This window comes from Diplotaxodon limnothrissa, linkage group LG14, assembly GCF_057381915.1.
Source record: "Diplotaxodon limnothrissa isolate DT_005_m linkage group LG14, D_limnothrissa_male_GT1.1, whole genome shotgun sequence".
Classification (NCBI taxonomy): domain Eukaryota; kingdom Metazoa; phylum Chordata; class Actinopteri; order Cichliformes; family Cichlidae; genus Diplotaxodon; species Diplotaxodon limnothrissa.
Genome location: NC_140609.1, coordinates 15,229,680 through 15,373,858, shown reverse-complemented (window position 1 = coordinate 15,373,858; position 144,179 = coordinate 15,229,680). Strand labels below are relative to the sequence as shown.

Sequence of the window (144,179 nt, the reverse complement as noted above, 5' to 3'; positions counted from 1 at the left end):
AGACGGCCAACACGTTAACGAGCTAACTGCGCTAACACACTAGTTCCCACCCATGTAATTAAGCATTGCGTGGCACATCCAACATACTGTTTTACTTTAGTCCATGACTCGCTTACCTTCAGGGTCATACTTCACATGAAAACCAAAATAATTCCAAACACCAGATCTGAATGAGAGTGGGGGAGGTCCATCTTGCAAGGAGAGCTTAACTTCTGTCTTGCTAGCTTGCCCTGGGCTCTTCCTTCTTACTATGCTGTCTGTGTTGAGCGCTCAGTGGATCTGCGCTCGACAGTGCAGCCTAGGCGGAGTAGTCGAACGCAGATTCACTGAGCGCTCAACACAGACAGCATCGTCAGAAGGAAAGTTGATAAAATAAATTACAAATGTTGTATTGTTCGATACATATGCGTACCGAACCGAAAGCACTGTATCGAACGGTTCAATATCGATACGAATATCGTTGCACCCCTAATATATATATATATATATATATATATATATATATATATATATATATATATATATATATATATATATATATGGCTAACCAACCGGACATAGTGGTGGTAGACAAACAGAAGAAGACGGCCGTAGTGATCGATGTAGCGGTTCCGAATGACAGCAATATCAGGAAGAAGGAACACGAGAAGCTGGAGAAATACCAAGGGCTCAGAGAAGAGCTCGAGAGGATGTGGAGGGTGAAGGTAACGGTGGTCCCCGTGGTAATCGGAGCACTAGGTGCGGTGACTCCCAAGCTAGGCGAGTGGCTCCAGCAGATCCCGGGAACAACATCGGAAATCTCTGTCCAGAAGAGCGCAGTCCTGGGAACAGCTAAGATACTGCGCAGGACCCTCAAGCTCCCAGGCCTCTGGTAGAGGACCCGAGCTTGAAGGATAAACCGCCCGCAGGGGCGTGCTGGGTGGTTTTTATATATATATATATATATATATATATATATATATATATATATATTTATATATATATATTTATATTTGTCTACCGCCTAGTTTTGCTTCCAAGTTTAAAAGACGCCACTGCTGTTGTTGTTTTTTGTAATTTGTACCATTCTGCCAGAGGGCATATAGAAAACTGACTTCTCTTCCCTTCTCTGAGTAGTCAAACAAAAACTATTGGCAAAGAGCATGTTTTTCCTCAATGTAACCACAAAACAAGTCCTTGAATCTGCTTTTGCAAACTGGCACTTTTTTTTCAATCGGAATTTATTAGATTTTCAGCTCTCATGCTCATTTTCCTAATTTTCCTTTATATATATATATATATATATATATATATATATATATATATATATATATATATATATATATATATGTACATATATTTCAAAAAGAAATACCAGCAGAAGAACGATTTAGGACAGGCTCTCTGGAGTCTGGACACTCATAGTGGTAAAGATGAAATCTGAAGCTTGGATGGAGCACTAACTGAGGTGTCTGTGAGGTGGAGAGAAGGAAGAGGTGGGTTGCAAGAATGAGAATGTCTGAAGGGAAGAAGCACAGTGAGCACAGATTTATACCATGCAGAGTGGAGGCTGATTGGATCAGAGAAGGTGGGCAAGAAGATTATTGGACTAGAGTACTGATGTCGGCATTGAGGTTGACAGAGCCTGACAGAGGTCTTGTTACAACAACCATCTCTCAGTGGCTAAAATAATACTGTTTAAATAAAGTCATGTGAAACAAAACATGACCAACAGTGCCAGCCATGAAGTTAAACTTCATTTATTTGAACAGAACACTGAGGTAACGTTGTGGAGGTAAGCATCAATGACACAGCTCTCAGTTCTCACTCCTTCTTTATTCGTCTCCAACATCAACTGCGCATATCGCGCCACAAAACACAGGAACACACTTCCTATACACTGGGTGTGAGTGGAGCCCTCTAGTGGTCCACCACACATGCCCCCCCCGAACACCCAGCAGAACTAGTCCAGGACCCGGGGCTTAAGCAAATGGCCGGAGCGGCTGAACTGGGGGGGTGGGGAACTGACAGAGGGCAACCCAGCCCGGGAGCGAGGCTGGCACTGGCGGTCAGAAAAAGCTGAAGACGACTCGGACTCCGTTGATTTTGGGTCGCTCCTGGGGGAAAAAACAGAATCCATCAGCCCGGTGGCAGGTGGGCGGCCGCGGCGAGGGGCCTGGGCCAGGACCACCTGATCCTCTTGCATAACATGTGCAGGCTTAAGTCTGTCAACAGAGACAACTTCCAGCCGACCGCCAAAGTCCAAAACGAAATGTTTGTTGCCTGGTTTAAGAACCCTGTATGGCCCGTCATATGGTGGACGCAGCGGAGTCCTATGGGCATCGTGCCTGACGAAAACGAAACGAGCAGAGTCCAATGAACTCGGAACAAAGGTGTCAGGCAGGCAGTGGTGCACAGGACCAGGAACAGGAAATGAGTTTCTTGGGGGGCGAAAAGGCAACAAAGAGGTATCGAAACATGGGGGAGGGCTCTCAGGTAAGAATTCCCCGGGGACCCGGAGAGGCTGGCCGAGGACCAGTTCAGCCGGGGAAACCCCGAGGTCTTCTTTAACCGCGCTACGCAAACCCAGCAAAACCCACGGAAGACGGTCGACCCAGTCGCCACTTGTCAAGGAAGCACGGAGCGCGGCCTTAAGTGACCGGTGAAACCGTTCGCACATCCCATTAGCTTGCGGGTGGTATGCTGTGGTGCGGTGGACCTTGACTCCCAGGCCGTCAGCCATAGCAGACCAAAGCTCGGAAACAAACTGGGGGCCCCTGTCCGAGGTAATGTCAGCAGGGGGGCCGAAACGTGAAACCCACTTTGACAAAAATGCCCTGGCCACCGTCACCGCTGTCGTGGACGCCAGGGGTACCGCCTCCGGCCACCTGGTTGTGCGGTCCACCACAGTCAAAAGGTGCGTGAAACCCTGTGACTGCGGCAAGGGACCAACCAGGTCCACATGAACGTGATCGAAACGCCTACCCGGGACACGGAAAGGTTCGAGGGGTGCCTGTGTGTGCCGGTGGATTTTCGAGCGTTGGCATGGGATACAAACTGCCGCCCATTCTTTCACCGTCTTGCGAAGGCCCGGCCAAACAAACCTGGCGCTGACCAGCTTGACCGAGGCCCGGACGCCGGGATGAGAGAGGGCATGCACCGAGTCAAAAACACGACGACGCCACGAAAGGGGAACCACCGGGCGGGGGCGGCCGGTGGAAACGTCGCAAAGAAGGTGCAGACCGCCGTCCCACACCGGGGTGTCCTCCAGCACGAGGCCCGTTTTTGTTGACTGAAGGGCAAGGACGTCCGGGTCAGCACGTTGCTCGGCGGCCATGGCAGCGTAGTCGATGCCGACATACACCGGAGAAACCAACACACGTGAGAGACAGTCAGCGACGTGATTGGACTTACCAGCCACATGCTGAATGTCTGTGGTAAACTCAGAAATGGCCGCCAACTGGCGCTGCTGGCGTGCGCTCCATGGGTCAGAGACCTTGGACATCGCAAACGTCAAAGGTTTGTGGTCAACGTACGCAGTAAAGTTGCGACCCTCGAGGAAAAAACGAAAATGCCGTGTCGCGAGGTGCAGGGCCAGCAACTCCCTGTCAAAAACACTGTACTTGCGTTCAGCATCCCGGAGCGCATGACTGAAAAAGGCGAGCGGTTGCCAGAGACCTGAAACCCGCTGTTCCAACACTCCGCCCACTGCCACGTCCGAGGCGTCGGTGGTCAACGCGATCTCCGCCGACGGAAGCGGGTGGGCCAGCAGGGCGGTGTCAGCCAGCGCAGACTTGGCTGCGGAAAACGCACGGACGCGTTCAGGCAGCCAGTCAACCGGATCTTTGGCTGTTTTACCTTTTAAGGCAGCATAGAGTGGCTGTAGCAGGTGGGCAGCTCTGGGGAGAAAGCGGTTGTAAAAATTTATCATCCCCAAGAACTCCTGCAACGCTATAACCGACGTGGGACGCGGGAAAGCCGAAACGGCCTGGACTCTGTCGGGCAACGGAACCACACCTTCAGCGGAAATGCGGTGCCCGAGGAAATCCAGAACAGGCAACCCAAACTGGCACTTGGAAGGGTTGATGATCAGGCCGTGCGCTTCCAAACGCTGGAAAACCTGGCGCAGACGGGACTCGTGCTGGCTCGCTGAGCAGCTGGCCACCAATATATCGTCCAGATAAACAAAAACGAACGGCAGCCCACGCAAAACGGAGTCCATCAGCCGCTGAAAGGTCTGGGCGGCACCTTTCAGGCCAAACGGCATGCGCAAAAACTCGAACAAGCCGAAGGGGGTAATGACAGCGGTTTTAGGAACGTCTTCGGGGCGCACGGGAACCTGGTGATACCCCCGCACCAAGTCAATTTTAGAAAAAATCGACGTTCCGGTGAGATTGGCAGAAAAATCCTGAATGTGGGGGATGGGGTAACGGTCATTCTCCGTGGCATTATTTAAACGGCGGAAATCTCCGCATGGCCGCCACCGACCGTCCGATTTGGGCACCATGTGAAGCGGAGAGGCCCATGCACTGTTCGAACGCTGTACAATGCCGAGGCGCTCCATGGCTGCAAACTCTTCCCGAGCGACGGACAGTTTCGCGGGGTCGAGGCGGCGCGCGCGCGCGAACACCGGGGGCCCGACCGTGGGAATATAATGCTCAACCCCATGCTTCGTTACCGTGCTAGAGAAATTAGGGACAGACAGCGATGGAAACTCTAAAAGCAAACGCTGAAAAGCATCCCCGGAGGTCACTACATTAGCCCGAATCAGGGGCTCGGTGGCCCGAGTAAAACAGGGTAGCGAAGAAAACGAGAGAGCATCGATTAAACGTCTGTTAGCGACATCGACAAGTAGTCCATGAGCACACAGGAAATCAGCACCCAAAATAGGTACAGAGCTAGCAGCAACAACAAAGTTCCACTGGAAATCCCAGCCATGAAAACAAACAGTCACCAACCTTTCCCTAAACGTTTTGATGGGAGAGCCGTTAGCTGCAATGAGCTGCGGCCCACAGTTTGCTGCTAGTCCGTTGGCAGCGGTAGGGGGAAGGAGGCTCTTCTGGGAGCCGGAGTCCACGAGAAAACGTCTCCCGGAGCGCGAGTCCTCTATGAAGAGCAGCCTTTCTGTATTGCCAGCGGTCGCGGCTGCTACGGCGCGCTGGCGGGTCCGTTTCCCTGGGCCGTGAAAGCGCAAGGCGGCAGGCAGCGACGCGCTCTGTCGCCAAAACGCTGATGGTAGAAACAGATGCTCTTTCCGCGGTGCCGGCGTGTAGCAATCCCTGCCGTCAGCAAGGGGGCGGATGCTCCGGGGGAGGCAGGTGGAGGCGTGGAAGGTGCCGCCGGCGTGTCCGTAGCCATGTCGTGAACGTCGAAAGTGCGGCTAGCCAGGAGAATACGATCCGCTTCTTCAGCCAGGGAGCGATAATCCTTCGCAGGCAGAAACGGAGAGTTCGCGAGGACAGCTCTCACGGCGGCCGGTAGTTGGCGGAGGAAGAGGTGCACGAAGAGGAAACCACCGTCATCCGGCCCGAGCAACGATAGCATGTTCTCCATGAGCTCGAGCGCGGTACCGCCACCCAAGCCTGACAGGTTGAGGAGCTTTTCGGCTCGTTCGGCGTCGGAGAGGGCATAGCGCCGAAGAAGCAGCTCTTTGAGGGCGGCATATTTCCCTTGGGCGGGTGGGTCCCGGAGGAGCGCCATCGCGCGACGGGTGGCCAGCGGGTCGAGCGAGGCCACCACATGGTGATACTTCGTGTCGTCAGCCGAGATGCCGCGAAGGGTGAACTGAGCCTCCACGTGTACGAACCATGACGGGGGGTCATGGAGCCAAAAGTCCGGCAGTTTCAGCGCCACAGCGAACGTAGCTGCAACAGGAGGCGGAGGTCCGGCGGCCGCTGATGCATCCATAGCGGAGTGTGCGTTATCTACGGCCCGTTGCATGCTCGAGTCAGGGGTCACCAATGTGGAGGTAAGCATCAACGACACAGCTCTCAGTTCTCACTCCTTCTTTATTCGTCTCCAACATCAACTGCACATATCGCGCCACAAAACACAGGAACACACTTCCTATACACTGGGTGTGAGTGGAGCCCTCTAGTGGTCCACCACAACGTAGTCTATAGAATTTTGATAGGATGCGGAATTTAGGAAGCAGGAAGCAAGAATGTAGAAAGTACAGAAATGTATTCAAAAGAAGAGATTGTTGAGATGAAGAAAGTAAGAGAGAGGTGGCAAAAGGCAAAAGCTTATGCAAAGCTGGCCATTTAGGAAAGAGGGCAGGACTTGAATTGATTAGCTAGACAGAGGGATCTTGCTGGAAAGGATGTGCAGCAGGTTAGGGTTATCAAGGATAGAGATGGAAATATATCAACAGGGTAGGAGAGTGTGTTGAGAAGATGGAAGGAGTACGTTGAGGAACTGATGAATGTAGAAAATGAAAAAGAAAGGAAAACAAATTGAGGGCAGTTAGTAAATCAGGAAGTTAAGAGGATTAGTAAAGAGGAAGTGAGGGTAGCTACTTTATGAAGAGGATGAAAAGGGGAAAGGTGATTGGTCCAGATGGCATATCTGAGGAGCTATGGAATTGTTTGTGCCAAAGGTCGTTAGACTTTTTAATGAGGCTATTTACACCATATTACAAGGTGAAAAGATGCCTTGGGAATGGAGAAGTGTACTGGTACCAGTTTGCAAGAACAAGGGTCATGTGCAGATCTGTAGTAAGTACAGAGGGATAAAGCTGATGAGAAATGTAATGTAGCTATGAGAAAAGGTTTCTGAAGTTAGGTTAAAAAGAGAAGTGATCTGTGAGCAGCAGCATGGCTTCATTCTGAGAAAGAGCACTGCAGATGTTGCTTTGAAACTATTGATGGAGAAATCCACAGAAGGTCAGAAAGAGTTGTACAGTGTCTTTGTCGATTGAGAGATATCGTACGATAGTGTTCCAAGAGAGCAATTGTGGTACTGCATGAAGAAGTCGGGAGTGACAGAAAAATATTTGAGGCTTGTGCAGGACATGTATGAGAACGGTGAGACAGCGGTGATGTGTGCAGTAGGAGTGACAGGTGGGGGTCTTCGTGTACTGTGACGTTTGAAAGATGACATTATGACCTGTAGCGAGAGCGGGGACAACCTGGAGAGGTGGAGGCATGCTTTGGAGAATAAGAGTAATAAGAGTAAGCAGAAGGAAGGTTCAAGAAGCAGAGAAGGTGAAGCTGGATGTGTTTGGATGAGCCTGAGGTGGCAGAGCTGAGCATGCTAAGGTTTTCATTGGAGTGACCAGAAAGGACAAGATTAGAAATGAGCACATCAAAGGGAAAGCTCAGGTTGTGTATGTTTTGAAGACAAAGTTCAAGAGGCAAGGTTGAGAAGGTCTGGACATGTGCAGAGGAGGGATAGGGAACTTACTGAATACAGGATGTTGAAGGTGGAGCTACCAGAGAGAAGGAAAAGAGGAAGACCACAAAAAAGATTCACGGATGTAGTGAAGGAGGTCATGGAGAGGGGTGGTGTGACAGAATATTATACTAGGCACAGGGTGAAATGGAGGTAGATTACACTCTGTTGTGGCCCCTAATGGGAAGAGCCAAAAGAGGAAGGATGAGAGGAAAGTGATTTATTTTAAATAACTTGCAATAACCTTGTTCATAAGGCTTTAAACACATTTTTTAGTTTTTAGCATGATGAAACATCACACATTGATAGCAAATAAAACAGTAGATCTGAGATCTCAGTGATTTAAATAAGACAGGTTTACTGTTCACTGGCAGATAACCCTTAAATGTATAGATATGGGAGTATAAACTTTATATGCACATTGTCACTTTTATCAGCAATGCACTATTTCTCATTTTAAGTAAGAAATAGTGTGTATCCTTATCTAAATATGTCCAAAATATTGCTCTATGAGATCCACTTTTTTACATGACTGTAGCAAAAATGTTGAATTTATTGTGTGCTACATATTATGAATGGTAAGCACATAGCACTATGCTTTTAAGAACACTTGTAGGGGGTCTGGAGCTGTCAGATTTATTCCTAAAATGTGTAGGCTTTTTTCTTGACACATATTGAGAATCGATTTTTTTCAACATTTTCCAAGCAGTTTTTAATATAAAATAATAATAAAAACCCCTCCATTATTTATGCTTCAAAAATGATGATTTGGTAATACTATACTTATTCATTTATTGCAGCTGCTAGTAGTCTCGGATATCTGAAGGTTTCCTGTAAATTCTTGATGAGGTCTCATTGTAATTGGTGTAAATATTTCATAGGTAGAATAGATGCAGAGAATCTGGGACTGACAACTTGGAAAACAACCTGCTCCTTCAGCCTTGCACACACATACAAACCGAAACTTGCCCGTAAACATACAAACTTTTACTTGATCTTTGTAATGCCAATGTCTCTTTGATATACTGGCACAGAAACAGATGAAATTACCCCCAGTGAAATATTTTAAGTATAATAAATACTAAATATATCAAAACCTTCCTGATAAAAGTCTTGTATTTTTTGTTATGTTTATTTATAGAACGTTATTCTATTTTGTATATGTGACTCTGAAATAATGATACAATAAAGATTTTAAAGTATCCAAGGTTTTGAATAAAAAAATTCTTTGATTTTTTTTCTCAGTGTATTTCAGATGAATATATTTTTTTTCCTTTAGATATTTGTATCTGCTCCCAGTAAAGTTGTAGAAATTGCATAGAAAAAAGAAAAAAAAGTAATTTGGTGTAGCACTGCGTAACCTTTGGGGCTTGTCTCACAAAGAGTTTTAGCTTTCCACACTCTTTTTCATTGTTGCATTTTTCTTTTGTTTCATGATGCACCAATAGATTTTAATTGGTGAAAGGTCTGGACTGCAGACATGTCATTACACTCTACTATGCAGCCACGATGCTGTAATAGCTGCACTTTAAGGTTTAGCGTCATCTTAACGAAAAAATCCCTTTTCTTCTCTGAAAGAAATTTTAAAAAAATACACTCTCACACTGTGGATGAGGAGGCATTCTTTGCAATTTAACACTGAGCCTCGCTAACATTTTATTCCGAAATTGTTCCACAATTTGGATATGCAGTGTCTTACACACCGGTGAACCTCTGCTCATCTTTACTTCTGAGAAACTCAAACTCTCTAAGATGCGCTTGTTATACCCCATCGTGTTTCTGACCAATTAACCTAATTTCTTCAGCTGTTTCTTTTTAGTACCACTTAGTTTTTCTAGGCATTTGGTTGCCCCGTTTTATTTCTCATCCCACAAATGCATTTTTCTTACAAATGTGTAGCAATTTAAGGTGGATAAACATGTTTTCCAATGGTTTAAGATTTATTGCTTAAAAGCATTGTTACAACAAAGTAATAATAGACAAACAAACACAAATTTCTTTACTCTTGTCAGGGTTCCTGGGTCGGTGACCCAGTGTTTTCAGTTTTGTTCATGTTCAGTTTATTTTGCCACTTCCATGTGCTCACTTCCTGCTTTTCCTGTGTCAGTTCGTCTTGTGTCATTAGCCAGATTATGTTCAGCTGTGTGCTCACCGGTCTCTCATTATCATCCTCATCAGTCTGTGTATTTAAGCCCTCTGTTTCTACTCGTTCACTGTCGTGTCATTGATGTTATGTTGTCCTTCCCGTGTGTTCCCTCAGTTCAGTCCGCCATTCAGTTGTCCAGCCAGTCAGTGTCCGTTCACCCACTCCTTATAATAAACCTCACCTACCTGCCAGTCCTGCGTTTGGGTTCCTTCTTCCTCGCCTCCACACAACGCCTGACAGAATGACACGACCCGTGCCACGAAGACATGATTGGAACCCAGCGGACTCGGACCTCTACGAGCGGCAGGAGGTAGCGCTCTCCTTGTGGGCGGAAAAGCTCAAGGAGAGACAGCGGCTCTTCGCGGAGCGAGAGCACGTCTTCGAGGGTACTCGCTTGGCTCTGGGCGGGCCTCGGAGACGCCGTGTTCACCCACCTGCTACCTCCCATGCACCGGAGCATCTGCCGCGGAGTGTGGGAGTTTCACGCCGCGCTTCGGCCGCTCCCTCTCTCGCCACTCCGCTCCTCGCTCACACACCCGCCGCCTCATTCGCCGGACCTCCACCATCGCCACGGCACAGCGGCTACGCCTCCCACCTCGGCTCAACGGAGGCTACCGCGCCAGAGGCTCTGCTGTTTACCCCGGCCGCTTCCTCTTCCCGGAGAAAGCGGCGCACACGCCGCCATAAAACGGACTACTTTCAGCCACTCCCGATGGTGAGCTCCAGTGACTGTTTTTCGCACTCACCATCTGATTATTCACTTAAAACGCACAATAGACTCACTTCTGATTCATGGGGAGTCTCCCTCCTAGACGAGGACATGGACTGGGAAGAGTTTTTCTGCTCTGCTCCAAAGACTGTAAATAGTGGTGGCAGAAAAACCAGAACAATCCCCAATAAACCTGCCAGTAAAACAAACACACACACACACACACACACCGTCACTATTTCCACACCCGTTACTCAGCCATTTCCCACCAGCACGGCGGCCCAGATTCGGCCTTCCCCTTCAGCCGTTTCACCTCCTCTGATGGCTAGGGCCCAGTCTACACCCACACCAGTGCCAGCTCCCAGGAGGAGGGCAGCTGCGACCCAGTCTACCTCCACACCCGCTTCTGTTTCTCAGGTGGGGGTGACTGGTGTCCAGCCACCTCCCGTGCCTGTCCCAGCACCCAGGCTGAGGACAGCCCGAATCCAACCTGACCATCCCAGAGGCCCAGCCGAGGCTCTCCAGCCAGTGCCCTCATGCGTCGGGGGCTCGGAAGAGCTAGCCTGCTTACTCATCAGCCCACCACTTCATCCACCACCTGATCCAGCCTTTCACGCACTAGCTTTATCCCTGGTTAGGCTGGCTGAAGTGTCCCCTGCTCAGGCACCAGCTTTACTAGCCCAGGCTGTAGCTTTATCTCCCTCATTAGCTCAGTCTATAGCTCAGCCATCAGCTGTACCAACCTCAGCTCAGCCATTAGCCTCACCGACCTCTGTTTATCCGTTAGTCTCCTCAGTCCAGTCAGTTCACTCACCTGCCCTCCAGTCCCCTGTAGTTCAGTCTCCTCCTGCCCTCCAGTCTACTCTAGTTTGGTCTCCTCCTGTCCTCCAGTCTGCCCCTGTCCAGTCTGTAGTCCAGTCGCCTCCTGTCTCCCAGTCGCCCGTCCACCATCCCGTTTAGTTCCCGGACCTGCAGCCACAGCACCCAGAGCCAGCTGTGAGCTCTCCTGCTCCTCAGCCAGGGGTTTCCGCACCCGCTGGCCCGGCTGCTCCTCAGCCAGAGGCTTCCGCGCCTACCGGCCCTGCCTGTCTCCAGCCAGAGGCTTCCGCGCCTACCGGCCCTGCCTGTCTCCAGCCAGAGGCTTCCGCGCCTACCGGCCCTGCCTGTCTCCAGCCAGAGGCTTCCGCGCCTACCGGCCCTGCCTGTCTCCAGCCAGAGGCTTCCGCGCCTACCGGCCCTGCCTGTCTCCAGCCAGAGGCTTCCGCGCCTACCGGCCCTGCCTGTCTCCAGCCTGTCTCCAGCCAGACCCATATGGAAAAGAAATAGTAAAAACATATATGATTTACTCATGAAAGTGGCCACTTTCTCATTACTTTCATATATTTTTTTAGTAAGTATACAAAACATACAAGTTTCATTATATAATTTTTCAAGGGAGCTTATATGTGTTTTCACTCTTGTATGCTTTTCATAAAAGTTTCATACAAGACAGATAAAAACTGTATAAGATTTATATATATCTTTTCCATATGGGGAGGCTTCCGCGCCTACCGGCCCTGCCTGTCTCCAGCCAGAGGCTTCCGCGCCGCCTGGTCCGGCATCAGCCTCAGCCGCTGCCTCGCCTGGTCAGGCCTTGGCCTCAGCTTCTGCTTCGCCTGGTCCTGCGGCTGCCATGTCGTCGCGCCAGCCATGTTCTGGACGTCATCTGGTCTTCCTCGCGGCGGCCCACCGGACCTGCTCAGTGGCCGCCGCCGCCTTCCTCGCGGCCGCCCACCGAAACAGTCTCATCTCGACCGCCGCGGCCGCCCACCGGACCGGCTCTGTGGTGGTCGCCGCCGCCTTCCTCGCCGCCGCCCACCGGAACAGTCTCATCTCGACCGCCGCGGCCGCCGGCTCAGTGGTCGCCGCCGCCTTCCACGTGGCCGCCCACCGGTGCTGTCTCGGTGTGGACTCCGTCCCTCCGTCCTGGGCCCCCTCCGCCCTGTTCTGGTTTTTTTTTCTCTTTTGGCCGTCGGGTGCCGGCCGTTGGAGGGGGGGGGGAGGGGGTACTGTCAGGGTTCCTGGGTCGGTGACCCAGTGTTTTCAGTTTTGTTCATGTTCAGTTTATTTTGCCACTTCCATGTGCTCACTTCCTGCTTTTCCTGTGTCAGTTCGTCTTGTGTCATTAGCCAGATTATGTTCAGCTGTGTGCTCACCGGTCTCTCATTATCATCCTCATCAGTCTGTGTATTTAAGCCCTCTGTTTCTACTCGTTCACTGTCGTGTCATTGATGTTATGTTGTCCTTCCCGTGTGTTCCCTCAGTTCAGTCCGCCATTCAGTTGTCCAGCCAGTCAGTGTCCGTTCACCCACTCCTTATAATAAACCTCACCTACCTGTCAGTCCTGCGTTTGGGTTCCTTCTTCCTCGCCTCTACACAATGCCTGGCAACTCTTTGTGCTAGGCCTATATAAATAAGTTTTGTTTTTCCAATGTAGTCAGGCCAAGGGCCATATTTATGAAGCAGAGCAATTTAAAATGATGAGCAAAAGTGCTGTTGGGAATAAAAAAGTTAATCTTCTGCTAACCATGCATACATTTATGAAGAGACCCACTCATTTAATTTCTATAATGACAAACACAAACTAGCAAAAACAAATTAGCAGGTCACATACAAGCAAAAGTGGTGAGTAGGCTAATAAAAAACACAGGCAAAGCCTTTTGCAAATTTGCAAATCAGTGCCGTATGGGTTTTACATGTGTTTCTCTCAGGAAACACATGTAAATACATGGAAGAAACAGTGCAAGGATGATCAACGTAATACGATTAAAAAAAAAAAGAAATATGAGAGATGTGTCTGTATCTCTCTGAAAACAATTACATTGAATCATTCTCTAATAGCTGATCTAATTTCTGTTGTTAATTCACACATATGGTTTTCCATGGTTTGGTCCATTTATTCCATTTGCTGGATGCTCAAATTAAACAAAACGAACAAGACAAAAACAAAGTTTCACAGGGTGATACAGTCTATGACAAGGTCGTCTAAAAAAAAATAAAAATAATACATTTTATTTATAGGCGCCTTTAAGACCCTCAAGGTCACCGTACAATAACACAAGAACAATAGTAACAATAAAATATAAACATGGCAAAATAAAATTTAGACAGGGTAAAAAAAAAACAAACAAGAAAAACCACAAGCATAAAAGTAAAAAAGCAAGTATAAAAGCTGAGCAAGGCAAAAATGGACTAAGACAGATCAGATGTATGCAATTCTGAATAGATGGCTTTTGAGACGTGATTTAAAAGTGGTGAGAGAGTGTGTGGTCCGGAGATCTGGTTGAAGTGCATTCTCGGGCAGAACAACTAAAGGCTAAAAATGTTATCTGTCTAGGAAAAGAGAAGGCAATTATGACTTTTAAGGCTGCATTTCCTTTCCATTTAAAGTGTTCTAATTCCTTGGAGATCTATTTGCTTTGACTCAGAAAATTTTACTTTAACTTTTTCCTTTAGCAAGGTTAAGTCTATGGTGGTCCTTCCCCAGTCAAACATATTGATCAGTTGTTAAACACAGCTTTCTCCTTCATTTCACATCTTGCCATCTTTTTTTTCCCACATTCTCCACAGATTGGTTCTTTTCTGGTTTTGTTTGTTTTGTTGTTTTATTAGGCTGTATTTTCCAACCAGCATTTCTTTTAGCAGCAGCGAAAGAGTGGGCATTTTTCCACATTTGCTTCCCTCCTTAGTAAATTTTTTATTTGCTTGAGGAAATAAAAACATGTTCTACTTTTCTCACTGGACTAAATGAACGCTGGCGTCCCCTGCATATGAGCACCTGTGAAATTTTAAGCAATTAAATTGACTGGATCGGGGCCAGCTTTACATTTTTGCTCAAAATGAATTCTAAACATGTGCCAGAAAAACATATTGGCTTTCTAAAAATTGCATAGCTCAATTTTTGTTTTTAAATTAAGGAAAGCACCTCCTCGGATACAAGGAACAGTGGAAGAAGGGAAAGAGGCAAAGGGAAGTCAAAAGGGAGCTGAAATGAGAGATGACAATTAACAAGTGGGAATAGAGGTGAGCATAGAGGGAGCAAAAACAAACAAATGAAATGGTGCCACCTGCCACTGGATCGCTGAAACATATTTGCCACCACACATGCTCCACAACCACCTACTACCCTCATACCCACCCACCCACACACACACACACACACACACACACACACACACACACACACACACACACACCACAAATATATGCACACCACCTGTCTGGGGGTATGGGGAACTATTTAGGCAAGTTGAGCTACGATCTGTCACATTCATCTCCAGCGTAAACAAGAGCAGTTGCCGACGGTTATAGGTCTGTTGGCATAGAACTCTGGAGACTTTGTGTGTGCTATCAGTTGGGTTTTTTGTTTTTTTCATGTGTGTGTGCGTGTCTGTATGTGTGTGTGTATGTTTAATCCTGCAATCAGGGGCTCAGAAAGGAGTGTGGAGGGAGAGAAGCAAAGAAAGAGAAAGGCAAAGCTGAAAATGCGTCTAGTCAGGACAGGTGGCTAATGAGACCAAAGGAAGTTCAGTGCCCACACAAACACACACACATCTCAAACACCTGACCACACATAAGGCACAATTAAGTCTGGAATATCTTGGTCTCTGATATGGATTTGATATGGATTTGATATGGATTTGCCAAAACACTTTACACAAAGCCATTTTAAAGACAAGCACGCAAATCAATCCTCTGCATTCATACAGAAATCAATCCTCTGCGTCAGTTTTTCTGCCTGCATCTTCCTCTCTCTCATGCTCTGTTGCACACAAAAAGACTGAGAAAAACACATGAGCATGCTCAACTGCCTAGTTCTAATATGAATGGTACATGAAACCAATCAAAACTGGCCTCTCCAAGCAGATAATGTTTTTTCTTTTACACTTCTCCCAGGATAGTTCATTGATAAAATCATTTGTGTGATTGTATTTCAGACAAACATAACTTAACTAAGGTCAACAAATTTAAACCTGATGAATGGGATCCAATTTTCAATTAAATTTATAGTTTCTTGAAATAAGTTTTTGTCTATCTCTTACATTCTCATACCAGTTGACCTTTACTGATATTCATTAAAAAAAAACCCATCATTTTTAATTTTTTAATATTTACATATGTGTATGTGTGTCTGTATATAAGCTCATCTCACCCATGGCAGTGACGAAGCTGTATACGCACATGAGTCAATACATGAATATAACCCAGAAAGTAATACCAGAGGACTAAAGCACCAGACCAGGAGACCAAACTGAGCCTCGGTTGGATTGACTACAAGGACACCTACTTAAATGCACACATGAACGCATGGAGAGCTTGGCACTTTCCAAAATTCACAGTATACTAATAACATTCATCAGGAACCAATGGGACTGTGAAAGATCACAGTGAACACCAACTCCAAGGCAAAAATCACCATCGTGCATAATATACCAAAGAGATGCATTATCCCTGCTGCTGTTCTGCACATGTCTAAAGCCCCTAAGCCAGCTTAATAGCGGATAAGGATATAAATTCAGAAGTAGAGTGACCATCGCCTATCTCCTAGATGACATCAAGCTATATGCCAGGAGTGTGCGAGAGATAATTTCACTCATCCATTTCACCCGTATCTATAACAATGACATTGACATATCATTTGGACTGGATAAGTGTGGCTGACTGGTTGCAACACAGGCCAGCAAGAACCAAGTTGCATCTGTGCAAAGGTGCCCCGGAGACTATCCAATAAGTAGCAGTATGTAAGATGCAAGCCTGGACTGCATACAATGAGAGTCACAAACAAGTGGCTGAAATAATCTGGAACATCCTAGCACAAACATAGTTATGGCTGACAAGGAGCAGAAGACCACAGTTGTGATAGATATAGCAATCCTGGGGAGTCCAAATTGGTTCTAGTGAGAACAGAAGCATTAGGAGCCCAAGACCGGAAGAGTTGCTCTAATAGATTTCAGGCACAACATCAGAGCTCCCTGTCCAGAAAAATGTAATCCTAGGAACATCTAAGATACTGGGCAGAAGTCTCAAACCCCCAGATGTCTGGTAGTAGTAGAAAATCCAAGTAGAACAGAAGATCAGACCAGCCCCTCTGGCACAAAAACAATGCCATACTCACTTAAATCACCTTCCTTCCCCATTCACATGCTTGGTTTGAACTTCATCTTGACCACATTTGCATACATAGACGTATTGACATGCTGTCAGGTGATTGACTGGTTTGACATTTGTATTAATGCGGAGCCAAATAAGTATCCCTAATAAAGTGGCCATGACTGTTTATGTATTGTCAAGTAGGTTTTTTAAAAAAAAGATTTTATCTTGACTTTTACCTTCTTTTCATATTTTACTCACAGCAAACTTGGTCTTTTCTAGTTATTTGCTTAAGATATCTTGCTCACATAGAGATTTTGCTTACAATACAGAAACTTGGATAAAACCTCACACATCTTGGCTAACAAAACACACATTCATACACAAAATGAGCTTTTGGATTCAATTTTAACAAAGGCCGCGAGTAACTGTGAAGATGCGGTTGACAAGTTGACAAGGGGACAAATTCTAAGTTAACAAAGGGGTGCTGTTTGTCAAAATTCTCATCTTCATGATCCACAATCATACAGACACAGCCTTCAAACTTTCATCATAAAAATGAAAGAAAAAGAACAAAACAAACACTCTCACCAAACTTTGACAAATATTAAGAGCTTATTTTGAAAGCATACAACAATACCTAGTACACAAATGTCCTGCAAAATCAAAGTTAAAATAAAAATATTAAAAACATGCACAGACAGACTCACACATGACAGTAATTTCATAAGAGGTTTTCAATGTGGGTACTATGAATTCAGCTACACTTACATATTTCCATACACATAACACATCACACAATAGTAAGACACACACACTCAAACATGACCATAAGCAAACAATTCAGCACCCCCATAAACCTCAATGGAACTAGCAATGCACAAACCACATACCAATGACTTTGTTATGAGCGACTGCTTTAATCTTTAATGTGCTTTGATCATCAGTGGCTACCGATGTTCAGGCCTTTGGACTGCCTCAGACTCTACTGTTGTCACACTACAGAGGTCAGTCCAATAACTTACCTCCCCTGAGTTGAAATGCGCAAACCAAATTTGGCCAATTACACACACTGACATGCAAACACACAGGCATGGACACCCAAATGGATAAACACACTGACACTTATAGAGTTGCACAACTAAGCAATCACTTACTACAGAAATAAAATCCCTCTCCCACTAAAAGCACACCTACATACATACATCCATGCACGCACAAACACAAGCACAGTGTTTCGCACACATCTAATCTCTATTCAGCTTAATCTTTCTAATGCACTACATTTTCAGTTCACATTAATTAGCAATGCTTTTTGTAAGTGTTTACCCTGACCTTTCATATTGAAATTGAACATTATTTTGAAAAAAAATGGGGGGGGATGCAACCATGCAGTATGTCACTGTGACCTGCTTTGCTGACTTAGTTGAAGATAATGCATTTAAGAAGTCAGGTGCACAACCTTTATAAAACACAACTGTCTTAAAGAATCGAATTAAACACACATCTACTTTCACACACATTCATCTGATAAATATATCAACACTATTTATGCATGCATGATAAGTTATGTCTTAATTTTATCTGTTCATTGATGAATGGTGTGCCAGTGATTTATTACAAAAATGCTAAGTTTTTCTCTCCTTTCCCTTCCTTTTCTTGCTTGTTTTTAAATAATATACCTATATTCCCCTATCGCTTAAAAGAATTCCAAAAATCTTTCGATAAATTTAGTGTGAACAAATTTATGTAGATTATATCAGTTGCAATAACCTTACGTTAACATCCTATCTCAAACATATTTTAAAAAGCAACAGTGTTAAACATTCAAATATTTCAGATGCCAAAACTAAAGTCACAGGTCTGAATACATTTTATTTATATTTTTATCAACAGTTTATGTCATAAGTATGACTCGGGTAGTATCACTGAAAGTACTTGAGTACTTTGCAAGTAAAGAGAACAGTACTTCATTTAGAAAACAAACAAACAAAAAACCCTCTTTTCTTTTGGTTTAGTAGAGTTGGTTTGTGATGTCTTGCTGTAAAAAGGAATAATTTAAGTTTTTGATAGTGTTTTAGTATGAAAATTCTAGGTCTATGAACACATGGATCTGCTAATATTTGTTTACTTTTTTGGCTTCAGGCCATTTAGCATCATTAGCACAGTATTTGTATTACTGACAGGTGGCATATGTTAGGCTCAGTTAAGATGAGTTTTGCTTTTAAAAAAAGTAGGATTGATTTGACTAGGCTGAGAGCCTAATTTTAGATCCCTGCAGCATCCTAAAATCATTCCCTAGAGTCAAGGGTATGAGATGAACTCTGAGAAATGTGCCTGTTTAGAGATGTTGCCAGGTTTTCAGCAAAGTTTTTTTTTATTGCTTAAGCCAGACTTTTTGGAAACAGTGGAAATGGCGATGGGGTAATTTTCATATCATAATTCACCATCACAGTCCAGAAAAGTAAATAGTATGTCTGATTCAATGGCATGCAGTTTTGCAGTTTGAGAAGATTACTGGAAAAAAGGCCAAAAAAGTACAGCTTGGCTAAACCTAGGAAGCCAGCCTGTCAAGAACTGAGGCACATAAAAGAATCTTTATACACACACCAGACAAACTCATTTTCAGCTTTGTACTCGTGTGCTTTTAATGAAGAAAACTGACGAGAGATAAGTTCATATTTGGTTGATTACAACATAAGTTGTTATCTAAAGAGAGGTCAAGTCCTCTTATGCGATCTAGCCTTGCTGAAACTCAACAGGAGAAGACCAATGACCCCATCCGTGTCTGCCGTCTATCGTGATGGGAAATGTGCGATCGTTGGCAAGTAAAATCGACGAGCTCTCAGCACTGGTACGGAGTCAGAGGGAATACCGAGAGTGTAGCCTGATGTGTTTCACCGAATCATGGCTGCACCAGGTCATTCCCGATGAGAATGCTTCCGTGGAAGGCTTCCACACTGTTCGGGCGGACAGGGACAGCATCGCTAGCGGTAAGCGTAAAGGAGGTGGGCTTGCTGTTTTAGTTAACAACCGGTGGTGTAACCCTGCCAACATAACAATCAAAGAAAGGATTTGTTGCCCGGACACTGAACTGTGTGCTGTTGGACTCAGGCCGTATTATTTACCCAGGGAATTCTCTCACGTCATCTTGGTGGCTGTTTATGTTCCCCCCTCTGCTAACCCCACAGCTGCATGTGACACTATCCACTCTGCCATAGCTCGGCTACAGACTCAGCACCCGAGTGCCTTTATTGTGATCTCGGGTGACTTCAACCATGTATCACTGGACAATACACTACCAACATTCAAACAATATGTGGACTGTCCCACCAGGGGAGAGAAAACTTTAGACTTACTGTATGCTAACGTCAAGGATGCATACAGCTCCTCCTCCCTCCCCCCACTTGGTAGGTCAGATCATAACCTGATTCACCTCACCCCCCGCTATGTGCCAATTGTGAGGAGGGAACCTGTGACCACCAGGACTGTTAGGAGGTGGTCAGAGGAGGCAATAGCGGAACTACAGGGCTGTTTCGAGGTGACCGACTGGGAAACACTCTGTGAGCCTCACGCCGAGGACATCAATGGGCTTACTGAGTGTATCACAGGCTACATAACTTTCTGCACCGACTCCATTGTTCCAGCTCAGACTGTTCATTGTTACCCAAATAACAAGCCGTGGGTGACTAAGGACATCAAAGCCCTCCTCAACAACAAGAAGAGGGCTTTCAGAGGGGGCAACAAAGAGGAGGTGAGGAAGGTCCAGGTGTTACTAAAGGACAAGATCAGAGAGGCTAAGGACAATTACAGGAGGAAGCTGGAGTGGAAACTCCAGCAGAACAGCATGAGAGAGGTGTGGAGGGGCATGAAGACCATCACTGGATTCAGGCCAACCAACAGCAGGGGAGCTGAGGGAGGTGAGAATAGAGCCGACGAGTTGAATCTGTTTTTCAATAGATTCGACACCACAGTGTCTGCTCCCACCCCCACAATCTCACCTGCAGTCAGCCTGGAATCCAGAGCCACACCACTGTGCCAGCCTCTCTCTTCACATGTTGCCTCCTGTGAGATTCCTGACACCCCTCCCCCACCCATCACCTTCACTCAATACCAGGTTGAGATGCAAATGAGGAGACTTCACTCAGGCAAGTCTGCTGGACCAGACGGAGTGAGTCCCCTTGTCCTCAAGGCCTGTGCCCCCCAGCTGTGTGGAGTCTTTCATAAACTGTTTATGCTGAGTCTGAGTCTGCAGAGGGTCCCGGTGATGTGGAAGACATCATGCCTCGTCCCTGTACCAAAGACGCCTCGTCCCAGTGGCCCCCAGGATTACAGGCCCGTGGCACTGACCTCCCACATCATGAAGACCCTGGAAAGGCTCATCCTGGACCAGCTGCGACCCATAGTAAGACCACATCTGGATCCCCTTCAGTTCGCTTATCAGCCTCGTCTCGGAACAGAGGACGCCATCATTTACCTGCTCAATCGTGTCTACACCCATCTGGACCAGCCGGCGAGCACTGTGAGGGTCATGTTTTTTGACTTTTCCAGTGCTTTCAACACCATCAGGCCGACCCTCCTGGGTGATAAGTTAGCAGCGATGCAGGTGGATGCTTCTCTGGTGTCCTGGATTGTTGATTACCTGACAGGAAGACCACAATATGTACGTCTCCCACAGTGTGTGTCTGACAAGGTGATTAGCAACACAGGGGCACCACAGGGGACTGTCCTCTCCCCCTTCCTCTTCACCCTCTACACCACAGACTTCAGCCACTGCACAGAGACCTGCCATCTTCAGAAGTTTTCTGATGACTCTGCGGTGGTTGGATGCATCAGCAGGGATGATGAGACAGAGTACCGGGCTGTGGTCGACTCCTTTGTCACGTGGTGTGAGCAGAATCATCTGCAGCTCAACGTGGCAAAGACCAAGGAACTGATCGTGGACTTCAGGAAGACCAGGAAACACTTGACCCCTGTTTCAATCCAGGGGGTCAGTGTTGACATTGTGGAGGACTATAAATACCTTGGAGTACACATTGACAATAAACTGGACTGGGCTAAAAACACCACAGCACTTTACAGGAAGGGCCAGAGTCGTCTCTATTTTTTGAGGCGACTGAGGTCCTTCAACATCTGCCAGAAAATGCTGAGGATTTTCTATGAGTCTGTGGTGGCCAGTGCGATCCTCTATGCTGTTGCATGCTGGGGGAGCAGGCTGAGGGTCGCAGATGCCAACAGACTTAATAAACTGATCCGTAAGGCCAGCAATGTTGTGGGGATGGAGCTGGACTCCCTCAAGGTGGTGTCGGAGAGGCGGATGCTGTCCAAGATAAAGACAATGTTGGATAACACCTCCCACCCACTCCATGACATGTTGGTCAGTCACAGGAGCTCGTTCAGTGAGAGACTGAGATTACCGAAAAGCACCACTGAACGACACAGGAAATCTTTCCTGCCTGTGGCCATCTCCCTGTACAACGCATCCACTTAACACACTGTTTGCTGCTACAACTACACATGTTTCTTTTCCAAATATTTATTTATAAGTGACTTATGTATGTATGTATGTATATATATGTATATATTGTACTATTCTTAGTTAGCGTATTGTCTGTCTTGTCTTAATGTTGGTTTAAAATGGAGCACTGTAACAAAAAATAATTTCCCCCAGGGATCAATAAAGTATTCTGATTCTGATTCTCATTCTGATTATGTTATATTAGCTATGGAAAAGTTTTGTTATCTGAACCTGTTTGGGAGAAAGAACACAGAGGTCTAAAGAAACCATTATGTAGTGGTCATGATACTTATTGCTATGTGAGCGTTTAGTGTTTAGTAGAAAGAAAATTATGACAGTATTTTAATACTCTTCAAATTAAATGCATATATCATACATCTTGTTGTAGCTCCAGATTATAATTTACCAACTATATAAACACTTCATGCACAATAATATGTAGGTACAACAGTGTGCCAAAGACACAGCAATGGGAAGAGCTCAAAATGCACAAATGCAGTGCATTTTAAAACATGATCATGGTAGTAGTGTTCTGATTATGATAAAAGTGTTATGTATGTATGTTTTACCTGGAAACAGGTAAAACATACAGATGGGGTCCCACATCATACAACCACATCCTTGTTTTTAATGTCCTGAAACATCTGCCTGAGGGCAGCAGTTGAAACAGAAAGTGTCCGTGGTGAGATGGATCTTTCGGGATGCTCTGGGCTTTTTTGAGGCAGCGGGAAATGTAAAGATCTTCCAGGGGTGGAAGAGGGCATCCAGTGATCTTCTGGGTGGTGGTAGCAATGCTCTGGAGTGCTTTCCTCTCTGCTCCTGTGCAGCTGGCAAACCAGACACAGATGCAGTATGTCAATGTGCTCTCTAAGGAGCAGTGATAGAAGGACACAAGAAGCTTTTGGGTGAGGTAGTTCTCCCCGAGAACCCTCAGGAAACAAAGATGCTGCTGTGCGTTCTTTACCAGTGCTGCTGTTTTTAAATCCAAGGCCAGGTCCTCATGTGTGTTCAGGACCCGGAAGTTCCCTCTCCACACAGTCACCACTGATGAAAAGGTGAATGTCTGTTTTCTTCCTCCTGTAGTTAATAATCAGCTCCTTGGTATTGGGGATCTTAAGGATCAAGTTGTTATCCCTGCATCGCCCAGAAAAACTGCTCCACCTCATCCTGATAAGCAGACTCATCGCCCCCTAAGGTGAGCCCCACTATGGTGGTGTTATTGGCAAATTAGATGACGTTGTTGCTGGAGTGAGTGGTGGTGCAGTTGTGGGTGTAGAGGGTGAAGAGTAGGGGGCTCAGCACACAGCTCTGTGGGGAGCCAGTGCTGAGACTGAGGACTGAGGAGATCTAGCAGCTTACTCTCACCCACTGGGAGTGATCAGACAGGAAGTCTTTAATCCACATACAGCATGGCATACAGTCAAAAAATAAATAGATAAAAAAGTGATCTCACATGAAAAAGATGCTTTGTAACATACAGATTTGTTACATTATGGGCAATTAACTGAGAAGGCAGTGTATTTTATTTTTGTTTGATTTTACAAATTCAATGCTAAGATAGTCAGGAGACAGTGTAAAATGCAAATAACAATAGACTGCAATGATTTGCAAATCTGACAAACCCATATTTCATTCACAGTAGAACATAGAGACATGCTAGTGAAGCCAAGTGCTGTATTTCTAAAATAATCAATTAACAAAAATAGGATAAAATGCCAGAGTTGAAGAAAGGAATACATAAAATGAGAAAACCTGAGTAAAAACAACAAATTAAAGTACTCTGAATTCATTCTGATTTGAAACCCAGAGAACAAAAATTGGTTTTCAAATGCTACATTTTATTGTTTCATGAAAAATATTAGCTCATTTTGAATTTGATGAAAGTAACTTGTCTAAAAAAGTTGGGACAGTTTTGAAATTGGGGCCAAAAGCCACGATAAAAAAACAAACAAAAATGAAACAAAACAATACAAAACACCCACCAACCCACCAAACAAACAAACAAACAAACAAACAAACAAACAAACAAACAAACAAACAATCAAACAAACAAACAAACACCCAGTGATGATGAGCCACATCTGAACAAACATATTTTTTACCATTGCCATATACATCCCCGTTCCCTGTTTATTGTGTGTAACCTTCCAAGTATACACAATTTTATTGTTTAAATTAAGAAGTGATGCTGACATTTAATTGCGTACCTGAAGACTCTCTTTCATTGTCTTTCTGTGAACCTGAGTGAGTGGCTTGATGAGCACAATAGAAATCAGGGAAGTCTATAATGATGCTGTTATCTTTAATCAAACATTATGAAAGGCAACATGACATTTCATGCTAAACAAACATGCACTGGTGTGAAAAACACTTTTATCATATTTTATTGTTGGTATGATGTTCCTTATCTGAAGCGCTGTGTTAGTTTTATGTCAGATGTAATGGGACAGACACCTTCCAAAACGTTCAGTTTTTGTCTCATCAGCTCACAGAGTATTCTCCCAAAAGTCTTGGGGATCATCAAGATCGCCCTTTTTCACACAGGGCCAGGTAGGTTTGGATTATTCCCCCCCTTAATAATAAACACCTGCATTTAAAAAACTGCATTTGTGTAACAAAACCACAAAAAAATAGCAAATCAAGCAGGGGGCAAAGATTTTTTCATACCACTGTAGATGTACATCTACATAATGTAGGAAGCGATTTGTAATCTTAACTGGGAGAGATGTATTTATTATTTATGTATGTATTTATTTATTTGAGATTTGTTTTGGTTTAACAATAATATCATGACTCTCATGTAGTGACATGAGAAAGAAAAAAAGTCTATGTGATTGTCAAATTAAAAATATTCCATTATGATAAAATTTATGTTGCTTCTGTACAGGACCAATATGGATTTTCAACCAAACAATTAAGATGTGATTTACCATCACATTTCCACCTTTAATTCAGTTAAAATCATTCAGGGACCAAAAAGTAAAACTGACATCCTGAAAAGCAGATCCATTGTCAAGTGATAAAGCTTGTCATTGTCAGGGCCTACAATCAAGAAAAAAGAAAATCTTTAGTGTCTTGAAACTAAGATTCTCATCATTCCAATATTTAATCAAAATATAGAGAAGGCCAGGAATGGTTTATAATCCGAAGGATACCACGCAATCTGTTAAACAGAGCTAATGTTCTGGTAAGGCTGCCAATAGATATTTAGGTCTTTAGGGTTTATTGATGTTGTGACTACCGATCAAAGCAGCTGGATTAATTCTAAAATGTACAGGGCTGTACGCTCTGCTCAGATTCAGGCACAAATGGATAATAACATAAAACAAACTGCAAAAGCAACTGGAGTGTTTCTCAAGGATATTCTTTAATGGTCAAGTCAGTCACCTGATCTAGTGTTCAACTCAGAGAAATGGAAAAGGATTGCTTCCTCCACTGTCTTGCAATTCTCTTGCAAGTCTCAGTAAAAGAGGAGAGCTGAACCACAGATGACCTCTCCACAGGAAGTCCCTTATCAAATGAGAATCATTTTTTAGTCTGACATGTAGAATCTACTATAGCAAATTTGTTTTTCTGTTTTCACTGCATTTAATCATTAATTATTAGTAATCTCTGGCTCTTAGCCACATCTCGTCTGTTGTCTTGTCTTACTCCCCTCACACTAAACTAGTCATGGCAGATGACCACCCCTCCATGAGTTTAGTTCTGCAAGAGGCTTTTTTGCACTAAAAGGGAGTTTAACGAAAGTACGTGCTCAAAGAGGGTCATCTGATTCTTGGCATTTTCTCAGTATTATTGTAGGGTCTTTGTCTTACTAGATAAAGCTCCTTGAGGTGACTGCTGCTCTGATTTACATACAGTTAATATAAAAGTGAATTAAACTGAACCTTACATGTGACAGTACAAAGTTCGTTGAAGCTCAAAATTACTCTATAAATATTACATTGACAGCAGTGATAACTACTAAACATCAGATACTGACAAGCTTCAAATAGCAGATCTGGAGACAGATGACAACTTACTGATTTTTAAAATATGTAAAAGAATTTTTGAGTGGAATCTCAGTTGTGGGTTCAAACAACAGGCTAGTGAGCCTGGATTGGTGATGGAAATATCCAGAAAGGGGAATGCAGGTAAGTGTAGGGGTGCCAAACATAAGGCCCAGGGGCCAGAATCAGCCTGGCAAAGACTCAAATGCAGCCCACCAGACAAATGTGAAGAATGCATATAGATTTTGAACTTTACCTGTATTTTAGATAGATTGATATTTTTAGTTTTACAGTTTTTCCCTTTTGAGGAAGGAGTCCAGGTTAGAAGTCAAGTAAGTAGTTACATGTGTGAAAGTCTTGGTAATTTTGCATGTTTTTTTGGAGAAATCCAGCTATCTCTAAATAGAAAGTTTCACTGGGAGTAGGCAGGAAAACAGGATTAGAAAAGGTAAGTACAGGCTCAAAAAGCAAGAAGCCCTGATTACCACCAATAGAGCAACAATAAATGCATGGAGCAAAGTTGCTCAGTCTAGTCCTTAAACAACGTGGTTAATGAGGAAATTGGCAACAGTTGTGACTGCTGGAGCCAGGGAACTGAAAGGCTCCGCCCACAGTTAGGGCAACCACGGAGCCAATCTCCATCTGAGAAAAAGAAAGCAAGAGAGGAGACAGATAGAAAAGAGAGAGAAAATAAAAGGTAAGAAAACCCAGAACTGCTTGTACTGTGACAAATCCTAATTAAGACTTACTACTAATAAATACTCTATCAGACTCCAGATTCCCATTTGGTTCCTTTTTTGTCAAGGAAACAAAGTCCCCTATACAATATATACTTCATATATAATTAATTCAGCATGTCCATATGTATTAAGAGGTAAGATCTATTTGTTATTGCTTTCCTTCAAAAGTCTATTTTACTTTTCCTTCTATGTGAAATCGTCCTAAACAAGGCATCTCAATCTTTTTGATGTGTGTGCTTCTTCCTGTCTCCCTCCCAGTTTTGCATCTCCTTTCCATATTAACAGACTTTCTCCACTTCATTCTACCCTTCTATGTAGTCACTATTCCTAAGGGAAAGCATGGCGCTTCAACACCTTGTGCTTTCTAAGTTAAAAATAGTGCTCTTCAGCAAACGAAAAGGTTATCCAATTAAAAGTAATTGCTTGAGAGGAGGAGTGGATGTACTGTTCTTCTGAGAAAATAAATAAATAGGTAATGATAACGAGAAGCCCATGGTGTCTATTATTGCATTATTCAGTGAGATGTCCCCTCACTCTACATCCCCCCGGTTGTTTCCCATCTTTCTTTTTATCATATTTTAGCATAGAAATCAACACTTCAAACATTTTAAACTCTTAATTTAGTGAATGATAACACAAAACAGGACTGAAAGAAAAAGAGACTGTCAGACTTTTCAAAATTGTTCAGTGGTATCCCGTAAATTTTAAAAATAAATAAATGAAGTTTAAAGTTAATGGAGTCCCGCACACCTAGAGAGAATGTTGGGTCTTGTTAAGGTTCAAAATTGAGGAAGGAGAGTACAAACCACCCATGGTCCAGAAGCTCTTGGTCAAACAATGATTTTAATGACTACACACGTGTGGGAAGACACTCTGTACGCAGACAGCAAGTAGTCTTCGACTTAATCAAAGCATGAACAGATATTTTATAGCATCAGGGTTTGATTTACTGACGCCCCTTCATGCGTCACAGATACATTTTATACATAGATCAGATCAACACCAACAATGGCTTTTCACCCAGAAGATCATCTTCTATTTTCATGGCTGGTACTTTCCGTTCTTGTCTTAAAGTGAATTGTTCCTCTTTCTTGCCGAGACATGACTAATCTCTCCTCTAAATAAATCTAACTCATGTGTGTGTGTATGTGTTGACCTCACATGCTCTTTGTGTCACCTCTTCACCTACTGTCTGTGTCTCGTCCTCAAATGCTCTTTCTCAATTCACCTGTTGCACTTCTGACCTTTCACTAGACCAGAAGCTCACTGAGACTATGTGTATGTCTTCTACTAAATAAATGTTTTAACCAAGAACCTCTACTAAAACCTTAATATAAAATGATCTGATATATAAGTGTTTTGTAAGCATGTATTGCAATTCCTTCTATGGCTCCAAGTCACTTGCACAATAGATTGTCCGAACATCGCGCCGAACAAAGCTTCCGACCCCCAATTAATTGACCGAGCTCCAACTCTTTAATAAGCACAGATATGCATTGTGTATAAAATAGTCATAACTGCTTAAGGCCTTCTTAAAGCTGTCTATTACATTGTTAAAGCCTCGTCTTAGCCTGCTGCTCAAAATAACTATCTGCTTTCACTTCTGCATACAACTTCCTGTCAGCCTGCAACTCAGTCTTTCTGAAAGAGACACTGTTTAACCCCTGAATGCAATATAAACTCCAGATTATATTATTAATGCAATGGTAATGATGACAATTATTTAACAATAGCAGTAAAATAATTTCCCTGCTCCACACTCCCTCTCTCGACCTCTGGAACACCAGAGGTCGCAATACATTGTGTCCTCGCTCAGACCCTCTCTGGTGGTTCAGCAGGCCTCGAGATCTCCAGGATCCTCGCCCCTCCTGTGGTCGCTGAGATCTTCTGCAAAGGAAACAAAACACCTTTTCTTGCATCTCCCTAACTTATCCTTTTTGGGACTCTTTAATCAAAAGCATGATCCTAATTATGCTCTTAACTTATTGACTTGTATTTATGTATATTCTTCAACGTTCCTCATCACTTTAAAACTCTTTAAGCCCTGCTTTCACGTCCAGTTGCTCGCTCTATTTTTCCCTTATCTGATCATCAACATCCTGTGCACAAATTGTCGCTGCTGCAAGTTCCTCTACTCTAAAAGATCCAAAAGAAAACAACCACTTTAATCAATTAAGTTTAAGCATATAAGCAATTACTCCTGTATACATTTCATCATAGCTAAATGCTGCCTTGAAACAACTCCTATGTGTTAACTTCATTTTAACCTCACATTTCCTATGTTATCACCTGTTTTTGGTATAGCCTTTTTATTTCATTTGCTCCCTTTAATGTAACAATACCTCCTAATTCTAGTTTATCAGACTTACCCAAAATATATGCTTTCCTTCCTCTTTGGTCCTTCTTTAAGTTCAGTCAAAAAGCTAAATGAATTTAAGGCCTTTTGCCTGGAATCAATACTGTCATGTGTGTTTCTTAACTCTGTGTCTGTAAGCGTGTGCAATCCTTCAATAACTTCAATAACTCATATCAAAAAATGCAATATGTATAAAAATCATTTCTATTTACAAGCTCTCCCCTTTATCCTAAAAATACCTCCTATGTAATATCTGTATGTGTAAGCCTACATTATAACCACTACTTCTAGAAATCAAAAAGAAATCAAAGCTGTTCTACCCCTTCAACCCTCACTAATTTTCCCTCTAAGAATTATTCTCAGCTTTGAAAAACCGGCATTGTATCTTCTAAACAGGATTCAGTTCTGTCATGGTCCTGGGCCATGTTGGCCCAGTATTCTTAGTTCCTTGTATTTTCGCTCCTTATTTAGGCCAGGTTTTCTGAGGTGTCCTGTTGTGGTGTTCCCTAAGTGTTTTTCCCTTTGTGACTCTTACCCCCTTGTGCCCCTCTGTGTATTTATGAGCTCTCGTCTCTCTTTGTGTTTATTCCATGTTTTCCCCAGCCTGTTATGTCTGTGTTCTCCCCGTGCTCTCTCTCCTCCTGTCTGAACCTCTGTGTACTTCCTGTTTTACTTTGACAGTCTCTCGTCAGTATGCGTAATGTTGTGTTCACTCCTGCCCTGTCTCGTTATGTTTATCAGTGTCACCTGTGTTCCCCACCTGTGTGTAATCTCCCTGCGTCTCTTATGTATTTCCCCGGACCTCCCTGCATCCTCGTTTCTGGTTTGTGTTATTAGCTTACCCAGTTTAGGTTTCCGGTTTCTTGTTTTTCCACCAGTGCTGTTTTGTGCCCACCGTTGTAAATAAATATTCACCTGCACCAGAGCTGCCGCCTTTTGGGTCCTTTTCTACAACTCCACACGGCTTGCCTCGCAAACCGTGACAAGTTCACTTTTAATCCTTTAACCTTAACTTAAAAATAACAGTTTCAGTTTTACCATATCCAAATGATCAAAAACCCCAAAAGTCCTAAAATGATCCTAAATTATTAAACAATTAAATTAATAAACCCTAAACCCCCCTTTATCTTGATACATTTCATGTGTCAAGATACTATACAAAACTTAAAAATGCTCAGTTTTCCCCACTCATGATCCAATCTATGTCATAAAAATAAACTTAAAACAGAACAGTTATCAGTCATGTGTTTCTTCAATTAATGATAACTGAGTTACATCAAAAAATATTTCCCCTTTAGCATTTGGCATTCTCCCAACAATATACTATAATCCCATAATCTAACCCCAGTCAACAAATTTTCTCTGGTAAAAACAATTGTTTGTCCACATTTATTCATCCTCACATTCACTCACACATTCACTCCATATTTTTGCTAATAGTGGAGCTTCCCGCGTCAGATTCTCCACCCTCAGCAAAATGAGCTCAGTCATTTTTTTATTTTCCATAGGAAAATATTTCTTTATGCTTTTGGACTGGATTGACTCGCATAAAATCCTTTTTACAGGGACTTACGACCTGAATTGTCCCCAGGTAGCTTTTTCCTCAGCCAATTGTAATCTGGAAAGCCGCCTTATATTTGCTCTTCCCGAGAATTTTCAGCGCCGTTATTCACTGTTGCAGGCCTGCTTAAAACAGAAATGAAAAAATAGAGCTGATTATTAGCTCATGAGAACACAAAACAAAATCACCTGACAGGTTTTCTTTAAGTGCACTGTTACAAAATAATGGGCCCAATTTTAGACATGTCGATGTTTCCTAAAACTCCCTCTATTAAAAACAAAAACAACAACAACCCAAACCTAACTGACCGAATCAACCCATTACCACAACAACCTCAACAACCTTAAACACACAAGTATTTTGCCACCACATAATTTTGCCTCCTCAATACACCGAAAGTCTCATTAAAACCACACAATTTGCACACAAAAATCACCCCCTTATGCTCTTAAATTCAGCATAAGACCCCTTACGACATCATATAATCACTAAACTATAAATTCCCTACCCCAATCTGCACTTCTCGTCTCTGCTATGCTTCCTCTTCCTGAAAGTCACAGTCACACACACACTCAGGAAGTTTCTTCGTCACCACTCACTCCAGCTAATTTGCATACTGAGTCATCTCTCAAGAATTTGCCATAACAAGAGAAACATATGTTTAAACATTATCACCTTATTAAATTATTTTATTTCTTTCTACAGTTATCACTACTGTTGATCACTTAGTCCTAGAGCACTCCTAAGTCACTCTTTATTTTAAAACTACTGTAATCACTTTTTTTGTTTTCATAACTCCCTCCCTTTGTCATATGACCTCTTCTATTCCTCAATTACAAACTCAAATATATTTTATTAAACATTCACACCATTGTATCATTCATACAAAATAGCAAGCTGTTCTTCATTGCATATGTTTGTGTTCTTGGCCAGGTTTAATCAGTGTCTATGCATTAAACTCCATGGGCTTGTCTTGTCTTTATAAGGTTAATGCATTTTCTGTTTGTGTATGTGAACTTGCATATGTTGCTTTTGCAGTGTGTCAGACTCCTGCACAATTCTCCACTTAAGCCGTCAGTTTCTTTCCCAAATCTGCTAACCCAAATTCTAAGTTCCCACCTTATTAACACCATTCCTGCTCCTTAGCCAGAAGTTAGGGCCCACTTGTCATGTTTATAGAGACATGGCGCTGTAAACAATTCAACCAGAAACTTGCCTTGGCATGTCCAGTCAAGTTAACCTACAGGTTTCTTCCGACCGCTGCATGGGGAGAATTGATCCAGGTCTGTTTAGCCCCTAAAGAAACACAACTGAGACATTTTCATCATTATCTTAAGTACTTAAACTACCCGTTTCCCTTTGTCTGGTCAGAAATCCCAACTTATGTCATGTATATACGTGTAAGCAGGTCTTCATTGCTTTTCCTATGTATTTTGTTAATGTTCAGTGAGTGTAAGCTGCTTTCTTCATTGCCTCTATATGTTATAGTCAGGTTTAATTCATGCATCTTTTCCCTGATTTCTTAATTCAAAACTATCTCACTTCTGATTCTTTCCAGAAATAATTTCACATGTAACACTTTGTCTATGTGTGTTTTCTATTCTTGTTTACCTCTTTGTTTGTGACGGTGGACATCTCTAAACCATCATGAGTTCAGGCTTTCATTTCAATCCAATTACACCCTGTATTCTCACAGTCAAACTCGTCCGGCTTCGCCTCTCACTGGTCACTGTCCTCTTCTCTCAGTGTCCTTTTGTTGTCTTGAATTCCAGCAAACACAGTCTGTTTCTTCTCTGTTTCTCTTCAGTATTTTCCTTTTGGATCAAGTCCCAGCCTGGCAAAATACCACATTCAGTGCCTTTAAACAGTCATGTCACACTGTTCTTACCAGCCTGCTGTCCACCGTGCATGGTTCATCACGTGGTTTCTTCTTTTCTGTTGATCCTCTCAGTCATCTCTTTCAAGATTACTCCAAGCATGGCAAATCTGACAATCAGTGTCCAGTGCTTTACCACCGTTCATTATCCCACTGTTCAACTGCCCAGCCTGTAATTTACAGTACATGTTTCCACCTCGTGGTTCCTTACATGCTGCTGCTGGTGTCGTCAGTGTGGTTTCAGTTGCACTGTCTTTTGCCTGCTATTAATTCTTCTCAAGTCCACGATGTTCTGTCGGTCTTCATCAGGAGATTAACTGTCCTTTGAGCTTCTTCTCAGGATGGGGACAAGTGCGAGGTCAAGCTGTAAAATTTTAAGCCAAAATCTGGCCTGTTTTCTCCCAATTATGCTACTCTAGTGGTTTTGGCGCCGTACTCAAAATTCCAGGTTGAGAGAAGTCCACCTTTATTTATCTGTAATCTGTCTTGACACACTAAAACATACAATTAATATCCTTTTCATTTCTTTTCTCAAAACCTCCATTCGCTTTATCTGCCTAGAGTTTAACTCATCTGTTTCTCTCTCTGGGTGCTCACTCGTCACCTTATATGGGCATGCAAACTTCCTGTCACCCACACCATTTCCTGTTACACACACACAGCACACAGCTGCTCAGAGCAGCTCAAGCTGCTTTGCTGTTTCTCCAGGCTAATCAAACTTATTTTGTATTTACAATCTACAAACCCTCTGTAATTCTACTAACTTTTGATCTAAAATGTAGCATCATTCACACAATGATTTCATAATCCTCTCACACACACCTTTTAAATAAACTAAACTCTTATAACATCACTCATGGATCTCTTAAATTAAAAACACTTTCAAACTTTAAAACATCCTACTTTACATCACCAAAGAAATACCTCTCACACCTTTATTCATCATTCAAAACCTTCTAGTCACCGCATTCACACTTAAAGTGTGACTAGAGTTGAGGAATATAACTCAAAACACACTTTCCTAAGAGTATTTTAGACATGCTTGTCATAATCAAAAAGAGCAAGTAAAAAACAAACAAACAAAAAATTGAAACCTCCATTAATTCTCACCGCACACACAAGAAATTAAAAATAAAACACACCAGCAACTAATGCTGGAGAAAAGTTACTACTGAAAGTGATGTGTTAGTCTTAAGTATATACAGTGCACTCAATATATTTATATATCTACATCCAAACTCAGTCAATTACTATACATCCACTACGGCAACTCAACACTTTATTTATAACCCTCTAATAAACATAAATGGCATTTTAAACACACACTCAACAATGTTTGCAGCAGTATTTGTAAAACCAACTGTGGCTTAAACAGTTCACTGCTTACTAATTTGCATTTTCACTCACACACACACCGTCTAAAAATAGCTCCAGCATTGCCTCAGACTCCTTTCACACAGAGATCTCTTATTTTATATTACAAAGACATCTTATATTTACAACTACTGTCAGATCTGTCAGCTTTAGCGCCTACACAATTTCGACAAATTTAAAATAACCGCCCAGCGGATAAACTCCCTGAGTTTTTTGCGACCAATTAACCAGTATCAAGACTTTAACTGTTTCTGGCCTCATCTCTAAAATCCCTAACTCAATTTAAAAGCGTCAACCAACCCAAACTTTGCCTGAAGCTCTATTTTTGGCGTTTCACAGCCAAGGCTTACCCCGAAGTGTTAAGTTAAAGTTACACGCCCGAAGTCCAACTTCTCCTGTCCAAAAAAGCGCAGACTACCGTTCCAAACGGTAAGGAGACTCTAACTCCTAGTTATTCTGGAGTGCCCCAAGCTCCACAGTGACCAACTGACTATCCCTCTTCGAGGACAATGCCTAAGCGTCCTTGGCATTGGCAAGCGTTACCTCTGAGCACTGCGCTTCCTAGCAGACTCGAACTGCCGTTCTAGAATAATTTATAATACTTTGAAACAACAATCAACACCCAACAAAGTGTATGACTGAGGCAGATCGACCCTGATGGACAATGGGGACTCTAACCCACAAAATGACCAACCAAGGTCTGACCTAATGACCAACCAGGACTTTAACCCACAAAATGACCAAATACCCTACCAAACTACTTGAGACTCTAACTCAATTTCTTTGGGACTTCAACCCAGTATTTAACTACTTGAGACTCTAACTCAATTTCTTTGGGACTTCAACCCAGTATTTAAACTTTTCCTGGCAGACTCTAACTGCTCTCGTTTCTTCTTAGCAGAACTCTAACTGCTTCAACTCATGAGATTTTTCATCAAAATCAAAACAGACATCCACCAGTAATTTCAGTGAGTAGACTTAAATCTTATCATGTCCAATTTGGCACACTTTGGAAATAATTCAACAGGTAGTGCCTTACCTTTTGGATAAGCCGGCTTATGCCCACTCACTTCGACCACTGGAATTCATGTCTGCCCGTCAGACCACCTCAGAGACCACCAAATTTCTCCATCTAAACCTCCAATCCTCCCTCCTCAACCACCGGACGAAGCCCCCAAATGTTAAGGTTCAAAATTGAGGAAGGAGAGTACAAACCACCCATGGTCCAGAAGCTCTTGGTCAAACAATGATTTTAATGACTACACACGTGTGGGAAGACACTCTGTACGCAGACAGCAAGTAGTCTTCGACTTAATCAAAGCATGAACAGATATTTTATAGCATCAGGGTTTGATTTACTGACGCCCCTTCATGCGTCACAGATACATTTTATACATAGATCAGATCAACACCAACAATGGCTTTTCACCCAGAAGATCATCTTCTATTTTCATGGCTGGTACTTTCCGTTCTTGTCTTAAAGTGAATTGTTCCTCTTTCTTGCCGAGACATGACTAATCTCTCCTCTAAATAAATCTAACTCATGTGTGTGTGTATGTGTTGACCTCACATGCTCTTTGTGTCACCTCTTCATCTACTGTCTGTGTCTCGTCCTCAAATGCTCTTTCTCAATTCACCTGTTGCACTTCTGACCTTTCACTAGACCAGAAGCTCACTGAGACTATGTGTATGTCTTCTACTAAATAAATGTTTTAACCAAGAACCTCTACTAAAACCTTAATATAAAATGATCTGATATATAAGTGTTTTGTAAGCATGTATTGCAATTCCTTCTATGGCTCCAAGTCACTTGCACAATAGATTGTCCGAACATCGCGCCGAACAAAGCTTCCGACCCCCAATTAATTGACCGAGCTCCAACTCTTTAATAAGCACAGATATGCATTGTGTATAAAATAGTCATAACTGCTTAAGGCCTTCTTAAAGCTGTCTATTACATTGTTAAAGCCTCGTCTTAGCCTGCTGCTCAAAATAACTATCTGCTTTCACTTCTGCATACAACTTCCTGTCAGCCTGCAACTCAGTCTTTCTGAAAGAGACACTGTTTAACCCCTGAATGCAATATAAACTCCAGATTATATTATTAATGCAATGGTAATGATGACAATTATTTAACAATAGCAGTAAAATAATTTCCCTGCTCCACAGTCTGCACTTCAGTAGGCCCGCTAGTTCAGAGCCTTATCACCCATGAGGAAAGCAAGACAACAACGTAACCGGGTTTTACTTACTAGCAAGGGAGGCTGGTCGGAACCAGCCATGTCATGTGTGTGTGTACATGACTTCCTGCCACACAATATATGCTTACAACTGTTTAACCACATTTCCTGTATTACCCGTATATGGCTTAACTTTAATGGTTCACCATATGCAAGCATAGGCGAGCCCCGAAATGGCTGGGAGTGGACATCCTTCACAAGATAAGGAAACCAGAATCTCACATGGAATGTGTCTGCAGTTAAACAGCTACACCTACTTACCTCCTCCAGCATTATAGATGTGTAGGGGAGGAACAGAAGAATATCTAACCATGCAGTTTAAGGCACAGTTTACAAATTTAAGTAAAACAATGACAACATTTAACAATTGCAACCTAACAGAGAATAACTTAAATCAGCCAATGCAAACTGACATAATGGCATATTTGACTGCAATGAGACTATTGTAGCACCTGGACTTTTGTAGTACAGTGTCGTCCTGTCATATGTAGTGTCATAGAAAGTAGAACAGCTGATTTGATTAACTTTGTGTTGTTGAAATGAGCAGGATTTTTCCTTTAAAGAATCCGTCATGGGGATGGCAGCACATGTTGCTCCAAAGGTTGTAGATATGATTTAGCATTAAGGATGCCTCCATACACTCAAAAAAATGAATGAGGTGGATTGTTCAGTGTATATTAATTATTTATTTTCATTTTACTTAAAATATATGTTTTTGTTAAGTTAACATATGTTTTTCTAATCAAGTCTACGTAATTGTGTCTATTATTCAACGTACATAATACTAATGTGTTACTTGATCGCATAACATTTAAGTTAAGTCAATTAGGATCGATATACCTTGTATATCCACAAGGTGGCAGTAATGCAAAAACAGTTGTAATGAAACCGCGCAGAACAAGAAGGTTTCACGGCTTGTGCCTGCTCATGCGCAAGACTTCAAATTTAACTGAAAAAGGCTGTTTTGGCGCCAAGCTGCTGTTTCTTTGAGAGGTAAGACCACTTTTTTCTTTGACTATGTTGTGTAGTATCTATATGTCCAGCATGGTTATATTTTGCGTTTGTCTTACAAGACATGTTATATCGTTTGCGTGTGCTTGTTTTACATTAGTTTTACTGGGTCCTGGACATGCTTATTTTGTGGACTGTGTAAGAAACATTTTTATTGTTTTTTGTTTTATTAAGGGATTAGCTACAGGGGTTCATGGGGTTATTCTTTCAAGGGGTTATTTTTCCATTTGCTTTCTTGGGATTCCTTTTCTGTAATCCGAGAGTCGGAAATATCGAATAGGATAGCAAGGATAGCATAAAGTGACATTTAAAATCCAAAAAGTCAAGGGCGAAAGCCACTGTGACACCATTGTTCTGCTCTATCAGTAATCTGTATTATGTAAAAATGGTCTGTAAATACAGCATGTTTCCTAGCGGAGTTATACATATCAATGTAGTTATAAATTACAGTTTGTGAAAGTACACACTTAATTTTTTTAATAAAATTATTCAAGACATATGAGTGGACAGACAATGGAGGTCGACAGACCTGGTGATAATTGCTTCTATAGAAAGTTAGCACATGGCAGTGTCAATCTCTTGCTTTTCTTCTGAGTAGTATTTTATTTAGTTGTAATTCAAACAATAATTTGCTTCTTGAAATTAAGGAATTAATTATTTTTTTTCTTTATAAATCTCAGATCCTGCCTTTACCTGCTCCCTCCTATACTGATGTGGTGTATGTGGTATTGCTGAGCTTGTATGTGGTATGTGAACTGTTATACTTTTAAAAACAAAACTGTCAGGCAGATGTCTTCTGTGTCTTATATATGGTAAATGTGGAAATGCCACTGAAATCATTTTTTTAAAGCTTCCTCAAGGTAAGGTTACAATTTCTTAATTTCTTTCCTTTTTTTTTTAAAGTAGGCTTCAGTAGGCCATATGAATTATCAGACAATGAGTTTGCTATTATTATTCATATATGACATATGAAACACAACAGGCAATATAGTAGGAGTCACAAAAAATAGAAAGGCACAGATAATAAGAAACTATCTGACACAGAAATGCATTAATCAAACCCTGATCCGACAACATACATCATTGATAGGTTTGTCATATTAGGTGCCACTGCAGTAGTTGGCAAACAAAACAGTGCAACAAATGATTAGCAATACAGGAATGCAGGATAAGAAGAGGGTCATAGAAACAGAGGAGAAATGTGGAGTGAGAAAGGTCAAAGACATCCCAAGAGGTAAGGAATGTTACAGGAGAGCAAGGTATTGAAACAGGTGTGATTGAAAAGCCACAAACAATTGAACAACCACAAAAAAAGAAGGCACATCAAGAATGACAATACGCTACGATGATGAAAGAAGACAACATAGTCGGAGAAGAGAATAGCACTGCACTCTGTTCTTTCTCTGCTCTGCAGTTCTTGTTTCCAAAAGTGGCACAGAGTTGTTGTCTACCAAATTCTTTCTGTTTCCCACTTCCACTATTGGTCTTGCTTTCTCATTCTGCTCTTATTTCTTTGATTTGTCTTGCATCTTTACGCAGCATTTTCAATTCTGTGATCCTGGTTTTCGACTGTCTCCTATATATCCCCTCATTCCTCTTCTACATTCCCTCTTATATCTATTTCCACCCCCCTTTCCTGCAACCCTGTTTTCAACTCTTACTCTTCTTTCTTTGTTTTTATCTTTCTCCTCCCTCTGTCAATCATCTCTCTATCTGCCTCCCACTTCTCTCCACACTGTTTCTTCCTAACTCCCACTAGGCTATTGCATTATTCAGATGCAAATCTTTTATTTTGTTTTCCTCTCTCCACTAGCTGAAGATGTCTATAGGATACCAAAGGAAAATGAATGGACAGGCCAAGCCTGCCATTTATCCAGATTTATTGTCAAAGATCTGAGTGATGCCTATACAAGGTGATTGAGTGGAACTGTAGTGATTAGAGGGGGCATATGAAAGGAAAGAAATTCTTAGGGTCATGAAGTCTGAGGACATCTTGTCTTTATCTCTCTTCCCCAGATGCCTGTCATCATTAGGCTTACGCGGCTTTTAACCAGGCAAAGGGTGAACTCCAATTCATCAAGGGCCACTGACAAAGTGTGTATAAAGAAGAAGATGGGGGATTTTTGTGTATGTTTTAGATCCACAGTTTGCTGCTTGAAAATGTCTGGAAAGTCCTACTTTGAGAGAGATTATTCTTTTTCTATTCTTAGTCTCTTTGAGAGATAAGCTGTTTGGGATTGGCAGTGCTGAATCCAATGTAGTTGGGACCTGATTCACTGGAATGCCACATACCTGTTACAAAAGCTGCAAAGTACACACACTAAACAAACACAAGAGCACCAGAGCACCTAGCCACTTTAGCACCATGGCCAGCGGCAGCTTCATTATGCAGCCAATGCCAAGAAAGGAGCTTAACTTTCAGGACCTTGGACAGCTCTCACTCAGCTTGTGGGCAGGTGCATCCTTGTGTGAGAACTTTATCCTACAATAGATAATAAACTGTCATTCCCTTTAAGTCAGGCAAGGGATTAAAAGAATAAGAATCTCAAAATGACTTTAAATAAATGACAGCCACAGTGAACTGTTAAAAACTCCATTTTTCTGATGGCTGCTTCCAAAAGAAAATTAGCCCTTAGTGACTCCCAAATTAAAACACCCAATCTTACAGTAGTATATATATATATATATATATATATATATATGTGTGTGTGTGTGTGTGTGTGTGTGTGTGTGTGTGTGTGTGTGTGTGTGTGTGAGAGCACATTAATGGGGTAATACTAGTAAGCCTTAAATTTAGATGGCTGATTTGATTGACAAGTGTGCTAACACAGGTAGGTGTAGCCGATTAAATCTGCTAACTTCTGTTCGATCCCATCACTTTTTGTGGGGAAGCTTTAAATCCTAGTGACTCATTCAGTCTAAACTGACTGCAGATTTCCCCAACCTTATTAACAGTACAGTTGCATGACGATCACACCCAGCACCAGCACATAACAATGAGCCACAAGATTAGTTTCATGGTCATTGATATACAAATTGTCATACCATTAGTCGATGGCCATGAGCACTATTCGCACAGAATTGGGAAATGGCTGCAATCACGGCATTGTGAGATGCTCCCTGTCCAGGATGTGTACATTGGTATCACTGAGAGTGGCCACTGGCCTGTAGGTACAAATAGACTGCAGAGCCCTGGCCTCTGAAGTTGCTCTTTTTTGTTCTGTGCCATCAACTCAGCCAATTGTTTTTTGATTACCCCGATGTATAATTCATGGCAATCTTCCTAGCACTTAACTGTGAACACCCAACGATCCTTCGGGTGGACCAATTTTGTGTTTTAGGGTTTGAAAGCTATGTTTGATGAAAATAATGAAAATATGCATATCAGCTGTTCCAGTATTCTTGACAAATATGGAATCACTAGTGGTTTTTGCTTAAACATGAATTGTCCTACTTCTTTTTTGGATAACCTGAAGCATTCCTCAGGTGTCTTCTCTGCTTGAGAAATTGTCAGGTGGGATAACTGCATTTACTCAGGGCCTCTTTGATATAATGTTCCCCTGCTTTGTTGGCCGTTGTGTCTGTAGGGATGGTGTTTGCTCTGTGTTGCAGTATCCTTATGACAGCTAATTTGGGCTCCACTGGATGATGAAAGCCAAACCTTAAACACTGATCTGACCTTCGTTAGTTTATATATCACAGTATACATCAACTTTCAAATGCCCCTCATTCCTGATGATACTTTCACTGTCTCAGAATCTTAGCATGTCATTTTTCATATATTCCCTCCCAGTGTGTTTGTGTACTGAATTAATGTAATTGATGAATTATGGTACATCCTGAGGTTTGATAATCACCCAGGTATCATCTGTTGGGATTAATTTTTATCTTTAAGGCTAATATCTCATAATTAGCACACATATTTGTGTTTTATACTTTACTGCACAAAGTTAAGCATTGTAGAGTAGTATTAGAAGTAGATTCCTGTACTCAAATACTAACAGACATAAACAGAGATGAGCCCCCTTCTCTAAGGAATTTGAGGGGAAGGGTCTGTCTCACTATTGAAGTCACCAGAAGGTAAACATGGTCGTAAATTTCTGAGGTTGGAGAAGCTCTCTTTCTCCAACCTCTTTATGCAAGTCGGTGGGCAAGAGGTGGTTGCTATGGTGATGGGTGAAGTGGCGTCTCCAAATAAGGAGATGCCCAGAAAGTTGCAGAAGAAATGTGAGCCAACATCAGACCTAAGGCCACCCTAAGCAGTTTCAACCCACCGTGTTAACAGTGTGTTTTTGAGACATGCAATAAAAAAGTGTTTACTGCCTGGGTGCAGCAGCCTTTTGTCTCTGAGCCACAGAGAGGAGGTCCATGGTGCAATGTGAAACAACTTTTAAATTCTAACCGTTTAATAATAGATTGTGAAAACTCATAATTTAAGCATATTTGTCTTCTCTCTCATAAAAAACCCTACACATCCACATACCTGAACCAATCGATCAGTGGTGTTTTAGCATAGAATATGACAACCCTGTTTTCCACTTTCTCTATGTACAAGTTAGAATGGGCGACAGGGAAAAATATTGTGTATCCATGTTTCTGTCTCTAGTACTGCCCCTTAGATGTGAAATATTTAGAGTGAAAGGACACACTTGGTCAGTAACACTTGCTGTTGTTAAGGGTGGGGTCATCCTGTAATTTTTTGTAACTACTTCCAGTGCTTCAGTACGTGGAACACTTGAAGAGAGATGTAACATAATTATGTGACAGCCACGAATTCACTGGTAATGTTGTTTCTGTGTGACATCGTCCCTCACCTTTTCCACAAAATCCAGTGTTATGCATGTGATGTTTTGTGCTAACTACCAACGGGAAGAGGCGGGAAATAACTAAGTACAAATAAGTTGTTACTGTACTTAAGTAGAATTCTTAGGTATCCATAGTTTACTTGAGTTATTTTTCTTCTGACATCTTTTGACTTTTACTCGCTACATCCATCCACTCACTTCCGCTTCTCAGGGTCGTGGGGGGCGCTGGAGCCTATCCCAGCTGTCATAGGGCGAGAGGCGGGGTACACCCTGGACAGGTCAGTCTGTCGCAGGGCCAACACACAGGGACAGACAACCATTCGCACTCACATTCACTCGCACATTCACACCTAATGGCAATTTGGATTTTCCAATTAAACTATCCTCACATGTCGGTGCATGCCTTTGGACGGTGGGAGGAAGCCGGAGTACCCGGAGGGAACCCACACAAACACGGGGAGAACATGCAAACTCCACACAGAAAGACTCCAGACTGATGTTGGAATTGAACTCAGGACCTTCTTGCTGTGCGGCAACAGTGCTAACCACCGTGTCACCGTGCTGCATTACATTTTACTCGCTACATTTTAACACAAATGTACTTTCTAATCTTATTACTCTTCTACATTTTAAAACAGACTTTAGGTTCAGTGGTATCATTTATGGCATTTGTACGCGCGGTAAACATAGGCCAGTATACTTGTTCTGCAGATGTCCGTATAGCATACGGACATGCTAGCTCTACAGAAAAGGAATGAGCGAAAAAGGAGTAACATTTTTACTCAACAAATAGGTGCCATTCAGCTCAACAAACATCAGCAAACACACAAATTGTTAATGTGCAGTTGGTATGTTACTAGCAAAAGGTCCAGCTGCTGAGAGGAAAGAAAGAGAGCTAACTTCACTGAGAGATGGAGAAATGTGTAAGAAAAGACAGGAGAAGGAAGGAAGAAGAGAGATTATATTTAAAGGTAAGACTACTCAGTGAAGCTTGATAAACTGCGGATTTAAAATTACACGCAATGTCATAATTTGTAATCACATATTGGATTAGTATATGATGTTTTTTGACAAATCATGCATTTTCATTTTGGAAAACAAGCTAGGTATACCAATTTTGTGTTATTCAGATTAAATTTCTGGGTAACTTTGTGCAGGATAAACAGGTCAGCTCCATTAATGTGGTGAATTTGCAGTAAAGCACTGCGTTGGACTTCTACACAATGGCTGTTGTGGTCAGTCTTAGGTTACATCAAGTGTAGCAGAGATTAATTTACATTTAAGTTGATGAGACTTAGATTCATTCATTCATTTAATTCAATCATTATGCTATAATAGTATTACTAATAGTATACTGTATTATGCACAGTATAATATTAGTGTAGGAAATTGAACTCAACTGAAATAGCTGTGAAACAGCTACTTACATCTTGTTTTATGTGTAAATCCACAAATAGTAACAGGCCAACTGATCACAGCTTGTCCACTAAGAAAGTCTACTGGAGCTCACATTAGAAGTTTTTGTGAGTTGTTAGTATTTTCCCTATGCTTTTTTAAACGCTTGTAGTGCTTGTGTCATAAATAACCAGTGTTTGGACTAACGCGTTATTAAGTAACGCGTTACAGTAACTACGTTATTATTGTGGTAACGAGCACGGTAACTAGTTATTATGCCAAAACCGGGAACGCGTTACTCGTTACTGGGATTTAGATAGGCTCGTTATTCGTTACTTCGTGTGGTGGCTATCGCGGAGCTTCCACAGATTCAATAACATTAGCAAGTGGTGGAAGCCAGCAGGTGGATGAAGGATTAAGGGAGGCAAGAGGAGAGACCCGAAGCAGCCACTGGTCCGAGAGTGTCAGGTGAACTGAACTTCAGGTAAGAAGTTATAACCTGCAGTCTATCTGGGTCAGATATGAACCAAGTTTAGGTGGAGTTTATTTTCGTTATGCTGACTTTTTCGTACTGCGTGCTAGCTAGCATGACGGAGTTTCTATACAGCTGGGTGGTGCTATGTTACTGATGTTGAACTTTATTTTGTTCATAAGGTTAATTATTAGAGTTGCCAACCATCCCGTAAAAAACAGAATCGTCTCGTATTCAGAGAAAATACTGCGCGTTTCGTATTGAGGTAAAAAGGAACACAGTTTGTCTCGTACTTCAGCTACAATGAAAAAGACACAAAGCTGGATTTATTCTGTGTTTACGCTGCACAGCTGCCTCTTCTCCTCTCATTCTCTCACCATCGCTCTCCTGTTTCTACTTCAATCATGAAACTGATCAATGATCAGCTGATCGGCTTTTCTCTCTTGTTTATTTATCGCCCACTTTGCGCCAGAAAGAGGAAACCAGCGGATGTTGCGGTAAACAACAGCAGCACGTTTAAGCTTGATCAGCTGTTGTTAGAATTTATTTAATATTAATTTCTAGTATCAGCTGATGTTCGCTGGAGCCACAGCTGTAAACCTGCTGGTCATGATATCGGTTTGGTTATCTGGTGAGAGGGAAACATGAAGATGAAACCAGGAGATGTCCTTACTGAATCATCAGAGCTGTGATGGAGAAAAAGGTTTACCTTTTAGTTAACATGAATGAGTTGAAGGGAAGTTATGAACTGTTTCTGAGAGACAAATAACACCAGGATCCTTTTTTAAGTAGCTGACAGCTGGTAACTGTGCAGGGGTGGATCTAGGAAAGTGTTGCCAGGGGTCCATGTAGGGCATTAAAAGGGAAAGGGGGGCACAAGGAAATACTTTCTTATTCTCATTTAAAAAATCTCACTTTAAAAAAAATAATTATCTGAGTCTTGCAACAAACGATTGATAGATTGATACATATATACCATCAGAATAGTGTACATCACTGTCACAACAGTGTTTATTTTCATTCAAAGGCTTTATGATTTTTCCTATAATGGTGGGCCGGTCTCTAGTCAAAATGCCCGAGATGATTTTTTTGTCCCAGTCCAGCCCTGTATGCAGCTCAGCTGCAGTCTGGTGTTACCTACATCTTCCTATTCAGAAGGCAGAATTTCCGAGTTCTGAGGACAATCGAAAGCACCACGACTGCAGTTTTTGTGTTGGATGTAAAAAGCAGGCTAGAATAGAATCAGGCGTGGGATTTCTCTCGTGGAAATGTGCACATTATTTTTTCCTTTCTATTGGTAGGTGGCACAGTGCACTTGTGGCAAGTAAGCAAGCTAGAAGACTGCCAATCTTGCTGGGTATCCAGTTACGGAAGAAACACATTAACAAGAGAATTCTGAGTAAAACCAAAGTTACTTTCCCTAGTAACTAGTTACTCTGAAAATAACGAGTAACTTGAAGTAACTGAGTTACTTTTGATAGAAGTAACTAGTAATGTAACTAAGTTACTAATTTAAGTACTAAGTAACTTACCCAAAACTGTAAATAACATATTTAAATATTCTACCATGTTTTCTCAAAGTCTTACAAATTGATAATGACATTGTCAGTGGTCTAAGTTATCACGTATTGAATCTGAAGTATTAGGATTAGAATTTAGATTCAAATAACATTTGTATTCTCACATCCTAATATTATTTTTTGTACTATATTAATATAACAAAATGTTCAGTGGCGTGTGCATAAAAATAAATGATAGAAATGTCCTTGAAAGAGTTTTTAACACAAGTATCTGTACATCTACTGAAGTACAGAATGCCTGTACTTTTGCTACCTCTGCCATTGGGTTGTGGACCAAAGCCAGAAACCTGGAGATGTTGTACATAACAGAACTGATAATATTGAGATATATATATAATTCAAAGTATTTCCTATTTAAAGAGCTTAGGTCAACAATATATATTTGATGAAGCCTTCATGAAGTATAATCTGTACTTGTCAATGCTGTTGTCGCATTCTAAATGCTTTAGACAATCTGCTACCTCTTTACTGTAACCATTACCTGGATCTTGTGTCAGAGGCTCAAGTATTCCTGTCAGTAAGTGGTAACATAAATGCTCTCATGGCTTGGTCTGCTTTAACTGATTGTCTAACTATAGTCTAACTTGACATTCTTCAATCATTCCATTGATTTTTGTAAAATAATCCAGGAATTAATTTTAAGTCAGCATGATGCCGTAAAGTTTTTTTTTCTCCACCTTCAGTTTGCAAAAGATATGATTACATTTTCATTCACAAAACAATAAAGAAAACAAAATTGAAAAGACACTTTCACTTTCTTTCTGTGTTGTTAATAATCTTAAAATGAATTGTAAAATTTGTGAGTAAAAAAGCAACAATCGCTCACTGTAACTGTCCTACAGTTCAGGAAAATAAATTATTTTAAACAATCATTTTGATTATGCTAAAAAGTTTTCTGTCCATGATTACTTCAAAGAGGACCAGACATGTGAAAAATGACACCATACTGTCAAGGCGGGTGGGTATGAAGTGGACCCAAACGCAGAACTTTTTTCAAGAGAAAACATTCAGTTTATTTACCATGACACACATATTTGTGCTGATGTTTGAAAATCATGGTCCGACTATGGGAACCGAGAGAGCTGTTTGAATGGTCTCCCATTAAGTGCGGACAAAAACACCCACTGAAATGCTAATGATAAGAAGTAACTTTTGGTTTATTTTAAGAGACACTTATTCTGACAGAGTGTTCTGTCTTTCAGCATGAGCTGTTTTTGCCAAAAAAATGACTACTGTCAGTATTTACCAAAGTAGAACATTGTCAGTTTTGCGACTGAAAGTATGGGCACATTCATATAACTGTAGGAGCAACATTTTGAGAGCATCATGGATAAGGTAACAGCAAACATAAGCATGCATAGTTGTCACTATGAGTGATGACTTATTTGGAAGCCAGTAACAAACATATAATGCACATGACACACTGAATCTGTTATTAGAAAGAGCTGCATCCTACATCCCACAGGTCAGCTGTTACGCACACATTTCTAGTTAATATAACAGACTCTGTAATAAAGCAGCCTTCTCTATGAATCATGCCCTTCAAACTTTCGACAGAGCTGAATTATTTGAAAACACTTCTATTCAGATGTCCCCTGCTTTATGGCACATTTTTCAAACTATGAAGCACTTCTTAGTATTGTTTTTCCCTTCCCATTTAAAAATAATATGTCTGTGATTCTCTATTAGTATGCAATTACAAAATTCACGGTTCGGTTCGGTTCAATACTTTGGTGTCACGGTTCGATATTTTTTCGATACAAAAAAATGTTCAGGCTTTTTTAATTTGTCATTTATTAAAATTATAAATATATATTTTAACTCAAACGTACAGTTTTTAAATTTAATGTTGCTGAAACAACAAGGGGATAAAAAAATTAATCTGATTGAGAAAACACTCATCTTTGGAAAAGAGAGTTTATGACAGAAATGGCTCTTTCCAAAATAAAAGCTATACTATACGCTTCTTCTGGGCTATATTCTCAGCAGCATATTAAACATATCAGGTCCCCATGAGGAGAATCATGTGCTAACGGCTGTCTAAATGACTCGGGTAAAGTTTGTAGCATGCCTGCTTGTTGTTTTTGTCTGCTTCCACTTGTCTTTGCACTAGGATGATGTCGGCGTAAATGTGCAGTCATATTCATTTTGTTCCCACTAGTGCTGTCAGCGTTAATCTGAAATGACGTTAAAGCCACAACACGGCAAATCTCCGTTAACGAGCTACCGCGGATCGCCCCATGCGTGGGGCTGGATGGCCAACATGTTAACGAGCTAACTGCGCTAACTCAGTAGTTCCCACCCATGTAATTGAGCTTTGCGTGGCACATTCGACATACTGTTTTACTTTTGTCCATGACGCGCTTACCTTCGGGGTCATACGTCACATGAAAACCAAAATAGTTCCAAATGCCAGATCTGAATGAGGGTGGGGGAGGTTCAATTTGCCATGTTGCAACGAGCTTAGCTTCTGTCTTGCTAGCTTGTGCTGCGCTCAGTGGATCTGCGCTGGACAGTGCAGCCTAGGCGGCACTGTCGAGCGCAGATCCACTGAGCTCTCAACACAGACAGCATCGTCAGAAGAAAAGTTGATAAAATAAATTAAAAATTTTGTATTGTTCGATACATATGCATACCGAACCAAAAGCACTGTATCGAACGGTTCAATATTAACACGAGTATTGTTGCACCCCTAGTATATGTATGTATATATATATATATATTAGGGGTGCAACGATACACAAAATTCACGGTTCGGTTCGGTTCGATACTTTGGTGTCACGGTTCGATATTTTTTCGATACAAAAAAATGTTCATGCATTTTTAATTTGTCATTTATTAAAATTATAAATATATATTTTAACTCAAAAGTACAGTTTTTAAATTTAACCCTAACCCTTGTGCGTGTTTTTTATTTTGACAGCGAATGCGCACCTGTGGACCACTTATGTGCAGCCCTGGTTATTTAGCTCGTCATATTGCAGCCACAGAAATTCTTTTGTCCATGAAACCATAAAGCTGCACTTTCTTTTTGCCTCATAGTCTGATTTGTCATAACTTCTCCGTTTTGTGGTAAGCTTTTCTTTGGCTGTCACTTCTTCACCCTGACCTGTCTTATTTGGCTCAGCAGAACTGAAATGCTTTTACACACGCACTCACATAAGCTCAGCGATTCTCTGCGCGATCAACCTCTCACATGTTTAAGCTGCGGGAGATTTCACTTGTCATGTTTGCATAGTAAGCTAACGATTAATAAGACGATGTCAGAGGAATTGGTGCACAAATTATCATCACTCACAGATCAGTGCTGTCGCTCTCTATACACAGTTCGCACGATTGCAAAGTGAAAGCAAAAAAACAAGCGCAAATTCAAACGCGACTTCAATATGTCACATATTGACAGTGGCTCACCGATGCCAATGACATAATTACCCAGCTACATTTCTGAAAGAATGCAAAAGCATTGACATATATTTTTCCTACAATAGCCCGACGGGCAGGGAAGAAATAGATTTTGGTAGCCCGACTGAAAAAATCGCTAGCTCCGGGACGTCGGGCTAGCGATATTGCAAGCCCTGTATCTGATTGAGGAATCACTCATCTTTGGAAAAGAGAGTTTATTACAGAGAAATGTCTCTTTCCAAAATAAAAGCTATACTATCCGCTTCTTCTGGGCTATATTCTCAGCAGCATAAGGAGAATCATGTGCTAACAGCTGTCTAAATGACTCGGCTAAAGTTAGTAGCATGCTTGCTTTTTTTTGTCTTCCACTTCCACTTCCACTTGTCTTTGCACTACGATGATGTCGGCGTAAATGTGCAGTCATATTCGTTGTGTTCCCACTAGTGCTTTCAGGTTAATCTCGTTGAAATGACCTTAACGCCACAACACGGCAAATCTCCGTTAACGAGCTACCGCCGATCACTCCGTGCATGGGGCTAGACGGCCAACACGTTAACGAGCTAACTGCGCTAACACACTAGTTCACACCAATGTAATTGAGCATTGCATGGCACATTCAACATACTGTTTTACTTTAGTCCATGACTCGCTTACCTTCAGGGTCATACGTCACATGAAAACCAAAATAATTCCAAACGCCAGATCTGAATGACGTTCAATTTGCCTGTTGCAAGGAGAGCTTAACTTCTGTCTCGCTAGCTTGCCCTGCGCTCTTCCTTCTGACTATGCTGTCTGTGTTGAGCGCTCAGTGGATCTGCGCTCGACAGTGCAGCCTAGGCGGAGTAGTCGAACACAGATTCACTGAGCGCTCAACACAGACAGCATCGTCAGAAGGAAAATTGATAAAATAAATTACAAATGTTGTATTGTTCGATACATATGCGTACCGAACCGAAAGCACTGTATCGAACGGTTCAATATCGATACGAATATCGTTGCACCCCTAATATATATATATATATATATATATATATATATATATATATATATATATATATATATATATATATAGCACTTCGATACACCAGAGAGATCGAAGGCAGGAGAATAAACCAGCTGTTCTCCACAGAACCAGCAAAGGTGTACTCTCAGTGGCAAGGGAACAATAATAATAAGAGAACAGCACCACCAAGGCTGGAGACGGAGCAATACTGGAAGAGCATATGGGAGAAGGACGCAACCCATAACGGCAATGCTCAGTGGCTAGTGGATCTGTTAGGGAGTTTTTATTGTTTTATTTGCTTATGCTTCAAAAGTTATGTTATACATATTTCACCAGACAGTTTTCTGTTGAAACAGGAAGCTGACCCTGTGACACTGACAAGAGACCAGCACAGAAATACATATCCGCAGAAGTTGACTTGCATTATATTATTCTTAGAAATTGACCTGCAACACACATACTCTGTGACACACACACACACACAGCTTGCATGCAGACAGACATCAGGACCTGCGTGACAGGAAATGTGATTATATTTGCATATTGACGATGTAACCTATAAAAATAAACGAATACTGCAGTTCGGTGTGATTTGCTCTGAGCTTTTCACCCGTGCAGCACGTTAACCTACACAAGTGTCTCATTGTTGTTTATTCACCTGACTGTTTGTTAACTGTAAATCTCTGACAGGATCTGAGGGCAGACCACAGCGACCTCCCTGAACAGGGTCCAGTAACCATCACAGTGGCAGATATCCAAGAAAGGGTCTCCAGTATGAAGAGTTGGACAGCACCAGGGCCCGACATGGTTCACGCCTACTGGCTAAAGAAGCTGACTGCACTCCACGAGCGTCTGGCAGCACAAATGAACCAGCTGCTAGTTAACGAGAGACACCCGGAATGGCTAACCGAAGGTCGGACGGTCCTGATCCCCAAGGACCCCAAGAAGGGACCGGTCCCCTCCAACTACCGACCAATAACCTGCCTCAGTACTACATGGAAGCTCCTGTCAGGCATCATATCGGCTAAGATGAACAGGCACATGGGTCAATACATGAGCGGGACACAGAAAGGAATTGGCAAGAATACCAGAGGCGCAAAACACCAGCTACTGGTAGACAGAACAGTCAGCCGAGACTGCAAGACCAGACTGACCAACCTGTGCACTGCCTGGATTGATTACAAGAAGGCCTATGACTCAATGCCCCACAGCTGGATACTGGAATGCCTAGAATTGTACAAGATCAATGGGACCCTAAGAGCCTTCATCAGGAACTCAATGGGGATGTGGCGCACAAATCTAGAGGCCAACTCCAAGCCCATAGCACAAGTCACCATCAAGTGCGGGATCTACCAAGGAGATGCTCTGTCCCCACTGCTGTTCTGCATAGGCCTGAACCCCCTCAGTGAGATCATTAACAAGACTGGCTACGGATACCGACTACAGAACGGAGCAGTTGTCAGCCACCTCCTGTACATGGATGACATCAAGCTGTATGCCAAGAATGAACGAGACATCGATTCACTGATCCACACTACCAGGCTATACAGCAATGACATTGGAATGTAGTTTGGACTGGAGAAGTGTAGTCGGATGGTAACAAAGAGAGGGAAGGTAGTCAGAACTGAGGGGATTGAACTACCAGAAGGCAACATTGCAGACGTAGAGGACAGTTACAAGTACCTGGGGATCCCGCAGGCGAATGGGAACCATGAAGAGGCCGCTAGAAAAGCTGCAACCACCAAGTACCTGCAGAGGGTCAGGCAAGTCCTGAGGAGTCAGCTGAATGGTAAGAACAAGATCCGGGCCATCAACACGTACGCCCTGCCCGTGATCAGGTACCCTGCTGGGGTAATAGGCTGGCCAAAGGAGGAGATAGAAGCCACTGACATAAAGACAAGAAAGCTCCTTACCATGCATGGAGGGTTTCACCCCAAGTCCAGCACCCTGAGGCTGTACGCTAAGTGCAAGGAAGGGGGCCGGGGACTGGTGAGTGTCAGAACCACAGTCCAGGATGAGACAACGAACATCCAAGAATACATTGGGAAGATGGCCCCAACTGACAGAGTGCTCAGTGAATACCTCAGGCAGCAGAAACCCAAGAAAGAGGAGGGAGACGAGGAACCATCATGGAAGGACAGGCCCCTGCACGGTATGTACCACCGGCAGATAGAGGGGGTGGCTGATATCCAGAAATCCTACCAGTGGCTGGACAAAGCTGGACTGAAAGACAGCACAGAGGCACTAATCATGGCAGCACAAGAACAAGCTCTGAGTACAAGATCCATAGAGGCTGGGGTCTATCACACCAGGCAAGACACCAGGTGTAGGCTGTGTAAAGATGCCCCAGAGACAATCCAGCACATAACAGCAGGGTGCAAGATGCTAACAGGCAAGGCATACATGGAACGCCATAACCAAGTGGCCGGCATAGTGTACAGGAACATCTGTGCCGAGTATAACCTGGAAGTCCCGAGGTCAAAATGGGAGATGCCCCCAAGGGTGGTGGAGAATGACCGAGCTAAGATCCTGTGGGACTTCCAGATACAGACGGACAAAATGGTGGTGGCTAACCAACCGGACATAGTGGTGGTAGACAAACAGAAGAAGACGGCCGTAGTGATCGATGTAGCGGTTCCAAATGACAGCAACATCAGGAAGAAGGAACACGAGAAGCTGGAGAAATACCAAGGGCTCAGAGAAGAGCTCGAGAGGATGTGGAGGGTGAAGGTAACAGTGGTCCCCGTGGTAATCGGAGCACTAGGTGCGGTGACTCCCAAGCTAGGCGAGTGGCTCCAGCAGATCCCGGGAACAACATCAGAGATCTCTGTCCAGAAGAGCGCAGTCCTGGGAACAGCTAAGATACTGCGCAGGACCCTCAAGCTCCCAGGCCTCTGGTAGAGGACCCGAGCTTGAAGGATAAAAAACCGCCCGCAGGGGCGTGCTGGGTGTTTTTTTTTTATACACACACACATATATGAATAGATAGATATTTGACTGACGTCTTTATTGTCAACATCACTGTCCACATACCCTGTTTATATCTATGCTGTATTTTCAACAAAGTAGCACATTTTTCAAATGACTTTCAAAGGTCAAAAAATGTGTAAACCAAAAGCAACACGAGTCCAAATACGCCACCCTCACTTTCTGGCGTCTTCTTAACCACAAAATCAAAAATGGTGAACCCAGAACTGATTTTGCTTTTTGCAACCAATAAACATGGATGCTCTTCGTATTACATGTATCCATCTAAACATGCATGTTAAGCACAGATTCCATCACATGCAGCTTTATATTTTCATCTCTTATTCATGCATAATCTAAACTGGCATTTGCTTTAGCTGTTTACCCTTGCTTCCCACACACAGCAACATTCACACATAAGGCTTTCTCTCGCATATACCACGGGTGCATGCATGGCCAAATTTCAAATAAGATTACATATGTCACATCCACTGTGATTCTTCATGCTTAATGTACACGAACATTTGCCACCTTGTTGCCAGTGAATTTTACCCTATCTGGTTCATCCAAATAAGACATATTCATACATTCAGAAGCCTGTCCATCTTAATGTGCAGTAATATATGTTCAAAATTTCTTTGATATCCGCAATTATATAAAACCCTTTGTCATAATTTTTTTTGTTCGTTTTTTACCCTAAAACGAATTAATTCTTTATATAGCAATAGACATTCCTCGAGTCTAAAGCACTAACTGGGTTCACCAGATTTTCCAGCTTAATTTGTGCAAGCAGACATCAAAACTGTTGGGCAGATGGTGAAAGCATGATGAGTCATATGAATGCCAGACACATAAATAAAGCAAAATAGGCTTTAATGTAAATATAACAGATATGCTAAATTGTCAGCCAAAGACACAAAATACACATTATGACACTGTGGTGATTCAAACACCACAGTGTCATAATGCTGTGATATTTTATAAATGCTATTTATACTGTAGATAGTGGTGAAATAAGTTTCCAAAATGCTTATCAATGGTTATTCAGCTTCAGTTAAAAACATCTTAAAACATTCAGATTTTTCCCAATACAATAATTTTTCAAGCACAATAAACTGAATGAATACTTGTACTCACCAGTCAAAAAATAATGACTGCAAAAATTTAGTAATGAAGGTGCAGAAGAGTTAAAAGAGAGCAAGATTACAACACACCATGTAATTTTCTACTTAGGTTAATTGTGAGACAATTATAGGCTAAAGCTGGACAGTATTTCTCAAGAAGGCTAATGCAATAATCACCCAAAATGTCTACTTTGTATATTACACTGTATTACAATAACAATCTTGTTCTTTATATGGACAAGATTACAACTGACTTTAGTACATTTTGTGAGTACACAGGAACCCTACTGAACTGAACATTTCAGTTCAGTAGGGTTCCTGTCTGATTTTCTATTCCTTTTCACAAACTCTCTCGCTCTATTTATCCTTTGTCTGCCTCCTTCCTCTACTCCTAGCTGTCTCCAGCATTATGCTAACACATTTAAAGGCAGGCTCCTGCTGTGCAGAGTAACCCTTCAGTGAAGCTACACTCCCTTAATGTGTTGAGGCTTAGATTACTCCCAAACCAATATATCTCTGGGATGACATCAGACACAAGCATTAAACCAGGGTCACACTCAAGCTGTATACAGTGGGGCAAAAAAGTATTTAGTCAGCCACCGATTGTGCAAGTTCCCCCACTTAAAATGATGACAGAGGTCAGTAATTTGCACCAGAGGTACACTTCAACTGTGAGAGACAGAATGTGAAAAAAAAATCCATGAATCCACATGGTAGGATTTGTAAAGAATTTATTCGTAAATTAGGGTGGAAAATAAGTATTTGGTCACCTCAAACAAGGAAGATCTCTGGCTCTCACAGACCTGTAACATCTTCTGTAAGAAGCTTTTCTGTCCCCCACTCGTTACCTGTATGAATGGCACCTGTGTGAACTCATCATCTGTATAAAAGACACCTGTCCACAGCCTCAAACAGTCAGACTCCAAACTCCGCCATGGCCAAGACCAAAGAGCTTTCGAAGGACACCAGGAAAAGTATTGTAGACCTGCACCAGACTGGGAAGAGTGAATCTACAATAGGCAAGCAGCTTGGTGTGAAAAAATCAACTGTGGGAGCAATCATCAGAAAATGGAAGACATACAAGACCACTGATAATCTCCCTCGATCTGGGGCTCCACGCAAGATTTCATCCCGTGGGGTCAAAATGATCATGAGAACGGTGAGCAAAGATCCCAGAACCACACGGGGGGACCTGGTGAATGACCTGCAGAGAGCTGGGACCAAAGTAACAAAGGTCAAAGTCAAAGTCAGCTTTATTGTCAATTCTGCCACATGTACAGGACATACAGAGAATAGAAACTACGTTACTCTCAATCCCTAGATAAAATAGCAAATGAACATTTAAATATAAGAGTGATTAAAAATGCAAGTAAAATAATTAAAAAGTAAAATTTAAATAAATAAATACAATACAATTTTTACATATAACAAGAAAGCTATACAATATACAATATAATGAGTAAATGACATTGAGTGCAAACCATCAGTAACACACTACAACGGCAGGGAATCAAATCCCGCAGTGCCAGACGTGTTCCGCTGCTGAAGCCAGTGCATGTCCAGGCCCGTCTGAAGTTTGCCAGAGAGCACATGGATGATACAGATGAAACCAAAGTAGAACTTTTTGGTATAAACTCAACTCGTCGTGTTTGGAGGAAGAAGAATACTGAGTTGCATCCCAAGAACACCATACCTACTGTGAAGCATGGGGGTGGAAACATCATGCTATGGGGCTGTTTTTCTGCCAAGGGGACAGGACGACTGATCCGTGTTAAGGACAGAATGAATGGGGCCATGTATCGTGAGATTCTGAGCCAAAACCTCCTTCCATCAATGAGAACTTTGAAGATGAAACGAGGCTGGGTCTTCCAACATGACAATGATCCAAAACACACCGCCCGGGCAACAAAGGAGTGGCTCCGTAAGAAGCATTTGAAAGTCCTGGAGTGGCCTAGCCAGTCTCCAGACCTCAACCCCATAGAAAATCTGTGGCGGGAGTTGAAAGTCCATGTTGCTCGGCGACAGCCCCAAAACATCACTGCTCTCGAGAAGATCTGCATGGAGGAATGGGCCAAAATACCAGCTACTGTGTGCGCAAACCTGGTAAAGACCTATAGTAAACGTTTGACCTCTGTTATTGCCAACAAAGGTTATGTTACAAAGTATTGAGTTGTATTTTTGTTATTGACCAAATACTTATTTTCCACCCTAATTTACAAATAAATTCTTTACAAATCCTACCATGTGGATTCATGGATTTTTTTTTCACATTCTGTCTCTCACAGTTGAAGTGTACCTCTGGTGCAAATTACTGACCTCTGTCATCATTTTAAGTGGGGGAACTTGCACAATCGGTGGCTGACTAAATACTTTTTTGCCCCACTGTACATGTATACAGCTTGAGAGTGCTCACACTACACACACTGCACACACCTGTGCACATGTATTCCCAGTTCTTTGATAGCACTGATTTCACTTAATGGTACACATATTTCCTTGAGATTTTAGGATCAAACTAAAACAAATATTTGACATTCAGTGGTTTATGAAGTTTTATACTCTAAGAAAAAACTCTAAATCAGAATGAACGGTCATATAGAGAAACACAGCATTTTCCATACTCATCAAGTTATTGATATGCATGTGGTCATCCATTAACTTATGGAGATATCCTTTGTCTTAAAGCCAACCGAGTAAAAGCAAAGTTCTACTAGCGATACCTTAAGTACAGTAAGGATTATTCTAACAAATATGAGCTGTCAAAACATCATGTGGATTTGTTCCTTGCAGTTGTGCCCCATTTTTTCTTTGTTTGTGTGTGTTTGAATCTTTGTCATTGTTTTTACTATATCATAGAATTGTGTAAAAATTAATCAAAATGAAAACTGAAGCATCAAAATGCATGAAAAAACAAACTCTGTCAAAACATTTGGCCACAATTCTTCATAAACTGACTTTATACTCACTATAGGGTGACTGTGACTCCAGTAGCAGAGTGGGCTTTCTCCTAGTTGGAAACGCAGTGGATCGAACTCTGACAAACCCAGTCTATGTTCCTACATATCAGGCAAGTTCTACCTAGTTTATCCATGTGTTCGGATAGGTTAGAAAGTGCTTAAGCACTGTATTAATGTGTGATTGAAACTTGTACAACACATAGTGAGTGAGAAAGGTGACTGAGGAAGAAATGCTCAACGAATCATCCCCCACCAGCCTACACCTATCGCAGCATAACTAAGGGAAGATTCAGGGTCACCTGATCCAGCCCTAACTATATGCTTTAGCAAAAAAAAGTAGAGATAGTGTCTGTTTCCCGAATTCAAACTGGAAGCTGGTTCCACAGAAGAGGGGCTTGAAAACTGAAGGCTCTGCCTCCCATTCTACTTTTAAATACTGTAGGAACAACAAGTAGGCCTGCAGTCTGAGAGCGAAGCAAATTTAGGATAAATATGCTCCCTCTTTCTAGTCCCTGTCAGTACTCTTGGTGCTGCATTTTGGATTAACTGAAGGTTTTTCAGGGAGTTTTTAGGACATCCTGATAATAACAAATTACAGTATTCCAGCCTAGAAGTAATAAATGCATGAACTAGTTTTCTAGTACCATTCCATTTAACATTTACTCACTAATGCACGAAACACATGACTGGAAACATTCAAATCTATTATTTTTAACGGATACGGGACTTAACTTTAGTAATAACTTAGCCTTTACTGAAAGTTAAAGCATGTTTTTCAGTGAGAATTCATAGGCTTGGGGGTAAGAGCCACAGAGAGAGAGGTTAACACATTGTTGGTTTTGGTCTTTTTTTTAAAGGAGAGCTGTCTCATTTCCAAAGACACTTGGTCAGGACCTATTACCGTCACATTATAACACACCAGGTAATCCTTTAGCATAATTTTTTAACATGCAGGGTAGCTTGCCAGACTTCACTAGGAGTCCCTCGGTTGCTTAAAAAGGCACCGTAGGTCCCTAGCCAAATGTTTTCTGCTGGCCCTGTCACTGACACAAAACTTTCCTGTGTGTAAAAAAAAAGAAAAGAGAAAAAAGAAAATCACCATTTGCTGTTTTATGGACTCAGATGCAAACCCAGAGACAGATGATACGTTTAGAATATTTATTACAAACAACCAGAGGTATATATAATGAGGTAGGATATTGTAGCAATATCCAATAAACTTGCCAAGGAATGTGAATGGGAGCGTAGGTAGGTAAGTGTTTTCAGAAATCAGTCTCTCGCCTTACAGGCGTAGCTCTCTTAAGGTCTTGCCAGAGAAATTGAATTGGGTTGCGGTCTGGACCTGGGTCATTGCAACAACTTCTTTTCTTTATCAGCCATCATGTTCTTTATCAGCCATTGTGTTATAGATCTTTTGGTGTGCTTAGTATCAAAAAAATTACTGTTCCATGAGCCAATTTCAGTCAGCTTTTAGCTGTTGGACTCTTAATTCTTGTGGAAGCAGTAAGGGTGTTCTTAAAGGTGCAGAGTCCATTTAAAACTGTCTTTTTGACATGATTGCCAGAATCATAACAAAATGAAGCTGCATGGTGCAGATTATTCGAATCCATGTTTTATTGCATAAATCTTACTGAAGAGCAATTGAAACTAAGAGATGATCAGACCAAGCAAATGTGTGTAACAAGTAAGTAGAACAGTCCTCTGTTTGACAAGTACTTCTTTATGATGTCTAAACTAAGGGATGCATGTCTTTTGTGTATAAGCAGGCATGATGATCTCTTTTCCTGATGGTTTTTTTTTCCCACCCAAGATAATCATCCCCTTAATACCAAAGGAAAGCTGATTCCAAACAAGCTGTAAATGAAGAGAATTGCAAAGAGGTTTTCCATCAGTCCTCATTTATTCAACAAATGTGATATATTTCTCCGCCTTGAGGGTGATTGTGTAAGAAAGACTCCTGTGATTGTAAACATGTTTTGTCCTTCTTCCGAACCCTTTCCACAGGCTGGGTGGAATCATTACATCGTTTTAAGTAAGGAAGGAAATAATTCATAGACTACTAGTTACCCAATAGTTTCTAAAGTTTCTACTTTCCATAGGATTAGATCCTCACCAAGAAAACGTGTTGTTCTCTTATAGTTTCCATATATTTTATGCTTTCTCAGAATTTTGTATCTTTGAGGGCCTTGTGAACTCTGATTTTCAGTTTTTTTGTTGGCATATGTGAGAACAAACATATGTGCACGCTGCTCTTTTTGTTCATGATGTGTGCCTCCTGTTAAAGCTCAGTGTGCAGTTTTGAATCAAAGCTGAGCAGGTGTCACTCTGGCTACAGACAGATGGGAAACCTCATGCTGAAACCAGAATCCTATCTATTCATCTTTTTCTCTGATCTCTCTCTGTTTGCCTGTTTCTTTATTTTTATCTTTGTCTCCATACAGGCTGATTATTCTGCCTGGCTGTAAGACTTGGTGGTTCTCCCACTTGGTGCTGGCTCTGATGTGCTATTGTATCACTTCCTGTTCCTGTTCTGTCTGTTGTAACAAAGAGTCGTGTTCTGCTAGCTGATCTCTCTAGCTTGATAACTTGCAGTCTCTTACATAGCAATCAATTTTATATTATAAACTATGCATGCCTTATCAAAGCACTGATTCTGTTTAATCACTTGCAAATTGTAGGTATAGCTTTCATTCATCAAACTTTTCAGGTCTGCTAGCTTGATTTAAGTTCTATCTAAACCAAGCCTATTCAAATGGCGGCCCGCGGGCCAAATGCGGCCCAGAAGCAACCTGCGAGTGGCCCTGCCTGTGGTCCTGGCAGAAACACAGAAAAACGCAAAAAATGAATTCATTAATTAATTTAAAAAAAATTTAAAATTCCTACAGTGTAGTGTAGACTGTGAATGCAACACTCCTAGTAGCCTAGCAATATTTAACCCACAATGCACCGTGATGTAAACATATTAAACAATCATCGTAATATATGATGCGACAACAGCATGTCTTTCTCACTCCAAAAGCGCAAAATTGACAATGAAAACTGTCGGTTTAACCCTGCCTGGACTGACAAATACTTATTCATTTTACCGAGTTTAATAATCTTACAACCGGAGTTGTACTACCATGGTGAGGGTCCTGTACAGCCCAAGAGAGAGCTGCAGCATCTTCCCTTCGTGTTTGCTTCTTGGCGAAGAAGAAAAGGCCTTTCACAGATTCTGAAACAATGAAATACTGCATGCTGGCCGTGGTGGATGCGGTGAAAAGTGAGTGTGACATCTGCTATTAAAAACGTACCCCTGTAGGACAGTTCAAATATTTGTAGAATTGAAGTTCTGGCGTCAGACGAGTTTGAAATGCTGTTAGATGACCTGAAGAAAACTGATGTAATGTCTATAGCAGGAGATCACAGACAGAACTGATAATGCACAGTTGTGCGTATATGTCCGTTTTTTGGATGGGAAATTGCTCGGCTTACTACCGTTAGAGGGACACACAGCTGGCGAAATGATGTTTGAGAAGATTTAAGCTCTTTTTGAGGAAAATGGTCTGGATATGAAGCGTGTCTGTATACTTGTGAACGATGGGGCTCCATCCATGGCAGGAAAAGTGAGTGGTCAGCGAAATATTTATTTTAATTTGAAAGGGAATTATCAAAATGTTTTTGTTGTTATTATTATTATTATTATTTCAAATGTGCAAAAAATAGTTTAGTTATAGCTCCCTTTTTTTTAAATGGACCTTTTGGTGTGCATTTGTGAGAGGTCACCAGATTTACAGGGGAATAGGAATAAAAAAAATACTTGTTTTTCAGTACAGTTGTGTGGGTTTGAAATTGATCATGATCTGCTGCTTACTGGCTTCAAAAAAAATATCTGGCCCAGATAAATTCCTCGGTTTGAAAATCTGGCCCAACTAACTTCGTAGTTGAATAGGCATGATCTAAACTATTAAAACATAGACATAGCTCGTGGGTCTCAAAACTCAGCAAAAATCCCCAAGCAGCCTGGAAGCCAAGCTAGCTGGGTGACTGTGGGGATAATAATCCAAAGCAGCCCTCAACACACCACCAACCCATTCATGTTTCTAATCAATCCTCAAAACTTGGCCGAGACAGGGGAAAAGAGAAAAAAACCCCAAAACGGTTAAGGCACCCTCAACCTTGTCTTGACATATGGCATAGGAACTGAACATTTACCAATATTTCCTGAAAATTCTCTTTAGCTTGACCATTTTAGCATAATGGTCTACACAGCACTAGGGAAAAGTTCTTACTGTAGATATCTATCTGAAAGTGCTAAATTAAATTTAGGGACGTGATTGATTCATTCCATTGTTTTCTTCAATGCCATGTGCCAACACTGCAGACCAGCTATCTAAATTAAAGCAATAAAGAGAGGTTTGACTCTGGTATAATTCAGGAAATATGCTTTAGATCAGTGTCCATGTGCACTGAGATGTGCTTTTCAATCTGATTTACAGATTTTTGGCTAAATCTGAGCAGAGAGTACAGCCCTGTACACTTCAAAATTCATCCCACTGCTTCTATCAGCAAACACATCATCAGTAAACACCAATGATACCAGTACATGCCAATGTCATAAAATATACTCCATCATGCCTCAGATCATGTGGTATGAAAATGAAAAGAAGAGCTCATGTTCCTGTCATTCTCCAGTGTTTATTTTCCCATCCTTCTAGAGCAAGTTTTATCTGTCCAAAGAGTGTTTTTTTCCTTCTTTTTTCTGGATCTGTGCAGGGCCTTTTATGTACCAGACTGCTCCTGTTTGGTTTTTCAGCTTAATAATGGCCTCGTTCACTTGCATCGACATCTCTTTGAACCTCATGTTGAGCGATTTAGTGAATAGCTACTAAATGTAAGTTCAACTTTTGGAAACGACTTTCGCATTGTAACTCATGCAGTATATGTTTTCTTTCTCTCACTTCCCTTCTCTCTCTGGAAATCAGCCCCTAGTCTCTTATTCTCCATATCTCACTCATGTTTTGTATGTTTTTCTCCGTTTGTATTTTCTCTTTCTCTTGATATGTCTTGTTCTCTCTGTCTGTCTCTCTTTCTGTCTCTAAGCAGTGTCTTTCTTCTTTCCCTGATGAGGCCATCCCCTCAATGGTGATGAGACAGGCAGAGGGTGATTAAAGTGGTATCTCATCTGGTAGGAAAACTGACCTCAATCAGAACTATTCTACCAAGAGGACACCCCCCCTCTCTGTTTCCTACCATCTATCCCTTCTACTCTGTATTTCCATGACTATCATCCACCATCCTTTATTCTTCCTGACCTGATCCCTCACCATGCCAGTGCTCTCCATCGCTCATCATCCCTCTCTTGTGTTCTACTCTCCTTTTTCATCTTCCCCTATCCACTTTTAGTGATCACTCTCAATTTGTCATCAACCGCTGTATTGTTCTGTGATGGTAATCTCTTTTTCTCAGGAACTCTCAAGTTTGCTGTCATCAGTTGTATGCAAAAAGCATCACATTTACAAAAAAAGTATGCTTTTTAAGAAATGGAAATGCTCTGGATTTCTTGAAATTTGAAAGAATCAGATGCTTTGAAATGCAAACACACACACACACACACACACACACACACACACACACACACACACAAAGATGAGCGTAATCCCAGTATGTCCTTTCTAAATGTCAATCAGGCAATGCGTGTTGTCATGGCAACATTTACTCGTAAACTATCTAAAAAAAACACATCCCTGTTTTTAGCTTTGCAATTACTACCATGCATGACTGCCATCTTTTGCTATATTCATCTTCTTGTGCTGAGAATGTAACATGTCTCTCCCACAAACATTCATTAATTGAGCCAACACAAGTGTGTGAAGTATGCAGGTAACTCACGTATGTGTCCTTAAGCTGGTGATTGCAATCCACAATGAAGCTAGAGTTAGATTCTTCAGTCCTTGCGTCTCTATGGCAGCGCCCAGAATAAACTGAATAAGCTTAGAGGAGACTTCACTGCCTTGACAGTGTATATTTTGAACATGGATTATTTATTCATTCATTGGTCGTCTTTTGTGGTGTCCTTATTTTATTAGCCGATGGCTACGTAAGCGCTGCTAAATAGATAAATAGAATGATACCCATGTGTTGAGGGCAATTGAGGTTTTTTTTTCTTTTGTTTCTTTGAATACCCTACCATGTGATCTTAACTTGCACTTTGAGTTTGTTGGTGATCATGCAAGTTGGATAATTTGCAGGCTTTTGTGCACACTTTACTGCACTGAATTACTTGGCCACCAGAGGCATTTGACTAGCTCTGTTGAACCGGAAGTGATGCAATCACGAGGATATTTAAATCCTTTTCTGCATGGATGGTTTGGCTAGTTCAAAAATGGTTCCCCCTCTGTGTTTGCCTTGTTTTGATTTGATTTGTAAGGGATGTTTATATGAGTGTGTAAGTGTGTGGGTGTGCGGTTGTGCCATTTGATGTGATTTATAAATTTGCATGCATGTGGCCATCCTTTGGTGCTTAATCCACTATCTGCAGAAATAAATATTTTTTTTCTTCTCAGTGCTCTATCCAGTAAAAGAGAGAAATATTTTTGTTCCAGTTTGCACTGACTCATAATTAACCTTCTAGTTTCTCTCAGCTTAACACAGTGAACTCTTGTGTCCACCTTAGGTTTAAAGTGATCTTTGTGCACCACTGATCAGTAGGTTCTTTCTAAGCAAACAGACACACAAGGAGAGTAAAAAAAAAAAAAACATTGTCTAGAAATTATTCAATATTTCCCAACATGTTTTTATAGCAATGGTGTGGCACAGTACTATATAATGCACATATTTTATTCAACATAATATTAATACTTAGTTTCATGCCTAATTAAATTCCACAATTAAAGAAAAGTGTCCTTTGTCTTTTGGTAGTGGAATGGGCTTTTTCTCTTGAATGAGACATGTTAAGAATAATGACAATAGTGATCAAGATGATGATGGTAATGGTGCAATTATGATTGCCATGATACCTGAAGGGGAAGCGAACAAGTGTCGACAGATGTGCTTTAATGACATTTATTATTTATATTAAACAAAATGGCTGTCTAGTGCTCTCCACAGTTTGTATCCTTCATCTTTAAATGTCCCTTTTGAAGGAAAAGGTCCCTTCAGTCATGTTTTTAAATTAATCCTCGTTTTTATGTTGGAAAAAACAAACAATGTTATGGATCAAATTTTTATCTTTACTGATTAAAGTTAGTCACACATATGTTTAAATCAACATAATTTTTCCTCGTGTACAATGTACAATATTCAGCTACAGAATTAATATTATTTTGAGATGCTGGCTGATGCTATAGTGTTTCCTCCATGTTTACTGAAATGATAGGCACGTCATTAGTTGCTAAATTCTATGGCTAAGAATGTAAAAAATCTAAGACAGAATCTAAGAAAGGCTTAAAGTCATAAGGATTCATTGTCTGGAATTCTATGGCTATCCATGTCGGAGATGGTTTCACAATAAATACAAAGTTTGACATGCTGATTCAACAGAGGAAAAACATGTCAGAAGAGCATTATGGATACCATGAATGTCACAACCAATTCAACAGTTGTAGCTTTGTAGCAGATTTTTCAGTCTGCAGCACAGTGCGACTGACAGGCCATGTTGTTCGTAGGTCTAAAACGAAACAATTTACATTCCAGTATAAAAGAAACGCTAATGCCTCTGAATTACATTTTCTACCAGGTTTTTCAGCAAATATAAACAGGTTTCCACATTCGGTCTTGTTTTTTTGTCTGTCTTCAACATAATCTCTTTCAGTGCCATAAAATGGGACAGCTCATTTTTGCCCTGACAAGCCAATCAGAATCAGTGAATGGAATCAAATCAGTTCTAGCAAGAAAACAAACATGTTTACTTTGTGTCTGCACAACATCAAAGGAAGCATTAGCTATATTTAATACGCAGCTCTTCTGCTTGTTTCGTATTTGGTTGCACTTGGTTTATACAGACAATCGTGTTAGAAGTGCTACAACAACTTGCTAGCAGGCTGTCCATGTGAAATATCAATATTCTCAATGTGACTTGTACCTACATTCAAATGATCAGCGAAGTGGAAAAAGTGGGAAAAAAGTGATGCAGGTTCTTCATTCAGTTTTAAAACTGCCAGCTTAAAAGTTTTTATCACAGACAAAAATGGCATTTTAGCCAGATATTTCTCAATAATAGATTATTAGAAGAACATGCATAAAAATCAAGCTATGTTACACTAACAAATACCATAAATTACTTAATTTTTTCATTATGTTTATTAGTTTTTAATGTTTTCACAACCCCCTGCATCCCAACCTTAAAACCCACCTCCCCATTCCCTTTCAGTTTTTGTTATCCAGAGTTGCTTTTTGATTTTCCCCCTCTTATTTATTTATTTATTTACAACAGAAGGTTTTGTGAAAGCGTTTTCTTGTGTGTTTCAGACAGGGTCAGGAACCATTCATGCGTCTATAAAAGTTGCACTGTTAGCTCTCACTGGGCAGATGACTTCCCTAAATGAGCAACAGATCAGCAAATGTGAGGGGTGAAACTACTCATGTCAAACAGGTGACATTTTTATGTGTTTGTGTGTAAGTGAGAGTGCTTGTGTGTGTCAAATGGTGAGCCTGGCTGTAAGGACCTGGTTCAGTAGGGTTCTGCTTCATTGTCTCTAAACTATTTGTCTTCATCAGATGAAAATATGACAGAAAAAACCGTGTGGGAGAAAAAAAAAGAAAGAAAGAAAGAAAGAAAGGGAGACGAGGTCAAGTCTATATTCTATATTTGCATTTTAAGGCCTGTGTATATGATTGTGGGGGGAAGGCGTTGCGAATCCATGAGAGATGAACTATTTCTAATTTTAAAATGATGCATATTTTCAAGATTCAGCTTGTCCTGAAAAATTAGCATATGAATTTATTGTGACAGGTGACATTTTACGCACCTTGCTGTTTTTCTGATGTGACTGTCACAGAAATGTGCTCATGGATTTGACTTTCATTATTACTGGTTTTGTAACACCTCACAGGTGATTTTGCCGAGCTCTTAATAGTTCAAATATGGCATATGCATAAAGATATGAAATATATAATTCACACCATTTGCTAACATGTTAATAGCACACGTGTACGCACCCACGCGCCTGTCACATTTGACAGACTTTGATTTTGCCACAGTGTTTTCTCTCTGTCTTTTATGTTGTTTCATTTCCCCACCCCCATCACCCATCTGTGCCTCTGTTGTATCTGTCATTCACCCCGGGAACAAAGACACATTACTGTTACTGCAACTTACTTGAAGGCATGCTTTCTGCTAAGATGGCTTCTCTTTTAGAAAGTCAGAGAAAAAGACAACTATCCATAAGAAGCGTTGGACCTCATTAATTTAGAAAAATCATGCGAAAATCATGTTTTGACAATCTGGAACTAGAATTGAATTATTTGAACACTGATGGAGAATGCTATTTATGTTTTTTTTGTTAAAAATATCCTAAATATATATTATGTATATATTTTTTGTATACATTTTAAAGATTAATTTTTATTGCAGTGCGTTTTAATTATTTTATTTATTTGTATGTAGATTTTTTTTTAATTTCTAAATCCTTAAATTTAAATCCTCGTGGTTCATTAAATACTATAAGCTCTAGTTTTTTGTTTACCTAATATCTGCTTGACATTTAGCCCTCTGTACCCTATACACCAGGGGTCTCCAACTCCAGGCCTCGAGGGCTGGTGTCCTGCAGGTTTTAGATCTTGCCCTGGGTCACAAAAGATTAGTTCATTACCAGGCCTCTGCAGAACTTCAAGACATGCTGAGGAGGTAATTTAGCCCTTTGAATCAGCTGTGTTGGATCAAGAACACATCTAAAAACTGCAGGACACGGGCCCTCGAGGCCTGGAGTTGGAGAGCCCTGCTATACACCCATAGACAGCCAGCAAGTTTCTTTTACTGTTTGTGTATAAAATAAGAAAACACTTTTTACACACCATATTTATATAGAAATAACTCAGGGATTAAAAAAAACAACAACAACAACAAAAATCCCAGATATGTGTCAAATAAATATTTAGTGTTTTTATCTGAGTCACTTCCAACTTTTCATCTGTAGTAAGTGTAGCTTGTCAGTCCACTGTTTACCTCAGCTCTCAAAATGGTGGGTGTCTGAAGTATTCATTGTCTATTTACTCCAGAGGAAGATGTAGAAATTTGTGAAAGGGCTCCAATACGGGTCGATAAGTCAGTGAAGCTCACTTATGACTGATGGCAGTGATATTCAGGTGAGTTGTCAAAGATATCCTGAAGTTTTCTGTTGGCAGTGTAAGCACCGCTGTTTTGGCAGTGTTACCTAAACTTTCTCTGAAGGGCATCTAATATTGTCAGACTTACTGACTTGAGTCTGAATGTGAATGTAATCCAACTATTTATCACAGGCAAACTATAATTTTTAGGACCCTTAAGCCTAATCTTGGCTGGCAGTTACCTTGATAACTAACTGCTCTTATAGCAGGCTCGTGGTTAGCTGTATCGACTATCTCCAACAATGAGGAATAAATGAACATGATTATGCACATTTTCTTATGTTACAGCTCTCTTTCAATAGCTTTTTTTAAAGATAAATTTAGGTATTTTGAATTTATATCAGATTTCCCCCTTTTTTTTCAAATTTCAGGAATCTGGAACATTCTAATAGGATTTTATTGGAGTATATTGTATCTTGCATAAATACAGCACTAAGCACTGAGATTTAAAGAGCACAGAACAGAGGCTGATTGGCAGACAGAAGATGGGTAAAAATGATTGGGCCAGAGGGATGATGACATATTTGAGAACAGGAAACCTGCCGTGTTTATCTAGTGGGTCAGGCCCAGAGAGAGACGTTCAAGCCTAAGGAACACTTCTTTAAAGTACTGAGTAGACCCGTATTTGACATGGGTTGACTACGGGGATTATATTAAAACAAAAGAAAAGCGAGAGCAGTGATTTTTTCTGAGCATTAGAAATTTTAACATTGAGCAAAAAACCCCAAATCTTTCTAACCTACACTGATTCGACAAGCCTCTGTGTGGTACAGAGCAGAAAACTTTGGTGGCCAACTAATTGCAAACCAGTCACCCTTCCAAAACATGTAGTTTGGGCTACATCCATGTGGAACTGGAGTGAGGTTAATTGATTCACAGAAGACAGGCAAGAGATTTGACCAGAATGATGAGAACAAAATTGAGCTGGAAATTACAGGAAAGCAGAAATGATGAAAAGAAAAATCTGAGCCAATGCTGTTGTCAATTTTTACAAATGTTTGACAGAAAGAAAGCATTTAAGTCTCATTCACAACAAATTCAAAACATGGTAGTGTCAGGGGTAATTCATTATTAACTTTCTTTCTTTGACAAAATGAGAGAGAAAATATATATGTGTAAAAAAAGGAACCAGTAACCACCAGGAATGTGAAGAATACAAAACTTCGAATTCATTCACAGTCTACAGTCTTTATCTCTTTCTTACACCAGTAATGACTTCAGTATGAATCCAGGAAGAATGCCTCTTCAGATCATCAGCTCAATTAGTCCCAGAGGCACTGAAGGTAAGGATGTTTTCACAGTCAAAGTGTAAAAATTCTCTTTTCAAAACAATAGCTAACCTGAACACAGGGCTTAGAATGATTCATCACAGTTCTAAACTTTTTGGACATGAGCGCATAAACACAACGTTCTACAGCAACCCCCAAACACATTGCTTCCCGTGGAGTGGCGATTAGAGTGGAAATCAATTTGAGGTGCCCATGGCTAAATTGACATCATTAGGTTTACTGCAGGCTGAATAATGGATGGCTGTATCATTATATGGGAAAATAATGGGATGAGACAAAGCACAGGTAGACAGCTTGCTGCAGGTGAGAGCTATAAATAGATGCTGGCACACCCACACAAACACCCATACATGCACAAGTCTGCGCATATCTACTGTGAAAAATACAAGTGGCAAAAGCACAGCACTAAATGACAATAACACAAGCGCAAAATACAAACTGGAGTTAATGAAACTTAATTTACTATTACTAAATTCTTAGTACCTACAAAACCTCAATGCCACCTGAGCTACAGCCACCCCAACTGGAGAAGAAGACCAAACACAGTTTTTAGTTCACTGATTTATTCATATCTTATTTGCAGGAACGACATGCATATGATGCACAGAGTTCATTGCAGTTGGATCCTAACATTACCTTATTCTCATTTTCTTAAAAGTAATCAGCATGTATACATGATTGCAAGAAAAAATATTCCTACCATAGACATGATTGGCAGTCATTATTTTGTCTACGGTATCACACATTTTAGGATATTGAATGACAATAAAGTTCTGAAGTTATTTAGAGTAAATCAAACATTTGTTTTAAAGGCACAGTCTAACGGTAAAAAGGAAAACATTATTCGGTTTTATAGGTTGATGGGAGGCACTGAGGTTTCACATTTCATGTTCAAAAACAAAATGTATTCTTCACATCTTTGTTTAAATTAATGAACCCTTATTTTAAGATATCTTTTTTTTTTTTTTACAAGTGAACACAAATACTGCACTCAAGCCTTGGTCTTCCATGTTAACTGAAAAGTCTGTTGCACATTCACATTCAGATCAGTAATATCTATGGTCAGCTCCTGTAAAAGCAAGAGGAAACATCAGTTTTACTTCTTCATTGGTGGCTCACGTTTACTATTTTTTAAATAAACATCATCCAGGACTTAAGAGTTGAATGTACAGCACTTGCCTTCTGTTCTGTTCTATAAATTGGATCTGATCTAAAGGCTAATAATTCAGTTTTTCTAATATATACACAGTACATCTTTCCAGTAAAGTTAAACAAGCTGACGCTGAGACGTGTTTTGTGCATGACAGTAAGAGCAGGCCTATACGTCTTCAGGATGAAACATCTCGTCCTGTGCCAGACAGAAATAGCTCTCCCACCTCACTGTATTTAACTGACACAGCACCAGCTGCTTACTATTTCTTTCAAGTTGTTACCCCATCAGACAATACTTAAGAAGATAAATGGATTGTCTCATGCTGAAAAACTACTTATTACCATGCACATACTGTGTCATCCTTATTCCGTTTTTCTTGTTCCTCACTGCCCTTTTTCTCCCCCACCCCCACACATCCTTCATTCTTCACGTTTATCTCTTTCACCTCTATTTTTTCCCTCCATCTAGTTACAGTGATGCATTCTCCCTCTCTCCACCAGTACTGCCTGTCCTTCCCTTCTTTCTACAGATGAACCATCTTTCTGTCTTTTCAGTATTCGTAACCCATCCTTGCATCCCCAACACACACAAACACTGAGTCCTCTGTCATTCTGACTTTCTTCATCTGCAATTCTTGCCCTCTCGTCTGGCTTCTCCCTGTCCATCTTCTCAAGAACAGTATAAATGTACAGCTTTTTAATCTACCATTATTTATGGAGCTGCTATCATTTTCATGCTTCTGATAAGTGCACTGAGTACAGTACACAACCTTGACAGGAATATTTGATCATAAGCCAAATGAGGAGAGGGAATACATGCTATCCTCTTGGACTGTTAATTCCTTTTTTTCATTTCCCACCTCAAACCAATGTAGCACTGCAAAACAGCTTTAGATCTTTACACATGACCCAAACTCTTCTTTCTTATTTACAATTTGGGTATTTGGATTCTGAGAATTTTATTGCTATTATTTATACTTTTATTTTGAGTATCTTAAGGCTTTAGAAAATCTGTGTTTCATGTCATGTTTTGGTACACACCCTCCTTCTGCGGCTGAACTTTATTGACCATGAACCTCTGGCTTGCCTACAGAGCACCAACGCTCATTTTTGAACATCACAACATTCATTTCAACATTTAATTTATGTTAGGAGCTTTTGTGGTGATAGACCATTTCCTATATGCAGTTTAGGTTTTATACGGTCATCTGTAGTTTAATGAATAATACTTGATTAATTTTATTTTAATGTGGATATACACAATATTTAGACATTGGCATTAACCATAATTGAATTAAGTGTTCCAGAAATGTACTGACCTGTGATTCAAGGTTGTGCTGTGGGGTTAGTGGCTGAGGGCCTTCATTTAAAGTTATGGTAACCTCTGTGATCTCAGTTCCCACGCCCCAAATCCTCACCACACCCAGCTTCAAATAATCTACAGCATCCAGGCCAGATGTTCCCACAGCATTGGTCAAAGTGTTCTAAAATTGAAAGTGATGAAGACAAAGAGGAGGCGTTAAGGGGAATCATATATATGTATATGTACAAAACACAATGTCATTTTGTTGTGTTATGGGAATATATGTATTGTTATAGGAATTGCATGACAGGACAGATAACAACAATCATGAACTTCATATTCACTTTGCTGGAAAAATGTTTAAGCTGAGTCATGAAATTTACCCAGTCATGCATTATTGTTTATTTTTTGGTTCATCTTTTCAGTGAGTGAGATTTACTATTTGAATCTCTTCCTTATATAGTTCTATTTTTAGTCCTATAGTTTTATATCCAACAGGTAATGTTGTTTACTCTGATTCCTTTTAGCTGTACTGAGGTCCAACACTCATACAGAGCTAAGAGAACACACATATACGAATACACACACATACGCACCTACATTCAGATAGACATCCAAAGTGGCATACGATCTGCTAATCTGCCAGGCTGCTTCTGCTCAACTTATCCTCATCTTCTCACATCTGCCTGTTCGCACATACATACATCCCCACAGTCACTTACATACGCATGCGTGCACACACAAAATACGTGCACACACACACACACACACACACACACATACTTCCTCTCTCTCCCTCTTTGGCTGTCAGGCAGTGCCTGTTTTATCGCTGTGTGAAATTGCTTTGAATTGAGCCTGATTGTAGGCAGAGGACAGCCACAGATGTTTGGCCACGGTAGCTTTAAGTGTATGTTGTAGGGTTTTGCATATATGTGTGTGTTTGGGTTTAGATGTGTGTATTAATGTGTGCCTTTGGGTTTTTGCCTGGCAAAGAGGCAAATGTGGCTGGGTTATTCCCACTGGTCCTAGCTATTCGGGAGTTTTTAACATGTCCGACCTGAACTACTATCAAGTTGTTACCAAACAAACTTTGCCATAACACATAGGCCACCTTTCTTTCTTTTTTTCAACGAACTTAAATACCTTTTGCAGAAGGATATGATCCTTACATAGTAGCAATATTTTAAAATTTACCCCAAAAGACACCAATGAGGCAACTCTGTTGCTGGTGCCAAATTTGAATTCAATTTTGTAAAACTTCATTAGAATCACAAGTGAATCCTTTACTATCTTGTTCCTTATAGATAACACATCCTTTAGGGTTATGTTTTGATTTAAGAATGTCTTCATGTCAGTGGACAAAACTCGTTCATCCACTTCACTCAATAAGCTTGATAGTTGTTTATGCATGGTGGCATGGTGTTGCCAGGGTTGGCACTGTTGTCTCAGACCAAAATTCAAGGAATAAGTCCTTACACGCTCTTCCTGCACCTGCATGACTTTACTCTGTTATCCTTCATGATCCTGGTTGATCCTGGACTTTAGGTAGACAAAGTATTTAAAGTGTATAAACTAAAGGACTGTATGTGACCTTTCTGGAGTATTGCATGTTCCTTTCTGATTTCCCCAAACCAGCAAGAGGAAATCAAACAGAAAGCATATAGCTGTTCATGTTCATCAGCATATAGACTTTAAAACAGAAAGTCTCAAGAAACATGAGAGCTAATAGAGAGTCAGAAAACCTGTTTAAAATGCACTTCAAAACTGGATTGAGTGGTGAGTCACAAGGTTTGCATTTCAACATAATTCTGATTTGTGAGCCTGGAGACAATGTACTTACTGGTTAGAGGTTTTATACAAGGTAGATAATAGGTTTGTCATAATACCTTTGGGAACTATTTGTCTGATTATTTGGGATTTTTTTTGTTTGTTTCTGTTAGTTAGTTAGTTTCTTTCCACATAAATCCCTAAAAAATGTTTTGTTCTACATTAGAGGTTGCCTTAAAAAGGCAGGATTATTAAATCATTTGTAATGCCAGAAACACACCGAAATCTGCATTAACATATCCACTCAACTTCAGGCTCTTCTGTCTAAGCATGTTAATTTTAGGCCACAGAATTCTGATTAGGGTTCATGCACAACAAAAGCTTTGCACCTGATCAAAATTATGTTGACCACAGCCACACACACCACCACAGCCTTTTTAAATGCTAAGGTATCAGCTGATCTGCTTGTCTTGCTGCATTAATAGTAATAATGATGATAATGGGGGGGGGGGGGAGAAGTATGGCTTGTATTTGGCCATTGAACTCACCGACGTCACTGAAAATGTGACATGAAGATATTTTTTGTTCTCCACTGTGTCTGAGGAGAGAAACAGGAGTGAATTACATTCAGAGCAGAGGCATGGAGGGTATGCAAAGGAGTATGTGACTATGCAATGAGCGACGCAGCGACAAATAAGGGATGCATAAAAATTTGTGTTGATCAAGGTTTAAGTTCATATTAATATTACCTAAAGAGCAAGTAAATAATCACCTTAGAAAACCCAATTAAGTAAAATAAACAGTTGGCTATGCCACTTAAATATACATAGGTGGTATTAATGCTTGAAAGTAAAACCAGTTGAATGCACGAGAGAACACCAGTGAATGACAGAGTAGCACAATGAGTGCTGCAGCTGGACCGACCTGACAGACAGCGGAGAGAATAGCAAAACCTCTGAGGTAAAACTTAAAAATGCGGAAGCCGAAACAAGCAGAAAAGTAGATAGTACAGGTAAGAAAGCGATACGCTGAGAGGCAAAGCAAGCAAGCAAGACATAGGAAGGCTACATGGCAGACAGACAGGGAGACGCAGAAGAGAGAAGCAAGGGACCAGATAAAAGAGGAGTGATGGAGAGCATATCTCTAGGCTGTGACACAGGGAATTACTGTAATGGTTTCTGTCACTCCCCTTCTATGCATTCCTCACTTGCTTACTATCTGCCTTTCTCTCCTTTGTCCCAACACAAACAGACCGTCCACAGACGAGTGCATCTTCTCACAGAAGCACTTCTGAGACTGATTCTGTTCGTGTATGTGTAAATATGCATGTCTGAGAATAAGCGAGGAAGTAGAGATAGACGTGTTGTAGCTCACTGTGTCTTTCTGATAAAATCCATACTGAATTTCATATTCAGTGAAAGTAGCAGAATTACTTTCACTGAATAACTAACTGCGCAGGAGCTTAACACACACTGGGATGAAAAGCCATTAGTGGATTCTGATTTTCTAATTTTCCAAAATGTTCTGTATCTTTCATTAATCAGTGCACATCTTGTAATTTAAACAGCAAGCCTGTTATTCTTATCATACAACGTCAACAAGCTTGATCTCTTTTGTTTGCACACCAACTTAGCAGCTTTCGTCCACTAAAAAGCATCAAGTTCTGGCCATTGATCCACTTCTGTCTTTTGTGGTAATGATATCAGTTTTTGAAATAGGTGATTTAAACCCATAAATAAAAAAAACCAGAAAATGTAAATTTCAAGATAAGAATGAAAAAAGGATTTTCCTGTTTGAAAACGTATCTGGTTACAGGGTTGTAAGTAAGATTAGAAACTGTGATACAAATACCTAAAATGTTCTACTGCTCTTCCTGTACCATGATATTCATGTGAATGTCATGGTCTGGAGTCAGGTTTTGTTTATTCTATGTTCTGGGATTTTGTGGGCTTTTTTGTGGTTTAGTCGTTTGTATTTCGTGTTCCTTAGTTATTCTTTAGCACCTCTGTGATTTTTAGTCTCTGTGCCTGCCTTGTGTTCCTGGTGTTGTGTTTTGTGTCCTGGTTCAATGTTCATGTCATTTCCTGTTTTATTTTGACAGTCCCATGTCCTATGTCAGTGTATCTACCTTTGCACCCTGTTGTCTCCTTATGTCTTATTAGTCCTAGCTGTATTTCCCTCCTGTTTCTCATCCCTGCATTAGTCCCTTGTATATTTAAGCCCTGTGTTTTCCTTTGTCGTATCATACCCCCTCATGTGTTGTAAGTCTCCCTGTGTTTCTGGTTTTGGTTTTTCCGTGCTTCTAGTGTCCCAGAATTTTGTTCATAGTTTTATGTTCTAGATTTTTAATTTGTTTTCTGTAAGTTATACTAAATAAAGTTTAGCAGCTTTATTTGCTAGAAAAAGCTGCTAATAAAGTTTCTTTTTCCGTGCACGAGTTTCTGCATTTGGGTCCACTTCAGGCCTGGCACAGCCTCACTAGACAGTGAAGCTATTAATGCCTAGAAAAAAACTGTCTGGTGATTGCATTTCTTATGCTAACTCTTATTTATGGCTATTATTAATGGCCACTCCACAAAAAACAAAAGGAAACAAGAGAGAGAAAAAAAATGTAGTTCTAGTCAGAATCAGAAACTTTATTGTCATTGTCATGAGAACAACGAAATTAGTGAGTCATTTTACTATTCAGGAATAATGACTCCATGAACACATACAGTATTTGCTGTTTTGGTGGCTGTACGTGTTCAAAAGTAACCTTTTGCTTACCTATTCCTTCACCATCGTCCCAGAAGAATGATCCCTTGGCAGTTCCAGCATCACTCAGGGCAACGATCAGTCCTAAAGGATTCTTCCGACTAAAACAAAAGGGGCAGAAAGGGTTGTAATAGATTTGTTGTAATAGAGGACAATGTCTATTTATACCTGCTGCTGAGAACAAATATATTCCTGCTGAGGGGATCCATCTGACCTCTTTCCTGCTGGAACAGTCATCGCCCTCTGACTGTCTCTCTCTCTTTCATTCTCATTCAAACACACAAGTGATATATGCTCCGTTCTGCATTTCTGCACAGGCACTAAGCCCCACATACACACACGCGAGCGTGCACACACAAGTCATACAACACACAGGATGCTGACCTGTAGCTGCAAACTCTCAAGATGTATCAGTCATAATGTATGCTCACTTACCTGTAATATGTAGTGTTCTCTGGTTTCTGCCAGGGTAAGATATATCCTCCTCTGACGTGAAGGTTAATATGATTCAAGGGTGTTGGCATGTCAACCATTGTGCTATGCACTCCAACAGCTTTGGCCTGATGAAAGAAATAATTACATACTATTAAAGTACTAGAAATACTACAGGTTATTATCTTTGATTAATTTAATTCAACAGGTCCTTTGCATCGGTAGGGTAGAGACTAAAAGCACAGACTAGCATATGTGGAAATGTGTTAGTATGTGTGCATAGTGACAAGGGGTTGTAATGCTGTTTAACAGATGGGACTCCCTTAGCCCCACAGAGTAGGTTTTTGTTATTAAGGTGCTCTCTGTAGTGGCTAAGCTCTAGCTCCGTGATGGTGTTGTCATACTGTATTTACTGTCAGGTGAATGTTTGTTGTAGTTTTTATTTTAGCCTGTTAAAATTGTTAAGTCAGTAAAACAGAGGCACCTTTTAGTTCTCAGCATTCTGCAAGAACTTTGACACTAAATACTTTACTGTTGTTACGAACAAGTACTTACAGTGTGAAAGTCATACCAGCGGTCTTTAGGAATATATCCTCTTACAGTTGTGACTCCCTGTCAAAAAAATCAGTTAAAGAAAATCAGAGCCAACCTTAAAGCTATAAAAAAAATAAAAACAATACAAAACGTGTGCACATGTTGCACCATACTGGGTCCAGTGCAGGGCTGATGAGCAGGGCAGGTCCCCACAGGAACTGTCTGTAGATTTCCCATGTAGTTTTATCATCCACAAACCTACAACATACAACCACAGAGGCCATTAAACATGACTGAAAGAAATGTTACCACTGCTCTCTTATGCATCCTCAACCCAGATGACTATTCAAGTACTCATTCAGAATTCAACGGTTTGCAGATGCAAGCCAATTAACCCTGCAGACTCACCGTGCCAGCTCCTTAAATACCATCTGTGACTTTATAAGAGTCTCTTAAAATGAATAAATATGTCTTCTTCTTCAAACAATTTCACACATTCACATTTGGGAGCTACCAAGTGCAGCCACAGTCATCTATGCTTGGCCTCTACACTACACAGTCACATTGCCTTGTGCAGAGGGTTTTTTAAAGGCAGCTGTTGTGGCAAGGAATACAACTCTAATTTTCTTACCAGTTCAAGTTATTTTCAAGAGCCCATTTCTCAAAGCAACCTTACCTCACTACAAAATTCATGGACACTCAGTTAAAGTCAGTTTTATCTCCCATTTAACTTAGCATTTGTAGCCAATTGTGAAAGCCTTCTTTTAGAAACATGATATAACTTGTGTTATCAGTCATTAAAAGATACTGGGGTTGAAAACATGTTGTACACTAAAGAGAAAGTTTCCTTTTTTTAAATTCAGAAACTTCTTCATGTTACGTTGCACACTGCTCTCTAATGAGAAGCAGTGTAGTATAAAATCAGGTCATCTTGCCAGTGATCAGGATGAAAGATCCATGCTGGTAATAGCTCAATTATTTGATAAAGTGACTAAATGTAATGCTAAATCGCCCCAAAAATTATCATCAAAGATAAGAGCCTTGTGTTTTGTCGGTTTACACTTACTCGTGTAAAAGTGGTCTGATCACTGTGCTTCCTTTCGTATGTGCCTCAAACATCAGAGTGTATAGATAGGGCAGGAGGGTGTAACGGATGTTCAGAACATCCCGGGTTGCAGTGGCGAATGCCGCATCCCAAGAAACAGGATCTTGCCTCTAAAAGAAAAACAAACAAACCATTAAACATGATATTAACAAAATTTGTATTTTTTTTAAAAAACTGTTGGACAGTGGTAACTAAATACAGAACCTAACAGCACATGAATGAATACACCAATCACCATTTACCAAATTTTCAAGGGATTTTTTTCCCTTTTTTAATAAACTTTTAGGATCAAGTTGGATCTGATCTGATTTTTTTTTTTCATTTTCTTAAATGTAACTGTCTGTGTCTATGTTTGTCTACGGCAAACAGACAAATATATTGTTTTTGCGCTTAGCAAGTCGATATGCGTCGCCTTTTGAAAGAAATTAAAAACACAAATGCAGTGTTGAATTAGCCTATTGATCTAGTACAGCAATGAGTTGTTAACCACTGGCAAACATTGACAAAGAGACACAGCACCCCATCAATCACTGGCTACAGTGTTTCACAGTTGTGTGAATTTTTGCTGTCTGGATTATCTAGAAGCTTATATGGCTGTGTGTCTGGGTCGTGCACTGGAAGACTCAAAAAGATAAAGAAACTTAGTTTGGTTGGTGATTCTTATGCTGTTTTCCTGCTCTCTGTTACAGTGTGCTGTGTATGTATGTGTATACATTATATTACTCTAAGTACTTTAGAAGCTTATCAGCATGTGTTAATCTGTCTAAACATCATCACAATATATTCAGGTTAACAGTTACCAAATAGCAGTCCTAGATATTTAAACCCTAGTTTGGGTTTAAATACCTGGGACTCTCCACCTTTTGGTTGTAGAACTGGAGAAGGCTCTAGGATGCAAGGTGAAACAATTTCAAAAACATGGTTCAGTCATCTTTTTCTAAAGCTCTTACACTTGTACCTAAAGCCACCCAAACTCTCTGATAATGAATTTAGGGGATGCCAATATTGAAACACAATTCGTAAAAAAAAAAAAAAAAAAAAAAAAAAGGCCAAACAATTTTAAACAAAAGCACATAAGAATTACAATAACCAACATAAAATATCCCCAAACTTGTTTCATACAATCTAAAACACCACACATATATTGCATGGCCTGACAGTTATACCACTTTCTGCAAAACCTTCAAGGTAGAATTTTCATTCATAGAAAGCGAGAGATGGGATTGATGGAGATGTGCAAGAAAAGTGGGGTCCATATGCTATGAATTCATATAATTTATAGTGGCAAAATGCAAAAGGAAAAAGGCAAGACATTCGCTCCTTCAAAGAAAATAAAGATGCCATCTGTTTGGCTGCATTACCCATTCTTATATCCTCCTCAGTATATGGTCATTCTTTTCATTTTATCTGTCTCGAATCTACCCCCTCACCTTATCTAATAAACATCTGAGTTTCTGTTTTGCATAGCTCATATCAGAAAAAGAAAATATATTTAGATGAAGAGTAATATGTCCCTTTGGGTGAATAACAATATACATGACTCCAATATAACTGCCCTGCTGAAGCAAGGCTTGGTCGAGAAGGTCTCTTGTTTAATTAATTTTGTTCTGATATCACTGTGGACACGGCAGTATATTGCTAGTGCGGTGAAAATTATCTAGAGGTCAACACTGAAAGTTGTCTGAGGGCAAAGAGACACTAGGCGTGACGGAGCTCTGGGAATGACTCTGCAAAAACTCTCCTCTCTCTTTCCGTCTCCCCTGTTTCTGACCTTGGATACCCTCCAGTCTGGTTTGTGCTGTTACATACTTCGTTGTCAAATGGCTTGTTAAGCAGACTAGATGTTGCAGTCACTAACTGCCTGATGATTGCATAGCTTTTATCTGGCTGTGCTAGATAAAAGCCACATTTTACTCTCATTCAATACATTCCTTTTCAGATTTGTGCTTCAAAAGTGGTAAATAGTTTCTTTTCTTTTTTTTATCTTTTCCCACCTCTCACATCATTATTACTAGCCTGTGTCAAGGCCATTTAACTTACTCAATTGTCATCTTGTGTACATCGCCACTGATTTATCCGTAGTTTGTCTTGCTTTCTCTCAAAGCATATGACTTCCTCAGCTCTTCCTTCTCTTTTTTTTTGCATGTCAGTATTTTCCCTGACAGGTCTTCTGTTTTTTTGTGTGTTTTTTTTCTCCAGGTTGCTATAAATACACAGTGTGCATGCTCATCAGTTCTCTCCTAATACCTCTGACTTTTTCTCTCTCTGACTTCACAGCTTCCTCTGAAATTGTCATTTTGAGCTACCCTCTCCTGCCGTGTGAGTACTTTTTTTCTGCCAGTTTTACCCATGTTTAAACATCCATTTGCAACCCATTATTAAACAATTGGTATCATGGCGTGCATGTGTGTGTGGAGGTTAGGTGGTGTGCAGTGGTGCCCAGATCACCTTGAGAATTCAATTATATCCCCACTCCATGTTGTTAAAAAGCACAGGCACTGACCCACACACACAAACACACGCCCACATATACATACACAACTGTGTCCTGTCTAGTATTGCAGACTGTAGAGCAGAGAAATTTCGCCTGGTGGGATCGATCTCCGGACGGGCGTTATTGGATTTCTCAGATGTGTTCCAACGCTTTTAAAGGTCAGCGCTTGAATGAATGCCACCAACACAACACCGCCGAACAGGTCTATCCTTCTGTGTGTTTGTGTGGGTGTGCACGTATGTCAAACAGAGATTAAGAAAGAGATGGCAAAGGAAATAGGAAGTAACTTAGTTTGCACAAAAGCTGGTATGTGTTCGTAATATATCAGTAGAATTTGACCCCATATTTTCAGAACACAAACACATGCTGGCAATAGGAGAATTCAGATGTAGTGAGCACCTTGATTTGTGTCATTTAAGGCCAGAAGAAGCAGCTCATATACCCTTCATCCAACATTCGGAGCTGAATGTTGTAAAGTTTAATCTTAGGCAAATGCAAGTTACAAGATTTCATGAATATAAAAACATGACTACTTTTGGATATACAATGTCATAGTTTTCGTGGAATTGCTGATATTTTTTCCCCCAGATGATTGATATTTAATTTTTACAAATGCAATTTAAAAGTTGAACAAAAATGTATTAATGTATATTTAAATCATTACAACAACATTATATTTTACATATACACTGCACTGGTGACATTTAATCTTGTTTTTGCTCTTATATACTCATGTAAGTAGCCGATGCTGTATCTTCTGAAGTGTGTTTAAGGACATTTTATGTGCTTTTATTCAGTGGTTTAAAAAAAATTGTTCCTGGACTCCTGGGCATAACTTCACTTTACGAAACGAAAAGTATGATTAAAAAAAAAAAAACAAAGACCGTGAGGAAGAAAGTACGGAAGAGGATTAGGGCGCCTTCCAAAAAAAAAACAGTGGGTACGTCTTTCTTTTTCTTCTTTTCCAGAATTCTGAGAAAAAAAGTCCAAATTCAGAGATTAAAGTCAGAATTCTGACTTTTTTCCTCAGAATTCTGGAAAAGAAGGAAAAAAAACATACACACTTTTTTTTCTGTGACCCTAATCCTCTTCTGTAAGAAAGACACCAAGTCCATATATAAACATTTTTTATATATTCTCTTGAGTCTACAAAAGTTTATTTTTAATTCACTCACTGGGTTACCCTTGCCATTGTGGTTGCGTGAGTATGGATAGAAGGCACCCAGCTGTGACCAACGAAGACACATCTCATATTCAGCTGGATTAAAGAACCCGCATATGTCTGCCCCGGTCTGAAAGAGACAAAGAGTCTGAGTTTATCAATGTGTGTGTGAGGAGATGGAGATAGACAGAAAGAAGAAACATGTGTATCAAAGAGCAGGTGTATCTACAAAGAACTTCTGATCTACAGGAACTGGGGTCATGGTATTTTAGTTTATTTATTTTGCAATCATCGTGTTTCTGAGATGTCTTTCCATCGTATAACCTTGCAGCTGGGCTGGACACATGCAAATGAGTCTTCAATTAAGAATCAATAAGGTGTCAGTTTATAACTATTATTGGACGGACAGAAGGGAGAAAAGACAGAAAGACAATATGCGAGGGGAGAGGAGGCGCAAAGAGAAAAAAGCAAACAAGTAAAGACAGAGAGAGCCAGGACAAGAATATAAAATGTACGATTCATTCAGGACTGCTAATTTAATAACATGTCCTGACGGAGTAATACATGGGAATTTTAGTGAGGTGGGGCTTCTAGTCGCATGCTTCGCGTTGTATTTCACAATGTCCTCTGATCAAATGGGTCAAGCAAACAAAATAACATAATTCAAGCTACTGTAATCTATTTAGCGAGGGCAAGATCGCTCAATAAGATTACATCTTGTCAAAAGCCGGACAGATGATGATACTTACATAAGAGATGCCAAACAGACTGAACTCCATCATACCTGTAGAAGAAAGGAATATGGAAAGTTGTGGATTTGTATTTTTTCTTTTGTTTTGGGTTTTTTGTCACTTTTTTCTCTAAGTAAAAAAGACCCAAATAATTATTGTTGAATACCATTAATTATGAATAACAAGTTTTATCTTAAAGAAAACAATTATATCTGTATGTACCTATAATGGATTTGTAAAGCTGATCCCAACCAGAATTGTTGTCTCCAAGCCAATGTCCAACCCATTTTCCACTAGAGGGGTAGGTGGACCTGGTGACCACTATGCCTCTTTTACCTGTCACATCCAGAAGGGCACTGTGGAAAGAAGAAGGACACAGAAATTTGGAAATAAATGGATATGGAAATAAACAACCCAATATCACAAAACGTGTCATAGAAACACCAATTCTGCATGTCGATTTCACACTTTGCCTCTGCAGAAGCTGCATTACCAGCAGGGGGTGATAATATATTTAAAGACAAAAAGTCGCTCGTGAACCAAACACATAGAAAGTATATTCCGGGGTTCTTAATCGCTGGAAATGATTAAGCTGGGTGACTAATATGTATTTACATGTAAATTAGTAGTGTCTTTTTAAATACTTTTCTAGCTTTAAGATATCAGTGTTTTACCTTCCATGTCTGGGTTTCTGATTTAGATTCATCATCAACATCAGCATTTCTTTGGGATGATTTACATTTCTCGGGTGAAATGGCCTGGATGTTGTGATTATTATGTCATAAAACTTGAGCAGCTCTCATATTTGTTGAGTTACATGGATAGCTTATGCTTTCATGTTAAAATAAAATGAAAAGAACTGTGTTTTTGTAGGCGAAAAATGCACTTGTTATATATAAAACAATACCGTATAGCAGCTTCTGAAGCTGGCAGGAAAGAAAACAGCAATACACAAAAGCACATATATAAAATACACATAAAACCACACACACAAACAGGCACATACGGCACACATACAAATGCATATATACTTACTCATAGGTAGGCTTGGAGTGGGACCAGCCGTAGAGGCTATGGACATCATAGTGTCTGACTCTTCTTCCATCACTGAGTATCTGTTCACTGTTCATACACAGAGTCTTATGGTTTAAACCAAGATGTTTTGACTCCAAGGCTGCAAAATGCACACACACACACACACACACACACACACACACACACACACACACACACACACACACACACACACACACACACACAGCTTATGTTGATATTGTTAAATAACCTAATTATTTCTCATGGTAAACAAATACTGTAGTCTGTCTTACGTGGCATATATGGCGGATTTTCCAGAACTGGATCACCAAGACACTTTCCTCCAACTGTGCCATGGACAAAACTTGCAGGCTCATTCATGTCCTTCAAAAAAACATAAAGTATAGATGATGGAACTGAAAAGAAAATCAGGTAGAATCAGTGGTAAACAGAAACAAGGTGCCTTTATTGGATTTTCTATTTCAGGACACTCACGATCCAAATACCATCAAACTTCATGGTATTCTCATAGAAATCTTTAATTTCTGTGTGCCACCAATCTGCCGTTTGGTTCCGGAAAAAGTCTGGAAATGCGGTGTATGACCTATAGAGCTGGAGATTAGAAGAAAATGAAATTATGAAAACTGAAAGAGCCCAGTAATGATTAATGTCTCTCTCTCTGTCTCTCTACACATACACACAAATATATACACACACATATATATGGAATACAGAAAATATTGTACCTCTACTTGAGTATCCCAGTCCAGACTTTCATCTACAGTGACATTGGGATAATCAGGCCACACCTGTAACAGTTATAATATAAATATAATAAAAATAATGATAGCACAAATGATTGCTACACAACATGCACAATCTCTCTTTTTCAACACAGCAAATCCTGAAGTATATATTGTTTAACTTTTTGTGAACATTCATTCCTTCTTACCTTCCCCCACACAATGCCATCACTGATGGTTTGGGGCCATTTGATGAAAACATCTGCTGCTATCCCTCTCTCAAAAGCTGGATAGGGCTGGGTCTCATTACCTGAGATGGCGGGATCCTGGAATTGGAAATGCACAAGTGTTGTGTATTCAGTACATGAGAGAATGCAGATTTTCAGTAAGATGTATCCTTTATAAAATGGAAATTACACTACATTTGACATTAGAGTCAATCAATTTTATTTTATTATATTTACATCTGCCTTGTGTTTGCTAATGATTAAGCTTTACTTCAATGTAAAGATCTCAATATCTTATTACCAGAATGAAGATGAACCTCATGCCCTCGTCTCTCATGCTATCAACCAGGGCAGGCAGTCCTTGAAAGTCTTTGTCCAGGACAAAGTTAAGCTGACGCTCCATGTAGTCAATGTCTGCATACTGCACATCCTGCAAAAGATGCCAATTGAAGCTTAAAAGAAAATTTAAACTAACATTTTTGTCATGGTCTCCGTGCCTGCCCGGTCGGCCCCACAAGGCTACAATTGCTGTTGCTGTTTTCTCCCTCTCTGCCTGGGCGGAGCTCACTGTGGGCTCCCGCCCTTGGCCCACACACACACCTGACAACACTCACCCATCATCACCGGGAGCACTATTTGAGGCTGGAACACAGATCCTCTCGTCGCTGGATGATTGTACCCCTAACGTTAGTGTTCTCACAGCTCTTGTGCTTCATATCCGTGACTTGTGATTTGTTGGTGACCTGCCTTCTCGTCTGCTTCAGATCTCCCCCCCCCCCCCCCCCCCCCCCGGACCTGCGACCTCCCTGCTACGGGAAAGTGTGTGAGTGTGAGCGGAGAAGACGTGAGCGAGTGACCCTGTGATTCCCCCCGGAGTTTTTGGATCCCTTCACTGTACATATATTGCACTGCACTGTAAATAAACCACACCTTGGAGATACCTTACCGCTCTGCGTTGAATCCCTGTACCAGATCGTGACAGAATCATCCAGCCACGGAAATGGATTCAGCAGACCCAGCGGTCTCGACTCCCACCCTCGCCACTTTGGCCGCGATGCTGGCACGCCACGAGCAGATGTTCATTCACCTTCGAGCAGAGCTCGCGAACCTCACACAGGCCGTGGCTCAGCTAACAGCGCTACCGGCCGCTCCTCTGGTCGCCGCTCCTCCGTTGGAGGCGCCAGTTCCAGCTGTAAGTGTCGCGCCACCTGTTCCCTCACCTGTTCACGTTGACAGATTCCTCCCTACTCCCAGGGCTTTCACGGGAGAGATTGATAAATGTGCTGGTTTTCTCACTCAGTGTACCCTTCAGTTTCGCCAGCAACTTTTCTACTGATGGTGCGAAAATCGCTTATATCATCCAGTTACTCCAGGACCGTGCTCTAACCTGGGCTCAAGCTGCGCTTCAGGCGGAGCCGGACATCACCTTTTCTGACTTTCTGACTAAGTTTAAAGGTGTGTTTGACAGGAAAGCCACAACTGCCACCGCCGGCCAGCGCTTGCTTGCGCTTAAACAAGGTAAACGCAGCATGGCTGATTTTTCTATTGACTTTTCTACCTTGGCTGAACAGGCGAAATGGGGGGAAGAGGCCCTTAAAAGTGCATTGCTCACTAATATTAATGAGGAAATAAGGAATGAACTTATGCTCCGAGAACTACCTTCCTCCCTGGATGCGCTTTTGGTTTTGTGTATGCGGGTGGACGATCAGGTGCGCGCACATCGGAGCGCACGCGCGCGTTCGGGGCATGCCCCGCTGGACTTTTGTGGGACCCCTACTGCGGCCCATGGGTTGTGTGACGCCGACGCCGGGGATGGGGAAGAGCCCATGCAGCTTGGGCGCTCGCGGCTGTTGCCCGCGGAGCGCCAGCGCCGCCTTGCCTCCGGTGAGTGCGTTTACTGCAGCCGTAAAGGCCACTCTGTCTCCTCCTGCCCAACGCTGGCAAAAGGGCGCGCTCACCAGTGATCGTGAGGGTGCTGGTGGGCGATCTGTCGAGTGAAAGCCCTCTCCCCAGACTTCTTTTACCGGCTACTCTACGTGTTCGGACTGTTTCTCATTCTCTCTCCGTTCTCATTGACTCTGGGGCTGAGCAGAACTTTATTGACACCTCACTCGCCGCCAAACTGAACATCGCCTTGGAGCCTCTGTCACGCCCCCTCCGCGTTCACGCACTGTCGGGCCAGCGCCTGCCTGACATCACTCATGTTTCTGAATTCCTTTCATTATCTCTCTCTGGCAATCACACAGAAAGGATTTGTTTTTTTTCGTTTAAGGCTCCTCTCACTCCGCTGGTTCTGGGTCACCCCTGGCTTGTCCTCCACAACCCGCATATCGACTGGGAGAAGGGTGCCGTACTAGGTTGGAGTGTGGCCTGCCATATGAACTGCCTCCGGGCTGCGGCTTCCCCCGTTTCGCTCCCACCCACGGCCTCGCCGTCGGACGCCCCGGACCTCTCGATGGTTCCGCGGGTTTATCATGATCTGCGGGATGTTTTTTGTAAGGATCGGGTGCGGTCCCTTCCCCCGCACCGCCCGTACGATTGTGCCGTCGATCTTCTTCCTGGAGCTCCGCTGCCGTCTAGCCGCCTGTACAGCCTCTCCCGGCCTGAGAGGGATGCTATGGAGCGCTACATCTCGGAGTCGCTGGCGGCGGGGTTGATTCGCCCCTCCTCTTCCCCTGTCGCGGCTGGGTTTTTTTTTGTGGATAAGAAGGATGGTTCGCTGCGGCCGTGTATTGACTTTCGGGGCCTTAATCAGATCACTGTTAAGAACAAATACCCTTTGCCGTTGCTTTTCTCCGCCTTTGAACTGCTTCAGGGCATGACCGTCTTTACCAAGCTGGATCTGCGCAACGCTTACCACCTGGTGCGCATCAGGGAGGGGGATGAGTGGAAGACCGCGTTCAATACGCATCGGGGCCGCTTTGAGTATCTCGTGATGCCGTTTGGGCTGACTAACGCCCCCGCGGTGTTTCAGGCGATGGTTAATGATGTCCTTCGTGATTTTGTTAACCGTTGTGTGTTTGTGTACTTAGATGACATCTTGGTCTTTTCTAAGACGCTCGAGGAGCACAAGGTCCATGTCCGGCAGGTCCTGCTACGCCTTCTGGAGAACCGGCTCTTTGTGAAGGGGGAGAAGTGCGACTTCCACGTGTCGTCTGTGAGTTTTCTGGGCCACATTATCGAGAAGGGGGACTTGCGGACAGATCCGGAGAAAGTGCGAGCTGTGGTGGAATGGCCTACTCCTCCTGATCGCCGCCAAGTGCAACGTTTTTTGGGATTCGCCAACTTTTACAGACGGTTCATTCGTGATTTCAGCAGAATCGCTCTCCCTCTCACTAAACTCACCTCTCCCAAGGTTCCCTTCCAGTGGGATTCTGCCGCTCAGCGAGCCTTCGCCCTGCTCAAGGACAGGTTCACCACCGCTCCCATACTCCGGCAACCGGACCTTACACGGCAGTTCGTTGTGGAAGTGGACGCGTCGGACTCCGGGGTTGGGGCAGTTCTGTCGCAACAGATGGACGGTAAGCTGCACCCGTGTGCCTTTTATTCTCGCCGTCTCTCCCCAGCAGAGTGTAACTATGACATCGGGGACCGGGAGCTTCTGGCCGTCAAGCTGGCCCTGGAGGAGTGGAGACATTGGTTGGAGGGAGCAGCACAACCATTCATCGTCTGGACGGATCACAAGAATCTGGAGTACCTGCGCTCGGCTAGACGTCTCAATTCCCGGCAAGCCAGGTGGGCACTGTTTTTCGCTCGTTTTGACTTCACTATCACCTACAGGCCAGGAACACGGAACGTAAAGCCAGACGCCCTGTCCAGGCAATTCTCCATCACTGGGGAGGACTCGGACCCTGAGCCTGTCCTCCCGGCCGCCTGCGTAATTGGAGCCATCTCCTGGGAGATCGAGGGGCTCATCCAAGAGGCGCTGGAGACCGAACCGGATCCTGGCACTGGTCCACCTGGTCGCCTCTTCGTTCCTTCAGCCGTCCGCTCTCAGGTTCTCCAGTGGGCTCACACCGCCCGCTTTTCATGCCATCCTGGGGTCCTCCGCACCTGCTCGTTCCTCCGACGTTACTTCTGGTGGCCTGCTATGACTAGGGATGCCAAGGAGTATGTAGCCGCCTGTTCGACCTGCGCCCGGAATAAGCTTTCGAACCGCCCTCCACCGGGTCTTCTGCAGCCTCTCCCTACACCAGCTCGACCATGGTCCCATGTTTCTTTGGACTTTGTCACGGGCCTGCCGCCCTCCGCTGGTAACACCACCATACTTACCATTATCGATCGTTTCTCCAAAGCTGCACACTTCGTCGCCCTCCCGAAGCTCCCCTCGGCCTTGGAGACGGCCCGGCTCCTCACCTCCCATGTGTTCCGTCTTCACGGGATCCCCGAGGACATCGTCTCGGATAGGGGGCCGCAATTCACGTCCCGTGTTTGGAGGGAGTTCTGCTCCGCACTGGGGGCCAAGGTCAGTCTGTCTTCCGGTTTCCATCCACAGAGTAACGGGCAATCGGAGCGGGCCAACCAGGAGCTGGAAGCTGCCCTCCGCTGTGTCACTTCGCACAACCAATCGACCTGGAGTGAACAGCTTCCATGGATCGAATACGCCCACAACAGCCACACATCCTCCGCCACGGGCAAGTCTCCCTTCGAAGCGTCCCTGGGCTATCAACCACCTTTGCTCCCGGCCATCGAAGGTGAGCACTCCGTTCCTTCTGTACAGGCTCACCTCCGCGGGTGCCGTCGTGCCTGGCGGACGACTCGGGCTGCCCTGCTCCGTACTAAGGAGCGGAACAAGACCCTCGCTGACCGTCGCCGGACACCGGCCCCCGTGTACACCATCGGTCAACAAGTATGGCTGGCTACCCGTTTTGTGCCGCTACGGACTGAGTCGAAGAAGCTGTCTCCTCAGTTTATTGGCCCTTTTCCCGTTGAGGCCATTGTGAACCCTGTGTCTGTCCGCCTCAAGCTGACGCGCAACATGCGCATTCACAATGTCTTTCATGTGTCTCAGGTCAAGCCGGTGCTCTCCAACCCGTTGTGCCCTCCCTCCAGGGCCCCGCCGCCCCCCCGGCTCGTGGATGGTCAGCTGGTCTACAATATCACCCGCATCATGGACTCCCGGCGCCGGGGTCGGGGTTTTCAGTACCTGGTTGACTGGGAGGGCTACGGGATAGAGGAACGCTCCTGGGTGCCTCGAGCTGCTGTCCTGGATGTTGCCATGCTCCGGGACTTCCACCGCAGGCATCCAGGTAAGCCTGGTGGTAGAGGTCTGCGCGGGAATGTTTTTTTAGTCCCGCTCCCGCCCGCTCCCGCAAGGTTTTGTACCGCACCCGACCGCTCCCGCTGTATATTCAGTCTTTGTTCACCCGCTGCCCGCTTAGAATAATTTTCTACCCGACCCGACCGTTCCCGCTAAATTTAGATCTGGTTTCCAAAATCTCACATTTAAATGGGGTACCACCAAAAAATAGAGATAACAGATAAAACTGCAGGTTGTGCAATGATTGTATTTATTTTTCTTAAACAAGATGCATTTATCTGTCAACATGCAACATTTATCTTTTAACATGGAAAACGTGTTGCAAAAATAAAATAAATAAAAACGAATACAGCATTGTGGCCTACTTGTTATTTTTATGTAAAATACAAACGTAACATTTTTCTGTCAACACAGTAGGGAAAGTGTCGCGAAAAAAAAAAAGTCACTTAAAATTGTAAACAAAAGAACAAAATAGTTGGCCGTACCAGTGCTCAATTAGAATGAGGAAATCACAGATATGCTGTTCCGAAAAAATGTCGGGCACGCTATATTTTCAGACCGCGCGCTCCCGTTCAAATTACACCAGAGTTACCGACCGCTACCGCATTTTATTTGGAAATTTATTCCCGCGCCGCAAGAAATCTGGTCGGGTCCCGCGGCTCCCGCGGGACAGCCGCGGGAATGCAGACCTCTACCTGGTGGGTCACCGGGAGGCTCCCGTTGAGGGGGGGGTACTGTCATGGTCTCCGTGCCTGCCCGGTCGGCCCCACAAGGCTACAATTGCTGTTGCTGTTTTCTCCCTCTCTGCCTGGGCGGAGCTCACTGTGGGCTCCCGCCCTTGGCCCACACACACACCTGACAACACTCACCCATCATCACCGGGAGCACTATTTGAGGCTGGAACACAGATCCTCTCGTCGCTGGATGATTGTACCCCTAACGTTAGTGTTCTCACAGCTCTTGTGCTTCATATCCGTGACTTGTGATTTGTTGGTGACCTGCCTTCTCGTCTGCTTCAGATCTCCCCCCCCCCCCGGACCTGCGACCTCCCTGCTACGGGAAAGTGTGTGAGTGTGAGCGGAGAAGACGTGAGCGAGTGACCCTGTGATTCCCCCCGGAGTTTTTGGATCCCTTCACTGTACATATATTGCACTGCACTGTAAATAAACCACACCTTGGAGATACCTTACCGCTCTGCGTTGAATCCCTGTACCAGATCGTGACAATTTTGTTGCATGTTCATTTTTGTGTACAGAGTTAGTAGATACAATTACGTTTAAATTAAAGCTGTTTTTAAAAACACATTTCTTACTAAACCTCTAAACAGCTAAAACACTTTGGATACAAATGATAATAATAATAATTAAGATAAGATAAGATAATCCCTCGGGTGGGTTCCTCTGGGAAATTCGGTCTCCAAAAGCACAGCACCGACAGAAGTTACAGAGTTACAGAATATTATATATATATATATATATATATATATATATATATATATATATATATATATATATATATATATATATATATATACACACACACACACATAAATGCAGAGACATATATAAATAAAATAAAATATACGAAGGGGATAAATAGAATAAAAAATAGGAATAAAAATTTAAATACAAGTGGATTGCACATTTCAATTATAATTAATTAATAATTAATGATAATAACAACTGATAACTTTTCATACACAGGTGTCATATGCTGGGCTGTAGCGGATAAATATGTCAAATCGGCTGCTCTATTCTTATAATGCATGCTACACATGGGATGTAGGAGACGTGAGAGTTTTATTTGTTTCTGGGTCTCATTTCTTCCAATGAAAATAACACTTGATCTGCTTTGGTTGCCTAAAATGTCTGTGGAAGATTAAAGCTGGCTCGTGTATAAAGCTAGCTGATGTGTAGCATTTTTAAGTATCTGAATTTTCTGCAATCCTTCATTCCACCTAATGATGCAGGAATCTTTTTGGTTGGTGTCAGCTTCTTGCAGGTTAGGGCTTTGTGAAAGCATATTCTGGGGATCACTTGATTATTGATGGAAAGTCTTGTGTTCTGTTCTGCATAATGAAGAGGATTCGGTTCTGGCCTGTTTCCTCATAGGACATCTTTGGCCAAAATGTTACCCTAATATGCACTTCAGTTTTCACTGTGAGGAAATGTGTAGTACAAACTGGAAATGTCTAGAGGCTGTGAAACATACAATTGATTGAATTTCAAATAAAATTATAGGTCACATTTGATTAGGTTAAACTGGATGTACCCAGTGTAATCCACAAAGTCCACGTCTCCATTTTTCTTCTCCCGAAAACCCAATTTCATGTAATTCAGTTACAGGCCACATACAATCATTATACTGCAAAAACATAGATACTGTGTTGGGTTTAGTTCTGTCTGTTCCACTGAGTGTATGGCTCTGCACTATACAACCTACAATGGATAAGCTTTCAGGTTGCATTTGTCCAGATGAAGCCAATGAAATAATTCCTTGTGCAGTTGCACTGACTGAATGAAATCAGACAAAAGCAGACAAATATACTGCTATGTAATTGAGCCACATGTTTTATAGAGAGTATAAGCATTGTGTCCTGCAGACAGAGTTCCTTAAGTTGTTTCACTTGCTCAGAAGGAGGTGTTTGGTTGGCAGGTGAATTTTTTAATTTATCAGAGAAAGAAGTTAAGAAACGTACAATTATTGTTCACCAATCTAAATAAATAAATATGGGATTGTCTTAGATTTCAAAATATAATGTCAAATATTGTCAGAACATAATAGTTTGACTGTAGAGAAAGGGGCAAAGCACTCTTTGAAGAAACAGGATCACTTGGATCCAAAGCATTAGGCAGGTTTGTTCTATAAGAAACAAAAAAAGCATCTTCACCACAGATAAAGGATTTGCTAGATAAAGAAGGCAGAACTTCAATCAGCAGCGCTACTGTCAAACGAACGCGGTCTAGTAATGGTCTCAGAGGATAAGTAGCAATCTCCAACCATTTCTCAAGAGAGAAAAAAGGTCAAACACTCAAGATGGACTAAATCATACTGAAGTTGCACTGTGTAATTGGAAAGAAGTTATATTTACCAATAAATCCAAATTACAGAACCACATCAGTGTATGTAAGGGGACCAAAATGAGGTAAAATGATACTATGGTGTAGCAAACCCACAGTGCTACCAGTATTCAAGTGATGTAGGTATTTTGCCTACTGTTTAGTGGACATCTGGAACAGATCAGTTTTTTAAATAGCTTTCTTAATTTATTCTCCTTCTTCTGCTTTTTTGTTATTATTTTGTATGTGTTTTTTGGTGTATAATAAGATTATTTTCATAATTTATTTCCTGAGGAAAATTCTACGTGTCAACCTATCTTGGTTCCTTTGGAAGGATCTTACAAACATACTTTTTCTGTTTCTCACATGTTATGTTAAATAAATAAAAAAAAGTGTTTAATATAAACAAATATAAAACTATACATGTGCGAACTTTCTTTGAATGATATTTTCTGAACTGCATTTAGTTTGCTGGTTTGGTGCTGTTCTTATGGTGATTTCAGACATCTCGAAAAAAAAAAATCTTTCACCAGGAACTTACATAGGGGATACCAGCTGTCTTCATTTCTGTGTATAGCGTTTCTATTTCCTTGTCATTCGCGTAACCATAGCGACAGAGCTGGAACCCAAGGGACCAATAGGCAGGTAGAACAGGTCGTCCAATCAACTGTTCAGAAGAAAGCAAACAAGGAAACCAAAACAGTTAAGCACAGGCAAAAGTTGTTTTGCAGGAAAACGGGACAGTGTCCATAAAGTGTTTGTTTGACTATTTGTGTCTGTGTGTGTGTATCACTGTGTGTGTGTGTGCATATGTGTGTTTAGATTGGCTAAATGAGAGAGCGCAATGAAGCGAAGAAGTCACAGCTGCTGCAGTCCATCAACAGCGGCCCAGGGCCAGACACAAAACACACAGGCGCACACAGGCACAAACAAACCACAAGTCCAAGAAGACTTACTTGAGTGTACTCCTGCACCACCATCTCAGGCGTCGGACCCATGAACACGTAGAAATCCAGGATGCCTCCCAGAGTTCGGTAGGTTAAAGCTGGACTAGGCAGTAAAGTCACATCTGCAAACAAAGCATAAAAGAGATTTTTGTTACTTAAAAATTTATATGTTACTTAGAAATTTACATGAAGCCTAGGAGTGTGTGTGTATGTGTGTGTGTGTTTCCACTATATATTTTAGTGTTTAAAGCATGCATTCAAGAAAGGAGGGAGAAGTAAAAGTAACAAACGAAACATTTTATTTCATTTTGGTACAGTGTGTACTAGCATAAATAGCAGTGTACAGTAATGCCGACAAAAACTTTTAGTGAAGACATTTAGACTACAATATTCAGTCTAATAATCCAATAGGTTACAAGCACGATGTCACAGAAGGCATAACTATCCTCATGAGAAATGTGAGGACAGTTTGTGTGATGCATGTCCATTTGTGTTTCATGGGATGAATACAATATACAGAGGCAGCGATGCGCTTACTACATTATGCAAATATCAAAGCAATTGTTCTCAAACCTTATAAGATGCAATTCATCATTAATTATTAAATGCTTACTTGCATACATAATTGAACATGACTGTGTGTACATGTGAAAGTGAATGGATGCACTTAAATCTGTGTATACGCATGACCTGGCAATAGTGTTCATGCGCAAGTTCCGTGGGACTCTGTGTGTGTGTGTGCTTCTCTCACCCATAGCATTGCTGTTTAGCAGCAGCACACCGTGAGCATCAGCTGTATTCTCAAGACCCATATAGAAGGGATGGACTCCATAGCAATTCATCTTGTACTGTAGGAGAGAGACAAAAAAAGTAAGTATCAAGTTCACAGTGTGAAATGGGTGAATGCTGGTTAAGGAATTTCCCTGTGTGGTTTGTGCTAATGCTGAGTTCTGCACAGCTTTGTTTTTTTTTAGCACATTTCTTTTCACCTGACAGTACATTTCTAATTTTATTTATGGATATGACAGCAACCCAGCTATAATGGGCTTGCTCCCAGCACTCTCTGTATTCTGAAGTTTTCCCCAGAGTGAGTAAGAGAAACATATTCCTACAGCTATCTTCTATGTAAATTAACGTGCACATAATAAAAGTTTTAAATATAAAGTTTGAATGCTAAGTAAAGGAGCCAGTTAATTATGAGAAGACTGTGGCTTGGCAAACAGACATGGCAAAGACAGACAGAAAGGTGGTGGGGGACAGGGAATCTGCCACTTTCAGATGTCACTATCCTGAGACTCATGGGCACGTTACACTCTATCAGCCTCTTGCACTTCTGGTACATAAGAAGTTGTTGAATTGTAATACAGTGTCGCTGAGGACCTGCTCTGCCTTTGTGTCACTTGTGTTTAGATGTGTGCCTCTTCTTGATAAGTGTGAGTGTGTCCTTATGGCCCTGGTACATAGTGTGATGGCTGTGGCTTAAGAGGGAGAAAGGTCATTAGATAATTCACTAACAACAGAGTTGAAGCCTTGTGGTCTCTCTCGACTACTCTGTCATAACAAATGTGCAGACACGGATTTTCATTCTGGAAACATTTACATGGACTCTAATAGTTCAACCATGGACACTCTTCAAAATAAAGCAAAATTTGGGTTAACCAGTTTTTCAGGTGCCTTACAAAACCTTTCCTTCAAATACTCTGGATTTCTACATGCTTAATGACTGAAGATGCCCTCTCCACAGTATATTTTAGCTCTGATATACCAAGGATTCAGCTATTATTTTTTAAGTGTTTCATTATCCATCTTTAAATTATTTGGCCTCCTCCCCAACTTAAATTTTCTTCCTCTCCAAGAAGTCCCATAACAGTTATCTGAACCCTGTGGTGTAATCTTAAAAGCTCAGCAATTACCCTTGATAATGGTTGTTTGTTTTAAAATGCACCTTAAAACACACATGCATCAACACTACAATGAGCGGGTGGAGGGAGGTTTGGAGTCTTCTCTCACCCCCATTCTCTGCGACCTGCTGGAGCAGGGGGGCTAGGAGGAGGAGTTGGCCGTCCGACTGCGGTCTGGAGTGTGGAGCCTTCCTGCTGCTGCGGAGTCGGGGCGGTCTGCCTCCCCCCACCGCAGGGAAAAGGGAAACACCACCTGGGTCTGGGTGCAGTTCCCCCCTCCAGGGGCGGGGGCACCTAGACCCGGTTTGTAGAGTACGCTTGGGGAGTGTGATCGTGTGTACAACGTCTCTTTATGTCTGTCTCCACGTTGGTTGAGTGTGGAGTAAGTGCATATGAGAGCATGAGGGTGGGAATGGATGTTTGTATCTGTGTGTGCCTGTATGTCTGTGTCTATATGTCAGGTTGGGTGTCAGGCGCCACCTCTCTGGGGACATCTCAGGCCCTCCAAGGTTTGGAGGCCTATCTCCCCCCACCACCACTTCCCCTGCCAGTGGCGGACCCCCTCAGACATCGGTGCGTTGGTGGTTCTTTGTGTCCGGGGATGGGCGTCCAGGTACACACCGGCTCACTCCTTGGCGGCCGCTTATCGGGGCCTGGAGCCTGGGGCTCGCTCGGGCCACTTCGGAGGTGGGGTGCCCCCGGTCTCTCGGCCTGGGGCTCGGTCACTCAGGCGCAGCTGGCTGCCGGCGGAGCTCACGGGCGCGTCACTGCAACTCCCCCTGGCTTCTGCTCCGCGGCTGCTGAGTGAGCCCTCATCTGGGACTCTCCTCAGCTCTTTCCGGGACAGTGGCGCAGCTGCCCCTCTGTTGGTCTTCCTTGGTCTCTTGTGTTCTGGGGGCCTCTGGATGTCTGGAGTTTTGATCTCCTCCATACCTGCTTCATGCCCTGGAGGACGGGGCTGTGGCCCCCCCACACCCTCTAGCAGATTATTACATGAAGGAACCTTTTAAAAAACAAAAAACAAGCGCGTCCATGCTCACAGGTGTACACACGGGTGATCACACCCACAAACTACACCCTTTTTGGCTCCTACCTCAAAGCACACTGTGTTCTGTTGATCTTATGTGCTGCACAATAATGTTTAACATTTAGTATTTACTGTCATATTCCCATATATCATTGTGATGTTGTTTATTCTATTACTCTTGTTCTCTTCTGCTTGTTTTCTTTTTTCTTTCTCAGCAGGTGATCCAGGTGATTGATATATGCATTTTTTTTTCTCTGCCCGTTCTGTTGGTTTTTGTCTTTTGCCCTTCTCCCCCGTCCCTCTTCTCAGCTGTTTCTCTTTCCCTCTTTCTTTCTCCCCTTCTTTCCCCCAGTCAAGTCTGTCCCGTATTCAGTAAGTGAAACTAAAATAAACAATAAAAGGTGAATCAAATGGACCATTACGGCAAGGCTGGGATGGTCAGTTTGGTAAAGTAAATCCATTGGGCATCTTTCTTTGCCTTTAGACAACAATTCTGAGGGCAAAAGAGCCAAACGGGACAGGCCAAAAAGAAAAAAAAAATAAATAAAATTACCCTTGATAATGGTGATGTGAACTATATCCTAACTGACCTTGAAATTGTGATGACAAACCTGATGACAAATGGTCATGTCAATAGAAACACAAATATCATTAATAAGAAAAAGAGAGAACTTTACATAGTCTAGAAAGTGGTTTACTCTTCACAATTTCTACAAGTCATATAACCCCCTAGGACCTGGCGTCCACATATGTGGACATCACATTTTGGGTTATTTAGACCAAAATACTCAATTTTGCTCTACAAGGGCCTGATATCCACTTACGAGGACATTATACTGCTACTGTTCTATCAAAATTTTGAACGAATATCCTCATATGTGGCTCTTATTTTTTTAAAAACAAAAATAAGGTAAAAAAAAATCTGGTAATTCTTTGTTTTTACATTCATCGCTCCCCAATGTGCCCAAATATCAAAGAGAAATTAAAAATGCATGCCGTGGAAGATTTGGGGTCTTAGGAGGTTAAAGAGACTCACTGCATAACTTTTACATATGTCATAGCAAGCATAAAAATGGTTTCAATGAAACAATGAAACAAACATTACGTGTTTATGGTATACTTACACCAGGAGGCTGGTCCTTGGAGAACATACCCCAGGTATGATAGTTTAGATCGTGCTTAAAAGTTTTATGCTCTGTTTCCCCAAAACCATAAACATAATGAGATGGCAGTCTAGTTGTCACTTGGATGAACATGTCTGAGAAGGTAAAACCTGGCACAGATGAATCCCAACTAGGAGAAAAGACAGGGAATTAAACCAATGAGAGACGAGAGAAAGAAAAGAGAAGGCGTGTGGTGGTTGAGGTAAGGAGTAGTCAAAGGTAGTAATTCACATTATGTTTAAATAAATAGGCATAAAGACCCATGGGCAACTGCAGGCACCCCTTCAACATAAATTTTAATTAGTAAAATTTCAGCTGACGGTTCCAAAAAAAATCATTGGAGGTTTAACTACAAAATAATGTCACCCTTGCTTTGAAATATTCTTTGAATAGACTCCAAACCTGTGCTGCTTCATGTGACATCATCATGAATGCTGAACAAGCGGAAACAACTTCAGGCACTGATGGACTGAGAAACTTTCCTGAGCATATCTCATGTGACTGCGTAACTGCACCAGAGGGTTTGACTCAGCATTGTTACTTTAATCTTTTAGGATAAAAGAGTTTCTAGTTGAAATAGTTGAAATGGAAATTTTAACCTATTTTTGACTTTATTACTTGGTGGGACAATTTAGTATTATTTAAGAAAAACTGAGAATATCGATCTATCTATCTATCTATGCTTTATCTATTTATGCTTTATTTAACAAATAAATACAAGTGTTGAAAACCCATTTTAACACATGAAAAAAAAATTCCATTAAAGAAAAGCCTCAACATACCTAAAACTTTTGGATACTCACATTATAGTCCCGGTGCTATTCCTAATAATCTGGATGCCGAATGGGTACTTGACAATAGCGACCCTGTAAAGCCTATTGCTCTCTTCAGTCTCAGGAGTTGTAGGAACCGACAACTCCACTGGTACCTCATAGCGATCATCATTTGGGTCATAGATCTGCATGTGGAGGAATTGTTATTGCATCAATTTATGCACATCAATCATGAATCAATTATTGCCCCACTACGTGAACAAAACAAAAAAATAGGCACACACCTTGAATTGCAGCATGTCACTGCTGTGATATTTAATGTCAACACGGAGTGTGTCAATATCACGGGACTGTGGACGGCCACTGCTCCTGTACTTTGTGTTCCGAATGATATCAATTGTCATCCCCTCATTACTTTCCCTTAATGATGTGACATTGTAACCATAGTTTTCTGGATAGATGCAATTTGGGGCACCTTCAATGGCAATTGGCTATGTAGGGAAAAAAGAAAACATAACGGAGCACTATGAAATAAAGTTTCAAGACTGACACCATCAAATCACCAAAAGGCTATGTTTAAGTGTCAATTGTTAGGAAGGCAACAAATCAAATGTTCAAACTGAGATATTGTCATTGCATTTCTAATATGTGCTAACTTTGAATTTGATGCCAGCAACAGGTTTCAAAGAAGCTGGGTAAGTGTAAGTGTTTGGGCATTGATGATGCTCATTTACTGCAGTTTTGAAAGCAAAATGTTTATCCAAATATGCTTCATTTGGATTTCTGCTGGTCTGCATAGTAGTATTTGCCATATAATGAAAGCATTTGCACTTTTCATCATTTACCTTTAACACAGAATTCCAACTATTTGATAGAAAAATTAAATGATATGTGTATGTTAGCCTACGACATGAGAAATTCAGTAGGCTACTTACATCCCAGATACAGCCTCTGGCCTCGCACTTAGCCTGATCTGCATTGTCCTCTGGATGACAGTTAATACGTAGTACTTTCCACTCTACCACATACGTCTCCCCCAAGATCAAGTCAAGGTTCTGCAGGGTCAGCACCTGTGGATTGGATAAATTTTAAGGAAGGAAAGTGTTTGTGCAGGGATTACAGAAGCCATTGAGAACAAAGCCCAGATCTGCCTGGCGATGTGACTGTGTCATCTTTATGACACATCGGGATGTGGACAGCATCACCGCTGCTAGCATTGCTAAGGTTAGCCAAAGTGTCCACACTTTTTTTTTTCTATTTTTTGTCTATTATGTCTATAGCTTCTCTCGAAGAACACATAGGCCCGCGTCTCCCCAAGCAAAATCTCCAGGATTTGGTTAATGTGCTGGTGCTGGCCAAGGGCGAAGTAGGCCGCCAGTGACTCCTGGTATCGGCCCACATCGAAAACCTTACATACGAGCTCGTCCCCGCTGTGCAGGTGGGCGGCTCTGAAAACGTGGTCTCCCTCCAGCGGCTCCAACAAAAGGTAGTCCCCGATGCGGGAGATACAGTACAAGTGGGGGCTCGTCCGGGATATTTGAAAAGGGAGTTCTGTGTTGGATTTGGGTTTTTTTTTATTATCTCACTTTGTCACCTTTTAGAGATTCACAACTTCCCAGTTTAGTTAGGTGAGTGTCCAGCTGAGCTTTGTTTTAAGTTCTTCCTTCGGGCACTCTTTTGTTGTTTTGCCTTTTTTATTTTCGGAGTAATCCTGGGCGGGGATTAGTTCCCTGTTGGGGGTAGGCAATTCAGGGCCCCGGTCGCTGAAGTTCTGCCTTTCAAGTCGCCTCGAGCCCAGCACGCTCCAGGAGATAGGTAGGTAAAGTTTGTTGTGCTTAGGAACTGGGTAAGTTGTGTTTGTTTAGTGTATACTGCAAGAGGTAAGTTGGTCGGTTAAAGTAAGTTGTGTAGTTTTCCATTAATCGGTTAATTATTGGGTAGTCTGCGTGAGTTGGCAGACGGGTGTGGCAGTGGTCCTAATTAGGTGGTGTGTTTCTAACCCTTCACCATCCCCAAAATGGTTGACACAGCTGCTAGTGTACAGGTGTCTAGAGGCTTGTTTGTGAGCAATAACATTCACCTGGTTCCAGACTTCTGTGAATCCAGTGTTCACAGCTTTTTCAGTGTTTGAACGCCTGGCAACTGCACTGCAGTGGCCTCAAGATGTGTGGGGGGTGATGTTGCTGTGTCGGTTGACAGGTAAGGCTCAAGGAGCTTGTTCTGGTCTGTCTAGGCAGGACGGCCTGGTTTATGGAAAGATCAAAAGTGCCGTCCTCCAAGCCTATGAACTGGTACCTGAGGCCTACAGGCAGCATTTTCGACGGTTGGAGTTGGCGCAGGGACAGTCCTATCTTGACTTTGCCAGGGAGAAGGCGAGGCTCTTTGATAGGTGGTGTGCAGCAAGCCAGGTTAAGGATGTGGGGTCCATACGTGAGCTTATGCTGGTGGAGGATTTTAAAAACTCTGTTCCTAAATCTGTGGCCCTTTATTTAAGTGAACAGAGGGCTACAACTTTACAGCAAGCTGCCACCCTGGCAGATGAGTTTAAGCTGACTCATAAAGCAAGTGCTGTCGGACAGGATATCCCTCTGCACTATAGCGCATCCTGGACAGGTAAGAGTGGGCCAGCTAATAAGGAAAATGCAGTTATGGTTTTAAGACCTAGGCCCAAACTGTGTTTTTTCTGTCACAAGCCTGGCCATGTGGTTGCCAATTGTGTCAAACTGGCACTCAAACAGAAAGCCCACTCAACACGAAAGGGGCCTGTTTTGAGAACAGTCAGTCGTGGCTCTCAAACTGACAAGCTTGCCAGGCCTACGGAAAGGCTAAACCTGGAGCACAATTGCTCGGTAGCACCCCGTAATCAGTGTACGAGGCCAACTAACCCTGAGCTGCCGCTGGTTGACCCTTTCTCTGGTTCATGTTCAAAACCACCCTTCAGATCTGCACCCCTTGCTAACAAGTATGTCTGTGTTTCAGTGAAGCCCGCTAGCTGCCTGCTGGGTTCTCAACACGTGATAGTTCGAAGCCCTGGCTATCCCATGGGACACTGTTTCGAGGGTTTGGGGCCACTCTCTGGGAATGTTGTGAACCCACTGAGATGGGATTGGCAGTTTCCGCAGGCAATGCCTAACCGGTGCTATGGGGTTTGGTAGGTGGAAAGCCTGCAATTTCTTCATGAAACGGCTATGGACTCACTTTGTGTTATCGTAAATTTGACAAACCATGGGTTTGCATTTATGGGAGGGGGTGTTACGGCCCTAGCAGGGCCTCCTCCTGAAGGTGCCTGTGTGGGCGTGTCCCACTACCTCCTACCTGAGATGCCACCTTTCCCTCCTGTACAGCTGACTCCCATCAGCAATTAAAGGTATTTAAGCCCAGAGCAGGGTGAGCTCTGGGCCAGAGTGCCATTTTGTGTGGGTACAGCTAGTGAGCTGAGTGTTTCTGCGGTAGTTTCCAGCTAGTGAGCTGTGTAGTGTGTTGTCCAGCTAGTGAGCTGTGTAGTGTGTTGTCCAGCTAGTGAGCTGTGTAGTGTGTTGTCCAGCTAGTGAGCTGTGTAGTGTGTTGTCCAGCTAGTGAGCTGTGTAGTGTGTTGTCCAGCTAGTGAGCTGTGTAGTGTGGTTTCCAGCTAGTGAGCTGCGCTTTCCTTTTGACTTTTTGCTTTATTTGACCAACGCCTGAGTTTTGTTTGTGTTTTGTTGGTGTTTTATGGTGATAACGGCTTGTCCGTCTCTTTTAGTTGAATAACTTCAATAAAACTGTTTTATTTAACTGTTTTGCCTCCCTGACTCCTTTTTCTGACCCGGTCACTTTTGTTGCTTCCCCCTTAACGCCTAGACCCCCCCCCCCCCCCCCCCAGGGGAACGTAACATAGTGTATGTACATGCAGTTACTTACACACACACACACACACACACACACACACACACACACACACACACACACACACACACAACAAATCTAAAAAGTACTGCTTAAAGCGTCTCTCGACACTTTACAGACTCTTGCCTTTTTGCTCCTAATCCTGGGCACTTATTGTAGAATCATTGCTCTTAGTTGTTCATTTTCACTCTTTTTTTCTCTTTCTCGTAATGACATGCCCCCACACACTCTCACAGATGTTTTTTTTTTTTTATGATTTTCACCCAATGTAAATTGTTAACATTTGTTACACTTAGAGGCTAACCTTGAAGTGAACAATAATGGTTTCATTCCTGGTCAAACTGAAACAAATGACAGAAGTGTGGCTGCTGTAGAAGTCATCCATTCTGCATCAGTCATGCAATACTAGAGTCTGTGCTTTCTTCTTATTATTATTATATTAATTCATTGATTGATAATATTGATATTGATTGTTTCCATTAACTACTCACTAAATATATCTGTCATATATGTTGCTTGTTTGTCGATATTAGATTAGAGATTTTCTTTTTATTATTCCTATATTTGATTTTTTTTACTCAAAAAATGGTTTCTGCTGCTGCAGATCACCTATAGTCTGACAAAATCTACATTCACGTGTGTTATAAATAAAGACTGTGTGACAAACACAAACAAGAAAAAAAACAATAAAGGTTGCTTCTTTTTTTGCATAATTATGTCTAGAAACATGCTTGTATTTACCTTCTTGGCTCCATCGTAGTCTATATTGTTGTTATCTAATATTGTAGTAGTGTTTGTAGCATCAACATCAGTCACAGAGACGGATGCGGGGACAGTAGGTACCCCAAGGATAATAATGTTGTCAAACTTAAGGTTGTTTCGGTCATTGTAACCATTGTTGGTCACCTGCATCGTCAGTGTTCCCTACAAGACAGCAGACTATGATTATGACACAGTCACATAATTTGACCTTCTAAAAATGATCCCAGATTTGCAAATTGAAAACACACACTAAGTTTAGTGCCATGCACCCCAGAGTAATGTAATGTAACGTAATGTATACATTAAACATCCAATTTAGTCCTCAGTGCAGTTTAAAGCATAAAAAACGTTTGATCCAGCAATACTTTAGCATCCCAACATTGGTCAACCATGAGTGGTAAAGTGGAATGAAAAAGTCAAAATTCTTGGGTGGTTTTGAACTTTAGACTTAAGCTCAGATTGAAAGAAATATTTTGGCTCAATTTGAAAGAAAGGATGTATGAACTTGTGTGGGAAAGTTACCTGGGTAACAGTGAACTTGTAGTGGATGTAGTTGCTATTCTTAACTGTGTCTGTAAAGAGAAGCACATGTAACATATGTGTTAAATACTTGTGAATTTCACCCAAAACACTTTCTTTTTTTGGATTAAATATGTCATTTTTGCATCTCACTCTCCTACCTGTGTGATCTGAGTCTGTGTGCGTTCATGTGCATGTGTGCGCTGCGTGGTGACGTAGGCGCGTGCATGTGTGCCCCGGTCACAGCTTCTTTCAGCATGGCCGGAGGTAAGTCACTGCCACGTTGCTCTCAGCTAATTAAAGTTTGTTCGGATCCCAAGCTGCAGTGTGAATACAGCCGAACCGCCGCGTTTTTGTTTGTCATTAACAGACTCATTCGGGATAAGTTTTGTGGAGGGCGGAGTTCACTAATATACACTTATAATGAGTTTTAGTCGAGAACGCAGCTAAAATGCTAGCATGCTAAGTTAGCCTTATTGCTAGCGGCTTGAGAGCGTACTCGCGGCAGTCTCTCTTTTTTTAACAGCATGCACTCTTTTTTCCTTCGTCAGGAGAGGTGTACTGGCAGTCGCATGACACACACAGATCGAACGCATATTTCTGTGTTGCAGGTATGGAGATGTTCTTATGTTTTGGAGATGCAGTCTTTCATTTATTGTTCTTATAAGTTGTTTTGATGTTTTTTTCAGTGACATATTATTTATTTTGTGCTTTTTGTTTTTGAGAGCTTAAGTTAATGTTTTAAAACAATTTGTTGTATTTGATTCATTACATTAATGTACATTAATGAAGCTGCAGGCACAGCTCCTTTCAGCATGGCCGGAGGAGAGGTGTACTGGCAGTCGCATGACACACACAGATCGAACGCATATTTCTGTGTTGCAGATGTGCAGTAAAGAGCCAAAGACTCAGTACTGTCTCCTGCCTCTTACTTTCACGCCAGAACACAACGCAGAACAACAGGCGTAACGCATGAACGGGTTACACACACACAGAGCTTTATCTTTGTCACAGCACTTGAACACAAATGATGCATAGTTACACAGCAAAGTGTAACAGCTTCAGCTTGTTGATACGTATGAGCTAACTGAAAGTGATTGGCTAATATCCTTTTTTTTGTACTCAAAAAGATAAGAACTTTCATTTGATGAAAAAAAAAACGTATCCAGAATCCAGTCAGTGGTAATAGCAATACACAACATACTAGCAAACAGACAAAAAAAAAGAAAAAAGGAGACAATACCTCGGGAATCACCGTCATCCCAAAATAGCTCTCCAGCTGCGCTGTCATGGTCATCAAGAGCAATGATCAAACCCATGGGATTACGCCGACTAGTTAAATATACATAAACACACATAAAATTACAAATAGCGTTCACATGAATAAAACAAATGCACCAAATGTAAGAATACAACGTTTGCCATTATGTACATGTTTGTGATAATCTCTGTGTGTGTGTGTGTGTATGTGTGTGTGTGTGTGTGTGTATGTGTGTGTGTGTGTACCTGTATGTTGTGGTGACATTAGGCTTCTGTGTTGGGAGGATTGCTCCACCCCTGATGTGTAATCCAAGCTTCTCTGCTGGTAGGTACATTTCAACATGCCTTTTGCGGTCTCCCACTTGTTCCATCTGATCAGAAGGATAGCAGAATAAAATATTAATTTAACTGAATTCCCTCTTGTGGGCAAAAGAATCTATGCGATGCAGACTGTTTTTCCTTTTTACTGAAAAAATATAATTATTTTTATACCATACATATGTAGGGTATGTAATTTTAATCACTTTTTACTTCATCGTATTTAATCAGAGTTCACCGATCTTTTAAATCAGTTAGTCATCATCAGTAATTGTTAATCAAACTCTAGTCTCATACTATAAGCAGAGCGCGGGGGGGTTATTCACAAATGAGTATGTAAACACATGCAACAATTATGAGGTGACCACCCTGTAATTTATAAAAGACAACTGATTTGGAAACAAACTAACACTGGGCCTTTTGTGAGGGTGTTCTCCTGTCTCACCCTTGACAACAGGCCTTATGAAATCTGGATGTTAAACTGGCTTTCAAAATATTATAATGATAAACTTCACATTTCTCTCTGTCTCTCTCTTTTTAAACGTGTCCCTCCATTCATCTCTGGTCCAGTTAGAGCTCAGCTGTTTGATCCCCTGAGGACTAAATCCTCAGAGCAGCCTAAAACTATTTAACAAAAAAAATCTCTTCCTTTTCTCCTTTTTACTTCCTTCCTTCACCGTGTCCTGTTTTTTCTCTTGTGATGCTCTAATTCTTTTTTTTTTTTATCCTGTTTCCTCCATTCCGACTGAGCTCTATGTGAGGGTGTGTCCGGGTGTGCATGTGTCAGTTTCTGTGTGTGCATGTGTGTCATTTTATGCAGTACAATATGGGCGTGTGTGTGGGCTAGAGTTAGTGGAGCATCTATAAGCAATTTCAGATCTTATCTCCCCCTCACTGTCTGCCTTAAGGAGGTCTTCTCTAGCCCTCTCTTCTCTTTCTCCTCTTAGTCTTGCAATCTTCCTCTTTTCTGCATACTGTAATTTTCATTTCTGTTGCCTCTTTCTCATCCTCTCTATTGTTTATGCTTTCCTCTATCTCTGTGTAATTGCGCTAGCCATCCTTTCCCCTTTCTTTTCATTCAACTCCCATCCCATCTGTTTTGTTCTCATCCGAGTGCTTCTCCAGTATTTCTTTGCTCTGTAACTTGTTTTTCATGGTCATTTTCACTACATCATTGCTCCCCCACCCTTCTATCCTCCTACCCAGATAATCACAGGGGACCAACCAGGACAAGGGGCCGGCAGTAAGACAGCCAATCTAATCGTTCATCTGATCAGTGGGCGCTTTACATCGCCACTGTGACGGCTAAATAAGGTCCCAAAGGAACTTAACACCTCTTTTATCTCTCTGTCAGGGAGATAGTCTCTCTCTTTTCTTCCTTGTCCCCTCTCTCACTCTTTGTCCTCATTCCTACTCTGTCTTATCACTTTAGTCTCTCAGTCTCAAACAACAACTTGAGGCATCAACTTTCATGTGACAGGTTGTGCTTTACATGTTTTTGTGACAAATATAACATGATAGTGATAAGCCCCCCCCCCCCCCCCCCCCCCAAATCTATCTGATTTATTTTGATTACAAGGCTTATTATGTTAATTCAGCTCAATGAGATTTTTAAGGAATTTTTTTTAGATTGAGAGTGTATTATATTGAAGATATTCTATTATTTTGCTTCCCTAAATGGGATTTAAAAACTGCCTATACTGTGATGTCTGAAGTTAAAACCCAGCTTTCCTGCATTGTGGGTTTATACACAGTTTTATGACCATCAAACCATAAAAAGAGTGCAATTTATGAATTTGCACTTAACTTGGACAACCTCCAGTAAGCCTCTGGTAGTTACCTTTGCTATTAAGTAAAGTGAACATTTCAGCAAGAATTTAAAGAATTGTGGTTTCTACAAGTGTGTAAATTAATGTATACAACTCCATTAAAGGCAGTAGTTGTGCTACTTTACAAATACAGTTACAGACCCATACATCTAACAGATAGTTGTGCTACTTTAGAGGAAACATTTCCAATGAGGAAAAAATATCCTTACCGTCTCGTAGTCGTACCACCGAGCATCAGGTAGATATGCCGACACCTTATCCACACCCTACAAAAAACACAAGAACACAACACTTGCATGACTATCTATTTGCATCTCCAGAGAAAGTGCCTCGAATAAAGTGAGGATAAAGTGAGGATAGCCCTTTCTGCTATATATAACTGCAACTTAATTGTAAAAATGAAGATAAAATGTCCCCATCAAGTAAACATGTTCTTAAATTGCCTATCATCCAATACAAAGTTTCCACACAGGCCTTGTGACATTTCAGTCTACAATACTATGATGTAAGAGACGATGGGAAAGACGGCATCAAGCAACAACTGATAGGTGACAGCCTTTGATGGCTTAAGGTGGTGGACAGACGGGGGCAATCAATAGACGAGCACCAAGCCTTTGATAGCATTGTCACTTCCCTGTTCTTTGTGACAGTGCAGAACAGAGGGAGAGAGAGAGAGACATTCACAGGGGGCACAGCTAAAGAAAGCGCAAACTACAGGTCCTTCTCAAAAAAATTCTATATTGTGAAATACAGTGTGACAACTGCACAGGCCAAGGCCTGTCACAGGCACTGATGGCAAAAGCATCTCCCTTCCAATTACTCTCTCACCTCCTCTCTCTCTCTCTCTCTGTCTCTCTCACGCTGTCCTTTTTGTGGACTGTTAAGGTCTGTCATTAGGAACATGAAATAGGGGATTCAGGAGGACAAGAAGAATAGTGGCGAGGCATATTTAAACAATGACAAATAACACCAAATTATTAAATTTGAGAAGTAAAAGAAAAAAACAGGACATAGTAAAAGAAGAAAGACTAAAATATGATCAAATATATAAAAATAATGGCCTGCTAACCAAATTAAATGACTTAACACCCCCTTAAGGGCCACAGATTCACACTTTGACGTAAATCACCAGCCACAACTGCTGCACAGCCTGTAGGATGACAGCCTGGGGAAATGGATGCTCCCCCTATACCTCGTTTTCTGGTGTTGGATTTGCTCGCGGCTCCTATCACTCACACCACTGACTAACGGGAAGGGACTGCAGGACTTAGCATGGTTGCTAACTGCGTTTGATAGGGAAACAGCACGAAGCCTGTATCCTTATTTGGAGCACTGAATCTCAGTTAGCTATAAGGTAAGATTTGATCAGGTGAGCCAAAGATTCATGCTGGCAGAATGATCAGATGGCAGCTGAATTAAATGAGAGCAGCAGAGAGAGAGAGAGAAAGAGAGGGAGAGTATGAGACAGAGTGAAAGAGAAGTGGGATGAAATGAAATGGGATCACAAGGGTGAGTAGACAGCAGCTGATTAAGAGAATGCAGATGAGACGAGGGAGCCAACGTTTGATGAAAGGATGAGCTGAAAAGAAAAAGGGAGAAACGGGCATGAGAGTAGAAGTATGGATGAAGACCAGAGGGGATGACAGAGATAGAGTGCAGGAGATCTCTTCAGTTTATCACAGAGATCAAGGTTAAAGCATTGATTGATCTGCATGATGGAGAAAGCATCATTAGAGAAATGGATAGGCAAGTAGACAAAGGAATAAATAAAGAACAGATAGAGTATAGTAGAGAATAGTTTAAAAAGGTGAGTGTAGAATATCAAGGGTTGTTAAAGATCATCCTTTGACCCTTGATGATATCTCTTTATATTGCCCTTCAGAGCATGACACAGCCGTCACATATAGTGAGCATACTCTTGCCACCCGAATCCTTTTGAAATTGCATACAAGAGGACAAAAACACTTCGACGACACTGCAATATAACCCTTCTTAAGCTGATTAATCACATGAAAACAATTTTCATGTTAAAAGAAAATTTACTGTTTTTGTCTAAACAGACAGAAACAGGGGCATCCATTAAGGCGCCGGGCTCTGTACCTGAACATTATTTGCATGGCATTGTTTTCCAAAATGGTGAAACGAAAATTTAGACCCTTTTGTAAAAGTCATAACCTTACATAAATGATAGTACAAAAGTTTTAATGTCCATGTATGCATAAATAACTATGCAGACTGGTCAGGATCATACACTATATTGCCAAATGTTTTCACTTACACATCCAAATGACTGAATTCAGGTGCTCCAATCCCCTCCATGGCCACAAGTGGCCACCTATGCATGCTGACTAACTCTACAAATATTTGTGAAAGGATGGGTTGCTCTAAGAAGCTCAGTAAATTCCAGCGTACTGTGAAAGGATGCCACCTGTACAGCAAGTCCTGTAGTGAAATTTCACTCACTATAAAATATTACACAGTCAACTGTTAATGGATTTAAAACAAAGTGGAACCAAATGGGAACTACAGCAATTCAACCATGAAGCGGTAGGCCATGTAGAATCACAGATGCTGAGGTGCACAGTGTGCAGAGGTCACCAACTTTCTGTAGAGTAAATCGCTACCGACCTCCAGACTTCATGTGGCCTTCAGATTATCTAAAGCAGCGGTCCCCAACTCCCGGGCCTCGGACCGGTACCGGTCCGTGAGTCATTTGGTACCGGGCCGCGAGAGTTGAGGCTCAGGTGTGAAATGTATGGTTTTCAGGGTGTTTATCGGTTTTCAGCGTTATTTTGTTATCGTTTTTATCTTTAACTCGGTCTTCATGGGTCTTTTCACATGTGTTATGAATAAATCTTTTTTTCGTTACCGGTACTGGTTTTATTTTGTTGTATTTTTCCGCAACGCCTTAAAGGCCGGTCTGTGAAAATATTGTCGGGCATAAACCGGTCCGTGGCGCAAAAAAGGTTGGGGACCGCTGATCTAAAGAACAGTGGAATGGATTTCCATGGCTGAGCAGCTACAGCCAAGCCTTATATCACCAAGCGCCATGCAACATATCAGATGCTGTGGTGTAAAGCATGCTGCCACTGGACTAGGGCGCATTGAGAAGTGTTCTTTGGAGTAACGAGTCACACTTCTGAGTCTGGATTTGGTGGTTGTCAGAGACCAATACTTGTCTAACTGCATTGTGCCAACATGATTGCTCACCATTGCACAAAGCAAGGTCCATAAAGACATAGATGAGCAGGTTTGGTGTTGAAGATCTTGACTGGTCTCCACAGAGTCCTGACCTCAACCTAATAGAACACCTTTGGGATGAATTAGAGCACAGACTGTGAACCAGGCCTCCAACATCAGTGTCTGACCTCCCAAATGCTCTCCTGGAATAATGGTAAGCTCTCAAACCTTGTGGAAAGCCCCCCCAGAAGAGTTGAAGCTGTTATAACTGCAAAGGGTGGGCCGACATCATATTAAACCCTATGGATTAAGATGCGACATCACTCAAATACATATACATATGAAGCCAGATAAGCAAATACGTTTGGGTATAGAGCAGTGGCCCCCAACCCCCGGGCCTCGGACCGGTACCGGTCCGTGAGTCGTTTGGTACCGGGCTCACAGTTGAGGCTCAGGTGTGAAATGTATAGTTTTCAGGGTTTTTATCGGTTTTCAGCGTTATTTTGTTGCCGTTTTTATTGTTTACTCGGTTTTCCTGGGTCTTTTCACGCATGTTATGAATAAATTTTCTTTTTTTCGGTACCGGTAATAGTTTTTTTTTTTGTATTAATCCGCGACACCTTAAAGGCTGGTCCATGAAAATATTGTCGGGCATAAACCGGTCCGTGGCACAAAAAAGGTTGGGGACCGCTGGTATAGCGTGTACGTTTAAACGCATGACCTCTATAGGTCAGGCTCTGGAAGATGACCCTATTTACCCAAAGTAACCCTGCAGTTCTTCCCAATGCCACCTACAGACAAAGACAACATTGTAAAGCAAATGTTTAATCCAACTCCTGAATAACTTTACCTACTGTAAATTTATTCAAGGGCATGTCTTCACCATCACAAGGAAGGTCATATTTTCCCCTCCTTGGAGGACTTCTAAACATTTCTCTCTGTTCAATTATCAGGGCACTTTGATGGAAAGCACATTGCTTTTAAAGAGAAGGGAAATGAGCAGTGAGTCATAATTGATGCCCCAACACACCCACTGATAATGGATGTCTTTTTATCCTATCCTGTTTCCAACTGCACAACAGCAGTTGAATTGTGTCTCTGGCTGTGAAGGCATCCCAAATAGGTGCATTTGTCTTGGTTCACAAAAATAACATCCAGCACAGTTGCCTCATGCTTCTTCCTTTCCTTTCCCTATACTCTGTAAGACGTAAACTCTAAAGCATCACAAAGCCCCCCCCCCCCCCCCCCCCCCACACACACACACACACACACACACACACACAGTTCTTGTATTAGAAACTTTTTTCACAATTACACTGATTGAAGTTACTTCATCCTCAGCCCGACAATGAATCCAATTCGCTTTCCACTATTCTGTAATTCACGAGAGGCCGCACTAAATTGCTTATTATTCAGGCCACTTTGACATGACCGCAATCACTGCATATGCACACATACATATGTGCCTACAGGCACACACATTTACATATGCAGGCAGCTGCACGCATGCGCGCACACACACACACACACACACACACACACACACACACGCACACACCAAAACCCAAGCGCACAGACACACACACACACACACACACACTGAAACAAACACAAGAGTACACACTCTATCTACACTTCTAATCTGCTCGTAATGAGGTCAGTGCTCTCATTAGAGCTCCGAGAAAAGAGGGAGGGTATGGAAGAGAGAAGAAAGAGGGATGAGAGTAGGGGAGGGCAACAAAGAAAATCCCATGTCATGTTTTCCCAGTGGAGGTCACGCTGTGTGCGTGTGTGTGACTGTGTGAGTGAGTAGCTGTTCAGCTGCAAGACATGTTTCTCCATTTTCTATGTACATTTCTTTAAGTAATGTGTATGATGTCATTTTGACCAAAGTATCTTCATATGTATATGTATTCTGTTTCTGATATGTCTCTCTCTCTGTGTTTTAACTTACTGGATCCAATACAGGTGTGATGAGCAGGTATTTTCCCCAGAGGAACTGGCGATCTACTGTCCAGGTTGCGCTGTCAGAATAGAACCTTGGGCAAGGAAGAATATATATTAAATTAGGCATCTTTGTCATTATGTTGTGTCCAGCCAAAATGTAATTAAACTACAGACCGTACATTTTATTTTCCAGTTTATGGTTTAGAAAAGCTTTAGGATGTCTATGCTTTGTTACAATTCTAAACTTTATCTTAACATTAAATTAATGTTCACCCTTTGATTTTTCCAATTTATTCATGTCTTACTAGATCACATTTTCCATGTTTTACCCTGGCTGGCTCATTTAAGCTGTGTGGCTACTAATCTCCAATCCGTTTCTTTCTTTCGTAGAGTCATGCATATACTTTACAACTTGTCACTTGGATGCCATTATGTTTTGTTAATGCCCTTGGTGTCTTTTTGAATGGTGAAAGGGATGAACAGTTGTACTGCAACACGGTCCTTGTGCTTCTCGCTATCTGTTTATCATGTGGTTTGCTAGTTGTCTGATTGCCAAAACATTTAATTTTTCTTGTGCTTTTTAAAAATAAAACCACGCAAACAGGAGTGTATTCACTCGATTTGGAATTGCTGTCTTGCCAAGGTCTTAGTTTCTGTTGGCATGTTGTCCTTTCATTCATTGCCAGTGACATCACTTTTTAGTTTATAGGCCAGGGTTGCCAGGTTTCAGCTACTAGCTTTCAGGCACTTGGAACAGAGCTTTTCACTATGTAAAATTGCTCATTTTCTTTCTTTAGGAAAAAAAGGAAATCAAGGAATTTTTGTTTTTGCCTGCCTTGACAGTTGTTTATACTGTCTATTTCCGTCTTGGTGGGAGTATTTGTGGACAGAGTTATGGTATAGTATAGCATCAGGTTGTTTGGATAACCAGGGAGTTATCCAAACAACATGATGCTAGTCTTCTCTTTGCTCCTAGATACACCTTCGGAGGTACTGTGACATCACCTATGACCTTGCAGATGATAATGTCACACTCTTCTGTGGCATCAGAATGATGGTAGTGACCAAGACAAATGCCCTATTATTGAATAAATTACTTTGCTTGTATGCAACTAGCACAGTGCCCACTGTCACAGGAATCACAAGGACATCAACAAATATGGATGTCACCATCGTTGGAGGTTGATTTATCAACTATGTTGTGTGATCTGGTCATTAGGAGGTCACAGCAGTGTAATATCATCTGTGATCTGTCAGATGATGCCAAAGTGACCTAGCTGAGATGAAAAGACATCCACTCCTCAGAACGCCCCGGTTTAGTACTGCACTTACTGAGGTCTCCAGCAATACACAGTATGAAGTACATGAGAAATACTTTTGGAAGATTTAAGGTTTTGGTGGTTAGGAATAGGTATTTGTGAGTTATGTCCACAGGTGAATCGAAGCAACTGCAGTTTATTTGTGTCGCTGTTTGAATTGGTAGCATAATGACTTAACTCAATAGTAGATGGGACTTACTCATGCAGAACAGGACGTACAACAGTCTCTCCTGCAGTGTGGGCTTTGTAGAATAGCGTGTAGAGGTAAGGCAGAAGTGTATAACGTATGTTCAGGTAATGTTTGGAACTCCGGACCAGTGCTGAGTCAGCACCATATACAGCTGGATCCTGAGGCTGGAGACAGAAAGATGGAGTAAGGGAATGGTGTTAATGAACAAGAAATAATAGAGAAAATAAAACACATATTTGTCCATTAGTTACTGAAAAACAATGGGAACGAGGGAATATGTTTGAGCAAGAGAAGGAAAGAAAATCGCTGAAATTAAAGGAAGTGAGTGACGATAAAGCAGTAAAGAGGAGGGATGAGAAAGTGGAAAATTACCATGAGCAAATACACATTAACCTTAATCATAATGAATAACCACAAAATTACCTTTACATTGGAGCAATCTAAAAGTACAGTTTATAAAGACAAAGAGCAAAAGAAAAAAATAAATGAAAAAGTGAGAGAAAGAAACAGAGGTATGATGTTAATTTGATGACAGTGGTAAGTGTGGTAAGTGTGAGGGTGATTAGCTGCTTACAGGCCGTGGTCCTCTCATCTGGCTAATCATTTATGCCTCCAGCAACTCTGACAGTCTGATGAAAACTCATTTGTGTCTGTGTGTGTGTTTGGACTATCTGTATGGGATGTGATGAGCGCCATGATTAGGGCAAAGCAAAGGTCACACTTTAGCTGTCTTGTTTAGTGGAAATTGTACATCAGATTCATCATCATCGTGTCCCTGTCTTCAAGCAAGTACTATCACCAACCCCCACCCCAAACGGAAAATGTTGTGGGAGCATCAGTTTTCATGCGATTCAATAGTGTAGAATGATTTTTCGCATAAGCCATTTGTGTTCATCTGTATAAATAGCTCAGTGGCAATATAAGCACTCTTCTAGGCTCAGCAGGCGCCTTCCCTGTGTTTCTCAGTGACATTAAGCCACTGATCTGACCTGTGACATTTAACGTTTTAGCCTGCTTGTTAAATATAAACATAATTTTTACTCTGTTAATATTACCACCTGTTGAAAATCATTGTCACTGAAAATGAATACTGACTCTCTTCTTGAAGAGCGATTGTCCAGTCAGAAAGTTAAGAAAGGCAGTCAGTGCAATACTGCAGCTGATGTGGAGAATCCACCATATTGCAATAACTTTATGTATATCAATATCAATTCCTTTAAATTTCATTGCACCATTGAGATTGTGAGTAATATTTTATTTCAGACTCAAATGTTGTGTTTTTCAGCAGCTTGCATCCTCAGTGTTAAACACAGATTCAGCTGTACTTGCACCAGTGAGGTGATAATCTCCACGGCTACAAAAAGTTTTTAACTGCTCGGATTTCATAGCACCTATACAATGTTATAGAATAATGTGTATACCCTGCAGTACTTTGCACCAAACAGCAAAGTTGTAATATATAGATTGACAATCTAATATAATAAATCTGGGAGTACCTTGTACCCCTCAGCGTTGTGGTTCCGACTGAAGGGGTAGAAAGCCCCGACCTGCATCCAGCGACGACACAACTCCTCAGTGGAGTCATCAAAGAAACCGCAGATGTCAGCTCCAATCTGAAAAACATTTACAATGACATTTAGCCAAAACCTACAGGTTCAATTCTAACAACATCCTAATATTGTTATATCGGAAAAATCAAACTGGAATAACATTTGACAAACTCTGAGAAAACTTGAACTTGAAAACAAAAGATCTCTAGATTACTAATGTTTCATTATGGCCTGGTTAAAAAATGGTCCAACTGTAAGGTTAACAAATCTCTTGTAGCACCAGTGTGATAACTGCCTTTATATTTATCTTCTAAAATGCCTCTCTTCATGCTGGCTCCATTTAGTGAGGATTTACTGGCAAACAGTAGATGTGGGTTGTAATCTTTATTTACATTAATTGCTTTCATGGAGTCCAAGAAAGAGACTTCAGTCAAAGGCCAGTCTGCAGAGACTGTTTGCTTTCTATTGTTTACTACCGGCCACATTTTACAACAGCCTCAATGGGAGGGAATCGATCCAAATCCTATTTCTCCTGCTTTCTTTCCGTCTTTCTCTCTGCGTTCGTGTGAGCGTGTGTCTACTGAGGAACCCAAAATCTGCTTGCCACAGTCCCAGCAGGAGAAGTTGGCATGTATATATGACTACCTGCTGTGCACAGCTGGAGGAGTGTGCATGTGTGTGTTTGCATGTGCACTGGACTCCCTGTCGTTTTCTTACTGCTGTTTGAAATCTGCAAACTAGCGATACACACAAGCAAGTACAAGGTCCACTCGGTTACCGGCTAGGAGTGTGTTTTCTGAACGTGGTGTTGTTCCAGGAAAGAAAACTGCTGTTGGTGCAGACATTTTAATGGATCTTATTCAAGACACACTTCTTCTTGTCTGCTGTTTGAAATTATGACGGAGCATACATCCCAATGACAACTAAATCTTCTTTAAAAAAAGCAAAAGAGAGAACCATCCAAGTGCCAGAAACACACGCTAACAAACAGATTAAGTTCTATGCCTGGTTCTGGAGCTTTCTGTAGAGTACAAATGATATATATATATATATATATATATAGATATATATATATATATAGATATATATATAGATATAGATATATATGTTTTCATTCTTCAATGCTTTGCTGAAGTGAAAATAAAAACTTGAATGGTCATATTTATTTGTCTTATCAAATGATTTTAGCTATTTTAAAAATTATTAGAGATGGACCGATCCGATATTACGTATCGGTATCGGTCCGATACTGACCTAAATTACTGGATCGGATATCGGAGAAAAATAAAAAATGTAATCCGATCCATTAAATATCACGAAAGCACCTCACAAAACTTGCAACACACCGTAACTCACCTCAGAACGTTAGCACGTCGGAGCAGTATGCATCACGTGATAGAGCGGCTGTGGCGTGCGGGACCTGTCAGTGGTCTGGATAGCATTTGGAGCTTAGCTAGCAACCCGGCATTTCATCTCCGACAAAGTTATCCCCGAGAGAAGTAAAGCAAGTGTGTAAGTCCATCTCTGAATGTTTGTAAAGCATTCCTGCGTTAAGCTTAACAAGCGATATATGGAGCGACTTCCTCCTCTTGCTGCTACTTCAATCATGAAACTGCTTAATGATCAGCTGATCGGCTTTTCTGTCGCGAGTCCGCGTCTCTTGTTTGTTTTTGGCCCACTTTGCACCAGAAAGAGCAAACCAGCGGTTGAACAACAGCAGCACGTTTAAGCTTGATCAGCTGCTGTTAGAATTTATTTAATATTACTTTCTACTCGAGGATCTTTTTCTACGTAGCTGACGCTGGTAACTGTGCAGGGGCGGATCTAGCAAAGTTTAGCCAGGGGGGCCGATAGGGCATGAACAGGGAAAAGGGGCACAAAGACATACTTTTCTTTCTTATTCTCATTTAAAATGTCGAGCTTTTAATAAATAATTATCTGACACCCAAAGTTTTAATTTGATGTAAAATGAATAGAAGTCAATTACTGTATATAGTGACTATTAAGTCTAATATACCCTAGTAAGCTATAGTACTTTTTCCTTTGGGAAGGTACCATCTGTGCAGTCTGCAATTTTGTTGAAGAAAGATGTTGAATCTATTTAATATTTTAATATATTGAAAAAAATAATTGATTTCTGTGCATTTTTTTTCACACTGCATCAAATTAAGGTTGATTACGTCGATTAAGCATCATGAGGTGGCGCGTGAGGGGTGGTTCCCTATTTTTTATTTATTTATTTTTGTTGTTGCTGGGAGTTGGAACCCTATTAGTTAGGTTGCTTAATATTTATGCTAAGTACTCTTTAAAATACCAGAATAGGGAGGATGGTGTAGGTTTAAGTTTATTAGATTGATCAGTATTGCTGAACTATGAAATATTTTTTTTGCATACAGGTATAACAGAATAGCTTTAGTGTAGTTGTTGTTTTAAACTTGAGTATGAACTTATACAAAATGCAGCAAGATATTTAAAAAAACAGTTTTGTTGATTAAAAAACACTATATCGGATTCATATCGGTATCGGCAGATATCCAAATTTATGATATCGGTATCGGTATCGGACATAAAAAAGTGGTATCGTGCCATCTCTAAAAATTATATGACCATTACATGACCTTCTCTGAATGTTTGCTACTCACATAGGGTATTCCAAAGAGGCCAAACTCTAGCATGCCAGGGATAGCCCATTTTATGTCATTCCAGTTGGCACCATTGTCCCCCAGCCAGTGACCTGAATATTTTCCCACACCTGGAAAGGAGGAGCGGGTCAGCAACAGGGTACGGTTTGCTCCAAAAACACGCTGCAGAGCTCTGTGGCAGAGAATTCAACAAGAAGACAAGCAGATGATACAGGGTCATTAAGATAAAAGGACAATGGGACAAAAAAGAGAGCCAGAGAGAGCACAAGGGAGAAACAGATATCGCATGCATATGCACAAACACAAATGATCAGAGAGAAAGATTGAATTGATTTACCACTACACATTAATATTTTATTCAAACAAAATCGAAGCATTATCAATCTCCACGACAATATAAAGCCCTGATGATGTTTACAAAATGTGTCTCCTGCCAGTAATACATTTTAATTAGTAGACTAAGAAAGAAGAAAAGAAATGAGTAGGAAAGCTGACAAAAGAATGATGAGCTAGCTTTAATACCAAAACAGTGCGTCAGCAACCTCACTTCAGGGAGCTTGTATTTCATGGTCTTGAGTGGGCTGTGTCTGTGTATGTGTGTGTTACCATATATAGGCAGATTGTTTCTTTCGAGTGTAAATGTGGTTACGAGGGTAGTGATGTAACTTCAGAGAATTGACATGAGCAGAGTTTAAACATTAACCCTTTAAGACCTACCATAGAACCAAGTTCGCCAGAGCTTATATTATATTTTTACATGCTGTGGAGCCATTTTTGGGAGCATTTCAAGTTGCTATACATCAATACAACCATTATAGCCCAAACTTTAATAATATGTCTGCATTAGGTGCATAGTAATTACATAAATTGCAAAAAGTGCAATAAACTACAAAAAAATTGAAAATCGTTTTTGTTTTTTTAACATATATTTCTAGTTAGAGAAATTTAAGAGGCTTATCCCTCAAAACTGTAAATACAAAAAAGTTACACAAACTAGTTTCCCACCACAGGAAATTTATTTTGAGTGTCTTCATAGTTTTATTTTTGAAATACACCAATTTTTATATACTGCAGGAAAAACGAAAATAAATATTATAGTGCAAATTTGCAAAATAACAGCATATGCATCAAAATAAACTATTTCCAGCAGTGCAATATGAGTCTTAAGCATCCCAGAAACGACACAGAAAGTCATAAAGTCAAACATAACTTTTTAAAACACATAACAAGTAAAACACAAGCTCATAAGGCCCCGATCGTAAAAAACTACATTTCCGCAAAATGACGTCACTTCCGGTTTCGGGCAGGTCATGCGGTCATGTGATAGTTCGCGCTGATGGACGTAGGAAGTGTTACAAACAGCTGATGGATCGGCGAAGCGTGTTTCTGGAATATCATGTTTTTGTTGCTGCAAGTGATTTTTATGCAGTTTTTGCAAAGCTATATGTGGAAGGAAACTGTGACCTAGGACAAGCTGATGGCATAAGATGTAAGTACAACTCCTCCAGTTTCATATGCAAAAAAAATTATTGCGCTAGCTTACTTGGTTGCAGAGCTACCGGGATTTGCTGAGTATGTTGTCTCTAAGAAGAACTCCCACTGCATTGCGTTGGACTGCAGGTAGTGATGGTAGGCCTTGTTATGCTCTCTGGAGGATCAGCAATGGGCTCAGAGGCCACTGTAATAAGAAATTGCAGTAGGCCAAAAAATGGCTCATACACATCTATGCCAAATTCAGCAAGGTTGCTGAGAACAAGGACTACTGTAGTTCAAGACAATGGAATTGGAGCCCTTCAACAGCATTCAGATAAGGAAATAAGATGAACCAATGCTAACTGGTTAGCAAGTATAAAACATTAATAATAATAAACCTGAGTATGGTGAAGCACTTTTTTATCCCTCCTCAACAGATTGCTGGCACCGACAATATATTTAATACTCCTTTCTAAGTTTGTGCACATAATGGGTCACTAAACTGTTTCAGCGCCAGACTCCAATGAGAAATTCATTCAAACACACTGGAAGCTAGACTCATTAAAACAAGTTTTCGGATTTAACACATTGAAGTCAAGTCAACTGCTCTGGACTTTAGCACAATGGGTCAGTAACATCTGATTCTACAACTATTCATTTAGAAAATTATGTAAATGGTAATGGTAAATGGCCTGCATTTGTATAGCGCTTTTCTAGTCCTTAAGGACCCCAAAGCGCTTTACACTACATTCAGTCATTCACCCATTCACACACACATTCACACACTGGCGATAGCAAGCTACATTGTAGCCACAGCTGCCCTGGGGCGCACTGACAGAGGCGAGGCTGCCGGACACAGGTGCCACCGGGCCCTCTGACCACCACCAGTATGTATATTACATTGTGTATTTTGAGTTTCCCAGAGTCTCAATATACTGAATGGGTGGCAGAAAGTTGGCCTTCGTAGCACAACCTGAACTCTTCCTGTCATTGATTATTGATGTACTCACTTTTCACTAGCCAGCACCATAGAGTACCCGTACAGACTGTGGACATCATAATGGTTTCCCCAAGACTGCTTGGCATCCATACACAGAGTCTTACTGTACATCAAGTTGTCGAGAATGTCTGAGGGAGAGAAAAGATAAAGGAGTGAAGAGCTGGAACAAGGGGTGAGGAGGCATGAAGAGAATACGAAAAAACAGTGATGGTGTTGCGATGAAGTAAAAGGACAGAAAGAATGAGATAGACATTGATGTATACTCCTATAGGATGTCAGAGCAATGAGGAAATGACAGAAAAGAGAGCAATGCAGGAAGATGACTAAGGAGGAGGGCAATAACAAGGATGGCATCAGGGGAGCGTGCCTTTTCCAGTTATGATCATCCTATCTGGGACACAGTCAGAATAAAAGACATGGCAGAAGAGTCATTTTCAAAATTCTTCTTAAGGGATCTATGATTCTAGATGAGTTTTCTAGAAAACCATCTAGGATACACTGTGCATGTACGATGACAATAAAGGGCTTTTCTATTATTATGTGTGCTAGTGTAGCTAATTTATCAAGTTGTGTACAATATTTGGGCGATGACCTGCATTTCTATGGTATCCTTTGTTTCTTTGTATTAAATGCATACCAGTATGACTAGTTTTCACAGAAAAGGCAGAAAATGGGGAAAAAATGAAAATCATTAAAACTTGCATCTTTTACTGACAGGTGCCCATTTTGAATTAGGTAGCCACAAAATAAATAAATAATTAACTTAATTAATAATAATACTAATATTTAATAGATTACTAATTAAAAATTATTATAATTAATTATAACTGCAGAGTTTATAGGGAGTGCAGAATTATTAGACAAATGAGTATTTTGTCCACATCATCCTCTTCATGCATGTTGTCTTACTCCAAGCTGTATAGGCTCGAAAGCCTTGGTAGTAAGCATATTAGGTGATGTGCATCTCTGTAATGAGAAGGGGTGTGGTCTAATGACATCAACACCCTATATCAGGTGTGCATAATTAGTAGGCAACTTCCTTTCCTTTGGCAAAATGGGTCAAAAGAAGGACTTGACAGGCTCAGAAAAGTAAAAAATAGTGAGATATCTTGCAGAGGGATGCAGCAGTCTCAAAATTGCAAAGCTTCTGAAGCGTGATCATCGAACAATCAAGCGTTTCATTCAAAATAGTCAACAGGGTCGCAAGAAGCGTGTGGAAAAACCAAGGCGCAAAATAACTGCCCATGAACTGAGAAAAGTCAAGCGTGCAGCTGCCAAGATGCCACTTGCCACCAGTTTGGCCATATTTCAGAGCTGCAACATCACTGGAGTGCCCAAAAGCACAAGGTGTGCAATACTCAGAGACATGGCCAAGGTAAGAAAGGCTGAAAGACGACCACCACTGAACAAGACACACAAGCTGAAACGTCAAGACTGGGCCAAGAAATATCTCAAGACTGGTTTTTCTAAGGTTTTATGGACTGATGAAATGAGAGTGAGTCTTGATGGGCCAGATGGATGGGCCCGTGGCTGGATTGGTAAAGGGCAGAGAGCTCCAGTCCGACTCAGACACCAGCAAGGTGGAGGTGGAGTACTGGTTTGGGCTGGTATCATCAAAGATGAGCTTGTGGGGCCTTTTCGGGTTGAGGATGGAGTCAAGCTCAACTCCCAGTCCTACTGCCAGTTTCTGGAAGACACCTTCTTCAAGCAGTGGTACAGGAAAAAGTCTGCATCCTTCAAGAAAAACATGATTTTCATGCAGGACAATGCTCCATCACACGCGTCCAAGTACTCCACAGCGTGGCTGGCAAGAAAGGGTATAAAAGAAGAAAAACTAATGACATGGCCACCTTGTTCACCTGATCTGAACCCCATTGAGAACCTGTGGTCCATGATCAAATGTGAGATTTACAAGGAGGGAAAACAGTACACCTCTCTGAACAGTGTCTGGGAGGCTGTGGTTGCTGCTGCACGCAATGTTGATGGTGAACAGATCAAAACACTGACAGAATCCATGGATGGCAGGCTTTTGAGTGTCCTTGCAAAGAAAGGTGGCTATATTGGTCGCTGATTTGTTTTTGTTTTGTTTTTGAATGTCAGAAATGTATATTTGTGAATGTGGAGATGTTATATTGGTTTCACTGGTAAAAATAAATAATTGAAATGGGTATATATTTGTTTTTTGTTAAGTTGCCTAATAATTATGCACAGTAATAGTCACCTGCACACACAGATATCCCCCTAAAATGGCTAAAACTAAAAACAAACTAAAAACTACTTCCAGAAACATTCAGCTTTGATATTAATGAGTTTTTTGGGTTCATTGAGAACATGGTTGTTGTTCAATAATAAAATTATTCCTCAAAAATACAACTTGCCTAATAATTCTGTTCTCCCTGTAGTTGCCATAGTAAATCATTTTCTACTCTTTATTGAAATATAATTTCTATAGTTCAGGGCCTCTTCTTTGGTATTTTAGTAGCATAATATTCAGTTTGCATTTTAAATGACTGCCCAGCTTTTTCTGGATTTCTTTTTTTCTTTTTTTTCTTCTAAAAGCCACAATTTACAGCTATAAGAACAGCCATGTACGTCAAATGATTAGCATGATCATGGCTCAGAAGATAAAAAACAACATCTCTTACTTGGAATGAATGGAGGGTAGTTGAGGTTGTTTGAAGCACAGCCCTTTGCTGATCCTTGCTTGAAATTAGAGACCTCATTCATGTCCTGCAAGGACATACAGTAGATTTCAGTGAGAGGACTCTTGTTTTGTTTAAAGACGGTTATGAAGTAAATTTTTTTCCATGTTTGTTAAGTTAACACAATTCTTATTATTAATGCTCTTTCTTGGCCCTTGGCCATTTTGACAATTTTCGGTCAGGCCACAACTATTCATACCTCCGTTTTCTGTATTCAAAACTGACTTACAATCCACAGTGCATCATGTTTGACCTCCCTGTAGAATCGCTCATACTCATCCACCCACCAATCTATGCAGGCTTGGCTGGTGTAATCTGGAAATACAGCCTCTCCTGGCCACACCTTTGAGGGAGAGAATGTGAGAAAAAAAACCTTGACTAGTCTACATTAGTTATCATCACTCACAGTTTACAATTCTGGTTCTGTGTAGGTGTAAGTACAAATTTTTTTATTTATGTGCTCATTTTTTATGCACTTAACATATATGGATGTGAAACATGTCTGAAACAAAGCAGCAATTTAGTCTGCAAAATAATCTATATCAACATAACACAACATCACCAATCAACATAACAGGGCACGATCAGTCAAAATTATGAGCTCTGCAGGAAAAATATAAATGTTCCTATGTAGATGTTGCAGGACCAGTTTAGGGAAGTGGCAATGACAGAAAATAGAGGACAGATGAAATACAGGAGAAGAGGGATTGATGAGAGAGAGATGGCTAAGGAGAAAAGGGATAAAGAGACAAATGAGTTGAGGAAGAGTAGAAAGGAGAGGAGAAATCGATAATGCAATAGAAATCTCCAGACGTGACTGTGTGTTAGAAGTCATCCTTAATGACATGTATTGAGAAAAATGATTAATCCACTGAGAAAGACAGAGTTTTTGTGCGTTTGTGTGTGTATGTTTGTGTGTGTGTATGTGGCTGTATTTCTGTATGTGAACACTCTTGAAGAGCACACTAGATATTAAATCTCAAGGTTGCTCCACTCTAGCTATCTTTTACCTTTACTTCCATGGGCAATAACATTACAACCTCGTTTTCAGCAAAGACATGAATCATACTTATGTACGCTCATGTGCTTGCAGACACGCACACAGACACCCCCCCCACACACACACACACACACAAACACAAAGATTTATAGGCAGATGTTTTTGGCAGATGGTCAGAAATCCAAGGTCAAAGCTCATTGATAGTCCCTTGCAGATGCTTTCCCTTGCATCTTTTTTTGAGCCCTTCCTTCCTTCAAGGCCAGATTTTGTCATCTCCAGCTGCGTAGTAATTCTGACAACAGGATATGGAATGTGCTGTCATTTGTAGCTGCATATCTCACTGTTTCTTTTACTGTTTTTATGGTCTTTTGTCTGCCAGTCTGTCTCTCGAAGTTGTTATCCACCTGTCTCTCTTCTCTTCTACCGGTATCAGTCCCTCTGCCTACCTTCTTTCCAAAGTCTCTTTCTACCTCGCATATCGTCTACCCCCTCCTTTTTTGTCTGTATCTGATAACCTATCTATTTTGTCTCTTCTGTCTCTTTGCTTCTTGTGCATGTCTCTGTCACCATGCCACAGTAAGACAGCCAGTCTGTTTCCCTTTACATTTTCATCTAATCCATTATTTGTGTTTCTCTGACTGTCTGCACATACCCCTTTCTCTGTGCATGTTTCTGTCAACAGTTAAACCTTCCTTTAAATCCACATAGGTTTCTTTTAGCTCTCCCCACTGCCCTTTATTTTAACTCTCATCTAGCTTTACTTTTGTGGTATGAACAGAAATGTCCACCTGTTTGAATGAGGTCCTGCTATGATTTTACTCAGGCACTCCAACACGGGTGCCAGGAAAAGCTTTTATCTACATATTTCTCAGCAATTATTATCTATTTTAAAAGCAGAATATATACCAGGTCTGTTTCAGTGCCTACCTGATTACAGAGGCAGCAACAGCAGAGGTTGTTGGCAGAGACACTTGAATGTTCACAATGAGAATACATAGAACTGCATATGTAAATAAACTGCACACAAGTATGGCCACACTTGTGTGCAGAAACAAACCACAAATTACAAAAAAGTTTTTTTTAACCCACACAGCTGGATGCATATAAATGAACGCGGGGACTATGGGTCTTTTCTTTCTACCTTTCTCTGTATTTCTCGCCATTACACATTCACACACAGGCCTACACACACACACACATGCACAGACCCATGGCTAATGTGTGATGTGGTGATGCAGAACTTTTTAAGATTAAGCACTAATGCAGAATCAATGCATATGTTTGACCTGTTATGGTCAGGATGGAAAAACTATTAACAGTGGGGCAGGGTCTCGCTGTGTGCATAATCAAAAGCAACACTAAAGAAAGTATTGAGCAAGACATTTTACTCTGCACTTCCACTCTCTTTTTTAAAAAATGTTCTCAACGGGGAAAAAGATCTCTCAATGAATATATTTATGTTCTATGATTGTTCTATGGAAAATTATTTTCCATGAGAACAAACCTGTGACCTTGCATCAAATATCAGCTGATTGTGTCAGTAATATAAGCAGTCCTGTAAAGAGCTATGTGTGCTATTATTGCTTCAATAGAAATTAAGCGGATAAGTAGCAGGAAGGAGCTACTAGTCAACAGAGCTACAAACTGTAGATGAAGTAAAGATATTTGTACTGCTTACATTTTCAAAAAAGATTCATTACCTCTAGGGGGGGTATCGATTATTTTGCATCATTGCGTGCCTTTCAGGAATTAAACCAGACTGAATCTATATAGTGGGAACCATACCACACACAACCCTACTGGTATATCTACTGATGCTTATATTTAGTTTTTCACATGGCTGCATAAAGTCCTTTATTTTTTACAACTGTTTTAAATTGTTCATAAAAGTTTATATAGTAAAATAAAAGTTTATATAGTTATAGTTCACATAGTTTTGTTAATTTTATTATTAGTTAACCCTTTATGAGTCCCCCAAGGTTAAATAAATAACAGACCATGATGAGTCATTTGGATGCCAGTCAAACTGTTTGACTGTCTGATTTGAACAAAATCTGTTATGCTTTTTTATGTTTTGGGTTAAGCAGCTAAAAGGTTTGAAAGGCTTTATCTTAAAAAGCCAAATTTGATAACTGAAAGAATATGCTAATATATAACCTCTAATTTCATAAGCCTTAAAAGTAGCGGACTCTAAACTGTTTGAAAATAGTTCCCATTCATTCCTGTGTTTAAGTTTGATTGAAAGCACAGCTGAAGTTTCAAAGTTAATTAAGTAATTTTCTTTTTAAGTGAGTTTCCTCTTGTTTGTTGTGTGCATGTAATTATTTAAATTAGGTTTGTGCACAAATGTGGCTCACCTCTCCTATTAGAGGAGTCACTCCATCTGATTCAGTGACCCAAGCATTTTTCGCAGTTCCACGGTCATAGGACTCATACAGAGCATCCCCAACCCTCTTACTGGTGGCTATTGCTGGATCCTGTCATAATAATATAAGTTGAAAACAAATCAGTAAATACATAAAAATTACACAGCACCATTGGCATGAGTTTCAATTGTTATTTGTTGTATCTGATGTTACAAAGATGTTACTGTGTACTGTATTATTGTATCATCACACATTATATACAGAACTCATATCACAAAATTGCTTGTAATACAAGAATAAGTTCATGTAGTAATATTTGTTAACATGTCCATTACACAAATTATTTTGTGAACAGCAAAGTATTTCTTACCAGGATAAGGATATATTTCTGCCCCTTCTCATGGAGGAATTCAGCAAACTGTGGAAGTTCTGCAAACTTCACCTTGTCATAGGTGAAATCCTTTTTATCCTCCATGTAGTCTATGTCAGTATATTGAATGTCCTGCATAGGGTAAAGAAAAATGCTGCATTGGTATGTGATGTGCATGCATTTTTTTACTTCAGAAATTATATAGGCTAGCATAGCCAAAATCTTTGTCTTTCAAAAAAAGCTCTAAATCTAATAGCATATGAAGTTAATTTACCAAGTTTTATATATGCATTGACCCTTGTGAGTTAATTTCAAATGAGTTTTAGAAATGGGCATTAGATATTCAAAGCTTCTTTTGAAATACAAAACTTTTGGCATGGCTTCTATTTATTAAAATTAAATTTGCATCTTGGATTGCAGTGTAATAGATTCCAAATGTCTCATAATGCCTCCTAAATGTACCCACTCGTGTTTTTTTTTCTTTTTGTGCTTAATTTTGGCACATCTGCTAAAAAGAATCATCATTTTCAGCATTACTTAAATGTGTCTTTCACACTGTATATTTTCATCTTAACATAGCTAGCAAAAGAAATATTGAACATTTGCATAGAGTCTTACTAACAGAAAGACCTCTGATGGACTTTTGGAGACCTAATGTGAGTGCAAACAACTTTGGTAATGTGCTGCTAAACCTTGGGAGGACAATAGCAATGTTAACACAGTCTTCCTTTTTTGCCAGGGTGTGACTTTATGCTTGCTCTCTGTCTGTTGCCTGCCAAAATCTACTTCATATCGATGGAGCAGATGGTTTGGAAGGCTCTGCCAGATCCTTCCTCTAATGGTAATCAGCTCCAGACATATTAGGGAGAATGTGATAATACCCTCTGTGGTCTATTTAATGGTTATCAAACATGTCCCTGAGTACAGCCGGAGAGAAAGCAGCTGCATCCTAATGTCTTTGGATATGAAAAAAGAGATTGGAGATTATAAGAGTGAAATATTGAGATGGGTTGGAAATTTGTTTGCATTTGAGCGTTAGATAAAACAGAGTTCAAATGACATCCTCGACTGTTGCCATCACTGCTGAGTTGTGATAGAGTTAAAATGTTTTATTGGGACACATAAAGAACATGGATAGGAGTCTACCTTAGTAATTAAAGACAAAAATGTACAGCATTGCAAAAGACTCGGTATCGAAAAGACTCTTAGCAGTTACCTCTCATGGCTCGACAAAGATAAGCAGTAGGGCTCATTCCAAAGAAAATGCCAACTAGAATTGATATTTACCAAATGTCTCAGAAAGGAATAGGCACTGGAGTAGTTTTAGCATTCAGTTCAGCGTGAATGAGATAATGAAAGGAAGTCGATTGATTGATCTTTGATCACCACTAACATTCAGTGACGTATGAAAAATAGTGATCCCAGGATTGAACCTATATAGCCCAGCAGACTCGCCATTATTTGATAGAAAGCTGGATTACCCTGTGTAAGTTAAAGGCCATCCCTATCATTGTGTCTGTCTGTCGAATTCCTGTTTCCACCTTCGTATCACGTCTCCACAGATAGTGTAGTGGTTAAGGCTCTTGCCTCCGGAACCACACAGTGGTGCATGAGTGCTTCAAATTTAACAAGGGGTGCACAAGGTGAAGTATTGATTCCCCACATTCCCCGACCTCTGAAAGCTTTACAATTGTGGTAGTAGTCAAAGGATTCCCTCTCTATAAAAACCATGCATTGCCACTACATTTCACACACTCGAGTTTTAAAATGCATGTTTTCTAAGGAAGAAACAAAGAACTAGGAAGAAGTAAAAGGCTAGGTGATGTCAGTGACACCAAGTCACATGTTTTCCATTTCCAGAATGTTCATCATGGCCACATGGTCAGTAACAGTGGTATGTAAATGGAACCTACATTTATTACATACAATGCATGATATTGTGATATAATGGAGGTAAAATATGTAAGCAAAGTTGTTCAACATGTTATCAAAATATCATAAGGACAAAATCACAGATGTTTAAGGGGGCGGCAGTAGCTCTGACAGCAATTTTAGATAGTCTGAAGAAAATGTTTTTCTAAAATATGCATGTTATGAAAGACAAATAAGGAATAAAAACCAAGCAGACAGAATCTTACATATGGAAGATCCACAGCACGGTTCCTCTCCACTGTTTCCTTGACTATACTGAGGTTGCCATAGTTCCACCGAGAAAGCTGGAATCCCAGTGACCAGTAGGCAGGAATGACAGGCTTGCCAATGAGCTGAATAGCATGATTGGAAATACTTTTAATGTAATTACCACGTCAAGGCAACACAAAACCCACTTCACCCAACAGTATTAACCAGAAAACCTGCCAGACATATTTCTGAATTTAGAAAATCACCTCGAGGAATTCATGCACCACTTGTTCTGGTGTGTCACCAAAGAAAATGTAGAAGTCAAGCACCCCTCCAATTGTCCTGTAGGTCACAGCTGGGGCGGGCTGCAGTGTCACATCTGGTGAAAACACAGAGACAAAACGTATAAGTATCAGTATTATGTTTAAAAATAAATTACAACCCCAAATTGATTGTAAACCATTGTGTACCACCGGTCCTCTGTTTTGATAAACCAACTTTCTTGTTGTTTTAATTCTTCAGAGAATTATTACTTTAGACCTAAACACAATTGTATAAGGAGGACGTATCCGTCAATTTCTATGGAAATCAATATATTAAAAAAACTTACATGAAGCAACTGTAAGCATAAGCGACAGAAACATGTCAGTGGGAATCACTAATGCTTTCAGTCATCTCCTTCTCAGAATAAAGCAGTCATGAAATATTCTCTTTGATTTGTCAGCACAATTCTTTGATTGATGCAACAGTAGCTCCTTTTGTGTTGGGGGATGAGGATTAACTGGCGGTTCGTATGCCCTTGAACCATTTAGAGATGATTTTCTTGTCCCGATGTTACATGTATCAGTGTAAACATACGATATGTTTGTACTTTTTTGGCAGTATGTATGAGAGTGCTTGTGCACATACATTCTGTAGTTTTTAAACACAGTGCTGCTCAAATGTTTTTTTATGCGTACGTGTGCATTTGTTTGCGTGCTCGAACCCATGTGTATTTGCTTTTATCCAAGTACCAACAAGTGTTCTTGCATTTGTGTTAGCGTAACTTTACCCATAGCATTGCTGTTCAGGAGAAACACCCCAAATGACTTCCCACTATTATCTTCCAGACAGAGGAAAAAGGGATAGTGTCCATAGAGGTTATGTGTTCCCTGTAGAGAAGAAAGGAGGAGACAAATGAATATAGGGCATTGGTGCCTTGTGAGACCACCATGTGGGAGACTTACTGAAACTGAGGGGGTGCCTACACGGCATAATCAGCTTACAAGGCATTCAATTATAAGCCTTTTGCGAAGGCAAATGCACATGTAAGACACACATGTAAACATGCCACACACGCACAACTAAGCAGGCCTGATTTGAGCAGGCCTTATTTTAAGCACATATGTCTCTTTGTGTTTGTGTGTGTGTGTGTGCTGTGTTTACCCCATTAGGAAAAGCATCTCTTGTGAAAATTGGCCAGGTTCTCCAGTTTGTGTCATGCCGATATTGCCTATGGACATGCTCCCCCAGGCCATAAATATTATGGGATGGGAGCTTAGCAGACAGCTGTATGTACTGGTCTTCAAACACAATTGGAGCCATTCTAGTGTCAAACCTGAATGTCAAACCAGAAAAAAAGTAAAGTTAAGTAGGAAGTGAAGAGACACACTGATGTACTGGGATGTGGAATAAGGGAGAGCAGATAAGAGTGAATTTGTGTGAGACACAAAAATAAAGAAAATGAGCATGAGATGGAGCAAGAAGAGAGTGGGAATGAGACAGAGACTGTTACGTCCCCACATGAAAGCTAGACGAAGAGGGAGGGGGACAGTAACAGTTGGATCCGGGTTGAAATGAAAAGGATGCCAGGCAGAGGTGTTTAACACAAAATAAATCTTTATTATAATTAATTAACCCAATAATCATATAAGCAGTAACAACAGAAAGAGACAGCAACGCTGCTTTAATGACAAATCTGACAGGCCAACCCAAAGAGATGGCGACCGCTTCAACTAAGAAAACAACTATAAGGCTCCAATAGAATAAGACAGCAACGCTGCTATTAGGAATAACCAGGCAGGCCAAGAAATGGAGGCTGCCGTCATTTAAGCAAAACCACTGCCCAGTTGCACGCACGCACGCACGCACGCACGCACGCACGCACGCACGCACGCACGCAGCAGGCCTTTTCCACACCTAGACCTAGACCTTACATTCACACTATACAAAACACAGAGCAAACCCATCACTATGCGCTGCGCGAGAGTGCATCAGCCACCAGATTCTCAGTCCTTTTCTTGTGTTGGATAACCAGATCATAATCCTGCACCAGCAATGCCCAGCGCATTAGTTCCTGGTTGTGGTTGTACATATGTTGGAGGAATGTAAGGGGATTGTGATCTGTATACAACGTAACTGGAAAGGAGCTAGAGCCCACATACACAGTGAAGTGCTGCAAGGCCATCAGCAGCGCTAGAGCTTCTTTTTCTATGGTGGAATAGTTTAGCTGATGACGCTTGAACTTTGTAGAATAGCAGCAGACTGGGTGACACACACCCTCTGTGTCGTCCTGTAACAGTACCACACCAGCTCCGGTGGCACTGGCGTCAACTTCCAGTTTGAAAGGCTGAGAGAAGTTGGGGGCTGCCAGAACCGGGGCGCTGCAAAGGAGAGATTTTGCAGACTCAAATGCATGCTGGCATTCCCCTGACCACTCAAAAGCGATTTTGGGGCTACATAGCTTTGTCAAAGGGGCCACAACTACCGCAAAGTTCTTACAAAAACAGCGATAGTATCCACTCATGCCCAGGAACCGCTTTAGCTCCCGCCTAGTGGCTGGGGCTGGGTAGCTGAGGACAGCCTCGACTTTTGCCTCTACCGGGTGAACCTGCCCGAAACCCAGCGACAGGTATTACAATACCTTGTAACATCTGCCTTCATTGCTGGCCAGAAGAAGTGCTGCAGAATACGGTCATACGTTTTAGTTACCCCCAAATGTCCTGACCATGAATGATCATGGGCTAATTGTAGCACATGCTGACGCAAACTAGACGGGACCACTATCTGTTGGACTACACTCTAGTCCTCCCCTGGCTTTGAGGTCCACCTGTTAACAGGAGAAGCGATTTTAAACAGCCCCATCCCTTTTGGCTTACGTGGTGTTGAGGCTGGCTGTCTGTAGGCCTCGCAGTCCTCTATTAAATGGCCAGATTTAAAACAGTAAAAACATTTCCGGTCTTACCTGGGACGAGGCACAGGTACCTCTCCCCTTGTGTCTTGCTCACCACTAGCACCGCTAGCCTTCGCTAGGGTGCCGCGTCGCTCATGCTTAACTCGTCAGCCAGTGTCGCGGCCCTGCTGCAACGTGGAGACCTTCTGTTCGTTCAGATGTACTGCCATCCGCTCGGACATGCAGTTTTTAAATTCCTCAATGAGAATTAACTCCCATACCGAAACTAGGTCTGCAGCTTTACAGGCCATACACCATCGGTCAATGAGGACACTCTTTTCCCTCGCAAAATCCAGGAAGGATTGACCCTGCACCTTTTTCAACCCCCGAAATCGCTGCCTATAAGCCTCGGGGACTAGTTCGTAGGCTAACAGGATAGTACTTTTCAGTTTGTCGTAATCCAAACTGCACTCAGCGGACAACGAGGAACAAACTTCCTGTGCCTTGCCCACCAGCTTGCACTGCAGCAGGATGGCCCACGCATCCCGCGGCCAACGCAAGGCTGTCACTATCCGTTCAAATGATTCAAAGTAAACCTCCACCTCAGTGTCACGAAACACAGGGACCAGATGACTATTACTGCCTACATCAAACTGTACCTCTGTCTGTGACAGCAAGGCCGCCACAGGAGGGGAGGAGGCCTGCTGGAGTTCCAGCTGTCGCAACTTGACCTTAGTCTCCGCCTCCAACTCCACCTTCTTCAGCTCGACCTCCCTAGCGCTACCCAGCTCCGCCTCCAAACGCCTAAGCTCTAACTCCTTTTTCAGCTGGAACTCACGCTCCTCCTTTCCCAGTTGGAGATGAGCCAGACGGACTCTGAGCCTAGCATCCTGCTTAGAACCCTCCGATGACTGGGTGGAGAGCGGATCAAAATGGGGCAGTGTCATTGGCCCACAGGTGTAGACACTGGAGGTTCTACGACCTGGCCTGGAACATGAGGCGCTGTAGGTACTAAGTCCAACCAGACTGGGTGTGCTCGGGGGTTCTTGCATTACAACCACCCCCTTCTCCAACAGCCCAGACACCAGAGCGGCCTTCAGCTCCGCTTTGCGTAGACCAGTGGAGACACTGATCCCGTAATATGTTGCCACCTCATGCATATCCCTCTTCCTACAAACATCCAGCAGGGCAAGCGACGGCTTTGCCATAAATCCAGCAATATCAAAAGTGGCCATGAAACTCATAACGGCCCGCAAAACACAAGCTAACCACTCAAGGGCCACACAACACCTTCACTACACAACCAAAAACAGGCGAAATAAAATGTGTTGTATCAAGACAACCATTAACTAAAATTCTACCAACCCTCTCCCAAGTCCTGCCTACTCAGAGTCTAGCCTCACCTAGCTTCTGGAGCTTCTGGAGCAGAGACATTTTGACAAATTGAGTTGCAGGAAAAAAAAACAGCGAGTAGACAGGCCATCCCATCAAGCTGTAATAAGCCCTCTGGGTAACATTTCTGTAGTCTTCAAAACAAGACATACACTGGTTACTGAAATACCAAGCCTGCTGAACTTTCAAACAGCTGTCAGATATTACAAGTAAAGGTTTTAAATGCTGTAAATATATGATATTATTTTCATTTAACATCTTAACCCTAATTCTGTTCAAAAAGATCATTTCCACATGACAGGCACACAGGCTTAATAGAATGATTATGAGCAACATTGTCCATTTATCTATATAGTAAATAAATAACAGATGTCAGTGGAATTTAATGCCATAATAAATACCTGGGGTAACCTCCTGCAATTTTTATGATTTAAAAGTAAATATGTAAATATTGTTATCACTGTATTTTATGGACTTTTTACAGTTCATGGCCTGCTTATTCTCATATTCTTATCAAACTATAATTACATTATAACAATTTAGATCTTGGTAAACATTCCATGTGCTTAAAAATCCCACAATGGTTGTCTCTGTAGCTATGCTTCACCCACAGTGCCAAAAAGGATCAGTTTGGTTGCTAAATCACAAATAATCTTCATCTGCTTATCTTAAAATTTATCTTGAAAATAATTTTAAAGGCCTGTGACTAAAAGTTGTGTGCAGTGTTGAGAAAGATAAATGCAACTTTTAAAAGCAGGTCAAACCAACAGCTTTCATTTTATGTAACTGTGACTTTAACTTTGTCTTTCATTATTTGTTTTTTGTAAGTAAAGAGTGTTGAAGAAAATAATTAACTGACTCTTTTTTTTCTTATAGAAACATAACTCAACAATGAAAGAAAGCCAATAAAAGACAAAACACTAAAAGCAAAGGATTAGATAAAATGACTGTTGTACATGTTTTGTCATTTTGAAATGTGTTGGCATGTCTGAGCAATATGAATTCTCTATTGGCAGTGTAACTTTTGTTTCACCACTTTCTGCCAAGAGCAAAGATCAACTACAGGAGTGTAAACTATCGTTATCAGTATTTTAGAGCACAGAGATTATTCTAAGTATTGAACATTTGCAATCAACCAAAGAAATCCCCGTACACTGTAGAGAGTTTGAATCAGAAAAATGGACATCCTATTTTTTTCATGAAATAATTGTGGACCTCTGTCTACAAGCTATTTTTTATACCAATGGAATTTATTAAAAATAAATATATTTTCCTACATTGAATGAAATGATAAAAACCTCCTTTTAACCTTTCCCCACCAATGATAATAATAATTAGTTTTTTGTCAAACAACTGCACAAAGGGCGCATTGACTGGCGCCTGGTTGTAAATTTCATTATCGTTACATCCAGGAAGACTGATAAGCCGCAGTGATACCTATATCGATGACATCCACACAATTTGCACCCCTACTATAAATTAAACATTTTCAAAGGTTGCTTTGGCTTTCACTTTTCCTGTAAATAAATCCACATTTACCTAGTAGGGAAATTTGTCATGCACCATAAAAGCCAATAATGATGTACAAAACACCATTAGCACTAATGTATGCAATTGTTGTTTTGCTCTATTTATCTGTGTTTGTGTGTTCTGTGGAGGAGTTTGTCACTGCAATGTCACACAGGGCCAACAAAGCATGCACTGAATCAACACGAAAATAATGACTTATTGTTTGAGAAACTGTCTTGTAACATGGAATGGTGTCACCTGCCAGTTTTGCATGACAGCGAGTTGGTGTGCTGCTGAGACCACCTTTGTGGCTTCCTTACACATCTGCTTCAAGTGATGCACATAACCTGTGGTTCCGAATTTCCAGTGTCAAATGTTTAAGGGGACAGTTCTGATAAGTAATACTTGTAATTCTAAATAAATATTTAATAGGTCAATTTATCTTATATTAAAATTTCAGTACCATGGCATCTTAGCATTATTATGGAAAATCTCCTCCACACTACGCAATCCTCTGCTGCTATACATGCTTTAACTCAGAAATGCCCTCATCCCTCTTTACTAGCGCAACCATAGTATATAAAAAAAAATGTATAAAGTACATAAGAAATTATAATAACAATTACCTTCATGTGAATCGTGTTTTTTTTAATGAATACACACAGTTTGAATAGTCTGATATCTTTTGTATATCCAATCTGAAACAGCAAATATACATGGTATATACACACAATGAGCACTTACACAACGTTTTGGTTCTCCTCTCTGCGTACAGTAAGGCCAAAGGGTTTCTGTGTGATCTGCAATGTGTTGTTGATGGGACTGGATGGTGTAGGGTTGAGGCTAAGGATGTGCTCATGGGGGACTTCAAACCTCTTATTGTTGGGATCATAAATCTGAGGGAAAGGAAACAGTCATTTTAGGCAGTTAGACAGAACTCTCGCTGTCTCAGTAATACTCAGTTGTGTATATTTCTATTCTTCATTCTCAACAGCTTTTATGGTAAATGGTAAATGGCCTGTATTTGTATAGCGCTGTACTTAGTCCCTAAGGACCCCAAAGCGCTTTACACTACATTCAGTCATTCACCCATTCACACACACATTCACACACTGGTCATGGCAAGCTACATTGTAGCCACGGCTGCCCTGGGGCGCACTGACAGAGGCGAGGCTGCCGGACACTGGCGCCACCGGGCCCTCTGACCACCACCAGTAGGCAACGGGTGAAGTGTCTTGCCCAAGGACACAACGACCGAGACTGTCCGAGCCGGGGCTCGAAACGGCAACCTTCCGATTACAAGATGAACTGCCAACTCTTGAGCCACGATCTTTTATATTAAAGATACTTTGATTAAACTGCTTCTGAAATGAATAGTGTATCTCATAATTTATTACTTTGCTGTAAAATCTGGCCCTGCAAACATGCATACAAGAATATAAACCCAGAATGGTGTCAATGTTCACCTTAAATCTGAGTCGATTCTTTGTCTGCATTTCTGCGTCAATTGCCAGTTCCTTTATGTGTTGACCAAATAGAGGTGGAGATTCCATTCTTGTCAGTTTTGCCTTTATAGCTGCAAAAATAAACAGATGACAGTAAGATGGCAAGAAGTTTAATATATCATCCACATAATACAATATATTTACATAATGTAGAAATCAGTTACATAAGAAACATAAGTTTAAAAAATGAAAACAAAACAACAATTCAGTTTTGTTATATTTTATTATAAAGAGAAACTGTGTGAGCAAACATTCGTCAGGGTCAGTCGTTCAATTCAGGTGTAGCACCACATTAAAATCTTCAGGTGAACTTAGACTGGACTTTATTTAAACAATATGTATTGCCAACTTCTTTTACCTCCATGATAAAAGGTTACAGAGTACTTAGTTGGCTCTGTTGTACTAATTTGCATAGTATCCTTAAGCAATACCTTTGCCAAATGGTATTACATTTTAAATTAGATATGGATAAAAAAAAGGAATGCTTTCATTTTTATGTGTTGGTTCAATTCCCAACACATACAAATCTCAGGCTGGGCTTATATATATATATTCATGACTGTTTTTGAATATTCTACTGAGTCCAAGCACATACAGACTTCTTTCTATTTATGTGCATATTTTTATCAGTTAGTGAGCACATGACTCTGAATTAAAGAATACAGAGGGGGTTTAAGGTTTTACCATAAGAATTTGGTGTCTCCTGTGATTCCACAGTATATCCATAGTTGGTTGGGAAGAAACACCAGGGAACATTACTCTCATCCCGTGGACTCCAACAACAGCCACGTTCCTGACATATCTCCTGTTAAGAGTATTGTTGCCAATATAATTATTTGTAGTGTCATTACTGTTACTATTAGAAGTGATTTTTGTCACAATAGCAAATGCTTAAATTGTGTAAATAATATTTATTTATTTAATTATTCATAAATTAATAAATAAACAAAATCCCCATACATACACTTTACACTTTAGGAAATTAGTTTACCTGTGATGCTCCAGAATCAGGGAAGCAATCTACTCTCTCACCCAGAGGCATGCTGGGACATGTTGGCACAAATGTATCTGTAATTTCTGAGAAAAGAACAATACAACTAAGTCACAATTATAAAGGGTAAACCTTGTAATTTTACAAACTGACATTAGTGTGCAGATTATTCTCTGGTTTAGAAATGATAATCATGTGAGCAAAAGAAAAGTAAAGGAGGAAGTGATTTTATGTTACTTAAAACTTAGATGTGTATTTCTCTGTGGTCCACCTACCTTCTTTCACACCAGATTGTCCCGTGGCAAAAAGAACTATGAATGCGATTGATATAACACTCATAATCGTAAACATCACCATTAACATCACCTCCAACTTAGAGAAGCGTTTTTTCGCCATCTAACAGAGAAAAAATGCACAAGAACAAAATATTCATACGTACACAGTGATTACAAAGGCCAGCATCATTAACACTCGTTAATGATAGCAAGTTTACTACAGGCAAGGTCTCAGAGGTACAAAAACCTTTAGCTGCGTAATGATGCCCATTGGCAGGAGGCACACTCACAGACGTGCAAAAAAATAAAAATAAATAAAAACATATTTAACACACACATACATTTTCCTTCCATTAACCTTGATTTTTTGGCAACAAGTCTTACAAAGGTGGGATAGGTATTAAATTCAGTAAAATAAAACTATAAACGAGAAGGAGAGTGGAGTGAGACTGAAAAAGAATCTGGAAAGGAAAGCTGTCCAACAGGCTTAGCCTACTCTTTGCAAAGGCACCCAACATACAGCTCAAGCAATTAGGCTTCACTCCAGTATAGTCTACTCTTGTAGACAAAAACAAGGTGAATATCTGGATGTGTGTGTGTGTGTGTGTGTGTGTGTGTGTGTGTGTGTGTGTGTGTGTGTGTGTGTGGCTATGTGTCTGTTTGGGTGTGTGAGAAGCTTATAGCTATCCTGTTTAATGTGCTGTGAAGAGCAGGTGAGGGCGTAGAGAGAGACAGAGAGCCAAATGTCTGCATGCCCCTGTGTGTTAGCAATCAGCTGCACGTTATAGAGAAACACTGAAAAGCACCTGCAAACATGCAATGTAAGGCACAGAGAAAAAAATACACAAACATAGTGTATGTTTAAAGTACAAATTCTTTAGGCTCTCTACTCCTCCTTTTGGCTTCCACTGAATACATAAAAGTAGGTTTCACTAAATCTTCCAACACACAGAAATCCTGAAACTAACACTGTTTTACAGCTGCACTTTTGAGGTTCCCTGAGTACAGCAAGTTTAAAATATTATATTTAAATAGAACTTTTATTAAACTCAATGACAGACCAGGAGGCAGTTAGCTACCTGTAATTAAGTTTAAGACTAGCATAAAAATTGCATATGTGATGTGCATCGTAACAACAACAACAAAAAAAAGAAAAGAAAATCAGCATCAAAGAACCCTCATAAGATATCTGTTCAATGGAACCGCAATATAGTTTACACTATGCTTTTATGCCACTGGCAAAGAGCTTCATATAACCAACATAATCATTAATGCAGTCTTTCTTTGTCCATATTAATGTGAGTATAATTATATAATTTAAGCGCCTACAATCTACAAAATGTTAAAAAATGAAGAAAATTCCCACTGAACATCAGCTTCTTGTAGGTATGTAGTCATAACAAGAAAGATCTTTGAATGTAAAATTGTCTTTTCTGTTTATATATCATTATTCAGCAAAATCATAATTCGTGCAGTACAATCAAAAGACTGTAATATACACTGTAAGGTATTGTTATTAGTTTTTGACTGAAACTGCCTGCCTCTGTAATCTTACCTTGGCACTCTTTGGAGATTGGAGCAAAGTGTGCCCCGTTCAAGAGAGATAACAGCTTTTCAATCCACAGGATGTGGAAGTGTTGCACATGGACAAGGAGGCTCAGCCCCCTTTACTGTTCCATGAATGGTTGTGTGTGTGCAGGGCTGTGTCTCCACTGTTTGAGAGAAGAAGTGAAACCCAAAATCCCCTCATCTGGGTGTTAAAATCATTCATTTACCACAGTCACGGAGTCTGTATGGGTGTGTCTGCATGTTTATGCTTGTATGGTTATAGTTTAACTAAAGATTACTGTGCATTTTCAATGGTTTACGTAAGATGTGACTTAGAGAGTGCAATCTTTACACCGTTGTTGCTGTAGCACTTCAACGCAGTAGTCAACACATGTACAGATTCAAATTCACTCAGTTGGTAGTAGAAAACTGAATTTTTATACCAGGAAGAAGAAACTTTTTAGGAACTTTTAGAACATAGAATATTATGTAAAAAAATTTAATTTATTGGGAAATAATTGTTTGTGTAAATGTGAGGACATTACTCTCAGGTTATATCAGTTTAGCAAATAAAGGGTCAACAAATCCAATAATTCAATTTGGAGAACCCCCCACAGCTGGCTGCAAGTGGATATTTACATTCGAGGATGAGAATTTCTGAATTATGTCAACATACTACAGAGCTCTACTTGAAATAAGAGAGCTACATGTTGCCAGCATTGCTCATTTTTATCTTGGCATTATAAAAGCACTTCCTAAGTATTATCCTAAGGAGTTGTATGATGCACTCCTTGTTGATGAGTTTCATGATTTTCCTTGTTAAGATGCAGTCCCGTTTTTGACAGGGGGCTTCCTTTCCACATAATTTCATGACTATGAAGTTTCCCTGGTCTCGTATTCATGAGACCAAGAAAAGTTATTCCATGATCAAGTGCTGCTTGATTTAGCTCATCCCAAACGTGACATCCAAGACATAATCTATGCCATTTCATGTTATACTTTAGTAGTAAATTTATTCTATACCATTGCAAAGCAGAATAGTGAGGAAGAACATGAGGTATTTATCACGTAGTGGCACAGTAGTCTTCCAACATAGAGCTCGATGGTAATAAACAATGCAATGAGCCATTCTGTGTGTAATCATTCAAGCAGGAGAGGCTTCTATCCCTGTCGCCATAATTTAACTGTCCAGCAAATACATAAGAGCATATTTAGCTTGCATGTAGTACATGCTGGGGGATGAAAGTGTTCAAGTTCTTCTGTTGATCATTATGCTCCCTCTTGGTCTTTCTCTCCTTACAAATCCAATTCCACTCTGTCACTGCCAATATCTGGTGCTCTCCCTCAAGAATGCACTGCCAGCCAATTTCAATAGAACAAACTGAAATTGGCAATTCACTCCCCTGTATCGATCCAGTCACTTTAAAACTAGGCACTCAACATTGAGAGCTGCCAACCAACCAAGTTATATATGGGGTTCATGTATACCTGTGTTTCTTTTTGTTTGCTTGTGGGTCTAGAAAGGAAACCTGTACAGCATATCTGACGACCAAGACCTTGTGTGCGTGTGTAGATATGAACGTGTGTGCTTGTACATTTTGCTGTTGATATTTCGCAGCCAACCTGTTTTCTCAGGACACAATAAAACACTCAAGGTCTCAATATTATAAACACAGTAATACGGTTTCAGATACGGCATCAGTTCTCTGATAATGTTTCTATAATAAGGTATTCTCACCAACAATAAATTCCAGTTAAAATTAATTGACCGAAATAATATACCACTCAGACTAATATGTTTTCTCTGTTTAATGTGTGCTGTTATAGTCTTCATTTGATTTGATTTTGCTGTTCTAATACAATGACTCAACTCATCCCCAGGAGCATAATGATCAACAGAAGAACTGGAACACTTTTATATACCAGAAACTGTCTGTTACATATATTGCATGACACCATATGGACTGTTGCTGAAATGTAAAAACTCCTGTAACTGGTGTGTTACATCTTTTTTTTAATTTACTTTTTCATGAGGATAAAGTTTTGTATTTTTTCATGTGCACAATGTGCCATTTCTTATCTAACTTATTTATACATTTTTATTTCAGTATTCCTTTGATGTTTTCTTCTGTATTGTACTTGCTAACCATGGCTGTGTTCACATGCTGCTGTGTTATGCAGTGAAACAACGGCAGTACTGACAATATAAAAAGTACAAAGCAGACGAGGAGCTGTATGGAGTTTTCATGCACTGATCGCACAAGTTCATCAAGCAAGATCTTTAATCACTCATCTGCCTGTTTTCCGGGCTGTTTGGCTGCTAGCAAGTGAGTTCTCATCAGTTCAATTTTGTACTCTTAACAGGTACTCCCAACAGATTTAGGATTCATTTTTAAATTCTTGTATTTACTTTCTTATACACCAAGAAAGCTGTTTTTGTTAGTTGTTCCTTGTACTAAAGACTAAGAGGGACAGAACCTCTGTCGGTCTGTGGCACCAAAGCTGTGGAACAGTTTACCACTACAACTACATTTAACTGACTCTGTGGACTCTGTGGCATAGTTTTATTTTTTTTTAAACCACCTCTTTATTTTATTGTGTATTATTGTGTATTTTTATTAGTTATCATGGCACCACATTTGGAGGTAACTTTACTTAATTACCTATTAGTGTATTCTTTACATTGCTTACTCCTTACAACACTGACAAACTCAATGATGATGTCATTGCTCTAGTCCAGGGGTAGGCAACCTTTCTGATGATGAGTGCCATCTAAAATTTCATCAGAAGTCAATGTGCCATATGATTGCATTAGCAATAAATTTAATAACGCTCTATATTAACAGTTACACACTATATAGAACAACTTTATCGAATTATATTTGTTCGCAGATGTTGGCAGCTATCAGCGAATAGTTTTCAGCTATTTTGAAACAAAAAAAGACATTTTTTTTATTCATAACAAGAACTCCATAACAGCAAATAAACTGTACAACAGAAAATCCAAATGCTATTTATTGTCTCCTCACAGCAATGATAAGAAAAATAAACTGGGCCAATATGGCATGTTTGTTAATACAGAGATACACGTTAATGTGATCTCTGGTCTCCCACTCAGAGACACAGGTCTCCGAGTGTCCAGCATTCAGACGGCTACCTGAGGACACTCTTTGTGTGAGAGAAAATCTGCTCACACAGATATGTAGAGCCAACTGTCAATAAGGTCTCTGCAATGTTCTGAAAGCAGTTAAACTTGTCAGGTAGTGATGTCCAGCAGGTGAAAATGCAAGCTCCATGAACACGCACAGCTGTGGATTCCAGCTGCGTTCATAGTTCTGCAAACTTTGACCCCCACAGAGTCGAGCTTTTCAGTTCAATCAGCTGCATTTCGATGTCATCTGTGTCCAGCCAGTTAATGCGAGACAAATCCAGCTGCTCATTAAAGCTTTCTGGTTTGATCAGAAAAGAATACATTGGTCCATACACCTGAAAGTGTCATGGTCCTGGGTCGTGTGACCCAGTGTGTTATGCTTAACCTATTTTGATGTTTATTGTTTGCTTAGGTTCTTTAAGGTAGTCCAGTCCTTTTTGTAATTATATTACCCTTGCATTACGTCTCCCTTGCCCTTCGTGTGTTTATGTCTGTGTGTCTTGTACTGTCAAGTTCATGCTGTCAGTTATGTCACCTCCCCCTGTACTACATCTCCCCGGTTCATGTCTCATGTTTCCTGTTTTACTTTGAAGGCCTGCATTCACTGTCAGTGTATTCAGCTCACTCCTCCTGTCCTGTTGTTAAGTTCATGTGTGTCAGCTGCGTTCCCATGTGTGGCCACTTCCCCTGATCATCCCTCATGTGTATTTAGTCTCTGTGTTTCTTACAGTCTGTGTCGCGTCGTCTGTGTTCCCACCCTCCGTGTTTCCATGCCTGGTCTGGTGTCTTCCAAGCCATAGCCTCACCATATTTTGTTCCCAGTTTAGGTTTTTGTTTAGCCACGCCATCCCTGCTGTATTTGCACACCTTGTTTTCAGCTATATTAAAGGCTCGCCTTCTGTTAAAGCTCACTCCCGTCTGTTCACTTGTGTACGCACCTGGGTCCATTACACGCATTCTCCACTCAGTCCGTCACAGCGGACCGTGACAGAAAGTCCCGAAGACGCATAGTGAATTCTGTCTCGAGTCTATGGATGTATCCGTGTATTTCCGCGGTGCTGATGCTGCGCTGAGCGGAGAGCTCCTGAAGCATTTGAAGAGTTGGAATGTGGAAATTTCAACATCGCTTGAAAAAACTGCCAGCTAGCAACATCCCTCTCAGTGATTTTTAGCCAATTACAAGTTGAACCGTCATTAAGAAGCGGCACAACTAATGTGTCTATGCGAGCTAATTTGCGATGTGCACCGCTGGCCCGGCCATTTATTTTTTAATGCACCTCCTTAGATTAATTCACTGCGTGTCGTGCCCAGAGCTGGACTGGGACAAAAAATCGACCCGGGCATTTTGACTAGGGACCGGCCCACCAGGTATTATAGGAAAAGCCATAAAGCCTTTGAATGAAAACAAATGCTGTTGTGACAGTGATGTACAGTCTTGTTGGTATATGCATGATTTCTATACATTTTACATCAGATAAAAACTTTGGTTATAAGCTTCAGATAATTATTTATTAAAAGCTAGACATTTTAAATGAGAACAAGAAAGAAAGGTATTTCTTTGTGCCCCCCTTTCCCTGTTAATGCCCTACCTGGCCCCCTGGCAAAACTTTGCTAGACCCGCCCCTTCACAGTTACCAGCTTTCAGCTACTTCGAAAATAGGGGTGGGTTTTGATAATCGATTTATCGATTAAAATCGATTCTGGCTTGGATAACATGATATCGATTCATTAAAATCCTGACTCGATTTTTTTAATATTAATTTATTTTGCCGGAAACGCCAGAATCTCAGGTTAAACCTTAGAAAATTTCAAGAACCACCAAACAGCTAAAACAGTAAATGAGAGCAGATACACAGATTCTGCACAAAGATGTAAACACAAAGCTCAGACCCACCGACGGATCAGAATCAGTTAGATGTCGCCTTTCTCACCCGACGGCACGGACACGGTCGGGGCTGAAAGCCGACAGCTCGCTGATTCCGATGTTTCACTGGTCTGCGCTTTGTGTTTACGCCCTTTTTGCGCTGATTCTAAAGCTGTTAGTTTTATCTCTCTCCAAACATTATTGACCGAACCAGCAGCAAAAGAAGATCCAAACTACGCTTCACAAAAACATCGTCACGAATTCCCTCTTACTTTGCTGTTTTGCTTCCACCACACTTCATGCACAGCTCTCTCTCTCGCATTCTCTGTGTACTTCAAGAACAGTTTCTCGTCTAAAAATCTGTTTTCTGCATTATTCGCTTGCTTGTTACACACAAGTCTACCGTTGTTTACAGCGCTGTCGGCCGCTGTTTTTTCAAACAGCTAATTAAGCTTAAACGTGCTGCTGTTGTTTA

At 41.2% G+C, this 144,179-nt stretch overlaps 1 protein-coding gene across 1 annotated transcript; it reads right to left on the bottom strand.

Annotated features, from left to right (window-relative positions):
• Positions 1-69,310: 69,310 nt before the first annotated feature.
• si (sucrase-isomaltase) lies at positions 69,311-137,262 on the bottom strand. The gene is made up of 47 exons (XM_085371709.1): positions 137,142-137,262; positions 136,867-136,952; positions 136,560-136,680; positions 135,837-135,946; positions 135,115-135,266; positions 129,744-129,915; positions 129,370-129,469; positions 128,585-128,697; positions 128,336-128,461; positions 126,198-126,329; positions 125,819-125,938; positions 122,691-122,804; positions 122,405-122,489; positions 119,770-119,887; positions 117,287-117,458; positions 114,591-114,707; positions 113,104-113,258; positions 111,593-111,677; positions 106,668-106,724; positions 104,558-104,682; positions 104,295-104,383; positions 103,055-103,104; positions 102,512-102,694; positions 98,824-98,958; positions 98,173-98,379; positions 97,919-98,073; positions 97,077-97,245; positions 93,776-93,872; positions 93,034-93,146; positions 92,619-92,744; positions 84,060-84,188; positions 83,741-83,857; positions 83,535-83,597; positions 83,284-83,400; positions 83,082-83,172; positions 82,789-82,927; positions 81,976-82,109; positions 81,772-81,806; positions 81,036-81,152; positions 77,328-77,476; positions 76,435-76,519; positions 76,283-76,339; positions 75,731-75,855; positions 75,308-75,396; positions 73,090-73,139; positions 70,791-70,955; positions 69,311-69,388 (listed from the first exon to the last, which is right to left on the bottom strand). Exons 1-47 carry the CDS (start codon positions 137,260-137,262, stop codon positions 69,311-69,313), a joined length of 5,445 nt encoding a protein of 1,814 aa, XP_085227835.1.
• Positions 137,263-144,179: the final 6,917 nt, after the last annotated feature.

What these genes read in the sequence shown, in the direction of transcription:
- si (XM_085371709.1), bottom strand. Translation starts at nt 137,262, where the DNA reads ATGGCGAAAAAACGCTTCTCTAAGTTGGAGGTGATGTTAATGGTGATG. An exon ending in GGAGACACCAAATTCTTATG is followed by an intron (nt 135,947 to 136,559) that starts GTAAAACCTTAA and finishes TTATTTTTGCAG; the next exon opens with CTATAAAGGCAAAACTGACA. An exon ending in GGACGATGGTGAAGGAATAG is followed by an intron (nt 73,140 to 75,307) that starts GTAAGCAAAAGG and finishes TTCTCTCCTCAG; the next exon opens with ACACAGTGGAGAACAAAAAA.